This window comes from Argopecten irradians, chromosome 16 (genome assembly GCF_041381155.1).
Source record: "Argopecten irradians isolate NY chromosome 16, Ai_NY, whole genome shotgun sequence".
Taxonomy (NCBI): Eukaryota; Metazoa; Mollusca; class Bivalvia; order Pectinida; family Pectinidae; genus Argopecten; species Argopecten irradians.
The window spans coordinates 2,011,477-2,134,491 of NC_091149.1; the positions used below are offsets into that span (position 1 = coordinate 2,011,477).

At 39.0% G+C, this 123,015-nt stretch overlaps 5 protein-coding genes and 1 long non-coding RNA gene across 6 annotated transcripts; 5 read left to right on the top strand and 1 right to left on the bottom strand.

The window, feature by feature from the left end:
* Window positions 1–20,513: 20,513 nt before the first annotated feature.
* On the top strand, window positions 20,514–23,606 carry LOC138310826 (uncharacterized). The gene is made up of 2 exons (XM_069252153.1): window positions 20,514–20,697; window positions 21,223–23,606. The coding sequence occupies exon 2, from the start codon at window positions 21,336–21,338 to the stop codon at window positions 23,604–23,606; it is 2,271 nt and encodes a 756-aa protein (XP_069108254.1). The 5' UTR covers window positions 20,514–20,697; window positions 21,223–21,335.
* Window positions 23,607–34,235: 10,629 nt separating this feature from the next.
* Window positions 34,236–76,139, top strand: LOC138310498 (metabotropic glycine receptor-like). The gene is made up of 10 exons (XM_069251741.1): window positions 34,236–35,940; window positions 52,754–52,862; window positions 53,199–53,537; window positions 61,862–61,930; window positions 66,905–67,014; window positions 67,294–67,532; window positions 68,524–68,662; window positions 69,525–69,630; window positions 73,206–73,385; window positions 73,618–76,139. The coding sequence occupies exons 1-10, from the start codon at window positions 35,087–35,089 to the stop codon at window positions 73,945–73,947; spliced, it is 2,475 nt and encodes an 824-aa protein (XP_069107842.1). The 5' UTR covers window positions 34,236–35,086; the 3' UTR covers window positions 73,948–76,139.
* A 9,168-nt stretch (window positions 76,140–85,307) lies between these two features.
* Window positions 85,308–87,668, bottom strand: LOC138310994 (uncharacterized). Its single transcript, XR_011206506.1, has 3 exons — window positions 87,530–87,668; window positions 87,175–87,261; window positions 85,308–86,440 (listed from the first exon to the last, which is right to left on the bottom strand). It is a non-coding gene; the product is annotated as an uncharacterized lncRNA (long non-coding RNA).
* Window positions 87,669–98,345: 10,677 nt separating this feature from the next.
* LOC138310829 (polysialic acid O-acetyltransferase-like) lies at window positions 98,346–99,008 on the top strand. Its single transcript, XM_069252156.1, has 2 exons — window positions 98,346–98,528; window positions 98,649–99,008. The coding sequence occupies exons 1-2, from the start codon at window positions 98,346–98,348 to the stop codon at window positions 99,006–99,008; spliced, it is 543 nt and encodes a 180-aa protein (XP_069108257.1).
* An 85-nt stretch (window positions 99,009–99,093) lies between these two features.
* On the top strand, window positions 99,094–100,182 carry LOC138310830 (golgin subfamily A member 6-like protein 22). Its single transcript, XM_069252157.1, has one exon. It carries the CDS (start codon window positions 99,094–99,096, stop codon window positions 100,180–100,182), a length of 1,089 nt encoding a protein of 362 aa, XP_069108258.1.
* A 43-nt stretch (window positions 100,183–100,225) lies between these two features.
* LOC138310831 (golgin subfamily A member 6-like protein 22) lies at window positions 100,226–101,011 on the top strand. Its single transcript, XM_069252158.1, has one exon. It carries the CDS (start codon window positions 100,226–100,228, stop codon window positions 101,009–101,011), a length of 786 nt encoding a protein of 261 aa, XP_069108259.1.
* Window positions 101,012–123,015: the final 22,004 nt, after the last annotated feature.

The following is a 123,015-nucleotide window of genomic DNA, read 5'->3' on the forward strand; positions in this document are numbered from 1 at the left end:
AAATTAATTGCTTCATGTTATTAAATTGGGGTTAGTTGTCAGCCCACAAGTGACATCTGAATTTGTCAAACTGATAATCTTTTGTCAATACGTGAAACACAAGCCTGAGTGATTTCTAGTGATATAACAGTACAGTAAACCATAACCCCAAAAATATAGATTTATTGTTTCATTATAATCAGATTTCAATCCGATTCATGCAGAATGACGATACCTCTCTGAAGTATATGCTACACAACATTAAGCTGGCTCTGTAGCGACAGAAACCTGACAAGACTGAATTCACTAAAAGCAAAATGGTGGAATGTTATCAGAGATGGACGTGACCGTCGCCAGGGACAACCACAACGAATATTGTAATGTAATTGAAGCATTATTTAAGCCAGACGGACTGACTAAGTTTCGACTCGACTTCGGAGCAGTGATTACAAACGTGAATATGGTTCTGACAATCTCTACTAATTAGTAACATGTTAACGACCAGATCGCAAGAAACAGACAAAATGGCTACAGTGTTGACGTAACTTATCATAGATTTGTTATTTATCCTGGCAGTTTTATCGGAGGTGAAACCATATGCTGTCACTGGTGATGTTGGTCCGTTACTGAAAAGTGGTCAACTGCTTGTACTTGGACACGATAGCTCAGCTGTAACTTAGTGGTAAAATGTTGGACACGTTAACCATTAACTTGGATACTGAGGGACCCCTCAGTTATCCAAAAATGTCTGTAACTAAGCCTGGTAAACTCCCTATGGACTTGTTTGGACAGGACAAGATGGGACAATAATTCGCACACCCTGCAGGCCCACGAGAACTGATTATGGCAAAAATACCACCACATCAAAGCAAACAAGTGGATAAAATAGCAATAAATATTTCATTCTTGTGACCATATTTTTTTTTTAAATGTTGATACATTAACGATACTGCTCACATTTGACAGTTTTTGAGTTACCATGATTGTAGCCGATGCCCTGGAGACCCATCGCTGTTGTAATAACATCATGTAATTGACAAGGTTTATACACATACTAAATGGAATATATCATCTTAACACTCCTCTGTTGTATTGTATGAAATAATGTTGAAATTTATACTGATTTGAATTTAATATGATCAAAAATGTATAACCAAAGTTGATAAAATCAATGAGCTAGGCTGTTATGAGACTTGAATATTGTGGGTCGAGAATTCAATATCTGTGTATATGTACAACAAACAAATATATAATATGTTGGTAAGTAAGGCATCTTCATATTACCCATATATTACAGTCAGTACTGGCCAAAACTTAAAAACGTACAAAATTTTTTTATAAAAAGGCCTTTGCAGCTTATACACAGGTGCGACTTAAAATTCTGAAATTACTTCTGTGACTTGTCTGTACGGTAAACAAAGATGTTTTTGCCACAATTATCATTATACAATTCAGCCTTAATCATAATATGCATGTTTTGTCAATTTGTGATAAATAATTTCTTATGTGCAATCCATGCTTGTTCCTGGGCAATCTTAAATTTCAAACAAATCTAGAAGTTTCCACTTCCCAACCGTCATATGTACACACTGGATACTTAATTGATATTTGTTAACTAATAACCAAGTAATGTAGCATTTAACCCTACAATATTAGCGAAAATAGTCCATTTTAAGGTAGAATCCTCAATTTTCGAATTGATGGCGGCCATCTTGGATTTTACCGGAAGTAGATTTTTTTTTCGCGATGCCTCCATATCTTAAAATTATCTTTACATTCCAGAGGTCTCATATACCAAATTTGATGCTTTTATCACAAAGTGCAGTATTTCTTTGAATTTGGCTCTTATCCGCTGCACTAATGTGAGATTTCTATGATTTAAAGTGCCACACCCACAAACTACCAGACATTACAATCTGATGAACAGATTCTCACTTCACACCAAAGATCGAGGATCTGACAACATCCCTGAGAGGTTACATTCTGGTAAACCTTTCCAATTGACCAATCAATTTACCACTTTTATCTTTTTGATTGCACTAACTTTAAGTATGCAAGAACTGCAGCTCGGAAAGGTCAGATGGACAGAAAGACGAAGGATGGATGGATGCTGTGCAACGTCTATTATGTCCCACACCCCCCCCCCCCCCCCCCCCCCCACCCACACTCCTCCTTCCCAGTTTCCCCTGGTGGGGGACTTAAAATACACTATACAGATAGCTTCCATACTTTAACTTATGAACTTTTTCTCACAAAACTTAGAAGCATGCGCACGTTTCAAAGGCCCTTATTTTGTATATGATTGTACGTATTATAGGCCCCGAGACAGTGTATGGAATTATTGTATGTATTATAGGCCCAGAGACTGTATATCAAAGATTGTACGTATTATAGGACCTGATACTGTATATGGAAGATTATACGTATTATAGGCCCTGAGACTATATATGGAAGATTGTATGTATTACAGGACCTGAGATTGTATATGGAAAATTGTACAATCTTATAGGCCCCGAGACTGTACATGGAAGAGACATGTTAATGATGCCCTGGGTCTGTATATTAGATGCCTTGTACTATTTGTAACTGATGTTAAATTGAATCAACCGAATGTCAATACAAATTCCTCAATGCCCCGATATAACAAACAGAAAGTGTGTCTTGATAACTAAATCTACACCAACACCAACATCATTCTGGCCTGTTTGTTGTTTAAGATCTAATTCAATATTCTTACCAAATTACGGCTATGCGCTGTTGTACACAGAATTGTAGACTGATCAACAGCTTTAAATCAGCTGTATTCTCTTTGACCTTTTGCCATGTGTAGGTGGCAAGGTCAAGGTCAGCAACACATTAGCCAAAATAACATATTGTTCTTTGTCACAGAAGCCGAAATATAATCTTATTCTTTGTCACAGTAGCCAAAATAAAATCTTGTATAGAGTGAATTAATTTTTGAAGACTTGTCTTACAAAGTATAAGGCGGATGGTGGTATACAAGATTGGCAGACTTAAAAGGGGGATTATAATGGCAGAGATCTGTTCTGAACGTTGATTTGGCAGTATGCGAGGGAAGCGGTATTACTGCATACTTCCAACCTCTCACAAAGGAAAAGTGTGGCCAATAAATGTCTTACTAACACAGTTGACTCCACAATAACCCCCTTTCATGGCCAATAAGGATTATTACATAACCATGAAAGGGGCTGGACATGTGTGCAGTCAACCATGGTAACAAATGCTGTAAGAGAGGGGAGATAATCATTTCTCACTTTGTTCTAATGATTAGATTAATAAATAGACCAACTAACCAATGCTGACAAAAAATTTAAAAATACAATTTGCAAAAAGAAAATCACATTTATTTAAATGCACATCAAAAATTTTCATTAATTATTATTCTGATTGATTATCATATGATAGCAACTTCGTATTGTAAGGAAATGTTTTCACTCCTCATGAACCTTTTTATCAACAAATGATGCCTTAGTATTAATATGTATGCATTTTATCAATTAAAAGAACAGATATGGAATTAATTTCAAATAAAATTTACTTACATTTAAAGTTTCCGACAATTTCTTTTTTTCATTTACTTATTTTTCTTGCAATCGCTGAACAGAGCTTGATAATCCAATTGTTTCATACTGTACATATCTCCTAAAAATATTTTGATGCAGCATTTTGCAGAATCTCAAGTTTTTATCTCTACACATGGCAAAACTCCTTGTGTTCCTTACAATGGACAATGACAAACTGATGTATTGATATTGAGCAAAGAACCTCTAATACTGAAAAGTGCTCACTAGCATAATAGGTACAGGTAAATTAAAACAGAGAACAATGGGAGAGTGGGGGATGCAAAGGTGTATTTTTTTCAATCAACCTGTCCTTTTGTTCGAGGTAAAGAAGCATGCAGTAAGTCAGTTATTGCATGATTTCTCCTCACTCGGGACTTATTACCCCCTCGCTTTGTTCGGGTGTAATAAATCCCTTATTACTCGAAAGCCATGCAATAACCTTTACTTATTGGATGGCGATAATTTGAGATCTGTTCTGGACATTGATTTAGCAGTATGCGAGGGTAGAAGTATGATCAGGTAGCACTGTGGTATGAATATCTGTTTATCAGAAATTAAATTGCTCACAAAAAATAATCTTCATGCAGTATGTCCATATGCTAGACTACAGTCCTATAGACAGTATTATGAACGTTATTAGAGAGAAATCATTTATAATTATGGATTGTTATCTATGTTGGTATACACAGGCGTGTCACTATTGTTTTGACGATATAATAAGTTAACGGACCAGCACTCACAGTTTATCTGATAAATTGGACCAAAGGCGAGCAACATCGCGGAATAAACGACCCAAAAGACACTGATATCCCTTATCCTCCCATAAGAATGCCTATTTGGAAAATGAGCGCGCTAAGGAAACCATTTACATTTGACCTCGTCTTGAATGACCACTTTATAGCTTTAATATTCATGCATCAATCGTAACACAATTTATCAGTATACAACATCAGAATCCATGATACAGCGACGACTATGAAATCGAAAATGACTCTCGCCGATCAATATTCAGGAGCGTTTTAATCTATTGCACACAATGCTTACTTCAGACAGGGATCCTTAGGGATTCATGCACTTGTAAATACATAAAGTCTATACGGAAGTGCGTTAGCTTGCTGTAAAATTCCGCCCTTTAAGGCAATTGAGTAACGATTAATGCAGTGTCTCATATAAAGATTGATCAGGTCTTTTGGATACACATAAAGTCAGTAAATTGTCTCTGGTGAAATAGCCAGCTAGGAAATCTTCATCATTAAAAACAACGTTTTATCTAGCTTTGTTTGCTTGTTAATTTGTTTGAACATTTGTGTTTTGCATTTAACATGTGTGGATAATAAATTTGTTTGAGTCTGTGGCTGATTTTCTGGTTGCAGAAGGTTAAAAACTGCCAGTGAAAATTTTCAGTAAAAAATAATCTCCTAAATTGGTGTCATTATAGGGTTAGAGTTGTAGAATGTCAGACACCATTACCATTATAAAATGGTGGCATAATCCGTTATCATTCTGTGGCATAACCCGTTATCATTCTGTGGCATATAACCCATTATCATTCTGTGGCATAACCCGTTATCATTCTGTGGCATAACCTGTTATCATTCTGTGACATAACCCGTTATCATTCTGTGGCATAACCTGTTATCATTCTGTGACATAACCCGTTATCATTCTGTGGCATAACCCGTTATCATTCTGTGACATAACCCGTTATCATTCTGTGGCATAACCCGTTATCATTCTGTGGCATATAACCCATTATCATTCTGTGGCATAACCCGTTATCATTCTGTGACATAACCCGTTATCATTCTGTGGCATATAACCCATTATCATTCTGTGGCACAACCTGTTATCATTCTGTGACATAACCCGTTATCATTCTGTGACATAACCCGTTATCATTCTGTGACATAACCCGTTATCATTCTGTGGCATAACCCTTATCATTCTGTGACATAACCCGTTATCATTCTGTGGCATATAACCCATTATCATTCTGTGGCATAACCTGTTATCATTCTGTGACATAACCCGTTATCATTCTGTGACATAACCCGTTATCATTCTGTAGTACAACCTATTATCATTCTTTAGCATAACCCGTTATTATTCCCTGGCATAAGCCATAATCATTCCATGCATAATCCGTTATCATTCCATGGCATAATCTGTTACCATTCCAATCATTATAGCTTTTTCATCAAATGGAATTATATGATTTATTTCTAATTTGTTTAATTGAAACTATAATATTTAGTCAAGTATATTATGTAATGTATTCCAACATTAAGGCATATGAGCTAAAATCAATATTCTTACACATTTTTTTTAAATCTGTGTTTCTTTTATTCAAATAAAACATTTTGATTTGGAGTCCAAGGACACTTGACAGGAGATTCGACAGGAAAGTTTCAGCAAGCCAGTAAGGGTTATCTCCCCTCCACTGGAAAACCTAATTACAAATCTAGTACATGGCCAGACTGGGAGAAGATCACCTTGGTCACTATGGTGGTTACTGATCATTATTTCATTGCAAAAAATTGATTGATATACAGTAGTACAGTGAATAAGATATTAAGTAGGCAGTGCTACATCCTCCATTTTTTTATTAGTCTTTACAAGAAGACATTTTAGTTTACATCTTACAATCTAAATTACCAGGCTTCATCTCAAGTATTCACCTCACCTGAAATGTACAGTCATATTAGGGTTAGAAGCTAGCAGTAAACTATTGTTATGTATCGGTGTAGATACAATAATATCTTTTACCTACCAAATATATAAAACTACACCAGTAGATTATTTCAGCTTAAGATAATATTTATTATTATGTACTTGAACTTATAAAGCTTTGGGAATTTGGTTGAAAAACTTTTAGAAACAAAAACAGAAACCTATAATGGCAGGTGGCTTCTAAATGCTAAAATTTATTATAATAATATTGGGTTTTTGGCCCAAAACGTCCTTTGGCCTTTATGATAAGAAACAAATTAGTCACAAAGGAAGAGGACTATAGGTGGTCAAATATCAATCAAGCTTGACCACTTGATCAGGCACCATGACCAAGAGGTGGAGAGTTAGTGGTAGAATGATCCAGTCACCATGACCCAGAGGTGGAGGGTAGAATGACCAAGTCACCGTGACCCAGAGGTGGAAAGTTAGTGGTAGAATGACCCAGTCAACATGGCCCAGAGGTGGAGAGTTAGTGGTAGAATGACCCAGTCACCATGACCCAGAGGTGTAGGGTAGAATGACCCGGTCACCGTGACCCAGAGGTGGAGAGTTAGTGGTAGAATGACCCGGTCACCATGACCCAGAGGTGGAGAGTTAGTGGTAGAATGACCCAGTCACCATGACCCAGAGGTGGAGGGTTAGTGGTAGAATGTACTGGTCACCATGACCCAGAGGTGTAAGGTAGAATGACCCGGTCACCATGACCCAAAGGTGGAGAGTTAGTGGTAGAATGTACTGGTCATCGTGACCCAAAGGTGGAGGGTAGAATGTACTGGTCACTATGACCCAGAGGTGGAGAGTTAGTGGTAGAATGACCTGGTCACCATGACCCAGAGGTTGAGGGTTAGTGGTATAATGACCCAGTCACCATGAGCCAGAGGTGGAAAATTAGTGGTAGAATGACCCAGTCACCATGACCAAGAGGTGGAGAGTAGAGAATGACCCAGTCACCATGACCCAGAGGTGGAAAATTAGTGGTAGAATGACCCAGTCACCATGACCCAGAGGTGGAGAGTTAGTGGTATATGACCCAGTCACTATGACTCAGAGGTGGAAAATTAATTGGTAGAATGACCCAGTCACCATGACCCAGAGGTGGAGAGTTATAGTAGAATGACCTGGTCACTATGACCCAGAGGTGGAGAGTTAGTGGTAGAATGACCTGGTCACCTTGACCCAGAGGTGGAGGGTTAGTGGTATAATGACCCAGTCACCATGACCCAGAGGTGGAGAGTTAGTGGTAGAATGACCCAGTCACCATGACCCAGAGGTGGAGAGTTAGTGGTAGAATGACCCAGTCACTATGACCCAGAGGTGGAGAGTTAGTGGTAGAATGACCCAGTCACCATGACCCAGAGGTGGAGTGGTAGTAGAATGACCCAAGTCACTATGACCCAGAGGTGGAGAATTACTGGTATATGACCCAGTCACTATGAACCAGAGGTGGAGAGTTAGTGGTAGAATGACCAAGTCACTATGACCCAGAGGTGGAGGGTAGAATGACCCAGTCACTATGACCCAGAGGTGGAGAGTTAGTGGTAGAATGACCCAGTCACTATGACCCAGAGGTGGAGGTTAGTGGTAGAATGACCCAGTCACTATGACCCAGAGGTGGAGAGTTATGTGTAGAATGACCCAGTCACTATGACCCAGAGGTGGAGAGTTAGTGGTAGATATGACCCCTATGACCCAGAGGTGGAGAGTAGTGTAGAATGACCCAGTCACTATGACCCAGAGGTGGGGTTAGTGGTAGAATGACCCAGTCACCATGACCCAGAGGTGGAGATAGTGGTAGAATGACCCAGTCACTATGACCCAGAGGTGGAGAGTTAGTGGTAGAATGACCCAGTCACTATGACCCAGAGGTGGAGAGTTAGTGGTAGAATGACCCAGTCACTATGACCCAGAGGTGGAGGGTTAGTAGAATGACCCAGTCACTATGACCCAGAGGTGGGGGAGTGTAGAATAGTTACAAGGTAGATAGTGGTAGAATGACCCAGTCACTATGACCCAGAGGTGGAGAGTTAGTGGTAGAATGACCCAGTCACTATGACCCAGAGGGAGAGTTAGTGGTAGAATGACCCAGTCACTATGACCCAGAGGTGGAGAGTTAGTGGTAGAATGACCCAGTCACTATGACCCAGAGGTGGAGAGTTAGTGGTAGAATGACCCAGTCACTATGACCCAGAGGTGGAGAGTTAGTAGTAGAATGACCCAGTCACTATGACCCAGAGGTGGAGAGTTAGTGGTATATGACCCAGTCACTATGACCCAGAGGTGGAGAGTTAGTGGTAGAATGACCCAGTCACTATGACCCAGAGGTGGAGAGTTAGTGGTAGAATGACCCAGTCACTATGACCCAGAGGTGGAGAGTTAGTGGTAGAATGACCCAGTCACTATGACCCAGAGGTGGAGAGTTAGTGGTAGAATGACCCAGTCACTATGACCCAGAGGTGGAGAGTTAGTGGTAGAATGACCCAGTCACTATGACCCAGAGGTGGAGAGAGGGTAGAATGACCCAGTCACTATGACCCAGAGGTGGAGAGTTAGTGGTATATGACCCAGTCACTATGACCCAGAGGTGGAGAGTTAGTGGTAGAATGACCCAGTCACTATGACCCAGAGGTGGAGAGTTAGTGGTAGAATGACCCAGTCACCATGACCCAGAGGTGGAGAGTTAGTGGTAGAATGACCCAGTCACTATGACCCAGAGGTGGAGAGTTAGTGGTAGAATGACCCAGTCACCATGACCCAGAGGTGGAGAGTTAGTAGTAGAATGACCCAGTCACTATGACCCAGAGGTGGAGAATTAGTGGTAGAATGACCCAGTCACCATGACCCAGAGGTGGAGAGTTAGTGGTAGAATGACCCAGTCACCATGACCCAGAGGTGGAGAGTTAGTGGTAGAATGACCCAGTCACCATGACCCAGAGGTGGAGAGTTAGTGGAATGACCCAGTCAATGACCCAGTGGAGAGAGTTGAGTGGTAGAATGACCCAGTCACCATGACCCAGAGGTGGAGAGTTAGTGGTAGAATGACCCAGTCACCATGACCCAGAGGTGGAGAGTTAGTGGTAGAATGACCCAGTCACCATGACCCAGAGGTGGAGAGTTAGAGTAGAATGACCCAGTCACCATGACCCAGAGGTGGAGAGTTAGTGGTAGAATGACCCAGTCACCATGACCCAGAGGTGGAGAGTTAGTGGTAGAATGACCCAGTCACCATGACCCAGAGGTGGAGGTTAGTGGTAGAATGACCCGGTCACCATGACCCAGAGGTGGAGAGTTAGTGGTAGAATGACCCAGTCACCATGGACCCAGAGGTGGAGGAGTTAGTGGTAGAATGACCCAGTCACCATGACCCAGAGGTGAGAGTTAGTGGTAGAATGACCAGTCACCATGACCCAGAGGTGGAGAGTTAGTGGTAGAATGACCCAGTCACCATGACCCAGAGGTGGAGAGTTAGTGGTAGATGGTACCATGACCCGGTCACCATGACCCAGAGGTTAGAGTGGTAGAATGACCCAGTCACCATGACCCAGAGGTGGAGAGTTAGTGGTAGAATGACCCAGTCACCATGACCCAGAGGTGGAGAGTTAGTGGTAGAATGACCCAGTCACCATGACCCAGAGGTGGAGGTTAGTGGTAGAATGACCCAGTCACCATGACCCAGAGGTGGAGGGTAGATTAGTGGTAGAATGACCCAGTCACCATGACCCAGAGGTGGAGGGTTAGTGGTAGAATGACCCAGTCACTATGACCCAGAGGTGGAGAGTTAGTGTAGTAGAATGACCCAGTCACCATGACCCAGAGGTGGAGAGTTAGTGGTAGAATGACCCAGTCACTATGACCCAGAGGTGGAGAGTTAGTGGTAGAATGACCCAGTCACTATGACCCAGAGGTGGAGAATTAGTGGTATATGACCCAGTCACTATGAACCAGAGGTGGAGAGTTAGTGGTAGAATGACCCAGTCACATGACCCAGAGGTGGAGAGTTAGTGGTAGAATGACCCAGTCACTATGACCCAGAGGTGGAGAGTTAGTAGTAGAATGACCCAGTCACTATGACCCAGAGGTGGAGAGTTAGTGGTAGAATGACCCAGTCACTATGACCCAGAGGTGGAGAGTTAGTGGTAGAATGACCCAGTCACTATGACCCAGAGGTGGAGGGTAGAATGACCCAGTCACTATGACCCAGAGGTGGAGAGTTAGTAGTAGAATGACCCAGTCACTATGACCCAGAGGTGGAGAATTAGTGGTAGAATGACCCAGTCACTATGACCCAGAGGTGGAGAGTTAGTGGTAGAATGACCCAGTCACTATGACCCAGAGGTGGAGAGTTAGTGGTAGAATGACCCAGTCACTATGACCCAGAGGTGGAGAGTTAGTGGTAGAATGACCCAGTCACTATGACCCAGAGGTGGAGAGTTAGTGGTAGAATGACCCAGTCACTATGACCCAGAGGTGGAGAGTTAGTGGTAGAATGACCCAGTCACCATGACCCAGAGGTGGAGAGTTAGTGGTAGAATGACCCAGTCACTATGACCCAGAGGTGGAGAGAGTTAGTGGTAGAATGACCCAGTCACTATGACCCAGAGGTGGAGAGTTAGTGGTAGAATGACCCAGTCACTATGACCCAGAGGTGGAGAGTTAGTGTAGAATGACCCAGTCACCATGACCCAGAGGTGGAGAGTTAGTAGTAGAATGACCCAGTCACTATGACCCAGAGGTGGAGAGTTAGTGGTAGAATGACCCAGTCACTATGACCCAGAGGTGGAGAGTTAGTAGTAGAATGACCCAGTCACTATGACCCAGAGGTGGAGAGTTAGTGGTAGAATGACCCAGTCACCATGACCCAGAGGTGGAGAGTTAGTGGTAGAATGACCCAGTCACTATGACCCAGAGGTGGAGAGTTAGTGGTAGTAGAATGACCCAGTCACTATGACCCAGAGGTGGAGAGTTAGTGGTAGAATGACCCAGTCACTATGACCCAGAGGTGGAGAGTTAGTGGTAGAATGACCCAGTCACTATGACCCAGAGGTGGAGTTAGTTAGTGACCCAGTAGAATGACCCAGTCACTATGACCCAGAGGTGGAGAGTTAGTAGTAGAATGACCCAGTCACCATGACCCAGAGGTGGAGGGTTAGTGGTAGAATGACCCAGTCACTATGACCCAGAGGTGGAGAGTTAGTGGTAGAATGACCCAGTCACTATGACCCAGAGGTGGAGAGTTAGTGGTAGAATGACCCAGTCACCATGACCCAGAGGTGGAGAGTTAGTGGTAGAATGACCCAGTCACCATGACCCAGAGGTGGAGAGTTAGTGGTATATGACCCAGTCACTATGACCCAGAGGTGGAGAGTTAGTGGTAGAATGACCCAGTCACTATGACCCAGAGGTGGAGAGTTAGTGGTAGAATGACCCAGTCACCATGACCCAGAGGTGGAGAGTTAGTGGGGACCAGTCACCATGACCCAGAGGTGGAGGTTAGTGGTAGAATGACCCAGTCACTATGACCCCAGAGGTGGAGAGTTAGTGGTAGAATGACCCAGTCACTATGACCCAGAGGTGGAGAGTTAGTGGGTAGAATGACCCAGTCACTATGACCCAGAGGTGGAGAGTTAGTGGTAGAATGACCCAGTCACCATGACCCAGAGGTGGAGGAGTTAGTGGTAGAATGACCCAGTCACTATGACCAGAGGTGGAGGGTTAGTGGTAGAATGACCCAGTCACTATGACCCAGAGGTGGAGAGTTAGTGTGGTAGAATGATCCAGTCCACTATGACCCAGATGGTGTAGAGTAAGTGGTTAGAATGGCCCAGCACCATGACCCGAGTGGAGGGTTAGTGGTAAATGACCCAGTCACCATGACCCAGAGGGTGTGAGGGTTAGTGGTCAAAATGCTTATATCAACCCAGTCACCATGACCCAGAGGTGGAAAGTTGGTAGTTAAATGACCCAGTCTTTATAATGACTATGACCCAGTCCACTATGACCCAGATGGTGGAAGAGTTGAGTCCAGTGGTGACATCATATCTACTCATATCTTACAGACTAGTTATGGTAGTCTAAATAGTGACAGAATTTGGTCAGAATGACTTTATCATATCCAGCCACTGGTTTGGATCACCAGAATTAGTATTTTTTTTCTATTAGTAGAATGCTGAGAAGTAGAACATCCATAACTGTCACACTAGACCCAGAGGTTGACAAGTTAGTAGAAGTGACATCTTGTACCTTAGTTCAAGACTATGCTCACAGTAGGGGTTGACATTATATCATATCTAGTCAGACAGTATCACATCACCAATTGACCAGACAGCTCAGTAAGTAGTAAGTGGATATCTTATCTAGTTCGGGAGTGGTACGTAGAAGTAATATCATATCTATGATGTAACCGATTGTGCTACATCATATCTAGTGTTTTCAGACAAGCCTCAAAGTATGACCCTGATTGGTCAGACATGTCCATAATGGAGTTATATTGATCAGATGACCCTGACAATTCTACTCATATCTTGTCAAATATGTCGTCAAGCTCATGACAGTGTTACAAGTCAGGAGTTTCAATAGTGCAATACATATATCTGTAAAATGTAAAAATGTCTGTTAGTTTTAGTCAGACAAGCTCACAGTAGAAGTGACACCATATCTACTCTTATCTAGTCAGACCATGTTTTCACAGTAGAAGTAACATCATATCTACTCTTATCTAGTCAGACATGCTCATCAGTAGAAGTGACAGTCATAATCTAGTCAGGACAAACTCACAGTAGAAGTGACATCATGTCCTACTCATATCTAGTCAGACAAGCTCACAGTAGAAGTGACAGCATGACTACGCAAATCTAGTCAGACATGCTCTACCAATGAGAAGTGACAATCAATATCTAGTCAGAGACAAGCTCACAGTAGAAGTGACACCATATCTACTCATATTTAGAAGTCAGACATGCTCACAGTAGAAGTGACATCATATCTACTCATATCTAGTCTGACATGGCTCCACAGTAGAAGTGATATCATATCTAGTCCAGACAAGCTGCACAGTAGAAGTGGACCATCATATCTAGTTCAGACATGCTCACAGTAGAAGTGACATCATATCTAGTCAAGTACAAGCTCACAGTAGAAGTGATATCAATATCTATCAGACATGCTCACAGTAAGAATGATATCAATATCTAGTCAGACCATGCTTACAGTAGAAGTAATATCATATCTAGTCAGACAAGCTCACAGTAGAAGTAGACATCATGTCTACTCATATCTAGTCAGACAAGCTCACAGTAGAAGTGACATCATGTCTACTCAAATCTAGTCAAGACCATGCTTTCCCCAATATGAAGTGACATCATATCTAGTCAGACAAGCTCACAGTAGAAAATGGACACCATATCTACTCATATCTAGTCAGACATGCACACAAGTAGAAGTGATATCATATCTAGTCAGACAAGCTCACAGTAGATAGTGACATCATGTCTACTCATATCTAGTCAGACAAGTCTCCACGAGTAGAATTGACATCATGTCTAACTCAAAGATCTAGGAGTCAGACAATGGCTCCCAATAGAAATGAACACCATATCTAACTCATATCTGTCCGACAAGCTCACGAGTAGAAGTGACATCAATGTCTACTCAAATCTAGTCAGACATGCTCCCAAATAGAAATGACACCATAATCTACTCATATCAAGTCAGACAAGCTTCACAGTACGAAAGTGATATCATATCTAGTCAGACAAGCTCATAGTAAAGGTGACATGCATATGTACTCACTGCATAACTAGTTAGAACAACTCACAGTAAGAGAGTGACATCCATATCTAGTCAGACAAGCTCACAGTAGAAGTGATCATCATATCTACCAAATCTCTTCAGAAGACAAGCTCACAGTAGAAGTGACATCATATCCAGCTAGTCAGACAAGCTCACAGTAGAAAGTGATATCATATCTACTCATATCCTAGTCAGGCAAGCTCACAGTAGAAGTGAAATCATTATCTTACCTCATATCTAGTTAGGCAAGCTCCATACTAGAAGTGACATCATAACTAGTTCAGACAAGCTCACAAGTAGAAGTGTACATCTAGTGCAGACAAGCTCACAGTAGAAGTGACATCATATCTAGTCATATCTAGTCTAACAAGCCTCACAGTAGAAGTAACACCATAAATATCTCAAATCTAGTCAGACATGCTCACAGTAGAAGTAACACCATTATGCTATCTCATATCTAGTCATAACAAGCGACACAGTAGAGTAACACCAATCTACTCATATCTAGTCAGGCAAGCTCATAGTAGAAGTGACAATCATATCGTAGTCAGGCAAGCTCACAGTCGAAGTGACATCATTTGTGCTACTCATGATCTAGTCCAGACCTGCCTCATAGTAAAAGTGACATCAGATCTACTCATATCTAGTCAGACATCTGCTCATATGTAGGAAAGTGACATCATATCTACTCATATCTAGTCAGACATGCTCATAGTAGAAGTTCATCATGTCTACGTCATATCAGAGTCAGAACAAACTCACAGTAGAAGTGACATCATGTCTAAGCTCATAATCTAGTCCAGACATGCTCCCAAATAGAAGTGACATCATATCTAGTCAGAACAAGCTCACAGTAGAAGTGACACATATCTACTCATATTTCAGTCAGACATGCTCACAGTCAGAAGTGACATCATATCTAACTCATATCTAGTCGACATGCTCACAGAAGAAAGTGATATTCATATCTAGTCAGACCAAGCTCACAGTAGAACGTGACATCATATCTAGTCAGACATGCTCACATTAGAAGTGACATCATAATCTAGTCAGACAAGCTCAACAGTAGAAGTGATATCATACTAGTCAGACATGCTCACAATTGAAGTGATATCAATATCTAGTCAGACATGCTTACAGTATAAGTGAATATCATCATTCTATAGTTCAGACAAGATCATCAGGGTAGAAGTGACATCATGTCTACTCATATCTAGGCAGACAAGCTCACAGTAAAGTGACATCATGTCTACTCATAATTCTAGTCAGACATGGCCCTCCCCAATAGAAGTGACATCATATCTAGTCAGACAAGCTCACAGTAGAAATGACACCATATCTTACTCATATCTAGTCAGACATGCTCACAGTAGAAGTGATATCATATCTAAGTCAGACAGTTCACAGTAGAAGTAACATCATATCTACTCTTCGTCTAGTCAGACATGCTCCACAGTAGAAGTGACATCATATCTAGTCAGAACAAACTCACAGTAGAAGTGACATCATGTCTACTCATGTCAATCTAGTCAGACAAGCTCACAGTAGAAGTGACACTCATGTCTACTCAAATCTAGTCAGACATGCTCCCAAGTAGAAGTGACATCATTTCTAGTCAGACAAGCTCACAGTAAGAAGTGACACCATATCTATCTCATATGTTAGTCAGACATGCTCACAGTAGAAGTGACATCATATCTAGCTCATATCTAGTCTGACATGCTCACAGGAGAAGTGTTATCATATCTAGTCACAGTAGGAAGACATCATATCTAGTCAACAAGTCAACATAAGTGATATCATATCTAGTCAGACAAGCTCACAGTAGAAGTGATATCATCATATTCTAGTCAGACACGCTCACAGTAGAAGTGATATCATCATCTAGTCAGACATGCACACTGTAGAAGTGATATCATATCTTAGTCCAGACAAGCTCACAGTAGAAGTGACATCATTCATCTCTATCTAGTCAGAGCTAGTCAGACAAGCTCACAGTAGAAGTGACATCAATGTCCTACTCATATCTAGTCAGACAAGCTCACAGTAGAAGTGACATCATGTCTACTCAAAGTCTAGTTCAGGACATGCTCCCAATAGAAGTGACATCATATCTAGTCAGACATGCTCACAGTAGAAATGACACCATATCTACTCATATCTAGTCAGACATGCTCACAGTAGAAGTGATATCATATCTAGTCAGACAAGCTCACAGTAGAAGTGACATCAACTGTCTACTCATATCTAGTCAGACAAGCTCCACAGTAGAAGTGACATCATGTCTACTCAAATCTAGTCAGACATGCTGCCACTAGGAAGTGACATTATATCTATCAGACAAGCTCACAGTAGAAATGACACCATAATCTACTCATATCTAGTCAGACATGCTCACAGTAGAAGTGATATCATATCTAGTCAGACAGCTCACAGTAGAATTGTGACATCATGTCTTACTCATAATCTAGTCAGACAAGCTCACAGTAGAAGTGACATCATATCTACTCAAATCTAGTCAGACATGCTCCAATAGAAATGACACCATATCTACTCATACTTGTCCGACAAGCTCACAGTAGAAGTGACATCATGTCTACTCAAATCCTAGTCAGACATGCTCACAGTAGAAGTGACACCATGATCTACTCAAATTGTATCTAGTCAGATCAAGCTCACACAGTAGAAGTGACATCATATCTAGTCAGACAAGCTCATAGTAGAAGGTGACATCATATGTACTCATATCTAGTTAGACAAGCTCACAGTAGAAGTACATCACATCTATCTACAATGCTCACAGTAGAAGTGACATCATATCTACTCATAATCTCTTCAGACAAGCTCACAGTAGAAGTGACATCAATCCAGTCAGACAAGCTCACAGTAGAAGTGACATCATATCTACTCATATCTAGTCAGGCAATGCTCACAGTAGAAGTGACATCATAGACTAGTTCATAGCTAGTCCAAGCTCAAGTGCTCAGCTAGTAGAAGTGACATCAATCTACCATATCTAGTCAGACAAGCTCACAGTAGAAGTGACATCAATCTAGTCAGACAAGCTCACAGTAGAAGTGATATCATGTCTTCTCATATCTAGTCAGACATGCTCACAGTAGAAGTGACACATATCTACTCATATCTAGTCAGACATGCTCACAGTAGAAGTGACACCATATCTAGCTCATATCTAGTCAACATGCTCATAGTAGAAGTACATCATATCTAGTCAGACAAGCTCACAGTAGAAGTGATCATCAATCTAGTCAGACATGCTCACAGTAGAAGTGAAATCATATCTAGTCAGACAAGCTCACAGTAGAAGTGACATCATATCTACTCATATCTAGTCAGACATGCTCACAGTAGAAGTGACATATCACTCATATCTAGTCTCAGAACAAGCTCACAGTAGAAGTGAATCATATCTAGTACTCAGTAGAAGTGACATCATATCAGTCAGACAAGCTCACAGTAGAAAGTGACATATCATAGTCTAGTCAGACAAGCTCACAGTAGAAGTGAATCATTCTACATGCTCACAGTAGAAGTGATACTCATATCTAGTCAGACAAGCTCACAGTAGAAGTGACATCATATCTAGTCAGACATGCTCACAGTAAATCACTCATATCTAGTCAGACAAGCTCCCAGTAGAAGTGACATCATATCTAGTCAGACAAGCTCACAGTAGAAATGACACCATATCTACTCATATCTAGTCAGACATGCTCACAGTAGAAGTGATATCTATATCTAGTTAGGCCACATGTTCACAGTAGAAGTAACATCATATCTACTCTTATCTAGTCAGACATGCTCACAGTAGAAGTGACATCATATCTAGTCAGACAAGCTCACAGTAGAAGTGACATCATGTCTACTCATATCTAGTCAGACAAGCTCACAGTAGAAGTGACATCATGTCTACTCAAATCTAGTCAGACATGCTCCCAATAGAAGTGACATCATATCTAGTCAGACAAGCTCACAGTAGAAGTGACACCATATCTACTCATATTTAGTCAGACATGCTCACAGTAGAAGTGACATCATATCTACTCATATCTAGTCTGACATGCTCACAGTAGAAGTGATATCATATCTAGTCAGACAAGCTCACAGTAGAAGTGACATCATATCTAGTCAGACAAGCTCACAGTAGAAGTGATCATCTATCATATCTAGTCAGACATGCTCACAGTAGAAGTGATATCATATCTAGTCAGACATGCTTACAGTAGAAGTGACATCATATCTAGTCAGACAAGCTCACAGTAGAAGTGACATCATGTCTACTCATATCTAGTCAGACAAGCTCACAGTAGAAGTGACATCATGTCTACTCAAATCTAGTCAGACATGCTCCCAATAGAAGTGACATCATATCTAGTCAGACAAGCTCACAGTAGAAATGACACCATGATCTACTCATATCTAGTCAGACATGCTCACAGTAGAAGTGATATCATATATCTAGTCAGACAAGCTCACAGTAGAAGTGACATCATGTATACTCATATCTAGTCAGACAAGCTCACAGTAGAAGTGACATCATGTCTACTCAAATCTAGTCAGACATGCTCACAATAGAAGTGACATCATATCTAGTCAGACAAGCTCTCAGTAGAAGTGACACCATATCTACTCATATCTAGTCAGACAAGCTCACAGTAGAAGTGACATCATATCTACTCATATCTAGTCAACAAGCTCACAGTAGAAGTGACATCATATCTAGTCAGACAATCTGCTCACAGTAGAAGTGACACCATATCTACTCATATCTAGTCAGACAAGCTCACAGTAGAAGTGACACCATATCTAGTCATATCTAGTCAAACAAGCTCACAGTAGAAGTGACACCATATCTAGTCAGACAAGCTCACAGTAGAAGTGATCTATCATATCTAGTCAGACAAGCTCACAGTAGAAGTGACATCATATCTAGTCAGACAAGCTCAGTAGAATGACATCATATCTACTAGTTAGACAAGCTCACAGTAGAAGTGACATCATATCTAGTCAGACAAGCTCACAGTAGAAGGTGACATCATATCTACTCAAATCTCTTCAGACAAGCTCACAGTAGAAGTGACATCATATCCAGTCAGGACAAGCTCACAGTAGAAGTGATATCATATCTACTCATATCTAGTCAGGCAAGCTCACAGTAGAAGTGACATCATATCTACTCATATCTAGTTAGGACAAGCTCATACTAGAAGTGACTAGTCAGCTAACTCATATCAGACAAGGCTCACAGTTAGAAGTGACAAGCTCATACTAGTCAGTGACATCATCACTAGTCAGAAGTGAGCTCACAGTAGAACTGAAATCTAGTCAGACATGCTCACAGTAGAAGTAACATCATATCTACTCAAATCTAGTCAACAGCTCACAGTAGAAGTAACACCATATCTACTCATATCTAGTCTAACAAGCTCACAGTAGAAGTAACACCATATCTACTCATAGTCAGACAAGCTCATAGTAGAAGTGACATCATATCTAGTCAGACAAGCTCACAGTAGAAGTGAAACTTATCATATCTAGTCAGACAAGCTCACAGTAGAAGTGAAATCATATCTACTGATATCTAGTCAGACAAGCTCACAGTAGAAGTGACATCATATCTACTCAAATCTAGTTAGACAAGCTCACAGTAGAAGTGACACATATCTACTCATATCTAGTCAGACATGCTCACAGTAGAAGTAACACCATATCTACTCATATCTAGTCTAACAAGCTCACAGTAGAAGTAACACCATATCTACTCATATCTAGTCAGGCAAGCTCATAGTAGAAGTGACATCATATCTAGGCAGACAAGCTCACAGTAGAAGTGACATCATATCTACTCATATCTAGTCAGGCAGGCTCATAGTAGAAGTGACATCATATCTACTCATATCTAGTCAGGCAAGCTCACAGTAGAAGTGACATCATATCTACTCATATCTAATCAGACAAGCTCACAGTAGAAGTGACATCATATCTAGTGATATCTAGTCAGACAAGCTCATAGTAGAAGTGACATCATATCTAGTCAGACAAGCTCACAGTAGAAGTGACATCATATCTAGTCAGACAAGCTCACAGTAGAAGTGAAATCATATCTAGTGATATCTAGTCAGACAAGCTCACAGTAGAAGTGACATCATATCTAGTCAGACAAGCTCACAGTAGAAGTGACATCATATCCACTCATATCTAGTCAGACAAGCCCACAATAGAAGTGACATTATATCTACTCATATCTAGTTAGGCAAGCTCATACTAGAAGTGACATCATAACTAATCAGACAAGCTCACAGTAGAAGTGACATCATATCTACTCAAATCTAGTCAGACAAGCTCACAGTAGAAGTGACATCATATCTACTCATATCTAGTCAGACAAGCTCACAGTAGAAGTGCATTGTGCTGTCTTCGCCAGAGTTATCTCCCTTTACCTATTGTATTTTAGTTTGTACGTTCCGGACATTTTGGTCAGTTATACGAATCTGTTTGTTAGTGTATTTTTAACATTTCCGGTGCAGAAACACATGTTAGAAGCACATGGCGCGCAAACTTTATTAACTCAGAACTGCAAGCCTGCTCGACCCATGAAGTAAGTCGATTGTCATAAACAATTCAAAGTCTATAATTAACATTCAAATAGGGCATATTTTCTGTTTTAAAAGCACAATCAGTCGGAAATAAGTTGCATTTGTTTACATTTGTCAGTTAAGTATTTTTGTAGAGACAACTCGCCCAGTTTAGTCTATTAGATCGGCTCGGTTTGTTCTATGTTAATACCTTTTATAATTCATATAGCTCTACAGTATCGAGTTTATGATTGTTGTTTATTGTATTTTGCAATACTTTAGTGAATATTTACTTCGTTTTACGTAAACTCGTAGTAAGACAGGTGTATAATGTTACTCGGATATGAATCGGTAGTGTTCTCAGGAGTAGTTTTCGAATTATTTTTATTATTTGTTCAATCTAGTCATTCCTAAAATATGTTGGTGAAATCCTTTAATCTGTGTAATCTAGTCATTCTAAAATATGTGTTTCTTAACATTGAGATAATTTTATGAGATTATGTAAATCATTACAAATAGTTCAGAAATCCTTATTTGTATTTTTTCAGTTATTTACCATCATCATCAGCACATCAAGTCAGCATTAAACATCTCTGTTATGAATTGAGACTTGTGTTGTGGTTAACTGGACTGCGGCACCCGCAGTCACAGTAAATAATTCATGGACATGGCTACAGCAGGCAGAATCCACACCCTCACTGAGGAAGGGTATGAACTTTACAAGGATACCTTATTCAAGCACAACAAAAACATGTCACGGGCATGGCAGACGGTTGACTCTGTAATATCAAGAATAGAAAACTTAGACGAAAGTGAAAAAAGTGACCCAGCTTATCTTATTCGTTTGGAGAATACCCTCAAGGAGAGAATAAAGAAATATGAAACCTTGTCGACAACTACAATGGAGTTCTTACTACGGACTAAAACTGAAGATAGTATGAAACTCTTAAAGGAATACAGATTGGCAGAGGAGGGTTATCAGTGGATGAGTGATAAGGCTCTACGCATTATAAAAACACTTCGTACCGACAGTGAGGAACATGAACACAATCTGTCATTTGATGAAGTTAGATCAAACAGCAGTAATGCTTCCTTCAATGTTAAACGTCGACACTCTAGAGCATCTAGTAACCACTCAGGTAGTCAGCTTTCAACCACCAGCAGCAGTTTAACAAACACGCTAACTAAGAAAAGGGCTGAGGCTGGGGCAGCAAGAGTTAGAGCTGAATATGCAAAGAAAGAAGCATCTCTTCAGTTACAACAAGCTAAGATTAAGGCAGAGATTGATATTATTTCTCGAGAAAAGGAAGTAGCTGCTCTTGAAGCGGAAGTGGAAGTTCTACAGGAAAGTGGAATCGAAGTCCAAGAAGGTATTTCACTGCCACCACAGGAAAAGGTAGAACGGTATCTAGACAGTTTTGACAATGAACTCGATGACAACAGGTCCGACATAGAGAACCAACCAAAGCTGTTAGAATCTACAACTAATCGGATAACAGAACGGAATCCAAAATCATCATTGAAACATACTCCGCTTAACCCTGCAGCAACTATCTTTGTGCCGTCAGATCAAATAAGGAACCGTCCTGACAGAGAGGAGTTTGTAAACCACTCATCTCCAGTAAACAATGTGGCGTCAGACTTCACTAGATTTCTCATGAAAAAGGATCTCCTTCTATCCAGACTTTCAAGCTTCAATGATAGACCCGAGTCTTACAGAACTTGGAAGGCTAGTTTTCTTACTATTATGTCAGACCTTGATGTAAGTGCTCAGGAACAATTAGATCTTCTTGTCAAATGGACAGGACCAGAGTCACAGAGACAGGTGCTAAGTATCAAAACTGCTAATGCTCAACATCCAGAGAGGGGAGTACATCGAATCTGGGAAAGACTCGATGAACGCTATGGGGCTCCCGAGCTTATCCTCACTTCCATACAACAGAGACTCACATCCTTTCCCAGGTTGTCCCCCAAGGACTCTCAGAAACTGTATGAGCTTAGCGACATTGTGTCAGAGATAGAATCTCTGAAGGAAGAGAGAATATATGAAGGCTTACTTGGGCATTTTGACTCGTCTACAGGTGTATCGCCAATCGTAGCTAAACTTCCACCTAATCTGCAAGAGAAGTGGACAAATACAGCAGCTAGGCATATGAGATACAACTCCGTTACTTATCCACCATTCCCGTTCTTTGCGGAATTCCTTCGTGAACAAAGTCGTATAAAAAACAACCCGAGTTTCTCATATGATTCCTCAATGAGCTCTACCTCATCAACACAGAAGAAAGACAGATCGTCACAGCGTAACACAGTTAACAACAGGAAAACAGATCTGAGTGATTCGTTGGTCACAAACAATAAAAACGAGACAAAATCAAACAGTGATTTGGCACGTTGCCCTCTCCATAACGCCGGACATTCCTTAAATCAGTGCCGAGGCTTCCGGTCAAAGCCTATAGCCGATAGGAGAGAGTTTTTGAGAGACAAGAAAATATGTTTCAGGTGTTGTAACTCTACTTCCCATAAGAAACCTGATTGCACTGCAGACATTCAATGCAGCGAGTGTGGAAGTGTTAACCATTCGTCAGCAATGCATGTTACGCGTCAACCATCAGGCCGCTCGACAGATAACGGCGGGGAGAATTCTACGCAATCTTCCTCACGGCCTGTCAATACTACATGCACACAGATCTGTGGAGAAAATGTTGGAGGGAAGTCATGCGCAAAGACTATGTTAGTAAGGATCTATCTTAATGGGAAACCAGAACAAGCGGTACAGACATACGCCATTGTCGACGATCAAAGTAATAGGTCACTCGCCAACTCTACACTTTTCGATCAGCTAAGGATTAGAAGTGTGTCCTCCCTTACACTTTATCGTCGTGCTCTGGTAAGGTCAACACCTCTGGAAGGCGAGCTACGGATCTTGTAGTTGAGTCTCATGATGGGACCGCGAGAATTAACTTGTCCTATCTGATAGAATGTGACCAGATTCCAAACTGCAAGGAGGAGATTCCCACACCAGATATTGCTATGAACTATCCTCACCTCAAGGATATAGCCAGTCACATTCCTCCATTACAAAACAGTGTCGATGTAAATCTTCTCATCGGTCGTGACGTTATTCAAGCACACCATGTACTTGACCAGCGGATTGGTATGCCGTATGCTCAAAGACTTCCTCTTGGATGGACAATTATCGGTGAAACATGTCTTCATAAAGTTTCACGCTCCACAATTGGTGTCAGCATACAAAACCCACATTTTATCAAGTGGACGATCATCTATATTTCCTCCATGTCCTAACCTCTTCAAAGTCCAAGAATCTTACACTGACCAAACGGGAACAAGAACCTCTTTACACGAACATGAGTTGTTTGGTGCCAATGTTTTCCAAAGAACTCCTGATGACGAAAAGATTGCAAGATCCATTGAGGATAACAAATTCTTGGAAATCATGGATAAAGGACTGTCAAAGAACGCTGACGGGAATTGGGAGGCACCTCTGCCTTTCAAGGTTACTCGACCCCGTCTGCCAAACAACAAGAATCTGGCTTACAAGCGAGCCAAATCTTTGGAGGCGAATCTGAGGAAGGATCCAACCAAACGGGCCCATTTTATTACATTTATGGGACGAGATCCTCAGGCGTGGACATGCGGAGGTGGCACCTCCTGTGCAGGAAAATGAAGAAGTCTGGTATCTACCAATATTTGGAGTATATCATCCCCAAAAGAAGGACCAAATAAGAGCAGTTTTTGACTCCTCTGCGGAACTAAATGGCATCTCTCTTAACAAGGTCTTGCTAACGGGACCCGATTTAACAAATAGTCTGCTTGGGGTGCTCATGCGTTTTCGTCAAGGGCCGGTTGGTATCATGGCGGACATTCAAAAGATGTTTTTACTGTTTCTATGTCAACCCTGAGCATAGAAATTATCTACGCTTCTTCTGGTATCGGGACAACGATCTGTCAAAGGACCTAATAGAATTCAGGATGTGCGTACACGTGTTCGGAAACACAACATCCCCGGCCGTGGCTACCTATGGTCTTCGGAAAACTGCGTTTGATTCAGAGGAAGTTTATGGTTCAGACGTCAGACAGTTTGTTGAGAGAAACTTCTATGTGGACGATGCTCTGACGTCATTGGCTACCACTGCCGAAGCTATCTCCCTATTAAAGCGGACACAGGAGGCTCTGGAAACTGGTGGTAACCTCAAGTTGCACAAGGTGGCATCAAATTCTCAAGATGTGCTTGCAGCCTTTCCTAACTGCGATCTTGCTCGTGGATTAAAGGATCTAGACCTTTCTTCAAGCTCTCTACCATCACAACGCAGCCTTGGTCTCAACTGGAAACCTTGATGGTGACACATTCGCCTTTAATGTTGCGCAAGATGACAAACCATATACGCGTAGAGGAGTCTTGTCGCGAGTAAACAGCCTCTATGATCCTCTAGGTTTCATTGCACCAACTACCATTCAAGGTCGGCTACTACTCAGAAAGGTAGTATCTACTACCGATGATTGGGATAAACCTCTCCCTGATGACTTGCAAGAAGAATGGAAACATTGGGTGGAATCCCTGCAGGATTTAAGTACTCTGACTGTACCTCGAACGTATAGTCCGATTCCTATCTACAATGCAGCTTACAGAGACATCCATGTCTTTTCGGATGCCTCAGAGAAGGCTATAGGAGCTGTTGCCTATATCATCAGAACACATGATGAGCAAGGGAACATACATTTAGGATTTGTGCTAGGGAAATCAAAACTTGCGCCCAGTCACGGACACACAATCCCAAGATTGGAGTTATGCGGAGCTGTCGTGGCCGTGGAGATAGCGGAATCCATTGCAGAACACTTAGATCTTCAACTGTCCGATTTAAGTTCTACTCAGACAGTCGTGTAGTGTTAGGCTACATACACAACGAATCTAGGAGGTTCCATACATATGTCGCGAACCGCGTTTCAAGAATTCGTCAAGCCATGCTACACCTAGTCAATGGTCTTACGTTTCTTTTCAACAGAAAGCAATCCCGGCTGATCTGGCTACCAGATCTGTGTCGCCATCGGAAATGGCTAATTCTATGTGGTTTATCCGGTCCACCATTCTTGATGAGGAGAATTGGAACAAAGTGGAGAAACTTCCTATGAAATTGAGAATCCGCACTTGGACAAGGAGGTGAGAGCAGATGTTAGGTCCTGCAAAACTAACATAGACAAGCCTAAGTTATCCCTGGCCAGAACGCTTCGAGAAATTTTCTCGATGGAATGACCTTAGTAGCTGCTATAAGTTGTCTTAAAAGGATAGCTTATTTTTACATTCATAATGCCGATTCCTGCATTGAAGACCGCTTGTTTACCCCGTAGTGTCAATGACACCGAAAAAACGCTTGCACTTTCATCTTACACCAAGTCCAACGAGATTCATACTACAATGACATCTGTTGTATTAAAGAAGGAAAACCCCTACCTAAGGATAGTGCAGTTTCATCACTAAACCCAGTATTGGATGAGGAGGACGTGTTAAGAGTTGGAGGTCGTTTTACAGAACTCTAACCTTGATATCAAGGAAAAGAAACCAGGTCCTCATACCTGGCAAGTCGCACATTGCCAGACTTCTGGTCCTTCACTTTCACAACCTAGTCAAGCACCAAGGTCGTCACATAACAGCTGGGGCAATACGCTCGGCTGGATATTGGATCACAGGAGGAAAATCCTTGATTTCATCGCTTCTTCATAGATGTGTTTATATGTAGAAAATTACGTGGGGAAAACCTTACACCAAAAGATGGCAGATCTTCCATGTGATCGTGTCGAGCCGGACACAACCATTTACAAACGTCGGTGTGGATTGCTTTGGCCCATGGACCCTCCTAACACCAAATTCTCACGCCTTTGGGCGCTCGCAAATTCATCGAAATGGATCGTAAAACTCATCTTCAGCCATTCTTAATCGTAATTTTTTCCCGGGGGAGACCCCCGGACCCCTCTAACACCAAATTCTCACGCCTTTGGGCGCTCGCAAATTCATCAAAATGCATCGTAAAAATCATCTAAGCCATTCTAAATCGTAATTTTTTCCCGGGGGAGACCCCCGGACCCCCCAAACACCAAAATCTCGCGCTGTCGGGCGATCGCAAAATCATCAAAATACATAAAACTAATCCCGGGGGTCACCGTCAGACCCTAATAAAACACCAAAATCTCGCGCCTTCGACGCTCACACGCTAATTCGGCCAATTTGCGTATTCGTTAATTTCCTTTTAGCGACCCCACTGTCTATAAATGTGTACAAGGATTAAATTTAGTGATATATGAAAAATGAACATAAAGCATATATTATATGGTTGGGAGTTGAAATAATCTCCTCCTGTAGGTGTGGCGGGGGGGGGGGGGGGGGGGGGGTTACAAAATATTGAGGACCTTTGCCCCCCCATGACGTTTCATCTTCCTACGCCACTGTACACAACACGTGTCTGTGACATACACACCATACACAATAGTACATGTGTGACAAATTTACCATTTGGTTTGGTTTATAAGGTCATATGACACGAAGGGTCAGGATGACATATTGTCATCACGCATCATCCGTCGTCAAGAGGCCTAGGGACCTGATATTAGGCCTGTTACATGCTTGATTAAAGGGCTACAAAGTTTGCTCAAATGAATGACATTGTCCTTCATTCAAAGTCATAGGGGTCACATAGGCTAAAAGTTTTAAATGACTTCTTGTGAATAAGAGGTCTAGAGACCTTATATTTGACCTATGGCATGCTGGGATAAAGGGCTGCCAAGTTTGTTCATATGAATTACCCCGACTTTCATCTTTAAACGACTTCTTGTTAAGAACTGAAAGGCCCAGCGTACTCATATTGGGCCTACAGCATGCTGGGATGAAGTGCTACCAAGTTTTTTCAAATGAATGACCTTGATCTTCATTCAAGATCACATGGGTCAAATAGGTTGAAATCTTTAAACGACTTCTTGTGGCTAACTAAGAGGTGTAGAGACCTGATATTGGGCCTGTGACATGTTGGGATGAATGACCTTGACCTGCATTCAAGGTCACAGGGATCAAATAGGCTAATATCTTTAAACGACTTCTTGTAAATAACTTAGAGGCTTAGAGACTGGATATTGGACTTGTAACATGGTAGGGATGAAGGGACCTTCTTTCATGGTCTAATTCTTCAAATATATCAGAACCTAAACTTCTTCTAATAAAAGAACTCTTTTGTATTGCCTTAATTGTTTGCCACTACTATATTCATTGAGGTGTTGTATTGTGACAATAGTCAGATGACCGTTAAGGCCCACGGACCTCTTGTCCTATTAACGTCCTATTAACAGGCAGGGTCATATGTATTGTGTCTCCTTACAATAGTGGAACTCTTACCTTTTTATAGTGAAAACTCACTGCAGCATACCACCAGAGACACCGGGCAGCATACAGTACCTGGAGAAATTATATGCAGACAACGGGAACCAGTCGTCCCACTCCCTTTATGCTGAGCGCGTTAAGCAGGAACAGAAACTGCCACATTTATATACTATGATGTATCTCGGCTAGCTAGGGGACAGAACCAAAAGCCTTCCTCACGAGTGAGACAATGACGAGGGAGAAGTTATGAATAAGAAACTAAGTGAGGAAAAAAAATGAAAAAAATAATGCCCTAAATAGTCGTCTCTTACGATCATGAAATAAGGGGAGCAGACACAATTCTAATTCCCTACCTTCAGGGCAAGAAAATAATGCTTAAATGTACAGCGCCCCAGTGCGTGGTGCTATTATTTGTTCAAAGAAAAACCGTTTTTTTTTTATAATACAAACAATCCAACTTCGCTAGCCAAGGGTATTAGTCCGATTCTCATTCTGCTACCCTTGGCATATCTCACTTCAGAACAGGTGTTTTTGCTTTCAAATTCTGATTGGATGCGGCTAGGTTCAGGCGACCAATGAACACGCAGCTTTGATATGTCATCAAAACTGAACTGAAGCGATAGTATAGTGACCTACATTTGTATAATCATTAATGTGGCATCAGACATGTCATGCTTGTCAACATCAACTCCTAGCGAAGTTATATTACTATCTATTTAATCAATTAGATGTTTTATACCAGCTAAATGAACGTCTTGGAGACGTTGCTCTCCAAACAAATTGGAAAGTACGAGCGTGATTTATGTTTCACAAATTAAACAATTAAATGATATACTGCGATCTCGTTACAAAATTGGACATTGCAGAACTTCTGCATGAAACACAAAACAAACTGGTGTCGGAACTTACTATTAAACAAATGACTCGCACACATGTTCACCTTTGGTACTTTGAATCTGTCGCAAACAACACACGTGTTTCATAGGGCGCTGCCATTTTTTCAACCATACAACAATGATACGAGCTTTTAATTGGTTGCTTATTACGTAAATGGAAGGGACACAACTGCGGTGATCCAGCAGGTGGCGCAGTGCGAGACCACCCGTTCTGAAGTGAGATATGCCAAGGGTAATAGAAAGAGAATTGGACTAATACCCTTGGCTAGCGAAGTTGACAAACAATCAAAAAAATCGGAAAACAAATTTAACTTGTCGTATGTATCGAAATGTTCAAAATCATCTGTTGGACTGTATAAATGACTACACAAATACACGACAATGTATTTCTCTTTTATATGAAGCTATTGCAAAATGATAATAAACATTTTGATATTTGATTATCTGATGTATATTGTTATGCTTTGTAAAATGTAGTTTATTGTTGTCTTTTGTGCAGTGTTTTATTTATATGACTTTGTGTGAAGGGTATATGTGTCTTTGTGTGTGTGTGTATTTTTTCTGTTTGTATATGGAAGTATGAATAATATAATGTTGTGTATTATATGATAAATTAAAAAAAAATAAAAGAAATATAAAAAAATATAATTGAAGAAAATATATGAAGGTAAAGAAGGCAATGTTTATCATGACTGGTAGTAAATAGCCGCAGTTGATTTCAGAAGTTCATACTTTCTTGACCAGATAAAATGCATTAATAAAACAGTGATTCTCACATAAAAACATATATGATATGAAAACAAATTTTGATCAAATTGACTGCACTATATACTTAAATTGTCAACAAAATTGGTTAAAACTTTAAAAAAAATTATATTGAAACACAAAAACCTTATATGACAAAGGTACACAAACAATAAGCACGTTTTACATAGAAGTAAAACATATGTAATAGGTACTGTCACATAAATGTTTGGCTTAGCCCTTACGATTCACAGTAACAGAAGGGAAGCAGGAGCGAGATAATACACAAAGACACAAAATGTGTTTTTTATGTTAAAACAAAAGTTGAGACGAAATCCTCCCCAACTCCTACCTTACTCTCGTTTTAAGTGTATATGTTTATTATCCATCAATATGAACGGTTGTATACATGATAACGTGAAATCCTTGAGAAATCAGAATAGAAGATTTGTATACGTGTGTGATTGTAGTTGTTATGTATAAATATCATGTATGTTTTGAAAATATTTGAAATTATAACAACACAAAATTTACGTGGAAGGTCATAAATAATTAAATATGTCCGAAATAACTTTTTCCAAATAGTATTGACAATGACATGTGGTATCTAATAATGTGTGATTGTCGCCAACTTTTTGTTGGTTATAAGGTCATGTGATACTTACTTTATACTGTATTACTTTTAATTGAATTTCCATATAAGTGTTTTTATAAACATGACGTGACAAGGAATTCCATCTCAATCAATGGCTGAATACATGTACAGTCAAGTTGTCCAACAACGTAAAAAGCTATAAACTCATTCAAGTAGTGATCTGGACATTTCTTTATTGCAGATTGATAGGGAGATAACCAAAGCGAATATGGCGAAGAGACAGACATGAACTGGACATCAACAAAAATTAAAATAAATAGATATGTTTAGTTAGTTAAATGTTTTCGATACTTCTGAGTTTCGTTCATTTTTAAAGCTGCTTTCAGTACATTAAAAATAAAACATTTTTAGATATAAAACAAAATTATGATTTCATTTCTCTTTTTAGATAATAAAGTGTTGTTAATTCTATAGATGTGTTTTGTATTTTTATTTCAATATTCTAAATTGTAACTCGATAAAAAACATTTCAGTATCTTCATATTTCTCTCAGTTGTAAAAGTATCTGAATTTTGTCTTCATCAATTTTCTAAACTGTAACTCGATAAAAAATTTTCTGCATCTTCATATTTCTCTCAGTTGTAATAGTATCTGAATTTTGGGCTCATCACAAAAGTCGTGTCGACTTCATTTTTTTTCGTTCCCAAAGACTGATATGATAGAATTGTATTATATAGCTGTTTAGATTGATTGGCTATGTAATAAATCCTCAAACTACATGGACGTTATATATTTCGTAAAACCAGTGATCTTAAAATAAGTATAAGGTTTTATAATCCGTTTTTAAAAACTAGTGATGTTTTGTATGCCTAAGCATATGTTTCCCTTCATATGTGTACCTGAATATAACTAAGTTGTTTAAAGGCGTCTATGCATCCGTCTTAACTTTATATATTATACGTCTATGCATCCGTCTTAACTTTATATATTATACGTCTATGCATCCGTCTTAACTTTATATATTATACGTCTATGCATCCGTCTTAACTTTATATATTATACGTCTATGCATCCGTCTTAACTTTATATATTATACGTCTATGCATCCGTCTTAACTTTATATATTATACGTCTATGCATCCGTCTTAACTTTATATATTATACGTCTATGCATCCGTCTTAACTTTATAAATTATACTATTGATTCGAATATTGTTCTGTTGCTTGAACATTTTGGTAAAATATGTAAAACATTGTACATGTCAGTTTGTACAGTAATAATACCTACCTAGGCCTGATTTATAGACACTTTTTATCAACTTAGTGATATTTAAGAACACGTAAGAAGTGATATATATGCTTAGGCATACAAAACATCACTAGTATAAACATGATCTAAAGTCTTAAAAGAAAGCATGTCGAAAAGGAAGCGTGTATATACTTTTGTTATTGACACAAAATCACCGCACTATGAAGAAATGTTTGGCGGTGGCATGTCGAAATAATAAAAACCGTCACTATTAAGCTGTTTTCTTAGTTTAACTAAAACAATACCGTAAAAGCAGAGACTCCCAAAATGAGTCAAGAATAGAAATATCAGCATTAAACTGTTTTGATTGGCATATCTGTTCAAAGTTTGGCAGACACTCATTTTATATTTTTGCGCTAGCTCGCAATATGAAAGTCTTGTACAGACCATAATGTCATATCAGTGTAGTTTAATGCATTGTAACACAATTCTAACAATATTGGCAAGCATGATAAACGTTATTTATTTCGTCAATGTATAGATGTACCGCACGGATTAAAATCTCCATATTCTGAATCAAACAATACATATATTATGTATGATGCACGAAAAAAATATCCCACGTCAGTGGTAATTAGCTCTGTGGCCAAGGGTGGCATCTATCGGAGGTATTTATCTAAATACACTGTATAACATTTCAGTTCGTATCTCCTATCAATTTCTTTGTTAATATTAAAACACGTTTAGTATCATTTCATCCCTGTTCTCCTTCTGTGTATTGTAAGTCATATAGGTTTTACTGATATTATTTTATTGTTTGTTTATTTTTCAAACAAAACAGATCTTTGTGTTTCACTCCTACAATGTGTAATATCATTTGCAATAGTTTCATAAAAAATACAACAGCAGTTATATGAACTGTTGAGGTTCTGAAATGCGGTCTGTCGGCGATAAGGTTGACAAGAAGTATGCATTTATCATCATACTGTTTTAGTGACCTATGATCTAATTATCGGTTTGAGATGTAATATACCACATGGCAGTTTGATTAAATAGCGTAAATACACAGTGACATTAATACATATGGTTGGAGATCATTAATTACGTATGTATACCTTTGTATTAACTCACCATTACCTCTTCAACCAGTGATTTACCATGTGATATAAAACGAAGTGATCAATTTTGATGAACATTAGTTTATGAATTTGAAGGTTGACTAAGGTTAAATTAGTTTTTGTGAATAATGGATTTTAAAAGAAAACAAAAGAAAACACTTGTGTTGTGTATGATACATATAAAATATACTTATCAAAGTGAACGTTTGAGAGAATGAGACATCTTGTGTTGGTGGGCCGTTTGATCTGGAATAGATAGTTTTTCATCTGTTTAGTATGGCTATGCATTGACCGAAACAAATTGTCTTTGTCGTACTGGCAGTATGATCAACTAGCTAGTCTTTAAATTGTGTTTTGATACTATGTATCTTATCATTAAATTACATTGAAATTGCATCTAGGATCTTATATGCATACAAGCTTCATATTGTGAGTTAACACTAAAATGAATCATTGTCTGCAGAATTCTGGAATCTTGACATTTATATCATTGACTAATTTTGTGTCTTTGCTCTGAAAAAATTAAAAGAGAAAATAGCTTTAAAAGCGATGGTTGAATTATTTAACCAACTGTTGTACTTTTATAGTCGAGATTGGTTTCAATTAATTAAGCCATACTGTAAACTATGGTACATAATTATTCCCCATAATTAGTGTGTTTGCTTTGTCTAGTAACTTATTCCCCATAATTAGTGTGGGTTTTTTTGTCTAGTAACTCATTCCCCATAATTAGTGTGTTTGCGTTGTCTAGTAACTTATTCCCCATAATTAGTGTGTTTGTTTTGTCTAGTAACTTATTCCCCATAATTAGTGTGTTTGCTTTGTCTAGTAACTTATTCCCCATAATTAGTGTGTTTGCTTTGTCTAGTAACTTATTCCCCATAATTAGTGTGTTTGTTTTGTCTAGAAACTTATTCCCCATAATTAGTGTGTTTGTTTTGTCTAGTAACTTATTCCCCATAATTAGTGTGTTTACTTTGTCTAGTACTTACTTATGACGCTATTTACAATGCACAATTATGAAACAGAATTAAATTAACTGAAGTATTATGAATTAAGAAACGAATTAGTATAAATGCATGTTAATTTGTTAGTATGTAATATATGATTAGAGTATTAGTAGACTAATGTTAATTTAGTGTAAGAATCGTATATGCCATTATTAGTACACAGAAACATGCGTTTGTGTTTTAATAACTCTATTTACCAATGACAGTTGATATTGTAGCTTCATTAACTAAATAACAAAATGTCATAGCTTATTTACGATTTATCTATTTATTTGTGTCTATGTACTTTTTACGTTTACGCATTAGTGTGTGTTATTGTTCAGTAAATCAACAAATTAGTATTGTAGCTATTGAAATCAAGTTCATACACTTAGGACGCATTTACGAAGATGATGCTGTGAAAAATGGTGGAATGTTGTTAGTATGATACTGCGTGAACACACGTGTGTATGTGTAGTGTCGATTGCTTTGTCTGCTGCTGAGGACGCGTACACTCGCCTGTTATAGATCAATGGCTTAATATACAAACTGCGATACATATGTGTGTAGCTTCCACACTGCTATACAGCAGGTATTCTCTTTTCGTCCAATGTTGGCGGGAAGCGCGCGCTAGTAGCAGACGACCGCTTGCCTTCTTTGCAATGCCTGTTTCAGGCAGAGAGCAGTGATGGAACCGTTGCTGGCTTCGCAGATATTCTCATAGTGGCCTCGATATGGGTTGGATGTTAAATAGACGGACGCCTGTATTACGGCACGAGAAAATGTCTATTTGAAGGTGAAAAAACATGGATTCGGCAAACAAGAGAATTAACGTCGAATCATTGGAGATTTATAAATGTGAACCGTGAGTGGGTTCGTGAGTGTGGACTGTATCCAGTGATTTCTGTGTATGTCTGTCACCGTGCTGTGGTCTCTGGTGCTCTGAGGATGAGCACATGGAAAAGTCCTACGCTGCCGAGGAGTGATATATATTCCTGGAATATCTCCGACACTGCTGCTTCCAGTGGTTTCTCGGAGAGACGGGACTTCGGTGAATAACATGGATGTGGTTTTAGCAGAGATTCCTAACCCATGTGAAGGACAGATAGCACTGTCTGCCATGCTAATCTCCATCGCAATTCATTTGTTCGTATACGCGTTTCTGAAGCCTTTTCCATTTGTTCCGTTTCATGATTTAATACGAGCTATTATCAAGCTATGTAACATACAGAAAATCACAATTTACAAAATATCTCATCCCATTATCAATAAGCCAAAATGGAAGTCCATCTCACGGAATAATTGGTTATTAACCGGTCTTTGAGTTTTAATCACGTTATAAAAATCTGCAATAATGCCTGTCGACATGTGATAGCAATGTGATAGGGCTGTTATATATGTATTGGTCAGGAGGATTGTCATAACACTACTGCAATAATGGATTTCTACACTGTGTGTATCCGTCTGGTGTCCTTCACTATCACAGTGGTTGTATTCCTGTCGTTAAACATTCTCGATATTGCCAATGGTAACGATATACAACTGTCACAACTCCGCTTGTTTGCTATCAAGAAATCAGAACCTCCTCTTTACCAGAAACGCGACACATCATCAGCCGCGACCCCGACACCTCTCATTCAACGCAAGAAAGAGGAGAATACTAGAAGTGCTAGTTTAGCATTGTCCTATATAGTTAGCACATTAACAAATAGAACTAGGGCACAACTGGAATGTAGCGATTCTGGAAATGAGCCTTTAACATTAGACGAATATAATCTACAATACTCCAAGTCTTATTTTCATGACTTTTTTACATTGCAAGCCGGGAAGGCTGTTGACGTTGCAAATGGATTGACAAGCCTTCATTTTAATGAAAAAAGTGTCGATATTCGAGATTTAAACGATTCCCATGTCTCAGTTTATACTGCTATTCTTAAATATTATGTCCAAAACGACTCACACATAACCGGAAGTGGTATTGCGTTTGAAAATGGATTTTTTCCTTATGTTTCAAAATCTATCTCCGGAAGTGCATTTCCATCAAACTTGGGTGCCATTAACCCCACATATAAACAGGTTGATTATTATACAATGCTAAAAGCAAGGAATTATTCTAAATTATGGAAAACTGAAGGTGTTTCAAAAGTAACTGCTGAAAACCACACAGCGTATATAGGCAAACACGAGGGGTTTTGGACGGCTCCTTATTATGACTGTCGAAACCAAGAAAAATGGATAATCACTTATTCCGTTCCATTTTTCCGGCTTGTACAAGACCAGCCGGCGTTTGGGTAAGTTACATGTGCTGTAATCATTATCTAACGTTTGATTGTTTATGGACTAGGAAATATCTCCATTGGAGATGGTTCAAGGTTATTTATATCCATTCATTAGGAGCAGAAATATCCCTAGTAGTAAAACACGGGAAACGTCACAAATGTTAAAAATAAAACATATACAAGTAGGTTTACATAAAAACATCAAATTCATCTTCAAACTCGCTCGGTGAAGTAAATGCAACTTTATGATCCGTTTACAGACCCCAATCACTACTGTATAAAACACCCGTCCCTGTGTATACAGACCCCAATCACTACTGTATAAAACACCCGTCCCCGTGTATACAGACACCAATCACTACTGTATAAAACACCCCGTGTATACAGACACCAATCACTACTGTATAAAACACCCCGTGTATACAGACACCAATCACTACTGTATAAAACACCCCGTGTATACAGACACCAATCACTACTGTATAAAACACCCCGTGTATACAGACACCAATCACTACTGTATAAAACACCCCGTGTATACAGACACCAATCACTACTGTATAAAACACCCGTCCCCGTGTATACAGACACCAATCACTACTGTATAAAACACCCGTCCCCGTGTATACAGACACCAATCACTACTGTATAAAACACCCGTCCCCGTGTATACAGACACCAATCACTACTGTATAAAACACCCGTCCCCGTGTATACAGACACCAATCACTACTGTATAAAACACCCCGTGTATACAGACACCAATCACTACTGTATAAAACACCCGTCCCCGTGTATACAGACACCAATCACTACTGTATAAAACACCCGTCCCCGTGTATACAGACACCAATCACTACTGTATAAAACACCCGTCCCCGTGTATACAGACACCAATCACTACTGTATAAAACACCGTCCCCGTGTATACAGACACCAATCACTACTGTATAAAACACCCCGTGTATACAGACACCAATCACTACTGTATAAAACCCCCGTGTATACAGACACCAATCACTACTGTAAAACCCCGTGTATACAGACACCAATCACTACTGTATAAAACACCCGTCCCGTGTATACAGACACCAATCACTACTGTATAAAAACACCCCGTGTATACAGACACCAATCACTACTGTATAAAACACCGCCCCGTGTATACAGACACCAATCACTACTGTATAAAACACCCTGTATACAGACACCAATCACTACTGTATAAAACACCGTCCCCGTGTATACAGACACCAATCACTACTGTATAAAACACCCCGTGTATACAGACACCAATCACTACTGTATAAAACACCCCGTGTATACAGACACCAATCACTACTGTATAAAACACCCGTCCCCGTGTATACAGACACCAATCACTACTGTATAAAACACCCCGTGTATACAGACACCAATCACTACTGTATAAAACACCCCGTGTATACAGACACCAATCACTACTGTATAAAACACCCCGTGTATACAGACACCAATCACTACTGTATAAAACACCCCGTGTATACAGACACCAATCACTACTGTATAAAACACCCCGTGTATACAGACACCAATCACTACTGTATAAAACACCCCGTGTATACAGACACCAATCACTACTGTATAAAACACCCCGTGTATACAGACACCAATCACTACTGTATAAAACACCCCGTGTATACAGACACCAATCACTACTGTATAAAACACCCCGTGTATACAGACACCAATCACTACTGTATAAAACACCCGTCCCCGTGTATACAGACACCAATCACTACTGTATAAAACACCCCGTGTATACAGACACCAATCACTACTGTATAAAACACCCCGTGTATACAGACACCAATCACTACTGTATAAAACACCCCGTGTATACAGACACCAATCACTACTGTATAAAACAAACGTCCCTGTGTATACAGACACCAATCACTACTGTATAAAACACCCCGTGTATACAGACACCAATCACTACTGTATAAAACACCCCGTGTATACAGACACCAATCACTACTGTATAAAACACCCCGTGTATACAGACACCAATCACTACTGTATAAAACACCCGTCCCCGTGTATACAGACACCAATCACTACTGTATAAAACACCCCGTGTATACAGACACCAATCACTAGTGTATAAAACACCCCGTGTATACAGACACCAATCACTACTGTATAAAACACCTCCCGTGTATACAGACACCAATCACTACTGTATAAAACACCCCGTGTATACAGACACCAATCACTACTGTATAAAACACCCGTCCCCGTGTATACAGACACCAATCACTACTGTATAAAACACCCGTGTATACAGACACCAATCACTACTGTATAAAACACCCCGTGTATACAGACACCAATCACTACTGTATAAAACACCCGTCCCCGTGTATACAGACACCAATCACTACTGTATAAAACACCCGTCCCCGTGTATACAGACACCAATCACTACTGTATAAAACACCCCGTGTATACAGACACCAATCACTACTGTATAAAACACCCCGTGTATACAGACACCAATCACTACTGTATAAAACACCCGTCCCCGTGTATACAGACACAATCACTACTGTATAAAAACACCCCGTGTATACAGACACCAATCACTACTGTATAAAACCACACCCCGTGTATACAGACACCAATCACTACTGTATAAAACACCCCGTGTATACAGACACCAATCACTACTGTATAAAACACCCCGTGTATACAGACACCAATCACTACTGTATAAAACACCCCGTGTATACAGACACCAATCACTAGTGTATAAAACACCCGTCCCCGTGTATACAGACACCAATCACTACTGTATAAAACACCCCGTGTATACAGACACCAATCACTACTGTATAAAACACCCCGTGTATACAGACACCAATCACTACTGTATAAAACACCCGTCCCCGTGTATACAGACACCAATCACTACTGTATAAAACACCCCGTGTATACAGACACCAATCACTACTGTATAAAACACCCGTCCCCGTGTATACAGACACCAATCACTACTGTATAAAACACCCCGTGTATACAGACACCAATCACTACTGTATAAAACACCCCGTGTATACAGACACCAATCACTACTGTATAAAACACCCCGTGTATACAGACACCAATCACTACTGTATAAAACACCCGTCCCCGTGTATACAGACACCAATCACTACTGTATAAAACACCCGTCCCCGTGTATACAGACACCAATCACTACTGTATAAAACACCCGTCCCCGTGTATACAGACACCAATCACTACTGTATAAAACACCCCGTGTATACAGACACCAATCACTACTGTATAAAACACCCCGTGTATACAGACACCAATCACTACTGTATAAAACACCCCGTGTATACAGACACCAATCACTACTGTATAAAACACCGTATCCACTATGTATACACCGTACAGACCAATCACTACTGTATAAAAACCCCCGTGTATACAGACACCAATCACTACTGTATAAAACACCCGTGTATCAGACCCATCACTATGTATACCCGTATACAGACACCAATCACTACTGTATAAAACACCCGTCCCGTGTATACAGACACCAATCACTACTGTATAAAACACCCCGTGTATACAGACACCAATCACTACTGTATAAACACACCCCGTGTATACAGACACCAATCACTACTGTATAAAAACACCCCGTGTATACAGACACCAATCACTACTGATAAAACACCCCGTGTATACAGACACCAATCACTACTGTATAAAACACCCCCCGTGTATACAGACACCAATCACTACTGTATAAAACACCCCGTGTATACAGACACCAATCACTACTGTATAAAACACCCCGTGTATACAGACACCAATCACTACTGTATAAAACACCCCGTGTATACAGACACCAATCACTACTGTATAAAACACCCGTCCCCGTGTATACAGACACCAATCACTACTGTATAAAACACCCGTCCCCGTGTATACAGACACCAATCACTACTGTATAAAACACCCCGTGTATACAGACACCAATCACTACTGTATAAAACACCCCGTGTATACAGACACCAATCACTACTGTATAAAACACCCCGTGTATACAGACACCAATCACTACTGTATAAAACACCCGTCCCCGTGTATACAGACACCAATCACTACTGTATAAAACACCCGTCCCCGTGTATACAGACACCAATCACTACTGTATAAAACACCCTGTGTAAAACACCCGTCCCCGTGTATACAGACACCAATCACTACTGTATAAAACACCCCGTGTATACAGACACCAATCACTACTGTATAAAACACCCGTCCCCGTGTATACAGACACCAATCACTACTGTATAAAACACCCGTCCCCGTGTATACAGACACCAATCACTACTGTATAAAACACCCCGTGTATACAGACACCAATCACTACTGTATAAAACACCCCGTGTATACAGACACCAATCACTACTGTATAAAACACCCCGTGTATACAGACACCAATCACTACTGTATAAAACACCCGTCCCCGTGTATACAGACACCAATCACTACAATACACCCGTCCCCGTGTATACAGACACCAATCACTACTGTATAAAACACCCCGTGTATACAGACACCAATCACTACTGTATAAAACACCCCGTGTATACAGACACCAATCACTACTGTATAAAACACCCCGTGTATACAGACACCAATCACTACTGTATAAAACACCCGTCCCCGTGTATACAGACACCAATCACTACTGTATAAAACACCCCGTGTATACAGACACCAATCACTACTGTATAAAACACCCGTCCCTGTGTATACAGACACCAATCACTACTGTATAAAACACCCGTCCCCGTGTATACAGACACCAATCACTACTGTATAAAACACCCCGTGTATACAGACACCAATCACTACTGTATAAAACACACACCCGTGTATACAGACACCAATCACTACTGTATAAAACACCCGTCCCGTGTATACAGACACCAATCACTACTGTATAAAACACCCCGTGTATACAGACACCAATCACTACTGTATAAAACACCCGTCCCCGTGTATACAGACACCAATCACTACTGTATAAAACACCCCGTGTATACAGACACCAATCACTACTGTATAAAACACCCCGTGTATACAGACACCAATCACTACTGTATAAAACACCCGTCCCCGTGTATACAGACACCAATCACTACTGTATAAAACACCCCGTGTATACAGACACCAATCACTACTGTATAAAACACCCGTCCCCGTGTATACAGACACCAATCACTACTGTATAAAACACCCGTCCCCGTGTATACAGACACCAATCACTACTGTATAAAACACCCCGTGTATACAGACACCAATCACTACTGTATAAAACACCCGTCCCCGTGTATACAGACACCAATCACTACTGTATAAAACACCCGTCCCCGTGTATACAGACACCAATCACTACTGTATAAAACACCCCGTGTATACAGACACCAATCACTACTGTATAAAACACCCCGTGTATACAGACACCAATCACTACTGTATAAAACACCGTCCCCGTGTATACAGACACCAATCACTACTGTATAAAAACACCCCGTGTATACAGACACCAATCACTACTGTATAAAACACCCCGTGTATACAGACACCAATCACTACTGTATAAAACACCCGTCCCCGTGTATACAGACACCAATCACTACTGTATAAAACACCCCGTGTATACAGACACCAATCACTACTGTATAAAACACCCGTCCCTGTGTATACAGACACCAATCACTACTGTATAAAACACCCCGTGTATACAGACACCAATCACTACTGTATAAAACACCCCGTGTATACAGACACCAATCACTACTGTATAAAACACCCGTCCCCGTGTATACAGACACCAATCACTACTGTATAAAACACCCCCCGTGTATACAGACACCAATCACTACTGTATAAAACACCCCGTGTATACAGACACCAATCACTACTGTATAAAACACCCGTTGTATACAGACACCAATCACTACTGTATAAAACACCCCGTGTATACAGACACCAATCACTACTGTATAAAACACCCCGTGTATACAGACACCAATCACTACTGTATAAAACACCCCGTGTATACAGACACCAATCACTAGTGTATAAAACACCCCGTGTATACAGACACCAATCACTACTGTATAAAACACCCCGTGTATACAGACACCAATCACTACTGTATAAAACACCCCGTGTATACAGACACCAATCACTACTGTATAAAACACCCCGTGTATACAGACACCAATCACTACTGTATAAACACCCGTAAAATCACTACTGTATAAAACACCCCGTGTATACAGACACCAATCACTACTGTATAAAACACCCCGTGTATACAGACACCAATCACTACTGTATAAAACACCCCGTGTATACAGACACCAATCACTACTGTATAAAACACCCCGTGTATACAGACACCAATCACTACTGTATAAAACACCCGTCCCCGTGTATACAGACACCAATCACTACTGTATAAAACACCCGTCCCCGTGTATACAGACACCAATCACTACTGTATAAAACACCCCGTGTATACAGACACCAATCACTACTGTATAAAACACCCGTCCCCGTGTATACAGACACCAATCACTACTGTATAAAACACCCCGTGTATACAGACACCAATCACTACTGTATAAAACACCCCGTGTATACAGACACCAATCACTACTGTATAAAACACCCCGTGTATACAGACACCAATCACTACTGTATAAAACACCCCGTGTATACAGACACCAATCACTACTGTATAAAACAACCCGTGTATACAGACACCAATCACTACTGTATAAAACACCCCGTGTATACAGACACCAATCACTACTGTATAAAACACACCCCGTGTATACAGACACCAATCACTACTGTATAAAACACCCCCGTGTATACAGACACCAATCACTACTGTATAAAACACCCGTCCCGTGTATACAGACACCAATCACTACTGTATAAAAACACCCCGTGTATACAGACACCAATCACTACTGTACTGTGTATACAGACACCAATCACTACTGTAAAAAACACCCCGTGTATACAGACACCAATCACTACTGTATAAAACACCCCGTGTATACAGACACCAATCACTACTGTATAAAACACCCGTGTATACAACACATCCGTCCCCGTGTATACAGACACCAATCACTACTGTATAAAACACCCGTCCCCGTGTATACAGACACCAATCACTACTGTATAAAACACCCGTCCCCGTGTATACAGACACCAATCACTACTGTATAAAACACCCCGTGTATACAGACACCAATCACTACTGTATAAAAACACCCCGTGTATACAGACACCAATCACTACTGTATAAAACACCCCCCGTGTATACAGACACCAATCACTACTGTATAAAAACACCCCGTGTATACAGACACCAATCACTACTGTATAAAACACCCGTCCGTGTATACAGACACCAATCACTACTGTATAAAACACCCCGTGTATACAGACACCAATCACTACTGTATAAAACACCCCGTGTATACAGACACCAATCACTACTGTATAAAAACCCCGTGTATACAGACACCAATCACTACTGTATAAAACACCCCGTGTATACAGACACCAATCACTACTGTATAAAACACCCCCGTGTATACAGACACCAATCACTACTGTATAAAAAACACCCCGTGTATACAGACACCAATCACTACTGTATAAAACACCTCCCCGTGTATACAGACACCAATCACTACTGTATAAAACACCCGTCCCGTGTATACAGACACCAATCACTACGTGTATAAAACCCCCCGTGTATACAGACACCAATCACTACTGTATAAAACACCCCGTGTATACAGACACCAATCACTACTGTATAAAACACCCGTCCCCGTGTATACAGACCCAATCACTACTGTATAAAACACCCGTCCCCGTGTATACAGACCCCAATCACTACTGTATAAAACACCCGTGTATACAGACACCAATCACTACTGTATACCCGTGTATACAGACACCAATCACTATGTATAAAACACCCGTCCCCGTGTATACAGACACCAATCACTACTGTATAAAACACCCGTCCCCGTGTATACAGACACCAATCACTACTGTATAAAACACCCCGTGTATACAGACACCAATCACTACTGTATAAAACACCCCGTGTATACAGACACCAATCACTACTGTATAAAACACCCCGTGTATACAGACACCAATCACTACTGTATAAAACACCCCGTGTATACAGACACCAATCACTACTGTATAAAACACCCGTCCCCGTGTATACAGACACCAATCACTACTGTATAAAACACCCGTCCCCGTGTATACAGACACCAATCACTACTGTATAAAACACCCGTCCCTGTGTATACAGACACCAATCACTACTGTATAAAACACCCCGTGTATACAGACACCAATCACTACTGTATAAAACACCCCGTGTATACAGACACCAATCACTACTGTATAAAACACCCCGTGTATACAGACACCAATCACTACTGTATAAAACACCCCGTGTATACAGACACCAATCACTACTGTATAAAACACCCGTCCCCGTGTATACAGACACCAATCACTACTGTATAAAACACCCGTCCCCGTGTATACAGACACCAATCACTACTGTATAAAACACCCCGTGTATACAGACACCAATCACTACTGTATAAAACACCCGTCCCTGTGTATACAGACACCAATCACTACTGTATAAAACACCCCGTGTATACAAACACCAATCACTACTGTTTAAAACACCCCGTGTATACACTCCCCAATCACTACGGTATAAAACACCCGTCCCCGAGTATACAGACACCAATCACTTGTACCGTATAGAAGCCGTGAGGTTTACAGCCAATGTCAGATTGTTGTAGATCAATCCTATTACACTAGGTGTACCTGGAAACTCAGTAAGTATTTGATATCTCATCATCACGAGTTTTCCTACGTCACAGGCGTCATGCTCGTACTAAACATCAAAGAATTTACAACTGGTATTTATAGAATGCACATGTAATACTTGCCGGGGTGATCCGGTGCTGTAAAAGCTATTCTCTCGGGTTGAATCGCCAGTTTCATCAGGTAATTTATAGTTTTACTGCGTTCCTTCCAAACAGATTAGACAAAAAATTATTTTAAATCTTAAAATTGGATCGGACATTGAATTGTATTTCGATTAGAACTCGTTATCTTGTACGGTCCAGTGTTTACCCCCAAAAACATTTAAGGCTTACAAAAATTGGAATGTTACTTTTGTCAAAACAAAATAGTACATGATAAGATAGCACATCACCTGAAGGTACAGTTTGATTTTAAAGCTAAATAAGTTACTGAAGTTACCAATATTTACAGATTACATTATCATAAGCCAAAGGACAAATCAAAATGAATTTCTGATTTACATATTGTGAGTACTAATGTACATCTCTAACAGTGAAATACAGCATCATGTCACAGATCTTATCGTGTTCAAATTAACTTCTTAGATATTTCCAAATATATATATATGTATTTCAAAAAGCTATCGAGTTCTTGTGTAATCGAGAAAACAACTGAAAAGCATCACGGGAAGAAAAAAATTCTGGATCCGTAGTCCAAAAGGCGAACAAACTTTTCAGACCTGTTTCTGACAGGCAGGAGTAAGATATTGTTGGTCTGACTTCAGGACTAATAAACTGTCGGTTTGATGTGCTGGTTTTAGCGTATGTAGCAAATGCATTCCAAAAATCATTAACCTAACAAAAGAATGCGTACGCACGTTGCGTAACGCGGGAAAACGTTGTCAATAATCAATATTACATTATACGGGTAACCTCACTTCACACACAACAACTAGTTGATGTTCAGGTATACTCTGAACCTATAGATGTTACAATAACGGGATATTTCGTGGTCAGTAGATAATATGGTAAACCGGCGAGTTCAATTCACAAAATTTAGCTTTCAAGTAACTATAGGCGCATCCGTGCTATAAAACTTGTGAAAATAAATCTCGACTTTGAAAAATCACTGAAAAGGAAAACGCGAAATGAAGTTGCCAATAAAATACATATATTAACAATTTAGTAATATCTATAACTGTGATAAATAGTTACGAGGAGTTTTATAATAAAGTATTTTCCTGCACATGAACATGTATGGGTACTCAATGTTTACAAGAGAAAGCACTACACACTCTCTTTGAGAACATGAAGTCAGCTGTTCTTTCTAATAACATAAAGATGTTTTCCAGGATAAGACAGGTTAAACTTACCTATGTGAACTCAATCTGTAAGGGCTCAGACGCCTAGTGACATGTTTGATAATGTGTTGTTTATTGAACTCTATAAAAAATAATTTCAGTACACAGATTATCCTATCATACGTCAATATCCATCACTTCTGATGAAACGTTACATTCAGGGAAACCCGTCCATAAAATTTCTGAACACGATTATAAAACTCCTCTTAACTAACCATTTTAACCCCTCATGCTTTGTTCGTTTTTGGTTCCTGTCCAATGTGAATATTACGCCGATAGTACATTACGTTCTCAATCTTTTGAAATAGACATTGTTTATTTGCGTGTCTAAAAATATTCTCTGTATATTTAATTGTTGTACTTGACGGATGGTAAACAAAGCAACCCTGTTCGGTAGGAAGTCGTACAATAGTATTATGTAATGCCAATAACAACACTCAGTTTTAGAGTGTAAACAGTTAAGAGTTTCCTGTCATTAGAGGGGGGATGGAGTTCTCCATTCTTTATTAAAACCAAGGAAACTTAGGGCATTGATATCTTCATAAAGATCCTTGGATCTGTCGTTTGGTACTTTTAAAACGACGTTTTGTTTTTTGCAAAACCGTATTGGGGCTTTGAATGATCCACCACCTCTGGGTCTGTATGATACCGCGGTAACTGAATGCCTGATACCGGGGTAACTGAATGCCTCAAGTCTTCCATCTCTGGGTCTGTATGATACCGCGGTAACTGAATGCCTCAAGTCTTCCATCTCTGGGTCTGTATGATACCGCGGTAACTGAATGCCTCAAGTCTTCCATCTCTGGGTCTGTATGATACCGGGGTAGCTCAGGTTCGAATCCAGTTTGAGGTTGATATTAATTAATGACCACATATCGATGGTTTTTTCACCGGGTACTCCATCTTTCCTCTGTCTCGTGCGCACTGAAAGAAAATTGCAAATTGATTTATAATTCAAATATTTTTTTTTATTGAAATTTAAATGGCCAGATAAATAAATTGTACATCATAATATGATTAAAATTGAATGATAGCGTACTGCGCAAGATCATATGCCATGTTTACTTCCAGTTCCAACATGGCGTAAGGTCAATGTTTTTCTTTTATTTTTGGTAAACTGAAAAATACCATTTATTTTTTGGAAGGTACTGAAAACAAATATTTGGTCCTTAGTTGTCGTCATCTCATGATACAACAATCAATATATATATCTATTAGATTATCTATCGGCTATGGAACTGTTAGGTGATAAGACCGGTCAAACCATACTAACAGGTTATAGGTGTCCGATGTGATGGTAGGATGTGAACACGAGCACTAAGAGAAGTAGACACTTACTATTGGTTTCGTGCTCCTCTTATAGAGTAATCGTGGCACGCAGCTTGTGTCTGATATCGATCTATCTGCTAGCCTCAACAATCTAGTGCACACATTCATATGACGTTCTATGTTACTGACGCTTCCATAGTGCACACATTCATATGACGTTCTATGTTACTGACGCTTCCATAGTGCACACATTCATATGACGTTCTATGTCACTGACGCTGCCATAGTGCACACATTCATATGACGTTCTATGTTACTGACGCTTCCATAGTGCACACATTCATATGACGTTCTATGTCACTGACGCTGCCATAGTGCACACATTCATATGACGTTCTATGTTACTGACGCTTCCATAGTGCACACATTCATATGACGTTCTATGTTACTGACGCTTCCATAGTGCACACATTCATATGACGTTCTATGTCACTGACGCTGCCATAGTGCACACATTCATATGACGTTCTATGTTACTGACGCTTCCATAGTGCACACATTCATATGACGTTCTATGTCACTGACGCTGCCATAGTGCACACTTTCATATGACGTTCTATGCTAATCATATGACGTTCTATGCTAAGGACGCTGCCATAGTGCACACATTCATATGACGTTAGTGCACACATTCACATGACGTTCTATGCTAATGACACTGCAATAGTGCACACATTCATATGACGTTCTATGTTAATGACGCTGCCATACGCAGAGGCAGTCATTTAAGCATTGAAGTCTTTCAGTTGGCATTCATAGCAAATATGAATGTCAATTGGACAGAGATAAATTCCATGAAGCGCTAGCCGCTTCATGTTGGATTTGCTTCTGTCCAGTTGGCATTCATATTGGCAACGAATGCCAACTGAAAGACGTTCAATGCTTGTATTTACATCTGATTACAATTTTATGTTGACTTAATAAGGGATTTTGCATTCGTTATCGTCAAGGATGGAACAACTATTTGAACAGCCGTTTCCGTGATCACTGGCATGACAATTTTGACGTCACAATAATAATGACGTCATAATAAGCGATTGAAATTCATTGTCTATATGACTGCCAACTACACTTGGTAAGGTTACATAGTGGGACTGCGGTGAAAATGTAAATATATCTAGGTAGTCGAGTTATAATGAAACGTCGACTGAGTTGGTCAAAATCAATTTAATGACCAGAACTCGCCTGTTTGTAAAAGATGACTTTCTTGTTTTCATATTAAAGACGTTTTCTCATGTGGTATTAGTTTGTTGAATTCTCGTTTTAACCTAGATGAAAGTAATATATATATTTCCAAATAATTATCAATATTTGTAGCAAGTTTCTTTATGCAAATTTTATTTAAAAACAGACTTCTCTTGTTTGTAGAAATTGTATACAGGGAAATTAAGAAATGGCCCTTAGACGATGGGACCCCCATTTTTCCCTTATGAAGAACAACAATCTCTCCCATTTGATATGCACTAATAGAATCTTACATGGGTCTGTCTAGAGGACAGGGATCTCCCAACCCGAGTAAAAGATTTTGACTTGTCAACCTGAGGCTTGCCGATCGAGGGTTGACGGCAAAAATCTTTCACGAGGGTTGAGATATCTTACAAGGGTCTGTCAGGTGGACAGGGATATCTCAACCCGAGTGAAAGATTTTGAAAATTGTGAATTGTATGACTCCGGGGTCTCAAGTTTTACCCTGGGGAGGGGGTTAAGTTTACTAGGGAAAACACATTTTTGAGCATTATTTGGTCATGTTTAACAGGAAATTAGAAACGTTGTCAGAATTATCCCTATTAAATGGCCATTAAATCCTATTAACAAATTTTCCATGACTGACCCCTGGTGGCCTTAGGGGCGGGGCCAAAAGGGGTCAAATTAGCTAAAACTTCAAAAAATATTCTTCTGAAATTCTGGAACTGGTAGAATCAAATACTCTTCATAGATGGAAATTTCTTCAGAACATTTACAAAAAAATGTGAATTATATGACCCTGAGGTCTCAATTTTCTCCCTGGGGAGGGGGTCAAGTTTACTATAGTTTATGTAGGAAAAACACATTTATGAACATTATTTGCTTAGTTTTCATAGGAAATTAGTCAAACTGGGTTAGAATTATTAATCTGATATAGCATTTTAACATCATATCCATATTGATCCTGGCCGACGCCCAGGGGCCAGAGGGATGGGCCCAAATAGGGTTAAAATGGCTAAAATTTCAAAAATCGTTCTTCTGAATTCGCAGAAAACCAAATAATCTTCATAGATTAAAAAGTCAAAATTTATAAAATCACTGACTGACTTCAAGGGCCTGATGGGCCAATATATAGTGTTTATATGCCCTTGTTTCATTCTGTATCCGAACTCAGGTACTCAGGTGACCGTTCAGGACCATGGACCTCTTGTTATACGAGAACTCCGTCTTTTCTCAGTCGCTAATCCCACACAACCTTAAATACTATATTTACTAATAAGGCGTGAAATCCATCCCAATCAGACCCGTTGATCTGCCTAACTCACTTTGTACTGGTGAGCAGGTTAGTATACTATAACAGCTCCCTGGGGTACCATTGTCATTACCGGGAAGATAAACAAACGACGAGACCTGTCGACACATAAATACTAATGAAAAGACACCCGGTGTAAAGTCCTGGGGGACCTCGGACCTGTTACACGCTTGAATATGCTGAGTGATGTTAACTGGCTAATCAATGTACTAACAGTGCGGTGTGTTACGTTACACGTGTCCGCCCCATCGATCTAGGTAGAGGCGCCATTACAACAGCTGTTATCACATGCTAGTATCATTTAACAATCATTTACACATGTAAATATACATACGTTTATAATGGAGTTAATGTATTCAACACGAAACCTTTTTAACTCGATGTTAAAACTTAATCATTTAGTCACTTAGTTCGAATTATCCAAGTTCATAGCTAACGATGTAAAGTGTCACTTTGTTCGAATTATCCAAGTTCATAGCTAACGATGCTTAAATGTCTCACTACGACTGTCGCAATGTGTTCGAAATAACGATAGTCAACTGCCATCTGTTCGAGTTACTCAAATTCGAACTAACAATGTTCAACTGGCGCTCTATGTTGGAGCTATAGCTATCCATGTTTAGAGCTAGCGATGTTCAACTGGCGCTCTATGTTGGAGCTATAGCTATCCATGTTTAGAGCTAGCGATGTTCAACTGGCGCTCTATGTTGGAGCTATAGCTATCCATGTTTAGAGCTAGCGATGTTCAACTGGCGCTCTATGTTCGAGCTATAGCTATCCATGTTTAGAGCTAACAATGTTCAACTGGCGCTCTATGTTGGAGCTATAGCTATCCATGTTTAGAGCTACTGCCATTGTGGTCATGCTAACCATGCTCAGCTTGTTTGTTTGTTAGATTAAATTTACCTCCTATTAACAGTCAGGGTCATATAAGGACGGCCTCCCATGTATGCGGTGTGAAGCGTGTGTGAAGTGCGAGGTGCGTGTTTTGGGAGACTGCGGTATGTTCGTGTAGTGTCTTCTTGTATAGTGGGACTGTTGCCCTTTTATAGTGCTATATATCTGAACCATGTGGCCAAAGACACCAAGTAACACATCTCACTCGGTCACATTATACTGACAACGGGCGAACCAGTCGTCCCATTCCCGTTATGCTGAGCGCTTAGCTAGAGCAGAAACTACCACTTTTATAGACTTTGGCGTGTCTCAACTAGGGGACAGAACCAAAAGCCTTCCTCACAGGGACGAACGCTCGACGGAAGGCCAAAATTGAAGTGGTGTCAAGGGAGACGTTAGGAAGAAGAGAAAAGATAAGATCTTTTTTTGCTTGTACGACGAATGCATATCATTCACCTTTATACATTTTTTAGCAATGCCCAATAACGAATAAAGAGACACGACATGGTGTAAACCCGAAACTGGAAATACAAGTGTGACTTGTCCTACAAAATGGTTTTCACTAGGGTACTCCGGATTCTCTACTAGTCAGACTTGTCCTACAAAATAGTTTTCACCAGGGTACTCCGGATTCTCTACTAGTCAGACTTGTCCTACAAAATGGGTTTCACTAGGGTACTCTGGAATCCTCTACTAGTCAGACTTGTCCTACCAAATAGTTTTCACTAGGGTACTCTGGAATCCTCTACTAGTCAGACTTGTCCTACAAAATGGTTTCACTAGGGTACTCTGGAATCCTCTACTGGTCAGACTTGTCCTACAAAATGGCTTCAATAGGGTACTCTGGAATCCTCTACTAGTCAGACTTGTCCTACAAAATGGTTTTCACTAGGGTACTCCGGATTCTCTACTAGTCAGACTTGTCCTACAAAATGGGTTTCACTAGGGTACTCTGGAATCCTCTACTAGTCAGACTTGTCCTACAAAATGGTTTTCACTAGGGTACTCCGGATTAATACATACTTTTTATAAAACAGACATACTTTATTTTCCTCATGCTGTTAACGCATCTAGTAGCAAACACAATCTTAAATGGTAACGAAATTGATGTCTAAATGTTCGCTCTTATCTGTAACAATTTACCATGGGAAATATTCTCCACTAGCTCACCTGACTTTTGTATTTGCACCACATAGCCACAACATAAACTCCTGTCTTGATATTGGAAATATGGCGAGGCCATAATCGTTGCTTATCTCGGCTGTTCCTCTAGGCGTTTGATGTTTTCTGACGCCATTACGCGATCATGTTTTACAACCTCCGTACGGAGTTCTTTATGGCCGCTGATTTCTACCGAGCAACTCTCTACAATATGTCCTAAAATATTACAGCGGTCCTGACCAGCTAGACCACTAGCCTTACCTACTCTATAGGTCGTGGTGGCCGAGTGGTTCAGAATTTTACCACATTTCCTCATATTGCGACACCGAAGTGTTGTAAGTGAAGATGTCCCGACATCCTAACACTAACCCTCGACCTCTAGGTCATGAGTACGAAACCCAAGTCGGAGGACAATTATCATGTATTGTCCATTGCTGGTTTTTTCCCGTTGATATTATGATCCCGATCATTAAACTTTCTCGCAGTCGTCATATGCTCCATGATGGATGTGATGTTTGCTTCAACATAAGATCATTGTAAGATGGTTAATAATAATTATTAATTGTATGTTTGTTGAGGACAATCATTATAAATTAATATTAATTATCTATTATTATACATTTCAGTGGCGTGGTCACGGTTGACATTGACCTTGATAGTCGTGACGTCAATCAATGTGTTACGGATGAAGGACTTTTCTCCTACTCCGACAAGTGTCCACCAGAAACTACACAGGTACGATTCCTTACACCAAGTAACGCTTTAAATGATAAAAGGCAGTAGGCTCACAAATGTGACATTCGTGCTTGAGAGATCAGAATAACAGAAAGTCCAAACTCGAGCCTAAGTTACTATTTATATATCACTTGATTGTACAAGGTTGTTATAACAATAAGCTAACATCAATAAAGGTCCATAATTAATATTTTTATATAACGGTTGTAAGAAAGACTCTAATTCCCCTACAACGCATAGAAGCGAACATATACATGTACATGAAGACTGTATAACAAATTCCTAGATCCGTGTAATTAACATACAGTAATGTACACTTCATTTCTTTGCTTGTAGTGTGAACACCAGCCGGGACATGGATTAGCGTTAGGCAGCTACGTCTGTGTGTGTAGGGATGGATTTTATTTCCCAAATACTAGTACTTCCGGCCAATTCTACTCGGGTTCTTTGCTAGAAAGTGTTTATTTAGAGAATATCAACAATGGGACTAATTTTACCGGGGAAGGATTTCAGTGTGTGCCGTGCCTCCGCGGATGTACACAGTGTGTGGATAGTACACCTTGTATGGCGGAATACAATATATTATTACGCGGGATTCCGCTCGGAATTCAAAGCTTTTGTATAACAGTAACACTCGTTATAGCGGTGGCTGTAATTCGTCTACGTAAAACCAAAGTGAGTACCGAATGGCCCAACTCCAAAGCCGAAATTCTCTCTTTCTCATTGCAGATAGAGTTTATATATAGTTAGCCCCAACACAGTCTAAAGTTTTAGATGTTGTAATCATAGTGTAAACCTTCCCGTAAACCTATGATTAAGGAATTAAAGTTAAGGAACGTTGATAAAACTAGCCGGGTCTTGTTATGTAGATAACTTCAAAGCAATAAACAGAGTCAAGTTGGCGGAAATTCTGATAAAAACAGTAATGGTAACTGATTCTCATATTCTTGTGTTCAAAGGGACCTGTAACTCATATTCTTGTGGTTACAGGGACCTGATCGTACAAACATACATTTTTATATAGTCGGTGGTTTTATTCCGGTACGTCATCTATAGTTACAGACAAAGGACATCCTTGATTGACCCAAGCTTTTCATTGAACACAAAGAATACATTAAAAACTTGCAGTGTACTGATATGTAAAGCTTGACTCACACACATTGTCAGCTATGTTAAGTACATATACAGTATACACACTAAGATGTAAAGCTTGACTCACACACTTTGTCAGCTATGTAAAGTACCTATACAGTATACACACTAAGGTGTAAAGCTTGACTCACACACTTTATCAGCTATGTAACGTACCTGTACAGTATACACACTAAGATGTAAAGCTTGACTCACACACTTTGTCAGCTATGTAAAAGTACGTGTACAACATACACACTAAGATGTAAATATTGACTCACACACTTTTTCAGCTATGTAAAGTACCTGTACAGTATACACACTAAGATTTAAAGCTTGACTCACAAACTTTGTCAGCTATGTAAAGTACCTGTACAGTATACACACTAAGATGTAAAGCTTGACTCACACACTTTGTCAGCTATGTAAAGTACGTGTACAACATATACACACTAAGATGTAAAGCTTGACTCACACACTTTTTCAGCTATGTAAAGTACCAGTACAGTATACACTCTAAGGTGTAAAGCTTGACTCACACACTTTGTCAGCTATGTAAAGTACCAGTACAGTATACACTCTAAGGTGTAAAGCTTGACTCACACACTTTGTCAGCTATGTAAAGTACCTGTACAACATACACACTAAGATGTAAAGCTTGACTCACACACTTTGTCAGCTATGTAAAGTACCAGTACAGTATACACACTAAGATTTAAAGCTTGACTCACACACTTTGTCAACTATGTAAAGTACCTGTACAGTATACACACTAAGATGTAAAGCTTGACTCACACACTTTGTCAGCTATGTAAAGTACCTGTACAGTATACACACTAAGATGTAAAGCTTGACTCACACACTTTGTCAGCTATGTAAAGTACCTGTACAGTATACACACTAAGATGTAAAGCTTGACTCACACACTTTGTCAGCTATGTAACGTACCTGTACAGTATACACACTAAGATGTAAAGCTTGACTCACACACTTTGTCAGCTATGTAAAGTACCTGTACAGTATACACACTAAGATGTAAAGCTTGACTCACACACTTTGTCAGCTATGTAAAGTACCTGTACAGTATACACACTAAGATGTAAAGCTTGACTCACACACTTTGTCAGCTATGTAAAGTACCAGTACAGTATACACTCTAAGGTGTAAAGCTTGACTCACACACTTTGTCAGCTATGTAAAGTACCTGTACAGTATACACACTAAGATGTAAAGCTTGACTCACACACTTTGTCAGCTATGTAAAGTACATGTACAGTATACACACTAAGATGTAAAGCTTGGCTCACACACTTTGTCAGCTATGTAAAGTACATGTACAGTATACACACTAAGATGTAAAGCTTGACTCACACACTTTGTCAGCTATGTAAAGTACATGTACAGTATACACACTAAGATGTAAAGCTTGACTCACACACTTTGTCAGCTATGTAAAGTACCTGTACAGTATACACACTAAGATGTAAAGCTTGACTCACACACTTTGTCAGCTATGTAAAGTACATGTACAGTATACACACTAAGATGTAAAGCTTGACTCACACACTTTGTCAGCTATGTAAAGTACATGTACAGTATACACACTAAGATGTAAAGCTTGACTCACACACTTTGTCAGCTATGTAAAGTACATGTACAGTATACACACTAAGATGTAAAGCTTGACTCACACACTTTGTCAGCTATGTAAAGTACATGTACAGTATACACACTAAGATGTAAAGCTTGACTCACACACTTTGTCAGCTATGTAAAGTACATGTACAGTATACACACTAAGATGTAAAGCTTGACTCACACACTTTGTCAGCTATGTAAAGTACCTGTACAGTATACACACTAAGATGTAAAGCTTGACTCACACACTTTTGTCAGCTATGTAAAGTACCTGTACAGTATACACACTAAGATGTAAAGCTTGACTCACACACTTTGTCAGCTATGTAAAGTACCTGTACAGTATACACACTAAGATGTAAAGCTTGACTCACACACTTTGTCAGCTATGTAAAGTACCTGTACAGTATACACACTAAGATGTAAAGCTTGACTCACACACTTTGTCAGCTATGTAAAGTACCTGTACAGTATACACACTAAGATGTAAAGCTTGACTCACACACTTTGTCAGCTATGTAAAGTACATGTACAGTATACACACTAAGATGTAAAGCTTGACTCACACACTTTGTCAGCTATGTAAAGTACCTGTACAGTATACACACTAAGATGTAAAGCTTGACTCACACACTTTGTCAGCTATGTAACGTACCTGTACAGTATACACACTAAGATGTAAAGCTTGACTCACACACTTTGTCAGCTATGTAAAGTACCTGTACAGTATACACACTAAGATGTAAAGCTTGACTCACACACTTTGTCAGCTATGTAACGTACCTGTACAGTATACACACTAAGATGTAAAGCTTGACTCACACACTTTGTCAGCTATGTAAAGTACCTGTACAGTATACACACTAAGATGTAAAGCTTGACTCACACACTTTGTCAGCTATGTAAAGTACATGTACAGTATACACACTAAGATGTAAAGCTTGGCTCACACACTTTGTCAGCTATGTAAAGTACATGTACAGTATACACACTAAGATGTAAAGCTTGACTCACACACTTTGTCAGCTATGTAAAGTACATGTACAGTGTACACACTAAGATTTAAAGCTTGACTCACACACTTTGTCAGCTATGTAAAGTACCTGTACAGTATACACACTAAGATGTAAAGCTTGACTCACACACTTTGTCAGCTATGTAAAGTACATGTACAGTATACACACTAAGATGTAAAGCTTGACTCACACACTTTGTCAGCTATGTAAAGTACCTGTACAGTATACAATAAGATATAAAGCTTGACTCACACACTTTGTCAGCTATGTAAAGTACCTGTACAGTATACACACTAAGATGTAAAGCTTGACTCACAAACTTTATCAGCTATGTAAAGTACATGTACAGTATACACACTAAGATGTAAAGCTTGACTCACACACTTTATCAGCTATCTAAAGTACCTGTACAATATACACACTAAGATGTAAAGCTTGACTCACACACTTTGTCAGCTATGTAACGTACCTGTACAGTATACACACTAAGATGTAAAGCTTGACTCACACACTTTGTCAGCTATGTAAAGTACCTGTACAGTATACACACTAAGATGTAAAGCTTGACTCACACACTTTGTCAGCTATGTAAAGTACCTGTACAGTATACACACTAAGATGTAAAGCTTGACTCACAAACTTTGTCAGCTATGTAAAGTACCTGTACAGTATACACACTAAGATTTAAAGCTTGACTCACACACTTTGTCAGCTATGTAAAGTACCTGTACAGTATACACACTAAGATGTAAAGCTTGACTCACACACTTTGTCAGCTATGTAAAGTACATGTACAGTATACACACTAAGATTTAAAGCTTGACTCACACACTTTGTCAGCTATGTAAAGTACATGTACAGTATACACACTAAGATGTAAAGCTTGACTCACACACTTTGTCAGCTATGTTAAGTACCTGTACTGTGGAGCAACTTTATGTGTATCTAGGGGTATAAAAATTGAACATCTCTGCAATCAACTTTAATAGTAGATAGGTATCGACAATATCGACCCTGCTTAAGCAGTTACTGCTCTTTACACGTGTGCTGTGCATGTCATTGAAATATTAATTAAAATTACCTATATTGTAGTTGTGTGATGTTGAAACAGCTGTTTGTTCAGTATTGTTTTACAACGACAACAAACAACGATATTAAGTATTCTATATTCAGGCTATTCATTTTGGACGTCTTGCTCAGCAAGTTTATTAATGTGAAATACGTTTCTCCATGTTAATCCATAAGTAATTACTCTATTAGTTTGTATTCTCACTAGTCTGACATTTCATAATGACCAATCATAAATCGCTTCCTCCGAATATATTAACAAGAACGAACGATTTTGCAAGAGCTGTTAGAATGATTTTTTGTGAGTAGTCGTTTCTCCTTACATTGACATATGAACTTGAAGTACAGAGAGCATTATGGTTGTCAGAATATGACCTCTAGTGGGATGTGGTCAGATCCTCTATAAGAATGTGACCCCTAGTGGGATGTTGTCAGATCCTCTATAAGAATATGACCCCTAGTGGGATGTTGTCAGATCCTCTATAAGAATATGACCCCTAGTGGGATGTTGTCAGATCCTCTATAAGAATATGACCCCTAGTGGGATGTTGTCAGATCCTAGATAAGAATGTCACTCCTAGTGGGATGTTGTCAGATCCTAGATAAGAATGTGACTCCTAGTGGGATGTTGTCAGATCCTCTATAAGAATATGACCCCTAGTGGGATGTTGTCAGATCCTAGATAAGAATATGACCCCTAGTGGGATGTTGTCAGATCCTAGATAAGAATATCACTCCTAGTGGGATGTTGTCAGATCCTAGATAAGAATATGACCCCTAGTGGGATGTTGTCAGATCCTAGATAAGAATATGACCCCTAGTGGGATGTTGTCAGATCCTAGATAAGAATATGACCCCTAGTGGGATGTTGTCAGATCCTAGATAAGAATATGACCCCTAGTGGGATGTTGTCAGATCCTAGATAAGAATGTCACTCCTAGTGGGATATTGTCAGATCCTAGATAAGAATATGACCCCTAGTGAGATGTTGTCAGATCCTAGATAAGAATGTCACTCCTAGTGGGATATTGTCAGATCCTAGATAAGAATATGACCCCTAGTGAGATGTTGTCAGATCCTAGATAAGAATATGACCCCTAGTGGGATGTTGTCAGATCCTAGATAAGAATATGACCCCTAGTGGGATGTTGTCAGATCCTAGATAAGAATATGACCCCTAGTGGGATGTTGTCAGATCCTAGATAAGAATATACCCCTAGTGGGATGTTGTCAGATCCTAGATAAGAATATGACCCCTAGTGGGATGTTGTCAGATCCTAGATAAGAATATGACCCCTAGTGGGATGTTGTCAGATCCTAGATAAGAATATGACCCCTGGGATGTGTCAGATCAGATAGAATATACCTATGGATGTTGTCAGATCCTAGATAAGAACCCTAGTGGGATGTTGTCAGATCCTAGATAAGAATATGACCCCTAGTGGGATGTTGTCAGATCCTAGATAAGAATATGACCCCTAGTGGGATGTTGTCAGATCCTAGATAAGAATATGACCCCTAGTGGGATGTTGTCAGATCCTAGATAAGAATGTCACTCCTAGTGGGATATTGTCAGATCCTAGATAAGAATATGACCCCTAGTGAGATGTTGTCAGATCCTAGATAAGAATATGACCCCTAGTGAGATGTTGTCAGATCCTAGATAAGAATATGACCCCTAGTGGGATGTTGTCAGATCCTAGATAAGAATATGACCCCTAGTGAGATGTTGTCAGATCCTAGATAAGAATATGACCCTAGGGATGTTTCAGATCCTAGATAAGAATATGACCTAGTGGGATGTTGTCAGATCCTAGATAAGAATATGACCCCTAGTGGGATGTTGTCAGATCCTAGATAAGTATGATATGTTCAACCCCCTAGTGGGATGTTTCAGATCCTAGATAAGAATATGACCCCTAGTGGGATGTTGTCAGATCCTAGATAAGAATATGACCCCTAGTGGGATGTTGTCAGATCCTAGATAAGAATATGACCCCTAGTGGGATGTTGTCAGATCCTAGATAAGAATATGACCCCTAGTGAGATGTTGTCAGATCCTAGATAAGAATATGACCCCTAGTGAGATGTTGTCAGATCCTAGATAAGAATATGACCCCTAGTGAGATGTTGCCAGATCCTAGATAAGAATATGACCCCTAGTGGGATGTTGTCAGATCCTCTATTTACATTCGATTCAGATTGATTTAAAGCTGACAATGCAAGTTAAAAGTATACATTTTAGATTTGAAAAAAATTATGAATTTTTTTTCCAAACTTCGTTTCTGAGACCGCCCCTTGCGTTTCTAAGGACGGCCCCTTAATAAATGTATACTTTTTAACGTACATTCTCAGTTTTCAGTCGATATTTCCATTTTAGGGTGTCTGTCACGAAGAAAAGGAGCAAACTGTATTAGTTTACCGGTGTCACATAATATTTATACCCTATGAAAAATGTATCCGGATATATTATATGATGTGACGCCCGCTCTGATACATCCTGTATTGTGATCTACACATCCGCGTGGACACATCCTCACAAAAAAGTCAAAGGTCAAATGCACAAATGAATCGGGAACTTTCGGTACATTCCGTAAATTAGAAACTACTTGTATATGATATGGTGTCGGAGACAAATAGGTGGACGCTGTATGTAATTTGTTGTACGGGATATACTTTCCGAACTGTTGACGATAAAGTGACGAAGCATAAATGATTTACAAAAAGTTGAACTTATGGTATTGAGAGTGAATTCTTAAATAATTTATTTTGTACAGATTATTTTTCGCATGTTTATTACAGACCCACGAACTATGCGAAATCAGTCGCACTCAAAATTAGTTGATGTACATTATGATATTTTCATTTTTTCCGTTATTCTAAAATTCCATCTTCTACATACGTGCTTGGTTCAGAACTAGCTCATACTATCCTGTGTTGTGGATTACACTGTCTATCGCCTGTAGAATTAATAGTTTGCTTAGTCATTAGTGTTTTCATATTAGCTCTGCTCTGAACAGCTGTTGAACTGCAGATCGCTTAACAGTAGGGCTCGCGATCGTGCTCATATAGATACCATCACCACAGGACGCCTGTCTGGAAGGCAAAAATAGGGCCGAATTAAAATCACGTGTGATAAGATAGGTAATCGTACATTAGTTTCGGAGTGATTCTCAGGTTGGAGTGTTTCCCTTTTGACGAGGTACGAAGCTCCCTTTATCATTAAGAATTTCTAATTGATGATGAGAATGATAGCTTTATGGGTAATGTCCCAGATGTTGTTGAACTCGGTTTGTTATCGATATCACATGTTGATGACGTAAGAAATATTTTGTCCAGTGGTCAACACTGACGTCACCACTGACGTCACCACAACACAATCATACAGCAGCCTCCGGTAATCCGGACGCCAAGAAATGAACCGATTTGGTTATTGATTGAGTAGACTTAATTAGGTAGATATCCTGTCCTTAATTAATCTCTCGGCGTCTTTAAGTAAAAGGGAATAGATTTGTATCAAGCATTGGTCAGACCCTTATTTACAAATAGGTAGAAGGATAGAGTCAAGAGGATAGATTAATCACTGTATATCTTTCAAATCAATCGTGATCGTGACCATATTGCCAGTAATCGTGTTGTTGATTATCACGTGACTGAAGGTTGCTATGGTGATTGTTGGTAGGTGTCACGACCCACATCACTGCTCCAGTGAGATCACACTATAAAATGACTCGCTATCACAAAGAGACACAACATCAACCTACTGTAGTCTCACAAAACACACACTTCTTACACGCAACGCATTGTCACCTAACAGGCTGTCCTTAACTCATTCATCCCTCAAGACACATTTGGGATCTTCTAAGTCAACGACTAGATCAGTCCAATATGGAATTTCAGGCGTGAATACATATAGAATAAATAACCTCAGCTGTTGATAAGTCTAATCAAAGAATCAACCCCACAGGGACCTGGCATGAATTTCCAACCAACTGCATGCATATGTCTGGTCCCTGTGACCAATATGTCTGGTCCCTGTGACCAACCCTACTGATCTTCTTTATCCTAACTAAAACTTTGTGAAAATGTAAATTATACGGCCTGTGTGAACGTGAATACTTGACTGGTGTTTGTTATTGTTGACAGGTAATGGTGAGTGGTATGTGGACACTCTTAGAAATCATCCTCATAGGAGCCGTACTTCTATACGCAACGGTAAGTCTTAACATCGAGTTACCTCTAACTTAAAACATGTCACTCCTGCCAAGTAGGTGGCGCTTTTCGAAGTAAATGCGAAGCTTAACGGAGAGAAAGGGAAACTACAACAGATAAAAGAATTTAATTATAACATTAATTCAGATTTTTGTGAGCGGAGCGCCTCCTGGCAGAGAGTGGAACCATTCGATGCTACAATAAAGTATTCATGAACTCAAGTTCATGAATTCAAGAGAAATGAAAAACACTTATTAATTAAATAATCTTCTTCTTGCTTTAATACATGTAACCAGGGTGGAATTGTACGATTCAATTGAAAAATAAGAACTGATGCTATTATTTAACACTCGCTAATCGAGAGCAATGGAACCATAAGCTAACCATTCCCACTTCCCTTGAAATGATATTGTATGTAATCACTTCGATATATGATACAAAGGGTACGCTAAATGTAAAACGGCACATACAATATAGGTCTCTTTTTGTCACACCGAATCACGAATAGCCAACAGTGTAAGTATCTCCGACGAAATGAAGACACTTAAAATTAAAGTATATAATTATTCTGTATGTTCATCGGGAACATTCGGAAAGAATATGGCTTGAAAAACCGAATGGTACGCCCTAGTCGATGACAGAGAAAGGTCGCCAGAGTGTGCTTGTTAACAGGCGTCATACTGCCGGCCCATCGACAAAATCAATATATTGCCAGCCACACCACGTATGTCTTTCCAAGCTCTGATTGAAACTAGTACATGTACGGAGAACCGCACGCGTGCACAAACATGTGTAGCAAGAGCGACAAATAAATGTTCTCAGCTGATCTTGTTCATGTATCATTATAACACATATCTGACGTATGATGGTGGACATGTCTGACCATCACACACATCAGTAGTCATGTCTGACGTGTGATGGTGGACATGTCTGATGTATGATGGTGGACATGTCTGATGTGTATGATGGTGGACATGTCTGATGTGTGTGATGGTGGACATGTCTGATGTGTGTGATGGTGAACATGTCTGATGTGTGTGATGGTGGACATGTCTGATGTGTGTGATGGTGGACATGTCTGATGTGTGATGGACATGTCTAATGTGTGATGGTGGACATGTCTGATGTGTGATGGTGGACATGTCTGATGTGTGATGGTAGACATGTGATGTGTGATGGTGGACATGTCTGATATGTGATGTGATTGATGTGTGGTGGACATGTCTGATGTGTGATGGTGGACATGTCTGATGATGTGTGTGATGGTGACATGTCTGATGTGTGATGGTGGACATGTCTGATGTGTGGATGGTGGACATGTCTGATGTGTGATGGTGGACATGTCTATGTGTGATGGTGGATGTGTGATGGTGGACATGTCTGATGTGTGATGGTGGACATGTCTGATGTGTGATGGACGCATGTCTGATGTGTGATGGTGACATGTCTGATGTGTGATGGTGGACATGTCTGATGTGTGATGGTTGAACATGTCTGATGTGTGATGGTGGACATGTCTGATGTGTGATGGTGGACATGTCTGATGTGTGATGGTGGACATGTCTGATGTGTGATGTGAACATGTCTGATGTGTGATGGTGGACATGTCTGATGTGTGATGGTGACATGTCTGATGTGTGATGGTGGACATGTCTGATGTGTGATGTGAACATGTCTGATGTGTGATGGTGGACATGTCTGATGTGTGATGGTGGACATGTCTGATGTGTGATGGTGACATGTCTGATGTGTGATGGTGGGGACAATGTCTGATATGTGTGATGGTGGACATGTCTGATGTGTGATGGTGGACATGTCTGATGTGTATGTGACATTCTGATGATGTGAATGTCTGATGTGTGATGGTGGACATGTCTGATGTGTGATGGTGACATGTCTGATGATGTGATGTGATGGTGGACATGTCTGATGTGTGATTGTGGACATGTCTGATGTGTGATGTGGACATGTCTGATGGTGGAATGTCTGATGTGTGTGATGGTGAACATGTCTGATGTGTGATGATGAATGTCTGATGTGTGATGTGACATGTCTGATGTGTGATGTGTGATGTGTGATGTGGACATGTCTGATGTGTGTGTGATGTGTGTGGTGGACATGTCTGATGTGTGATGGTGGACATGTCTGAATGATGTGATGGTGGACATGTCTGATGTGTGATGATGACATGTCTGATGTGTGATGTGGACATGTCTGATGTGTGATGGTGGACATGTCTGATGTGTGATGTGGACATGTCTGATGTGTGATGGTGGACATGTCTGATGTGTGATGGTGGAAATGTCTGATGTGTGATGGTGGACATGTCTGATGTGTGATGATGAAATGTCTGATGTGTGATGATGAAATGTCTGATGTGTGATGATGAAATGTCTGATGTGTGATGATGAAATGTCTGATGTGTGATGGTGGACATGTCTGATGTGTGTGATGGTGGACATGTCTGATGTGTGATGTGGACATGTCTGATGTGTGATGTGACATGTCTGATGTGTGATGGTGGACATGTCTGATGTGTGATGGTGGACATGTCTGATGTGTGATGTGGACATGTCTGATGTGTGATGTGGAAATGTCTGATGTGTGATGATGAAATGTCTGATGTGTGATGGTGGACATGTCTGAATGTGTGATGATGGACATGTCTGATGTGTGATGTGAAATGTCTGATGTGTGATGTGACATGTCTGATGTGTGATTTGTGACATGTCTGATGTGTGATGGTGGACATGTCTGATGTGTGATGGTGGACATGTCTGATGTGTGATGGTGGACATGTCTGATGTGTGATGGTGGACATGTCTGATGTGTGATGGTGGACATGTCTGATGTGTGTGATGGTGGACATGTCTGATGTGTGATGGTGGACATGTCTGATGTGTGATGGTGGACATGTCTGATGTGTGTGATGGTGGACATGTCTGATGTGTGATGGTGGACATGTCTGATGTGTGATGATGACATGTCTGATGTGTGATGGTGGACATGTCTGATGTGTGATGATGAAATGTCTGATGTGTGATGATGACATGTCTGATGTGTGTGATGGTGGACATGTCTGATGTGTGATGGTGGACATGTCTGATGTGTGATGGTGTGACATGTCTGATGTGTGATGGTGGACATGTCTGATGTGTGATGGTGGACATGTCTGATGTGTGTGATGGTGGACATGTCTGATGTGTGATGGTGGACATGTCTGATGTGTGATGGATGACATGTCTGATGTGTGATGATGGACATGTCTGATGTGTGATGGTGAATGTCATGTCTGATGGACATGTCTGTTTGTGATGGTGGAAATGTCTGATGTGTGATGATGAAATGTCTGATGTGTGATGGTGGACATGTCTGATGTGTGATGGTGACATGTCTGATGATGGGTGATGATGAAATGTCTGATGTGTGAATGATGATCTATGTCTGATGTGTGATGATGGACATGTCTGATGTGTGATGGTGGACATGTCTGATGTGTGATGGTGGACATGTCTGATGTGTGATGGTGGACATGTCTGATGTGTGATGATGAAATGTCTGATGTTTGATGTGTGACATGTCTGTCGATGGTGATGGTGGACATGTCTGATGTGTGATGATGAAATGTCTGATGTGTGATGATGAGAAATGTCTAATGTGTGATGATGAAATGTCTAATGTGTGATGGTGGACATGTCTGATGTGTGATGATGAAATGTCTAATGTGTGATGGTGGACATGTCTGATTGTGATGTGGTGGACATGTCTGATGTGTGATGGTGGACATGTCTGATGTGTGATGATGAAATGTCTGATGTGTGATGTGAACATGTCTGATGTGTGATGGTGGACATGTCTGATGTGTGATGATGAAATGTCTGATGTGTGATGGTGATGAAATGTCTAATGTGTGATGGTGGACATGTCTGATGTGTGATGGTGGAATGTCTGATGTGTGATGATGAAATGTCTGATGTGTGATGGTGGACATGTCTGATGTGTGATGATGGTTGATGAAATGTCTAATGTGTGATGATGAAATGTCTAATGTGTGATGGTGGACATGTCTGATGTGTGATGATGAAATGTCTAATGTGTGATGGTGGACATGTCTGATGTGTGATGGTGGACATGTCTGATGTGTGATGGTGGACATGTCTGAATGTGATGATGGGAATGTCTGATGTGTGATGTGGACATGTCTGATGTGTGATGGTGGACATGTCTGATGTGTGATGGTGGACATGTCTGATGTGTGATGATGGAAATGTCTGATGTGTGATGATGAAATGTCTGATGTGTGATGATGAAATGTCTGATGTGTGATGATGGACATGTCTGATGTGTGATGGTGGACATGTCTGATGTGTGATGATGAAATGTCTGATGTGTGATGATGAAATGTCTAATGTGTGATGATGAAATGTCTAATGTGTGATGGTGGACATGTCTGATGTGTGTGATGGTAGACATGTCTTATGTGTGATGATGGACATGTCTTATGTGTGATGGTGGACATGTATGATGTGTGATGGTGGACATGTCTGATGTGTGATGGTGGACATGTCTGATGTGTGATGGTGGACATGTCTGATGTGTGATGATGAAATGTCTGATGTGTGATGGTGGACATGTCTGATGTGTGATGATGAAATGTCTGATGTGTGATGGTGGACATGTCTGATGTGTGATGGTGGACATGTCTGATGATGAATGGTGTGATGATGAAATGTCTAATGTGTGATGGTGGACATGTCTGATGTGTGATGATGAATGAATGTAATGTCTGATGTGTGATGGTGGACATGTCTTATGTGTGATGGTGGCCATGTCTGATGATGGAATTTGTATGTGTTTGACAAATGTTTACTATCATCCTTTATGCTTTGGTGTTTCGTTGTAAGTTACAAATAATGAAGTATTTATATGCATTGTTTCAGCAATACAATTTGACACTCTTACAAATTAATTTGACAGGTAATTATGCAGTACTTTAAGCCGACGGCGACGATTTGTCTCGTCATCCCCTGGTTTAGAGAGCTTGGATTTGCTATAGTGTATGGAGCACTGGTTTTAAAGGTGTATAGGTAAGTTTGATATAAACTTATTTAAATTCTTCATTACAATGAAGTTCCACGTTACTTCCTATTGTTTATACACGTGTGTAGTACTTCTGACGTAGTATATCATCTTTGGATGACCCCTACAAGAACATTTCTAAAAAAATGTATAATATTTCGTAATAGAAACAAAGAAATCGAGACTTGTGCCAAATGTTCATAATTAAATTCAAAAGTTAATAAGTGTTTTAAACATATATTATTTTTGTTGTATATATTTCAATGTCTATATATTTGTTATTTCAGGTTATTGGCTGAGTTTCAGTCCAGAAAGGCACACAGAGTGCACGTGCGCGACAAGGACCTATTAAAATACCTACTATGCGTTGTGGTGGTAGTCTTAGGATATATGTCGGCCTGGACAACGGTCACTCTTGACCATTTACGTGAGGGAAAAACTCTATTAGAAATGGGCAGCACCCCTGGTGAAGGGTTGAAATACCCGGTCTGTAAAGCGGGGTGGTGGGACTACGTGATAGAAATAGGTGTGTATTCTATTTATTTTTATTATCCCAAAAATTAAAGTCCCTTTCACACATTCAAGGATGAGGCGCCGGATTACCGCTCATTGGAAATTTCGATCATCCGGGAACATCCGGCTGCCCAGAGCACGAATAACACCGGTCTGTCTACGCTTAATCATGGTAACTATCCGGTTGTCTCCCGACAACCTACTGGAATGTGCTGGATGATTCACGGACAGTCCGGAGCGTTAAGGTTTGTGCCAGTATCTACACGATTATTTCACGATAGAACCCGTTATTGATACGGATATTCACGTAACATCACGATATCTGAACATGTCATGTCCCTGCAGCTTCCGCGGACACTCCGTGTGCAATCCGTAGATACCAGTGTTCTTTAGGAGGAAAAAATCGTACATGGACGGCCCTGGATTTAACAAGGATACTTTGGTACCTACACGGGCATCTCGGATGTAACAAGGGGGTACACGGATCGTACACGAATCAGTACGGGCAATTTCTATCCGTGTAGGTCCGGCGAAAAATTAAACATGTTTAATTTTTTTTCCCGGACCAGCAGTGCCATACCGGACAATTCCGGATATCACCGGATGCATACACGGCCCTAGTGTGGTTATGGCGGATTGTCATGGACTGTCTCGGATTGATGATCTGTGTAAATCCGGCGCTTCATCCTTGAATTTGTGAAAGGGGCTTTACGGAATTAGCCGAGCCGAATGGTGTCAAATTGGACAATATCGGTTAACTCCGATAATCTCTAATAACCTTCATATAAATCTTCTCCGGTTTCCGGAAATTTTGCTCAACATGCTGCGCTTGGATATGTTTTAAGCGATGTTCATTAACATGTGTTTTTTTCCCTTTGTTTGCTAGTTTGTTTTTTCCAGAATTATTATTATTATATTTCGTGATTCATAAATAGGGTATGAAGATATTTCCAGCAGAATTGATGTTATTTCCGAATTCATTAATACCCTGTTTGTTGTTTCAGCGGAGTTAATGTTCCTGTGTTTCGGGATTTACCTGTGTTACAAAGTGAGAGCCGCGCCGTCCGACTACTCCGAAGGAACTTACATTTCCGCAGCTATCTGTTACGAAGCTGTCGTATCGTGTATATTTTATGTGTTAAGGTAGGTATCCGTTGCCCATGCACGTAAGACGTTTGTACCTGCTACAACTACTGCATGATCGTTAAAGTCGACAAAATTAGGGTTATCGTGTTTTTCTCTTCTTCCTAACGTCACACTTACCACGTGCTTCAGTGAGATAGCACTATAAAAAGGACAAGAGTCCCACTATCACAAGGAGACACAACACGCCGCAGTATTCACACATCGCAACATAGTCCACACAAGTTTTCATACCAAAGTGCATACCATATGCAGATTATTGACGTTGATAAGCATGTATTATTCAGGGATTCGGATCAGTTTTCTGTTGTAATGGACAGTATAGGTTATCTAGCGGTGTAAGCAATAACTGCCAATTCCCCAAACCACCTCCAATAGATTTCTAAGTAAAACTGGAAGTAAAATCTCATCAAATTGTTACTTGAAGTAGACAGTGTTGTTCCTTTTGTAGTGGAAACTAAATGACTTGCTTCAAAGCACTTAACGAATTATTATTACTATCTAAGTGATAATCAAACCCAAGATGATTAATAATCATCTAATTATGATTAGATGATTATGATACTATCTAATCATCCAAATGCCAATTTATCCCGACAAAACAAAGACTGGTTACCATCACATGACCCAATTTATCCCGACAAAACAAAGACTGGTAACCATCACATGACCCAATTTATCCCGACAAAACAAAGACTGGTTACCATCACATGACCCAATTTATCCCACCTTATCTCAATATATCTAACTTATGTGGGGTTATCTCGCCGGAAAGAACTAAATATATTTATAATTGTTTGTAAAGATATGTTTGATAAGCAATGAATTCATTTAACGAAGACTATTTTTATTTCATTTTCAGACATGTTTACTGGTTAAATCTTCATCCGGACTATCTCTTCCTAATGTATTTTGTTCGCTGTCAAATGACAGTCACAGTAACATTGTTACTTATATACGGTCCCAAGGTAAGTAACATCAGAGGCATATTGTTACTTATATATACGGTCCCAAGGTAAGTAACATCAGAGGCATATTGTTACTTATATATACAGTCCCAAGGTAAGTAACATCACAGACATTGTGTTACTTATATATACAGCCCCAAGGTAAGTAACATCAGAGGCATATTGTTACTTATATATACGGTCCCAAGGTAAGTAACATCACAGACATATTTTTACTTATATATACAGTCCAAAGGTAAGTAACATCAGAGGCATATTGTTAATTATATATACAGTCCTAAGGTAAGTCACATCAAAGACATATTGTTACTTACATATACGGTCTAAAGGTAAGTAACATCAGTGACATATTGTTACTTATATATACGGTCCCAAGGTAAGTAACATCAGAGACATATTGTTACTTATATATACAGTTCCAAGGTAAGTAATACAGTCCCAAGGTAAGTAACATCAGAGGCATATTTTTACTTATATATACAGTCCCAAGGTAAGTAACATCAGAGGCATATTGTTACTTATATATACGGTCCCAAGTTAAGTAACATCAGAGGCATATTGTTACTTATATATACAGTCCCAAGGTAAGTAACATCACAGACATATTGTTACTTATATATACAGTCCCAAGGTAAGTAACATCAAAGACATATTGTTACTTATAAATTATACATGGTTCCAAGATAATTAACATCAAAGACATATTGTTACTTATATATACAGTCCCAAGGTAAGTAACATACAGTCCCAAGGTAAGTAACATCAGAGGCATATTTTTACTTATATATACAGTCCCAAGGTAAGTAACATCAGAGGCATATTTTTACTTGTATATACAGTCCAAAGGTAAGTAACATCAAAGACATTTTGTTACTTATATATACGGTCCCAAGGTAGGTAACATCACAGACATATTGTTACTTATATATACGGTCCCAAAGTAAGTAACATCAAAGACATATTGTTACTTATATATACAGTCCCAAGGTAAGTAACATCACAGACATATTGTTACTTATATATACAGCCCCAAGGTAAGTAACATCAGAGACACAGTGTTACTTATATATACAGTCCCAAGGTAAGTAACATCAAAGACATATTGTTACTTATATATACAGTCCCAAGGTAAGTAACATCACAGACATATTGTTACTATATATATACAGTCCCAAGGTAAGTAACATCAAAGACATATTGTTACTTATATATACAGTCCCAAGGTAAGTAACATCAAAGACATTTTGTTACTTATATATACAGCCCCAAGGTAAGTAACATCAGAGACACAGTGTTACTTATATATACAGTCCCAAAGTAAGAAACATCAGAGACATATTGTTACTTATATATACAGTCCCAAGGTAAGTAACATCAAAGACATATTGTTACTTATATATACGGTCCCAAGGTAAGTAACATCACAGACATATTGTTACTTATATATACAGTTCCAAGGTAAGTAATACATCAACAGTCCCAAAGTAACAGAGTAACATCAGAGGCATATTTTTACACTATATCAGTAGGTACATCAGAGGCATATTGTTACTTATATATACAGCCCCAAGGTAAGTAACATCAAAGACATATTGTTACTTATATATACAGTCCCCAAGGTAAGTAACATCAGAGGACATATTGTTACTTATATATACAGTCCCAAGGTAAGTAACATCAGAGGCATATTGTTACTTATATATACAGTCCCAAGGTAAGTAACATCAGAGACATATTGTTACTTATATATACAGTCCCAAGGTAAGTAACATCAAAGACATATTGTTACTTATATATACAGTCCCAAGGTAAGTAACATCACAGACATATTGTTACTTATATATACAGTCCCAAGGTAAGTAACATCAAAGACATATTGTTACTTATAATATAAAGTCCCAAGTAAGTAACATCAAAGACATATTGTTACTTATATATACAGTCCCAAGGTAAGTAACATCAAAGACATATTGTTACTTATATATACAGCCCCAAGGTAAGTAACATCAGAGACATATTGTTACTTATATATACAGCCCCAAGGTAAGTAACATCAAAGACATATTGTTACTTATATATACAGTCCCAAGGTAAGTAACATCAAAGACATATTGTTACTTATATATACAGTCCCAAGGTAAGTAACATCAGAGACATATTGTTACTTATATATACAGTCCCAAGGTAAGTAACATCAAAGACATATTGTTACTTATATATACAGTCCCAAGGTAAGTAACATCAAAGACATATTGTTACTTATAAATTAAACATGGTTCCAAGATAATTAACATCAAACACATATTGTTACTTATATATACAGTCCCAAGGTAAGTAACATCAGAGACATATTGTTACTTATATATACAGTCCCAAGGTAAGTAACATCAAAGACATATTGTTACTTATATATACAGTCCCAAGGTAAGTAACATCACAGACATATTGTTACTTATATATACAGTCCCAAGGTAAGTAACATTCCACTTATTATATACAGTCCCAAGGTAAGTAACATCAGAGGCATATTTTACTTATATATACAGTCCCAAGGTAAGTAACATCAGAGGCATATTGTTACTTATATATACAGTCCCAAGGTAAGTAACATCAAAGACATATTGTTACTTATATTATAAATGGTCCCAAAGTAAGTAACATCAAAGACATATTGTTACTTATATATACAGTCCCAAGGTAAGTAACATCAAAGACATATTGTTACTTATATATACAGTCCCAAGGTAAGTAACATCAAAGACATATTGTTACTTATATATACGGTCCCAAAGTAAGTAACATCAAAGACATTTTGTTACTTATATATACGGTCCCAAAGTAAGTAACATCAAAGACATATTGTTACTTATATATACGGTCCCAAAGTAAGTAACATCAAAGACATATTGTTACTTATAAGTTATACGGTCCCAAAGTAAGTAACATCAAAGACATATTGTTACTTATATATACGGTCCCAAAGTAAGTAACATCAAAGACATATTGTTACTTATATATACAGTCCCAAGGTAAGTAACATCAAAGACATATTGTTACTTATATATACAGTCCCAGGGTAAGTAACATCAAAGACATTTTGTTACTTATATATACGGTCCCAAAGTAAGTAACATCAAAGACATTTTGTTACTTATATATACGGTCCCAAAGTAAGTAACATCAAAGACATATTGTTACTTATATATACGGTCCCAAAGTAAGTAACATCAAAGACATTTTGTTACTTATATATACGGTCCCAAAGTAAGTAACATCAAAGACATATTGTTACTTATATATACGGTCCCAAAGTAAGTAACATCAAAGACATATTGTTACTTATAAGTTATATATGGTTCCAAAATTATTAACATCAAACACATATTGTTACTTACCTTGGGACTGTATATATAAGTATATATACAGTCCCAAGGTAAGTAACATCTGATAAAAAACACCGAGTGTAAATGATAATTATCGACCTCCACATGACCATGCAATAGCCAATGACATATGGGTATAGTGTGAAACGAGATCATATCTAATATACTTTTTCGTTTACTTACTTATTCCAGCTACTGTATGCACACCGGCCGCCGGAGAACCACCACTTACGTAACAGGGCGTATTCTTCATCGGACGGGCCGGATAACATGGGCCCGGAGTCCATGAAGTTAAATATTGGGGTTTCCTCTAACGGCGATGTAGATGTAGGGGAGATAAGTCTAGCGGACATGGACCCAGAGGACATCCGGGTACGTACCGACCATAGGTAGTAGATCTTCAGATGATGTCCACTTTGTGTCCCAGTCCATACATTTAATCTTTGTGTCCAGTCCCTGATTATATTTGTGCGATAGTAAAATTTTCATGGTAAGGGAGACGATCCACGGTAGTCCTGCACGCGCTTGATTTACATTTAAATACTTCACATTAGATAACAAAGTTCGCATGTATTATATAATTCTTGTGACTTTAATTTTGCAGGCTGAACTGAAGCGTCTGTACACACAACTGCAAATATATAAAACACGGACTATGAGAAAAGAGAATCGCCATATCTCAAAACGTAGAGGTGGGCGAAAGCAAACACATAGGCGTTTCTCTCTACAACCGTTTCACCACAAACATCGCCATCACCACGATCATGACCATGAGCACGAGATGTCGAAAACACCCGAGGAATCAACGAACAGTGCCGAAGGAGTTCCGATGGGATTCGATTCGGGCACCGGAAACAAATGCGATGATGTTCATGAGAATGAGCAGAAGAGCAGCGGTCAATGTACAGTAACGTTTAAAATGGGACACAAATAGACGATTATAATATTCTATTTCTCATCAATATTAGCCATTATCCATCAGTATTTTCTCATTCATGAAATAGAACAAATCGAGTATGTTATCTCTGACGTTTCAATTAATCATCATTTCATTGGATGATATTTTCTTCTGTACCATGTCACGTGATGAAAGTCAGTGTTATAGTGATGTTATAAAAATCCATCAAAATTTAATGAATATCGAATTTAGATGTATTATTTTTTTTTAAATCAACATTATCGAATAAGAATATTTTAGTTGTGTTTCAATATATTATATAGCGAGTCTATCCGACAACGGTACAAACACTCCTTGTAACCTCTCTCGATTTTACAGTGAAAACAATCAGCATGTGAACCAAATAGATTTTGTGTAGTGTGTTTTAACGTGACCCGTCACAAAGGGCATCGTCTCTGTAATTTGTAAATTAATTTCAACCCATTCATTGTCGGCAAACAAATACGGTTCATACTATGAAAAACTAATTGGCATATTTATTTATTAATATCATTAACCTATGTTACGTCTTTATTATGTTATTTCAACCTTTTCAGAGCTAAGATGAAATGTTAACCGAAAACAAAGCCCAAGTGTTTTTTAAAGATTCTACCAGGTTGATATAACAAAATATTAACCAAATTAAAGGTCATTATGAGGAAAGAGGCACAATATAGACGCGATGTTTTTCCAATAAGTCACATGCCTGTATTATGTATGTAAATAATACCAAATTGTCTACTGTATGGCAAGACACAGGTTAATATCTAGTGTAGGATAAGACACGTCTTTGGGTAAGATACGTCTTATCCTAGCCGTCTTTTGAAACTTAAGTCACTTGTTTTCTATGCTGTAGCACGCACAAGTGCTCTCCTATATTTGTAACAAATTAAGACACGTGTTTTCCTATATTTTTACTCTGAAATAAGACATTTTGTAAAAGGGAACAACATGTCTGTGTACTAAATTAAGACACGTGTTTCCTGTCTTTCTATCAAATGAAGACATGAGTTTCCCTGTCTCTCTGTTAAATTAAGACACGTGTTTTCCCGTCTTTATATTATAGTAAGAAACTGTCATTGGGTTTTTTTTTTAATTAAGGTGCGTTTTTTCCGTCTTTCTATTCTAAAAGAATACATTTTTAGAATGGGAACACGTGTCTTTTTACTAAATTAAGACGCGTGAGTTATTGTCTGTCTACTCTAAATCCAGACATCTTGCTGTAAGGTAACACACGTGTTTCCTATAAATGACTGCTCGTGTTTATTGTATCTTTGATACAGTATACAAAACATTATAAGGAAGCTGTTAAATTTTGATGGTTCCGCCTTGTTTATTAGTTATTGGTCAATATACTAATTTGTTAATGTATAGCTTTATTTAATGACGGCTAGATGTAACCCTATTGAACCCTGTTATTTAAGTTTCTATAGTGTGATATTTATAGTGTTATATACCAGGAATGGACAAGTCGGTCGATAGAGTTTGTAATGTGTTAATCGGAATTTATATTAATGCATGTTTTAAGTGCTTCAATCTGTGAGACTATCGTCACGAGTGGTATGAGAGAAGTGGTATGCTCATATAGATATTTAAAATGTGTTTAATTTATATATATGTTATATGTATGAATGTCAATTTGATGTATGATACTGGTATGCCTTCGTATTTAACTCTTAAGATCGTCAATAACTCGTTGTTATTTGTCCATTGATACAGACATAAAGTTTACATGCCTTTAGATAAGCATATGTTTGGAGATGGAAGTAAACGTGGCCTGGTTGGCTGCTGTGATTCGTTGTCATGGTTGGTTGCCTTTGGTTGCCCTGTTTAGTTGTCATTGAATGTCATGGTTGGTTGCCATGGGTTGAATTGGTTGGTTGCCTTTGGTTGTCATGGTCGGTTGCATTTGGTTGCAATGGTTGGTTGCCATTGGTTGTCATGGTCGGTTGTCAAGGATTGCCATAGTTGAATTCCATGAATTGCCATTGTTGGTTGCCATGATTGGTTGCTATGGATTTTCATGGTTACTTGCCGTGTTTTGCCATGGTTGGTTATCATAGTCGGCTGTCATGGATTACCATGGTTGGTTGCGATGGATTGCCATGGTTAGTTGCTATGGATTGCCATGGTTAGTTGCTATGGATTGCCATGGTTATTTGCTATGGATTGCCATGGTTAGTCGCTATGGATTGTATTGCCATTATGGGTTGCTATTGATTGCCATAGTGGGTTGCTATGGATTGCCATTGTGGGTTGCCATGGTTGGTTGCTATGGATTGCCATGATGGGTTGCCATGGTTGGTTGCTATGGATTGCCATGGTTAGTTGCTATGGATTGCCATGGTTAGTTGCTATGGATTGCCATGGTTAGTTGCTATGGATTGCCATGGTTAGTTGCTATGGATTGCCATGGTTAGTTGCTATGGATTGCCATGGTTAGTTGCTATGGATTGCCATGGTTAGTTGCTATGGATTGCCATGGTTAGTTGCTATGGATTACCATGGTTAGTTGCTATGGATTGCCATGGTTAGTTGCTATGGATTGCCATGGTTAGTTGCTATGGATTGCCATGGTTAGTTGCTATGGATTGCCATGGTTAGTTGCTATGGATTGCCATGGTTAGTTGCTATGGATTACCATGGTTAGTTGCTATGGATTGCCATGGTTAGTTGCTATGGATTGCCATGGTTAGTTGCTATGGATTACCATGGTTAGTTGCTATGGATTGCCATGGTTAGTTGCTATGGATTGCCATGGTTAGTTGCTATGGATTGCCATGGTTAGTTGCTATGGATTGCCATGGTTAGTTGCTATGGATTACCATGGTTAGTTGCTATGGATTGCCATGGTTAGTTGCTATGGATTGCCATGGTTAGTTGCTATGGATTACCATGGTTAGTTGCTATGGATTGCCATGGTTAGTTGCTATGGATTGCCATGGTTAGTTGCTATGGATTGCCATGGTTAGTTGCTATGGATTGCCATGGTTAGTTGCTATGGATTGCCATGGTTAGTTGCTATGGATTGCCATGGTTAGTTGCTTGTTCCATATGGATTGCCATGGTTAGTTGCTATGGATTGCCATGGTTAGTTTGCTATGGATTGCCATGGTTAGTTGCTATGGATTGCCATGGTTAGTTGCTATGGATTGCCATGGTTAGTTGCTATGGATTGCCATGGTTAGTTGCTATGGATTGCCATGGTTAGTTGCTATGGATTACCATGGTTAGTTGCTATGGATTGCCATGGTTAGTTGCTATGGATTCCATGGTTAGTTGCTATGGATTGCCATGGTTAGTTGCTATGGATTACCATGGTTAGTTGCTATAGATTGCCATGGTTAGTTGCTATGATTGTCATGGTTAGTTGCTATGATTGCCATGGTTAGTTGCTATGGATTTATGTCCATGGTTAGTGCTATGGATTGCCATGGTTAGTTGCTATGGATTGCCATGGTTAGTTGTATGGATGCTGTTAGTTGCTATGGATTGCCATGGTTAGTTGCTATGGATTGCCATGGTTTAGTTGCTATGGATTGCCATGGTTAGTTGCTATATGATTGCCATGGTTAGTTGCTATGGATTGCCATGGTTAGTTTATGGATTGCCATGGTTAGTTGCTATGATTGCCATGGTTAGTTGCTATGGATTGCCATGGTTAGTTGCTATGGATTGCCATGGTTAGTTTGCTATGGATTGCCATGGTTAGTTGCTATGGATTGCCATGGTTAGTTGCTATGGATTGCCATGGTTAGTTGCTATGGATTGCCATGGTTAGTTGCTATGGATTGCCATGGTTAGTTGCTATGGATTGCATGGTTAGTTGCTATGGATTGCCATGGTTAGTTGCTATGGATTGCATGGTTAGTTGCTATGATTGCCATGGTTAGTTGCTATGGATTGCCATGGTTAGTTATGTATGTTAGTTGCATGGTTAGTTGCTATGGATTGCCATGGTTAGTTGCTATGGATTGCCATGGTTAGTTGCTATGGATTGCCATGGTTAGTTGCTATGGATTGCCATGGTTAGTTGCTATGGATTGCCATGGTTAGTTGCTATGGATTGCCATGGTTAGTTGCTATGGATTGCCATGGTTAGTTGCTATGGATTGCCATGGTTAGTTGCTATAGATTGCCATGGTTAGTTGCTATGGATTGCCATGGTTAGTTGCTATGGATTGCCATGGTTAGTTGCTATGGATTGCCATGGTTAGTTGCTATGGATTGCATGGTTAGTTGCTATGGATTGCCATGGTTAGTTGCTATGGATTGCCATGGTTAGTTGCTATGGATTGCCATGGTTAGTTGCTATGGATTGCCATGGTTAGTTGCTATGGATTGCCATGGTTATGGATTCCATGGTTAGTTGCTATGGATTGCCATGGTTAGTTGCTATGGATTGCCATGGTTAGTTGCAGATTATGGTATTCTGATTGCCATGGTTAGTTGCTATGGATTCCATGGTTAGTTGCTATGGATTGCCATGGTTAGTTGCTATGGATTGCCATGGTTAGTTGCTATGGGATGGTTAGTGCTATGGATTCATGGTTAGTTGCTATGGATTGCCATGGTTAGTTGCTATGGATTGCCATGGTTAGTTGCTATGGATTGCCATGGTTAGTTGCTATGGATTACCATGGTTAGTTGCTATGGATTGCCATGGTTAGTTGCTATGGATTACCATGGTTAGTTGCTATGGATTGCCATGGTTAGTTGCTATGGATTGCCATGGTTAGTTGCTATGGATTGCCATGGTTAGTTGCTATGGATTGCCATGGTTAGTTGCTATGGATTACCATGGTTAGTTGCTATGGATTGCCATGGTTAGTGCTATGGATTGCCATGGTTAGTTGCTATGGATTACCATGGTTAGTTGCTATGGATTGCCATGGTTAGTTGCTATGGATTGCCATGGTTAGTTGCTATGGATTGCCATGGTTAGTTGCTATGGATTGCCATGGTTAGTTGCTATGGATTGCCATGGTTAGTTGCTATGGATTGCCATGGTTAGTTGCTATGGATTACCATGGTTAGTTGCTATGGATTGCCATGGTTAGTTGCTATGGATTGCCATGGTTAGTTGCTATGGATTGCCATGGTTAGTTGCTATGGATTACCATGGTTAGTTGCTATGGATTGCCATGGTTAGTCGCTATGGATTACCATGGTTAGTCGCTATGGATTGCCATGGTTAGTCGCTATGGATTGCCATGGTTAGTTGCCATTGTTGGTTGGTTACCACTCCTCCTATCCTAACACAATATTGAGACCAGCTACAGCGGAATTTACGTCGTCTGCACACCATCAATAATGTCGCCATAGTGTCAACATCTTACTGGTTTATCACCTACATGACTTCACCTAATACTAGGCTTCGTCTCAACATCTTACGTCACTTTGTACATGTAATGTACATCGATGAACGATGAAATCTTGTGACGTAAAACCAGACTACTAAACATATGTAAATGCATATTTTAAATCTCAAGTGTCATATTGATTGATTTATTTCATGACGTCTATTTGGTTTCCCGTGTGCTGCACAACAAGCAATACTGCTTCACTCGATTGAACTACATTTTTTGACATGAATGTGCATCTCCTGACCAACTAAAAGTGCTATAAAATATGACAAAACAATTTAAAGTTATATATGCCGTATTTTTCATAGTCACGAATCAAGAAGAGCTTTTAACATGTTATTCAACTCCAAAAGTTACCAACATTTTGACAATTACAATACTTTCAATGTATATGATTTAATTTTACAAGTACATGTACAAAAAGGACTGAAAATGATTTTTTGGCAGTACTGCCAAAAATCATTATATCAACATCTTCAGTGTAATGAAATGAGTACATACGGTCAGACCATGAAGCCATCTTGTTGTCCACAATTTCATTGCACATTTTTACAGTATTATTAGTAATTGTGAAGTGATTTCTGAATGTATATTTCCATCTAAACATGTATAAGGCATAAAAACAAGAATTTAACATTACATAACCAATGTATTCTAACTAACGTTTATAAGGCATTACTTATGTGTGTCTGTCCATTTGAATGATTTTCACAGCTTTATTCATTAAAACTTATGGTTTTAAATAGATAATTGGACAAAAATTAACATGTCCAAATTTTCGGCTAGTTACGACACATATAACTTAAAAACCACATTATTTCATTATTAGTCGGGTAATTTCATATATTGATAAATAATTTTCTTTTTGTTTCTGGCTTTCTGATTGGCCTATTCATTTTTTTTTTCATTCCACGATGAAAAAAAATCCGAGAATGGCGCAGAAACCCGACGTTATCGTGACGTCACAATAGAAACATTGACGTTGCGTACTGATTTGGAAAAAAATAATCCCTTGTAAAAAATCAATGGAATCGTACGTGTTAACGTATTTCATTTTATAAAGCAGTCTGGAAAATTAATTATAAGCATTGAAGTCACTATTTTCTAATTTCATCGGGTTATGAAATAGTTTGCAAACAAAATTTCTTTCATACCCCGATGAAATTTAAAAAAAGTGACTTCAATGCTTAAATAAAATTGATATAAGAATTTTGCTATACCCGTGATGAAACACGCACATGTGGATATATATTTTTGCAATTGTACAAGACAGCAGGATGAGAAACTGATTTACTATTGTTAACCGACTTTATTTTTGCGGAGACATCATTTCACCTGTCTAATGACTTCTTCGTGGTGTTATTTTCTCGGCGTTCACCTGCTACTCTTTGTACCTGTAGTGTATTCTTTTTGGCGACGATTGATTTTTGCGAATTTTGCTCTCATGCAGAAATAAGTTGATTTATATAAACAGGAACGAATTACACGGAGATTTATGAGGACAAAGTGTGTGACTGGGGAATACTACGGTATGTGTGATCGGTGAATGGATGTGTGTGTTTGCTCGTCTAGGTAATGAACGTGTGCAAGATCAATATATTTGTGTTATCATTATGGTCATTAAAATTTCAAGATATACGTAGAAGTCTTTTTGTTTTGTTCTTTATTTACGAATATGGGATGTTCAGTAGGTGAAAATAACAAAAAGGAGAAACCAGCAGTTATATCTATATATACAGAGATATGCAGATACAAAACCTACAATAGATATATATATCCGCACAATATTTTGTAACAATCTACAGTTATAGTCACTACTGCCCCCCAACCCCCATTCACATCTAATTCGGCTCTGTACAAGTCATAAACTAGTTCTGATTAGCACTTGTAAAGCGTGGGCATACATTCTAGACTAACATAATCAATCCCACAGAAAACTCCGGTACTGGGTCATTCTGGATTAAACATGTTTAGTCAGCGTAATAATCTGGAGGTTCTTACTTTAAAGCCATTGACCTGAATCGACTTATGACCGTAGGAGTTTTCTCCCTTAGTTGCAAAGTAACAGCTTGCCTAGTATCATACATAACGCACACTACTCTAAAGAAAGTTCTCTTTTCGTCCGGAGGATTAAGCATAAAATCGTTCACTTTATGATACAAGTAGGGTATTCGGTACACCATTACTATAACCTAATACAAGATATTTGAGAACGGTATTTTTTGCGTCTTTACCTTTATTTTCAAGGTTACTGAATGCAAAAAGGAATGTTAATAATTTTTGATAAGTAGATATAAAACTATCAGCCATATTGTATTTTTTCAATTTGGCCACCACAGAAAAGTTTAAAGTGTAATTATTTTGAAATATAATAAATTTAGAATTCTATATTTGTGCCATTATGGAAGTTATTGAATGGAAAAAGACTTTCGGAAACCTTGTTTTTCAATATGGGTTTATAAATAAATAATTTCTAATATATTGAATTATTCATGAATAAACTATTTACTTGTGTTATTTGTATAGTCCTCAACCTTGAACAAGGGGCAAAGGTATAGATTTGTGTCGTGTTTTGGACGTCAGTCTGACCGTCCTTCTGTCAGTACATTCGTCCTTCCATCACTCCATCTTTCATCCTTTCGTAAATGGTCTTGTCTGTACTTTATCTCCAATGCTATAAAGAATTAGTACTTATAATGTGATAGATTGTTTCACCTTGGTAAGGTTGTTTGTGACGTACCGAAACCAATTTACTGTCACCTTTTTTTACCTCAATTTAACAAAAATAAAACTGTTTGGGTTATATCTTCTTTTTGATATGACACTAGAATTTCATACCTGGTGCATGGGTTCGAGGAGTCGGTGGACCGTGCAATACCAAAACCATGAAACTGTGACATATATTTCATCCGCTGCAATCCATCGAACAAATGATGATTCCAATGATGTCTTCTAGGTCTTGATATAGATATTGATATAGTATTATAGCAGTTAATGTCATTTAAAAAAGGGTACCTCTGTTTGCAATGTATGAAATATATGTTGTCTATATGTGTCTATGTGTATGTTTTGGGAGACTGAGATTTATAAGCATACAGCCAAAAGACAGAGATAACACATCTAACACAAAAACAAACTGACAATAGCCAAGCTAGTCGTTCCGCTTCATTTTTGCTTAGCGCTAAGCAAGAACAGAAACTACCACTTTTACAGACTATGACGTGCCTCGAACAGAGGACAGAACCAGGGCCTTCCTTATATACTTAACTCAGGGTCAATAGTATGGCAATGTCAAGAGAGATGTTAGGAAGAAGAAACAACGTAAGATCCAAAATCTATTCGCATTTGACGACAATGCAATGATGACAACAAGTACCATATCAACACCCTACTTGCAGGATAGTGGCATATAGAGCCACTACGCCATAAAGTTGAATCATATCACAATGATTTACCTTTGATCTCAGCTAAAAAAAGAAAACAAACCATGTCTGCTCTCTGTAGTTTAAGGTACTGGAACATCATACGTTGTACATTGGTCCTTTAGGCGAGGGGATTGCGACCTTTTGGCATATACGACAGAGTCCTTTAGTTCGTCGAATTAATGTTACTATCTTACGAATTCATTTTCAAGAAAACAGAATGTGTTAACTAGCATCGATCTCAAATATGATATTATTACATGATAATAGCATAAAGAAGGAACCGATTTATACACTAGATCTAGATTATGGTGGTCTGCATACCATTGTTATTCAAATCTCATCAATTGGGAAGTGTTTAAGAGGAAAGTTAATCAAAAATATAACTATGCTTTATATCTCACTGCAAGTGCGTTTAAAATTGTATCAGTAAATTTAATATATTATTTATAAATGCATACACTGTATGTAGAGCGTTAGAAAGAAGTGTACCTGCTATCCCAATAATTGCATGATCTTCAAAGATGACTTGGAAACTTACCTTTTTTTCAAAACATCTCCCTTGACACCACCTCGCCATTTGCTTTGAGGTAAGCATTCGCCTCGTTAAGGAAGACTCTGGGTTCTGTCTCCTGGTTGAGACACGCTATTGTCTATAAAGATGATAGTTTCTTGAGCTACTTAGCGTACAATATTACCAGGTGGGCTACTTAGCGTACAATATTACCAGGTGGGTGGTTATAAAGCGACATGGTTCAGTGGGATAGTACTATAGAAATTGAGAGAGTTCCAGTATTACATGGAGATACAATACGAATATACAGCAACTTCTCAAAACATACATCCAGACACGCAACAAACTGCTTGCATGGGGGATCATGTCTGTTAAAGAAAAGTCAAGCACAATCAACCAATCAATCAACTAATGGTTTAAAAATTGTTTGACAATAATTAGATTAATTCAAAACGTAGGCAGATAAATATCCCTATAAATTACCATAAGAGCCAATTTGAAAATAAAAATAAAAATAAAAATTTTGACATCTTTTTGATGAATATATCACACCAAAAACAAACACAAACAAACTATGCTTGTGTTTTAGTTTTCAATAAATATTTGAAAATTCATGTTTCCGTTTCATGACAAGTAACAAATGTTTTCAATGACAGTCAAAATGAAAGAATCACAGTGGCTTGATTTTGGTATGTGCTATACCATCTTACCTAGGATTACCGAAGCACCAACTTTAAATGCCTTATAGTACGTGAGATAATGTCCAGACAAGACAATGCACTAAACGATAATATTGCGGACAAATGGACAAAAAGAAGACCACAGCACAAACATTTAACTTCCTCCCTCGGGAGTTCCCGGTCCATGACTAAGCGATTCTTGTCAACAAATATAATTTAATCATAACTAAGTCACACATTGAAAGTATCTTCAAAATTATTAAAAATAAAAAATATGGCCAACAGCTTTTATCATTTAACATTTAATGTAACCCAAAAACATATAGGTATAGACACAAATATAAAGACTCTTTATGAATTATCTTTCGGGATATTAGATTTTAATTATATCTACGGCAACCATTTTGAAAAATAAGATGACTGCCGACAGCTTTTACGAATAAGTAATGTTCATCTTTGCATTCAGAGCAACCCTTGAAATAGAGGTATAAAACCAAATTTAGGATTATATATCAATTAGTTGTCAAGAAATTAGAGTTTCAACATTTTCATGTGGTCATTTGAAAACCAAGAAGGCTGACAACAACTGTTACCAATTACTAACGTTCACATATGCGTTCAGTAACCCTGCAAATAAAGGTATTGAATAAACATGAATTATGATTATATAAAATCAGTTTTCAAGATTTTATAATGTTCTATAATTAGTTTTCACTGCAAATAAAAGTACAGAACAGAACTTAGAATTCTATATCAATTAGTCTTCAAGATATTAGATTTTAAACATGTTTATGTCAGCCATTTTGAAAAACAAGATGGTCGACGGTGTTTATGAATTACTAATGTTTATATTTGCATTCAGTAATCTAGAAAATATAGGTTTAGAACAAAAATCAGGATTCTACATCATTTAGTTTTCAAGGGATGACGTAGAATATCATCCACCTAAAGGCAAATACAGGAAATAGCACTGGCTAGTGTCCGCAATAGTTTATCGGTTATATTAACCTGAATAAGTGTAATACCTAGACTTGATAACTATGATGACTTAGATATTTACCAGTTAAAATTTTTTTTTTTTAAATGTAATACTACATCTACATGCGGGTTAAAAATGAAATATAGCACATGTATTGTCATGACAATTAACAATGATAACAATTAACAATGAAAACGATAAAACTTCTTGAAAATGTCTAAATAATCACACAATAGTAAACAAGTGTCACCGTTGTTTCGAAGATTCCAATATATGAAAATCTGACCGAAAAGCAGTAACAAACGAATTGCGCTGAAATTCCCACCGGGAATCGAACCCGGGTCCTCTGCCACATAGTGACAAGTGTTATAGCCACTTCACCATAGAAATAGCACTACATGATTTATCACAGTGATTTTTTTTCTCTCATCGAATACAAATATTTCCCCTCTGCTTTTTCAAGGGCTTTAGGACCTTCTAGCAATGTTGCTGGGCAGCATCAAAAATATTTATATTCCTCCTCTTGTGCTTTGTTGTCTAGCACTTGGTATATCCAACCGGAGATCAGGGATCCCTAAATCTACTCTACTTCTTGGGCTATCTGGTGGTGTAGCCTTTAGCCTTCATCCTCTTTGTCCATTCTTTAACTGATACTGTTGCAGAAAACCAGTTGCCGAAGAACTGTCTGTGGTTCTCCCTGTCCCTCTCTTTACCATACTCTCCACATTAGATTTCTTCTTCATCACATATTTTCTCACACCCCTGCCTTTCTCGACCTCTTCGTTTTGACGTTTGTGGTACGACTTGCTGCTTCGTGATGGGCGAGGGCTGGATGGTGACGGATGAAGTGGTGATGGTAGACACGACGCGTGAATTTCTATGGTGCAATCGGGACAAACTGCAGTGATAAGAGTGGTACCTTGAGGAACCATCTGGACAGGACTTCATAGAGGAGGTGATGACAGTATCGGTATAGGTACAAACTGTTTCGTCGAGAGTTGTGCCTTGAGGAACCACCTGGACAGGACTTCACAGAGCAGGGGATGGCAGTATCTGACCTGGACTAGGCATCTGCAATAGGAAATGAACGGTCATCGAAGGTGCAGACACAAAGGGTGTCTGGTATGGCCCTTGAGGAACCGTAGCAGAGGGAGTCGGAACAGAGGTAAAAGAAACAGGCGCACAGAGACAACGGTCGTGACAACCGAAGTCGATATAAATGGCGTGCCGCTGCTCGTTGGCAATATGGAGTCGGGCCAATATGCAGGTACCGCGTTCTTACCGAAAAAGCATCGTTAGTTTGACTCCACTCCAGGGGCCATCCTCTTCTTCGACGCATTGAATCGGCCGACTGCCCTAGTCCAGTGACGAGAGGAGAAGGTGGTGGGACATTTGTCAAAGGGGTTAAGGCCGCACCACAGCGAAACGATAGTGGTCAGAGGTTTCATCTGATCCCTCAGGGACACGTGGTACCCTGCCAGGGCCACCACCGCTCCATAGCCCTCTATTCCATCAGGTACGTCTGACTCCTGTAACAGAGAAAAGACACACGATAGGTAACATACTTAGACTAGGGGTATTGGTATAAAATTTTAATGTTCATAACTGAGTATGCCTCTTCTTGTAACGTAGATACTTATCTCATTGTGTAAAGGTTGTGTTGCAGTTTTTGTATCTTGATTGTCTGCTTCTTTAAGCACTGGAAGCCGACTCATGCCGACTTACCAGCCGTGACTTGTGGACTTTGGGCACATGTGTCCTAATGATAATTCAGGCGGGCTTTCTGTTACGACAGTTTCAATTCTATTTTATTGAAGGACGAATGTTCTGCAGCAATCACACAGTCAAATCAATACAGTTGTCCCCAACAACACACCACTACCCTTTTAAGTTTCCACATGATCTAAGTCGGAAGGGTTGCCGATAATAACGGGGACGAATTACTCATTTCCTTCCTTCCGTCTTGAAAAATAATCCCGCCCTTTATTAGTACACCTAGTTCTTGTTGACCCTTTTGGAGTGGTGCGCCGCTGTTAGCGACACAAGCGATGAAGTTGGCTGTGCGATTCTCATAGAACCGTTCTTCAATCAAGCACCTACGTCTCATGAAGATTGCAATCAGGTAAGATGTTCAAAATATATGCCAACATCCCTAATTTAAGAAGAAGTACCAATGACATCTTTGCCTTACTTACCTAAATGCAGTTGGTAGTTTTCATAACTCCGTTTTACCATTACTGGAGGTAATTCCAAGGATACATACCATGTTGCACTTTCTGTCGTCACTCTGATCTCGGGAAGATAAATCATGGACTCTCCAAAAACGGCCACCTCTCGATGTTACTATTTGCTAGAGAAAGAAGTATATCATTAGTTTGATAGTAGTATGTATGACGTGTTTATTTCGAAATGTCAATGAATACGACAATGCGAAATAAGACCATGCGACATCGCGACAATGCGATATGTGACTGTTGTCGCATTGTCGCATGGCGTTTAGCGCACAAAGTGATAAAAATCATTACAATGCAATAATACGCTATGCAATCAGTTTCTTTACAATTAAACTTACAAGGTATACTGGATAAACGTTTTCACTCGAGTTTAAGTATACTTACCTAAATGCAGTTAATAGTTATTCACGACTACAGTTTTCCATCCATGAAGGTTGATCGTGATACTACATCCAAATATGCTTAAGATATTGCTCTTTCTGTCGTCACCCGGGTCTCGGTAAACTGAAACATAATCTCAAACAACAACCACTTCTAATGGTTACCATTTGTGTGAGAAAAAGATATATAAAAAGGGCGATAGCAGTATATATGAAGTGCTTACATCGAAACATCAATGAATACGACAATACGCCATGCGACAGTGCGGCAATATATACATATATATGACGTATAGTCGCACAAATTGATAAAACCTCATTCTAGTGCGACAATACGCTATGTGTACAGTTTTTTACAATTACACATACCAGGTATACTGAATATACGATATTTATGGAAGTTAAAGTATACTTACCTAAATGCAGTTGTTACTTTTTCACGACTACAGTTTTCCATTCATGGAAGTTAGCCATTAGACCACTTCCAATGATGCTTACCATGGTGCCCTTCCTATCGTCACCCGGGTCTCTGCAAACTGAAACATATCGTCACAAACAACGGCAACCTCTCGTGGTTATTATTTTAGAGTGAAAGAAGTATATAATTAGGGCGATATCATTATATATGATTTGCTTATTTCGAAATCAATAAATACGACAATATACATGTCATGCTACAGTGCGACAATATGCCATCCGACAGTACGACAATGCGCTATGCGACAAAGACAGTGTCGTACGGCGCATTGTCGAGTTGTGGCATGGCGTATAGTCCCACAAATTGATAAAAAAAATCTTTTTTTAGCGCGACAATACGCTTTGCGAACAGTTTCTTTACACTTAAACTTTGCAAGTATTCAGGATATATGTAGTTATGTTTATTACGAAAGATTAAGTATACTTACCTAAATGCAGTTGTTAGTTTTTCACGACTACAGTTTACCATTCATGGATGTGAACAATGAGTCGCCATCCAAGCTTGTTGCCTTTACTGTTATCATATGAGTCTCGAGAACTGAACCATGAAGTCTCCAACAACGGCAAACATCACGTGGTTATCATTTGCGAGAGAAGAAAATATATAATAAGTGTAATGGCAATATATATGATAAGCTTATTTCAAAACGTCAAGCAATATGGCCGACCTTCCCTTGCATTTGATAAGTGGAAAGTTAGATATTTCTTATTTCTATAGTGATTGATTTAGGCTACAGTGTAACAATGTAACATGCGACAAACACATTGTCGCATGACACATTATCGCGCTGTCGTATGGCACATGTGCTAACAAGTTGATGAAAAATACATAAACGTGGAAGGTATACCGTGTATTGTCACAGAGTATACTTACCTAAATGTAGTTGGTAGTTTTTCACGACAACAATTTACCATTAATAGAGGTCGACCATGAGTCGTCATCCAAGGATGTTTAGCGTGTTGCCTTTACTGTCGTCATATGGGTCTCGGAAAACTGAAACATATAGTTAATTAATATATAATTAAATTTATAATTCATATTAAATGGATTGACAGATACCCGGATAGCTGTTTTCAATTTGTTGTTCAAGTGTAAAATTATCATTAAACAAAGCAAAAGCGTGGAATTATCCCCCGCGCACCGCAGTTGGAATAAAACCCAATTACATCAAGGTCAAAGTAACAATTATTCAAGTATAACTTTAAATGTATGCGAGTATGGTAAAACTGTAAAAAAGAAAAAGAAAGAAACTGTAATTTGGTAGGCCTATTTTTGACTGAGTTTCCATTGTAACAGCAAAAAAACAATAAAAAAATGGAAGGTCCGCAATAGCAAAAGGCATAACTAGGGCACTTGTCTGATATATTCAGAAAGTTTCATGGAGCTGCGTTAAACGGTTTTGAAGTTTTCGTCCGGAAACAAAAGGAAACATTAATTTGGTATTTTTGACTAAGTTTTCATGGTAACAGAAAAAACACCTAACATGGAAGGTCCGCAATACCAAAAGGCACAACTAGGGCACTTGTCTGATGTATACAGAAAGGTTCAAGGAGCTGCGTTGAACGATTTTTGAGTTATAGCCCGGAAAAGGATATCGGACAGAGCCCAAAATGATATCCCCTCCAAACGCGTTTTGCGGGGAATAATTAACATTCAAGAAATTACAGGAAGGCAAAATAAGCCAATTACCTCCCTTTGGTTGTAACAAATCAAAACTACGTGTATTCAAACTGTTTCATTGTGATTTCTAAGATAACTGAACAAAAAAATAGCGAAATAAACTATAATGAATGTCATTTTTCAATAGATGAGAATTTCAACCACTTTTATACTGCATGTTTTTAAAGTTTAAGTTTATCGAAAACCTAAATGATGTCTACACAATAATATGACGTGTTATGTATATCTTGTGGATGAACTGGTTGATGTGCTAAAATATATAGTATTAGTGATTTCCTGTCTGGTCATAAGAGTTATGGCCCATTATGTAATTTTCCGGATATCAATTTCCATGTTCGTTTTATAAAATTAGTCTATCGCGAATTCCGGATCTTCGTCAAAAATGATGTAATTCAGTGTAATAAAAAAGGCTTGAATTTTTGCTCAGTAACAAATCAACTAACGCCAAAGTAATCCCAGTAACTGTCTACAGACGAACAAAATGACCTGTACGGCTACAGTGTATCTCTAATTCTCACTTAATAAACAAACATATTCAAAAATCATCTAATTAAAATTCATACTGTCTGTGGCCGATATAATATGCCTGAGCGAGGCCTTCAATCTCATTGGCGGGCTATAAAAAGTCCACAGTTGTTTGAATAGTAATGGCGAAATCCATATCCGTAAGATGTAAGTTTTATTCTAAGATACAATAAAGATGTAACAAGACACTACAAAGTTGATGTCCATGTTACATCTTTTGTATGTTAATACATTTTTAATTAATTGTTCATTTTTATCTTGATAACTTTAAGTCTATGACGAAACTATTGTTGCGCTTCCCATTATGTTTACTGCAGACCTTCCTCATCATTATCAAATCAAACAAAGCTGCTAATGCCGGTGAAATGATGTAACTGGACACTAGACATATATCAGTCGATTGATGTCCGTGTTACATCTTTTTTGAAGAATGCCTTATAATAAAATTGTGAAACTGATATTACTTCAGTCAAAAGATATCGCTATACTGTTATTTGAAACATTTTATTGAACAATTCACTTCTACTTGGGAAGGAAAGTTTAATTCCAGACAATTTTACCGATGTAATGCGGACACTAATATATCACATGTCCATATGTTACGTCATTAAAGAAATCGAACATATTTGCAAATAATGCTCAATTTGTTTCTAAAAAAACTGCGTCACTATCGTGTATTATTCATATGTACTGAAATCATTAGTTTAATGGGTAAAGCATTGTAATTAATCAAAGTACGACAGACCAATTGATGTAAAAGACACAAACAAATATTCAATAAGTTAATCTCTTCGTTGCATCTTTCGTATGAACGATTTGAACCAAATTACCAAAACAAAAATCGTATGTGTGTTTATTATCATTAATTAATACTAAACAGCTATCTAAACGTAAAGAGGATGATGACTGGTATACCAACACCATCGGTAAACATAGTAATAACGTACAACAATACTTACATGATGTATACATGACCAAAATACATGTATACGGTGAAGCATTATTACTTCATTAAAATTGAAAAGCATATTATTTCATTTTAATAATGCTGATATATAGACAACCATATTTTCGAAAGACCATATAAGTTATAACGAAACATTAATTTTATTATTCTCAGGCCAAGCCGTCCATATTCCTTCCGAGTAAGGCTTAAAGCTATAAAGGAAACTGTGGTAGAAACAAAACAAAAATGGAAAGAGATCTATATCCAGAAAAGGGAAGAATTAAAATCAAACCCTATCAAGTATTTTGATTTGAAAAAAGAAGATGCCAAGCGGGCTTGCACATACCGACGAAATCTGTCAGATGCCAAGCGGGCTCGCATATACCGAAGAAATCTGTCAGATGCAAAAAAAGGAGCAGGCTGAGAAGAGTAAAAAGAGAATGCTAAAAATGAGAGAAAAACGGGATAAAAACAAATGTAACCACCAGACATAAGACGGGAAAAAATACGGGAAAAATGGAGAGAGCAAAAGAAAAGGCAACGAAAAAATATGCCCCCCTCCCAGGCCAAAATGCGAGAAAGAGGGAAAAGGAGGGGAAAATATAAGCATAAACGAGATTCTAAACAGGACGAGTCCATACCCGAAAATAAAGCAAAAACACACGTAAAAACAAGAAAACGCATCATCAAGAATTTGAAGAATGTCATTCAAAATTTGAAAACCAAAAGGAATTCAAAATCCATGAAAGCCTATAGATGGTTAATAAAATCAGCTATGGGGAAGTACAAGAATGATATAGGCACAGGGAAAGAGTTTAACTTCTCCTATTACTTTGGTAGAAAATTATGAGAAAAGGTGACATAAATGTTCAAGAAAAGAAGGAAACCAAAGAATTTTATGAAAGCCATTACACATCAATGGTTTTACCAAACAAACGCACTGCAAATGCCAAGCTGTTCGTTCAGAAGGTTTTGTTAGGGACCACTACAGCTAAACTACACCAGGAATACCTGAATAAGAAAGAAAGAAAGATAAGTCTGTCAGCTTTTCGGAAATATCGCCCAAGACATTGTTTGACAGTCAACCATGCCAGATTTAACTCCTGTTTATGCGAATACTGCACGAATGTGGAATTGAAAATCAAATCTCTTGAGAGGGCAATAGAGAAAGACGTGGCCATACCAAAGGACAAATATAAACTGGTTAATATAACATTATGTGAAAAAGATCAAAATGAATATCACAGTAAAAAGTGTATAGAGAGATATTGCGATTCATGTGGTACAGCTTCGCTTCGTTCGATGCGTACCCTTTGAAAGATGAACACGAAATCACATGGAAAAGATGGGAGAATGGAGAAGCAAAGGATCCTTCTGGAAAGGTGTCCAGAAGAAAGATACTGCAAGAAAAGAAATATCGACGAATGTATTGATGAGCTATGCCTAGAGACGGACACCCTTGCTCAGCATTTATTTATGGCAAAGTTGCAAAGAAACACCTTTTCACATCTCACGAAAGATTTACCTGAAGGATGTATAGTATCTATAGCGGATTTTTCTGAAAACTACAGGTGCAATCATCTGGATGAATTACAGACTGCTTACTTCAATTATACACAAGCAATACTACATCCGATTGTTGCATATTGTGCATGTCCTGTCTGCAAGACAGCTGTAACTAGACAGGATCTTGTATTCATTTCCCCCGACTTAAAACATGATGCACATGCCGTAACGGAATTCAATACGAAAATGACATCCGAGCTGAAAGCAAAAGGAGTTGGCTTTAGCCATCACAACCTGACTATCTCTCAATCTAAAAACAGTAATTGTACACATGTCTTGCGTACTTTTCTCTACGAGGAGTCCATATGTAGGCCAAAGGAATAGAGGAATTTGATCACTGTTAAAGGAACTCATACGCTTCATCAGGTTCAAGGAATAGAGCCTGGGAAAATCCGGGCTAGAAAGCTTAGCAACAAATGTAGAGGAATCGTTGGTGCCACTGAGACTATCCGAACCACGAGTACATAGATGATTGGAAAACACACATAACAAGTAAGACATGTATTGGACCAATGGAAAAGGGGACAGCTAGTAACGTCAAAACAACCGACAACGTCAAAACAACCGACAACGACAAAGCAACCGACAACGTCAAAGCAACCGACAACGTCAAAACAACCGACAACGACAAAGCAACCGACAACGTCAAAGCAACCGACAACGTCAAAACAACCGACAACGACAAAAACCGACAACGTCAAAACAACCGACAACGTCAAAAAACCGACAACGTCAAAACAACCGACAACGTCAAACAACCGACAACGTCAAAACAACCGACAACATCAAAACAACCGACAACGTCAAAACAACCGACAACGTCAAAACAACCGACAACGTCAAAACAACCGACAACGTCAAAACAACCGACAACGTCAAAACAACCGACAACGTCAAAACAACCGACAACGTCAAAACAACCGACAACGTCAAAACAACCGACAACGTCAAAACAACCGACAACGTCAAAACAACCGACAACGTCAAAACAACCGACAACGTCAAAACAACCGACAACGTCAAAACAACCGACAACGTCAAAACAACCGACAACGTCAAAAACCGACAACGTCAAAACAACCGACAACGTCAAAACAACCGACAACGTCAAACAACCGACAACGTCAAAACAACCGACAAAGTCAAAAACCGACAACGTCAAAACAACCGACAACGTCAAAACAACCGACAACGTCAAAACAACCGACAAAGTCAAAACAACCGACAACGTCAAAACAACCGACAAAGTCAAAAACCGACAACGTCAAAAAAACCGACAACGTCAAAACAACCGACAACGTCAAAACAACCGACAACGTCAAAACAACCGACAAAGTCAAAAACCGACAACGTCAAAACAACCGACAACGTCAAAACAACCGACAACGTCAAAAACCGACAACGTCAAAACAACCGACAACGTCAAAACAACCGACAACGTCAAAACAACCGACAACGTCAAAACAACCGACAACGTCAAAACAACCGACAACGTCAAAACAACCGACAACGTCAAAACAACCGACAACGTCAAAACAACCGACAACGTCAAAAAACCGACAAAGTCAAAAAACCGACAACGTCAAAACAACCGACAACGTCAAAACGACAACGTCAAAACCGACAACGTCAAAAAACCGACAACGTCAAAACAACCGACAACGTCAAAACAACCGACAACGTCAAAAACCGACAACGTCAAAAAACCGACAACGTCAAAAAACCGACAACGTCAAAACAACCGACAACGTCAAAACAACCGACAACGTCAAAACAACCGACAAAGTCAAAAACCGACAACGTCAAAAACAACCGACAACGTCAAAACAACCGACAACGTCAAAAAACCGACAACGTCAAAAAAACCGACAACGTCAAAAAACCGAACAACGTCAAAACAACCGACAACGTCAAAACAACCGACAACGTCAAAACAACCGACAACGTCAAAACAACCGACAACGTCAAAACAACCGACAACGTCAAAACAACCGACAACGTCAAAACAACCGACAACGTCAAAACAACCGACAACGTCAAAAAACCGACCACAACGTCAAAACAACCGACAACGTCAAAAACCGACAACGTCAAAACAACCGACAACGTCAAAACAACCGACAACGTCAAAACAACCGACAACGTCAAAACAACCGACAACGTCAAAACAACCGACAACGTCAAAACTAAACAACCGACAACGTCAAAACAACCGACAACGTCAAAACACCGACAACGTCAAAAACCGACAACGTCAAAAACCGACAACGTCAAAACAACCGACAACGTCAAAACAACCGACAACGTCAAAACAACCGACAACGTCAAAACAACCGACAACGTCAAAACAACCGACAACGTCAAAACAACCGACAACGTCAAAACAACCGACAACGTCAAAACAACCGACAACGTCAAAAAACCGACAACGTCAAAAAACCGACAACGTCAAAACAACCGACAACGTCAAAACAACCGACAACGTCAAAACAACCGACAACGTCAAAACAACCGACAACGTCAAAACAACCGACAACGTCAAAACAACCGACAACGTCAAAAAAACCGACAACAACGTCAAAACAACCGACAACGTCAAAACAACCGACAACGTCAAAACAACCGACAACGTCAAAACAACCGACAACGTCAAAACAACCGACAACGTCAAAACAACCGACAAAGTCAAAAACCGACAACGTCAAAACAACCGACAACGTCAAAAAACCGACAACGTCAAAAACCGACAACGTCAAACAACCGACAACGTCAAAACAACCGACAACGTCAAAACAACCGACAACGTCAAAACAACCGACAACGTCAAAAAACAACGTCAAAACAACCGACAACGTCAAACAACCGACAACGTCAAAACAACCGACAACGTCAAAAAAACCGACAACGTCAAAAAACCGACAACGTCAAAAACCGAAACGTCAAACAACCGACAACGTCAAAACAACCGACAACGTCAAAACAACCGACAACGTCAAAACAACCGACAACGTCAAAAACCGACAACGTCAAAACAACCGACAACGTCAAAACAACCGACAACGTCAAAACAACCGACAACGTCAAAACAACCGACAACGTCAAAGCAACCGACAACGTCAAAACAACCGACAACGTCAAAACAACCGACAACGTCAAAACAACCGACAAAGTCAAAAACCGACAACGTCAAAACAACCGACAACGTCAAAACAACCGACAACGTCAAAACAACCGACAACGTCAAAACAACCGACAAAGTCAAAAACCGACAAACGTCAAAACAACCGACAACGTCAAAACAACCGACAACGTCAAAAAACCGACAACGTCAAAACAACCGACAACGTCAAAACAACCGACAAAGTCAAAAACCGACAACGTCAAAACAACCGACAACGTCAAAACAACCGACAACGTCAAAACAACCGACAACGTCAAAACAACCGACAACGTCAAAACAACCGACAACGTCAAAACAACCGACAAAGTCAAAAACCGACAACGTCAAAAAACCGACAACGTCAAAAACCGACAACGCAAACAACCGACAAAGTCAAAACCGACAACGTCAAAACAACCGACAACGTCAAAACAACCGACAACGTCAAAACAACCGACAACGTCAAAACAACCGACAACGTCAAAACAACCGACAACGTCAAAACAACCGACAACGTCAAAACAACCGACAACGTCAAAAACCGACAACGTCAAAACAACCGACAACGTCAAAACAACCGACAACGTCAAAACAACCGACAACGTCAAAAAACCGACAACGTCAAAACAACCGACAACGTCAAAACAACCGACAACGTCAAAACAACCGACAACGTCAAAACAACCGACAACGTCAAAACAACCGACAAAGTCCGACAACGTCACGCAAACAACCGACAACGTCAAAACAACAACTAAACAACGACAAAGTCAAAAACCGACAACGTCAAAACAACCGACAACGTCAAAACAACCGACAACGTCAAAACAACCGACAAAGTCAAAACAACCGACAACGTCAAAACAACCGACAACGTCAAAACAACCGACAACGTCAAAACAACCGACAACGTCAAAACAACCGACAACGTCAAAACAACCGACAACGTCAAAACAACCGACAACGTCAAAACAACCGACAACGTCAAAACAACCGACAACGTCAAAGCAACCGACAACGTCAAAACAACCGACAACGTCAAAACAACCGACAACGTCAAAGCAACCGACAACGTCAAAACAACCGACAACATCAAAACAACCGACAACGTCAATACAACCGACAAAGTCAAAAACCGACAACGTCAAAACAACCGACAACGTCAAGGCAACCAGCAACGTTAAAACAACAAACAACCCCAAAACAACCAACAACCCCAAAACAACCAATAACGTTAAAGCGAACAACAACGCCAAAACAACCGACAAAGTCAAGACAACAAGCAACGTCAAAACAACCAACAAAAATGTACTTTTTCCACGCCAGGAACCACATTTTGAAGCTGAGGACTACCGCAAAAAATACTTCTCACAAACAATGAAAAATGTTCGTTCATGCAAGGATTTCTATTCCCTTGAGTTTATGTGCAAAACGGAACATGCATTCTTTCAGAATAGGTTTCCAATTAGCTGCTTTCCAAGGGACAGGACAATCCTTGCAATCAAACAGGAGATAGACCAGGCTGCATTAGACTTCATGCCTTCTGATATATTCGGTGATATTGCCGTTTTCCCTGTAAAAAATTATGGAGATTGGAACTACTTACCTCGCATAGGCAGTTTATTTGCGTTTGGATGTGAAGAACGCCACGAAGACACCAGGGTAAGAATAAACACGGAGTCGGTGATCAATATGAAAGAATACTTGAACTATGATCGAATGAAGGTTGGTTATCATGCGGATTACAAGGGATCGCTTCCAAATATTTATGCCCAGTTCTCTGACCAGTACGTGCTAGGAACACATCTCGACGAAGATATCATAGGGACTGTGTACAGAAATGAAGTCATGAGTATCAGGAGAAACGGTAGTTACATGGGGATATGGCAACTTCACGCCATGGCTTCGGTGCTGAATTGTTGTATACAATCAATATACCCCCAATATGGAGGCTATCACGGTCGGAAACATCTGCACCGGAAGATCCGCCCTCTTCAAGACACCATAGTTGCTAAGATGAAATCAGATGCGGTAATCATGTGGACAAATTCGGCGGGAAAATCACAGAATGAGGCCTTCTGGACACCGAACCATTTTGTTGCATGTCTTCCTGTAGACGAATCTGATCGAGATGTAGAGGTATGTTTGTGATATATTACACACTAGCTTTTGAATTTGTTTTTTACTTTGTGTGATATCATCCATTGAAAAACGTCAAAAAAATGCAAAATTGCTCATTGTCGATAGGGTTGTATTGTACACAATATGGCCACACATTTCCAAACCAGTTAGAATACATATATCATATATATCATTTACAACTAAACATGTTTTTAAATGTGATAACAGGATGACGACATGCTGAAGTATCGAGTTTTGAGGCGTTGGTGGATGAGATTGAAGAGAATAGCAACAGTAATGAAAAGAAAGTGAACAACAACATGGAGATAGGCAGCAAGGTATAGATGGAGGATTGCAAGGTGGAGGTGAAGGACAGCAAGGTGGATATGGGGGACAGCAAGGTGGAGATGGGGGACAGCAAGGTTGAGATAGGGGACAGCAAGGTGGAGATGGGGGACAGCAAGGTAGAGATGGGGGACAGCAAGGTAGAGATGGAGGACAGCAAGGCAGAGATAGAGGACAGCAAGGTAAGATGGAGGACAGCAAAGCAGAGATGGAGGACAGCAATGTAGAGATGGAGGACAGCAAGGTGAAGATGGAGGACAGCAAGGTAAGATAGAGGACAGCAAGGTAAAGATGGAGGACAGCAAGAGATAGGAGATGGAGGACAGCAAGGCAGAGATGGAGGACAGCAAGGTGAAGATAGCAAGGTAGAGATGGAGGACAGCAAGGTAGAGATGGAGGACAGCAAGGTGAAGATAGAGGACAGCAAGGTAGAGATGGAGGACAGCAAGGTAGAGATGGAGGACAGCAAGGTAGAGATGGAGGACAGCAAGGTGAAGATAGAGGACAGCAAGGTAGAGATGGAGGACAGCAAGGTAGAGATGGAGGACAGCAAGGTAGAGATGGAGGACAGCAAGGTAGAGATGGAGGACAGCAAGGTAGAGATGGAGGACAGCAAGGTAGAGATGGAGGACAGCAAGGTAGAGATGGGGACAGCAAGGTAGAGATGGGGGACAGCAAGGTAGAGATGGAGGACAGCAAGGTAGAGATGGAGGACAGCAAGGTAGAGATGGGGACAGCAAGGTAGAGATGGAGGACAGCAAGGTAGAGATAGAGGACAGCAAGGTAGAGATGGGGGACAGCAAGGTAGAGATGGAGGACAGCAAGGTAGAGATGGTGGACAGCAAGGTAGAGATGGTGGACAGCAAGGTAGAGATGGAGGACAGCAAGGTGAAGATAGAGGACAGCAAGGTAGAGATGGAGGACAGCAAGGTGAAGATAGAGGACAGCAAGGTAGAGATGGGGGACAGCAAGGTAGAGATGGAGGACAGCAAGGTAGAGATGGAGGACAGCAAGGTAGAGATGGAGGACAGCAAGGTGAAGATGGAGGACAGCAAGGTAGAGATGGGGGACAGCAAGGTAGAGATGGAGGACAGCAAGGTAGAGATGGAGGACAGCAAGGTAGAGATGGAGGACAGCAAGGTAGAGATAGAGGACAGCAAGGTAGAGATGGAGGACAGCAAGGTGGAGATGGAGGACAGCAAGGTGAAGATGGAGGACAGCAAGGTAGAGATGGAGGACAGCAAGGTGAAGATAGAGGACAGCAAGGTGGAGATGGAGGACAGCAAGGTGGAGATAGAGGACAGCAAGGTAGAGATGGAGGACAGCAAGGTAGAGATGGAGGACAGCAAGGTGAAGATAGAGGACAGCAAGGTAGAGATGGAGGACAGCAAGGTAGAGATGGAGGACAGCAAGGTAGAGATGGAGGACAGCAAGGTAGAGATGGAGGACAGCAAGGTAGAGATGGGGGACAGCAAGGTAGAGATGGAGGACAGCAAGGTAGAGATGGAGGACAGCAAGGTAGAGATGGAGGACAGCAAGGTAGAGATGGGGGACAGCAAGGTAGAGATGGTGGACAGCAAGGTAGAGATGGAGGACAGCAAGGTAGAGATGGGGGACAGCAAGGTAGAGATGGGGGACAGCAAGGTGGAGATAGAGGACAGCAAGGTAGAGATGGAGGACAGCAAGGTAGAGATAGAGGACAGCAAGGTAGAGAAAGAAGACAGCAAGGTGAAGATGGAGGACAGCAAGGTAGAGATGGGGGACAGCAAGGTGAAGATGGAGGACAGCAAGGTAGAGATGGAGGACAGCAAGGTAGAGATGGGGACAGCAAGGTAGAGATGGAGGACAGCAAGGTAGAGATGGGGACAGCAAGGTAGAGATGGGGGACAGCAAGGTAGAGATGGGGGACAGCAAGGTAGAGATAGGGGACAGCAAGGTAGAGATGGGGGACAGCAAGGTAGAGATGGGGGACAGCAAGGTAGAGATGGAGGACAGCAAGGTAGAGATGGGACAGCAAGGTGAGATGGAGGACAGCAAGGTAGAGATGGAGGACAGCAAGGTAGAGATGGGGGACAGCAAGGTAGAGATGGAGGACAGCAAGGTGACGATGGAGGACAGCAAGGTGACGATGGAGGACAGCAAGGCAGAAATGGCGGACAGTAAGGTGGAAATGGAGGACAGCAAGGTGGAGGCCAGCAAGGTGGAGGACAGCAAGGTGGAAGACAGCAAGATGGAGGACAGCAAGATGAAAGACAGAAAGATTGAGATAGTGGACAGCAAGGTGGCGATGCAAGACAGCAAGGTCGAGATGCAAGATAGCAAGATGGATATGGAAGACAATAAGATGGAGATGGTGGAAAGCAAGATGGAAATAGAAGACAGCAAGGCGGTAATGGAGGTCAGCAAGATGGATATGGATGACAGCAAGATGGATATGGATGACAGCAAGATGGATATGGGTGACAGCAAGGTGGAGATGGAGGAGAGCAAGATTGATATGGTGGACAGCAAGATGGAAATAGTGGGCAGCGAGATGGAGATGGAAGACAGCAAGGTGAAGATGGAAGACAGCAAGGTGGAAATGGACGGAAGTAAGGAAGAGGGAATAGTAGACAATGAAGAGGAGATTGTGAACAAGAATTCTGCTAAATGGTATGTATTCTAATACTTCTGTTCAGATGATTATGTTAACGGTAGTGTCTTACTAAAGTGAACTTGATTTTTTCCATCGGAAATTAGTCAGATACATGTGAAACGGGTTTGAGATGAGTCCAAGATTCTCCTTAGTTTTATTCATTATAGGGGCTTCGACGGTTGTAAGATATCTTATAGTTTTCTTGCCTTTTGACATTAAAATATAGGTTCCCCACAGACTCATACATTGCTGTTAAGCATGGCAATGCAGTTTTTCCAGCTGTCGTAAGTTTCACAAGTTTATGTTACTGTGTTTATGAGTTGTTTATTGTTTATTTTTCTTTGTCATTTACATTTTCACTGGTTAATATGTTTATATGAATACAGGATTTCCTGTACGGTTTAATGTTTCCATAGTTATACATTATGTACTAAAAGCATATTATTAAGCGTGCTTTTGTACGTATGCCATTTAATTGTTGTTCATATTCATGATTTTGCTTATTGATTTTTTTCGACTTTTTATATTTTCGCCTTTTAAAACAATATTAAGTACATATGGAAATGTTATTACAGGTATAAAACAAGTGTTCGAATATTCCATTGTCATACATTGACTTAACACATTGTTTGTTTGGATCCCAAATCATGCAAAAATAAAAAGTTCAGATGTTCCTTTGAAGATGTATTTGTGTTATGTTACTTTTGTCCCAACTTGTTGTCTACAAAGTAATTTTTCTTTTGACTGAAAATACAGTTTATTAAAAGATGTAACGGAAGACACAAAAAATCCGAAAACATTGATAAACCGTTTCCTTTGCATATATTTTCGAAAAAGAAGTGCTGAAAATAATCTGTGAATATGTTTTCTTCGGTGGCATACTGAACAAAGAGATCATGCAGATACAAATTTGAGAAATCATGATTTAAAAGAGAATTTGGTGTCCAGTTACGTCTGTATCAATTTTTTTTTATAAATCCTTGTTAATTTACTGAATTTTAAAAGTAAATTACTCTAAAAGTTTTGAACGTGTCCTGTTACATCATGTCTTAGCAAAACTAAAAATGCATTTTTAATGAAAATGGAAAACAAAACTATTTTTCCTTCTCATGATGGCATGAAGCAACGCACTATGGTTTCTTTCAATGCAGAAATATAAATTTTGCGAAACGTTTGATTTACTTTTTTGCGGGTTGTAAGATGTAACCCATTATTGAAGGACTCAAAAAACCGGCTCATACAAATGTACATCGTCCCGAGAAGAGAGGCTTTTTATAGCCGGCCAATGAGATTGCAGCCGAAGCCTCCCTGATGGATATTATATCGGCCACACAGACAGTATGAATTCTAATTAGATGATTTTCAAGATGTTTGTCATTATGGGGCTTATATCATCTTAATAACGGTACTTTGTATAGGTCTTAGGGCACTCTGGTGGGTCCATGATTATATAATCTGTAACTAATTCTCATATCCCTGTGTTATTAACTGGATATATAAATGGCGGAATTATAGAAACTGTATCAGAACCCTTTATTAAATTACGGACAAGTTTCCAGAAATAATTTTGGTTATTTTTGGCAAAATTGTCTAGTAGTCCATTTCACTAGCAAAAATTAATTCCCTGGTTCTGAGTTTAAAATTATAAACAGGATTTCTTTGCTTTTCAAAAGCTAAAAGCAAGGAAAAGCTACGTTTAACCTATTTCGCGCTATAATTTCATGACGTAATTCATATGTAAACATGGCTTATCATCAGGCCAAAAAAATCAATATGTCTGTTTAGGGTTACGTTGGCAAAAAAAATCGAAATCGCGACTTTTAATATTTTTTTCGTAGAAAAGTGGAAAAAATTAGCGTCGGGGGTAAAAAATTAAGGTCGGTCGGGTAACCCTTAACAGACATGGACATATTTTTTGTTTGGGCTTAGGTCTAATAATAATATTTTAGTAGAAATACAAACATGGGCAAAGCATAGTCTAAGTATTTTTTCAGTAAATAAATCAATCTGATTAAAATACAGATCCTTATTATCACTACGTTTGGTATTGAACGGAGTGGTTATAGTGGTTATAAGGATCTGTATTTTAATCAGATTGTAAATAAATTACACAGATTATTACATGACTTGAGCGTCTTTAAATAACAACTGCTGGTCAGTATTTTGTAATAGATCATTTAACTGTTGGTAATCAACATTTTTATAGCACCAGATCGAACGTTTAAGTTTATTTTTATCGTGAACTCCAGCACCTCAATAACATCGCAAATCTCTATTTCGCACGCATCGCTAACCAGCAAGTGATCTAGTAACGAAGCGTGTGTTTGATCTACACGTATAATAACTTGGTGGTCCTACATTGGTGTGAAAAATCGAAAAAGTAACATCGGATTTTCACTTTTTCGCGTTTTTTTCCAACGCGAAAAAGCGAAAATGGAACAAATCAGCCACCATACATTGGAAACACAGGGGGCCAACTCAATGAAAATGAATGTTGTCAAACATTTATTGTATTTGGTGGATGTTCTGCAAAAAATCACATGACTGTCATATATACCCATCAGTCCATCCACCAAATACAAAAAAAATTGTATGACAACATCCATTTTCATTGAGTTGGCCCCCTGTGATTGGAAAAGTATCCTGGAATGTGACGGGTTAATGAGAGTAAATTAGCGTTCAAATCTTCAACTATTATTACATGCCGATTGTCATTAAATGTGGTTTCAATGGATTTTTCAAATTGTTACCCAAAAAAAATTATACTATCATTGGGTCTGTATAAACTGTGCAATGGAGATACGAGGAATTATTAAAGAATATTCCTTCACCTGATGGAAATTCTAAGTCAAGACGACGTTTGGTAGAAATAAAATAAGATATATAGACGACACCTCCACCATAGAAATGTACACGATCTTTTCTAAAAGGAGTGTTGTAAAACCAGGAAATGATATATAGTCATCAAGATTTCAAGATTTTCAAGATTTTATTTGTTACTCTCAGACACATGAAAATGTGTTACATGAGGACATAATGATATACATAGACATATACATGACAAGATGGACACAAAATATACATGTACAAGATATAAAAATACATAGAGTTATAATCGTATAGTGTTTAATTATCCCCCGCCCAACGACGTTGGCGGGGGATATACAAATGGGTTCCGTCCGTCCGTCCGTCCGTCCGTCCGTACGAATGGTTTCCGGAGCATAACTCTAAAACCAGTAGAGATATTTCCACGAAACTTCATACACACATTGGTCTTATGGTCTAGTAGTGCCTTTTGCTATTTTCAAGCTTTCATTTTATGCATTTTTTCCGTAACCATGGAAACATTGCTGAAAATATCATATTTTTGTACCAGGTTCGTTTCCGGAGCATAGCTCTAAAACCAGAAGAGATATTTCCACGAAACTTCATAGACACATTGGTCTTATGGTCTTGTAGTGTCTTTTGCTATTTTAAGGTTTTTACTTTTTGTACTTTTTCTGTAACCATGGAAACATTGCTGAAAATGGCAGATTTGTGTGTAAGAATCGTTTCCGGAGCACAACTCTAATACCAGCAGAGAAATTTCCATGAAATTTCATACACACATTGGTCTTATGGTCTAGTAGTGCCTTTTGCTATTTTTAGGTTTTCATTTTTTGCACTTTTTCCGTAACCATGGAAACATTGCTGAAAATATCATATTTTTTTACCAGGTTCGTTTCCGCAGCATAACTGGAAAACCGGTTGAGATATATGCACGGAACTCCATAGGTACATTAGTCTTATGGTCTAGTAGTGCCTTTTGCTATTTTAAGTTTTCACTTTTTGTACTTTTTTCTGTAACCATGGAAACATTGCTGAAATGGCAGATTTTTGTGTAAGAATCGTTTCCGGAGCACAACTCTAAAACCAGCAGAGATTTTTCCATGAAACTTCATAGACACATTGTTCTTATGGTCTAGTAGTGCCTTTTGCTATTTTAGGTTTTCATTTTTTGCACTTTTTCCGTTACCATGTAAACATTGCTGAAAATATCATGGTAAATGGTAAGAGTTACTTTGCAAAACTCCACCCATCTTTGTGTATATAGTCTAATAATAAATTTTCAAGGCTGTATACCTGATTCAACAATTGCAGCCCCGCTCTACTTGAATTGAGAAGTTGACCAACAGACTAGACCGGGCGCCTCAGGGTAACACAAACATGCTCCCCTGTTGTAAATAAATTCCAGGAATCGATTGGCATCTGGAATTAAGCAAACATTCAGAAAATGATTGGCTACAAACAATATGTGCAAAAATGTTTGCAGAAATGAGAGTCGTCAGAACCAGATGATCGTTTATAATCCAGACGGTATGTACATCGAACACGAGTTCTGTTTGATGTTGAATGGTCCTAGATATGATGCCATTTACTGCGGCGATTCCGACTCGGAAAAATGACGACAAAACAGAGAACGAACGAATACTACAAGTTGAATGATTACTACCAATAGATCTACAGTTGCAAATGGCAAATCTAACGGTAGCCAGTGGAAACCTGTTTGATGATCATTGAAGAACTATCCTCAGTTGTATGAGGGAAATAGCTCAGAAGACTTTGTCCAAATTCTGAAGCACATTGGGCCGATATATGAAAAATGAGAAGCACACAAAACTGTTGAGCGACATGCTGTCAAAACGCATGCCCGACGAAAAACTGAAGACGAAAATGGACGAATATCTCCGTCCCGCAAATGTTGATATGTTACAGGCTCCTAAAATGAACCCAGAAATATGGAGAAAAATCAGCCACAACACAAAGAGTCGAGATTTGCGTTTTCAAAGAGCGCAGGACAAGATGTTGAAAGGGTTAGTTCCCTTAGCTAGAACTCTCCAGAAAATAACGTCGGACCGGAAAGAGATCACGGACGACAAAACGAAAGCGATACTGGATGAGATCATGAAAGCTACTCTCGACAGTTTCATGCTGATAAGTACAGCTTCTCAGGACATAAGTCAACGAAGACGTGAGCTTATTAAGCCTGATTTGAACAACCAATTTTCATCATTGTGTTCCACGAACAATCCTGTAACAACACAACTGTTCGGTGACGATCTCCACAGGTCAATGAAAGAGATCAGTGAAACAAATCGGGTCGCGTCTCAAGTTTCCTATGGAAACTATCAGTACGGGAAAATGAAAGGACAGACCAAATACTCAAACAGAGGAAAATTTGGTGGACATCGCGGCCGTTTCCAGCCATATGATGGCAGAAACCCCAGAAATTTCCAGGCTTTCCAATACCAGGGAAAAGGCCCACAGTATGGAAATCAACAACACAAGCCAAAAAACTACAAAAGGGGACAGCAACAAGAGAGAAAGTAACACAGTCTCTGTCCCCAGTTAATGAGGTAAGTGATGTAAAACATTTACCGGAAAAGAATTGTAAACAATCTCAAATTGGGGTACAAACTCAAAGAAATCAAACAGATTGGGAAAAGTTTCTAAGTACTATACAATATGAACTGCCAAAATGTGTTAGCTCATTCCAGGCAGGTTTGTATAGGTGATCATTTGTCATCATGGAGGAAATTGACCTCAGATTTTTTACTATTAAGTAATGTAAAAGGTGTCAAGATTGAATTTAAAGAGACTGACACAGATAACCCTAGTGCCTTTAAAAAATAACATTATATTGCCAGAATATGTGTTTAAAAATTCTGAAAAAGTAATGATTCAAACCGAGATTAAGAATCTCATCCAAAAGGGAGTCATAGAAGAAGTAGATCATGTTGAAGGGGAATATATCTCTAACATATTCATGAGACCTAAGAAGGATGGTACTTGTCGACTTATTCTGAATTTAAAACAGTTAAATGAGTCAATTGTGTACCGACATTTTAAAATGGACACATTAACCAATGCTCTAAATTTAATAACACCAAATTGTTATATGGCATCAATTGATTGGAAGGATGCTTATTACTCGGTGCCAATTCACAAAGAGTATCAAAAATATTTGAGATTCACATTCGAAGGTAAACTTTATCAATACACAGCTTTACCTAATGGGTTGTCATCAGCACCAAGAATATTCACTAAAATTACAAAGCCATTTTTTTCGGAATTGAGGAAAATGGGTCACATGAATACGTCATATATTGACGATTCTTTGTTATTAGGTAATTCTCTTGATGAATGTCGGCAAAATGTGAAAGACACTGTTCAACTTTCAGAACAAGTTGGTTTCATAGTGCATCCTACTAAATCAGTGTTTGAACCAACACATATCATTGAATATCTAGGGTTTATATTGAACTCGATAACCATGACTGTAACTTTACCAAGCAGAAAATCAGAAAACATTCAAAGTGTTTGTAATCAGTTGTTGGTTTGTAGAACACCGACTATTCAGGAAATTGCGCAATGTATTGGTTTACTAGTATCAAGTTTTCCTGCAGTTCAGTATGGCCCGTTACATTATAGATATCTTGAAGAAAACAAAATAACGGCACTGAAGCAGAACAAAGGGAACTTCAATGCAAGGACACAGTTATCTGCTCAAAGTAAAATAGATTTACAATGGTGGATTAACAATATTATGTCTGCCAAAAATGTCATATCACATGGCCCACCCTCTGTCACTCTAACTTCTGATGCATCCAAAACAGGATGGGGGGAGTGTTATATATGACTAACAGTCACATGCAGAAAACAGGTGGTAATTGGTCAAAAACTGAATCACTTGATCATATCAACTACCTTGAACTTAGAGCAGCATGGTTTGTTTTACTGACACTATGTAAAAATCTTAAAAGTGTCCACATTAGAATGAACTTAGATAACACCACAGCTATAGCTTACATTAATCACATGGGTGGGAAAAACTCCCAGTGTAACTTGTTAGCTAGGGAAATCTGGTATTGGTGTAGTGAGAGAGATATATGGCTGTCAGCTGCTCATATCCCAGGTAGTCAAAACATTGAGGCAGACACAGAGAGTAGGCTTGACCATGACAATACTGAGTGGAAAATAGATCCAAATATATTCACAATGATTGTAAATATTTGGGGAATGCCTGATTTAGACATATTTTGCATCTAGACTTAACTGCCAAATAGAAAGATATGTTTCTTGGAAGCCTGATCCATATGCTGAGGCAGTTGATGCGTTTTCTATGATATGGAACAAGTTTGTGTATATTTTCCCACCATTCTCATTAATTGGGAAAATACTTAAAAAAGTAAGAGAAGATGAGGCTGAGGTAATAATGATACTTCCTTTTTGGTCTACACAAACATGGTTTCCATTTTTGCTAAGATTACTCATTGATTGTGTGTTTTTATTACCTAGGAAGAAGAACATTTTGTCACACCCCAGCAGAGCAGTAGAAACTCTTCCGAAGATGCAGTTAATGGCTTGTCGCCTTTCCGGCAAACAATCACAAACCTTGGAATTTCAAAAGAAGCTGAGGAAATATTGTTGTCGTCATGGAGATCAGGGACACAAAAACAGTATGACACTTACTCCAGGAAGTGGTTTTCATATGCAGCTTCAAGGGAAATTAATCCATTTTCACCATCTGTGACAAACGTTATTGAATTCCTAACTGAACTGTTTAATTCTGGATTAGGATATAGTGCCATTAACACTGCCAGATCATCTTTATCAACATTTATTGTTATAAATGGACAGTCTTGTGGAACTTTGCCCTTAGTGAGACGATTTTTAAAAGGCGTGTTTTCAAAAACGACCAGCTTTACCAAGAAATACTTCAATATGGGACCCGCAAATAGTTCTTGACTATTTAAATACAGTTGAATGTGTTTCATTAAAAATGTTGACATTGAAAGTGGTAACTTTGCTGGCATTAGTGACAGGACAGCGTGCCCAATCACTTCATGTGATGGACACTAAGAACATCTACTTCCGACAAAATAGCGTGTATATCGTTTTTGGTGAAGTGTTAAAGCAATCAAGACCAAATTTCCATCAAAGTGGACTGTCGTTTGAGGCCTTCAAGGAAAATCCCTCTCTCTGTATTGTCACACAATTGCAGGAATACCTGAAATGTACAGCAGAAATTAGAGGAGAACATACTAAGCTGTTTCTTAGCTACCAAAAACCACATTTGCCCATTTGCAAAAGCACCATTTCCAGATGGATAAAAACTGTACTTGAAAAAGCTGGAATCGACATGAACATGTTTACACCACACAGCACAAGAGCTGCGTCTATGTCGGCTGCTTATCGGGCCAATGTTCCAATCGCAACAATAATGAAAACTGCAGGTTGGAGCAACGTATCGACTTTCTCCAAATTTTATCAGAAAGCATTACTGGAGTAGATTTGGAAGTTTCATCCAGTTCATGGACATATATATATATATATCTTCTTTTGTGATTTCGCGCGTGTTTACTTTGACTTACACTGTATGTGTATTTTTTGTTTATCGTGACTTTTTTAAAGTGAATATATGTGTGTATACCTTGATTGTTTGTAATATAACTTTTGTTTGAATACATAGTATGAGTTATCTATTTATTATGGTATTTGTATTTTTTGTTCGTGAACACTGTCTTTGAACATCTCACGGGATCTCGTAGTACTAATCAGGAGTGAAGACAGAATTTGAAAATTAAATGAGACTTACCTGTAAGTTGAAATTTGATTGGAATTCTGTCTTCACTCCTGATGGTACGTAGAGATCACGTGCCCACCCTTTTTAGGGGATTGATGTACAATGTAATTATTTTTTTTTGGTTATGGGGTTTCCCTCCCTGTTCTACATGGCTTAATATGCATTCAAGTTTTCTATTAGTCTAAATTTGATTACATTTCTTGTATTTATGCCAAGTGTTTCACTCACTGGTTAAAGTATGACTGCTAACGATGCGCACGCATCTCTCACGTGATCTCTACGTACCATCAGGAGTGAAGACAGAATTCCAATCAAATTTCAACTTACAGGTAAGTCTCATTTAATTTTCAAATTATACTCCATCTTTCTTTAGCTCAACTTCATTTTTCCTATTTTTTTTCATACACATAAGTCTCCACAATCAAATTTACTTCAGCTTTGATATCTCCATTGGTGGGGGATCTGAATGACTATGTCCTTGTTTCAAGTAATTTCATTATCTTTCTTAGAAAAATTGCGAATTTGTTTAAAACTTGTATACTGCAGATATTCAATAGACGCTCTAATTTTAAAAAAGTATGATATTTGTTGCAGTACTGAGCAAAATATTTTTCTCTAATAGCTTTAATTTCCCCTTTTTGACATTTGAAAAGATAGTGAAATTCATCTCCGATATCAACTTGACATAAATTACATTTTCTATTTTCTTTTGGGATACCGAGCCATCGCCCAGTTTCAATAGGGATCTCTATATTTGAGGTACGAAATTTTGCAATAGTAATTCTGTTTTGTTCCGATAAATTTGTTAAATAACTTTCGAAAATAATTTTTTTTTAAATTTTGAATAAAACAGACCTTTGGACGAGGATTCTAAGTCTGCGAACCATTTTTGTATAAAGGCGTCACGTAGACGTTGTACAACTTCATGCCTATACAAATTTGCATTCATAGGTATTTCATTATCAAATATATATATATGAATCCAGTATCATTAAAAATTTGTTTAACACGATCTAACCATTTAAACCGTATTTGTCCATTGCGACTTAAACTCGCCATTAGTCTATATAAAATATAACTGAATTTATTTTCATTTAACAAAAGATTGTTCCAAAAATTTAGTAATCAGTAATAGTGTTGTCTAAATGAGATTTGGTGATAAGTATGCTAAGCGGAGTTCTTCTGAAATGTTTTGAAGGTAAGTATTTACTGAGAACGTGCATATGAAATGTAATCAATGTATCAGTGTTTGTGTCTGGACCGGGGTTTTCATGGTTTTCATGTATATCCATACAAATTAGTAGCAAAATGTAGGAGTATAATGAATTTTGTATTACTGAAATAACCGTCTATAACCGGAGATAGGAAAGTGTAAAGTGAGATCTTGAGTGAGACCATTTTAATATTGATAAGCTCATGGGATCGTCAAAGATTACCTGTAAATGTAATTTCGTGCGAGAACTCGATTGATTATGATGTGTGTGTGCATGTAGAACTGAGATATGTTCATGAGTATGTCTAACACTGTTCAGCGCCCTGCCCTATACAAAGATGACATCTATTCGTCATGTGGTTTTACATGTTTTGAAGAGAAGGAGAGAGTGGAGAGTAATACATACATATATGTATACCGTTGGTTATAAATTTTTTGTCAGGTCCCTGTGATTTATGCCAGTGTTATGACTTCACATACGGAAAGGTTAATAAATCTTAAAATCTAAATATACGTAGATACTTAATTACACATTAAACAATATATATAGCATATAAATAAAATAATCAGAACGGATTTGCCTTTTGATTAATGAAGTCTTGCAATTCAGAAGCTCAAAAAGTGTATTGTCAGTTCGCCGGACTTCTGAACAATGGATTTGGAGGGAAAATTCTGACCAGCATGATCAGATCGAGTCTTTGAAGTCATGTGACTAAGAACGCAGGGGTCTGAGAATAAGTTACAGTTTATACAATTTTGGACCCACCAGCAAATCATACTCTACATGGTACTTTAACGTACACAGTACTATCATTATGTAGAGTATGATTTTTACCGATATTTGATGTAGATTTCTAAAACGTCTAAAATGGTTTTAGGGCACTCTGGTGGGTCCATACTTATATAAACTGTAACTAATTCTCAGATCCCTGTGAAGACTGTTCCAAGTATTCACGACTCTCTGGGTAAATGAGTGTTTTCTCATGCAAAGCCTTGAATGTTTTTTGTACACTTTCAAATCATGTCCGCGGGGACTTGATCCCTGGTTGATTGAAAACAAATCTGCGACTTCTTTATCGTATTTTCCAGAAAGTATTTTGTACATTTCAATCATATCCCCACGTGACCGCCTGTATGCTAACGTTGGAAGTTGGAGTTTACGCAAACGTTTTGTATATGGCAAAGTTGAGAGACCTGGTTCTTGCTTTGTTGCTCGACCTTGAATGTTTTCTATTGTTGTTACACGCCAAATTACACAAGCCGTGAAGAAATACGAAACGTTATTTGTAATTCTACGAGTTATTTTTTACTTAGGTTTGATGTTAAAGATGCTCCCCAGCTAGCAGAATTACGTTGGTCCGACGTCATTTTCAGTCGGCTAGGTCGTAGTCGGATTTCTTACGTTTCGTCGACGTTGGACAAACGTCGACGTTTTTCTCTTGAAGATAAAGTAAATGCACGACGTTTAGCCAACGTTGGTTCAACCACTTAAAATTGTTAACGTCAGTTTCAAATGATGAAACACTTATAACGTTGCCGAGACGATGGAGCAACGTTTAAAATATAACCGTTAAAACACATTTTACGGGCTATATGATATTAACTTTTATGAAAATCTCTAATGTTTTAGAGACCTTTTAAATCTGTAACTAACCCCTATAATTAAACATCTCCAACATATACATATATACTAGTATATACTTCACAGATACCCCTGCATGTGTACAAAACATACACAATACGACAACATGCCGCTAGGCCTAACTCCCAAAGTGTTATCGGATCCTCATGGGAGGGGGACAGTTTAGCGCCATAGTACAGCGAGCGCGGTTATCCGTTATCAATTGTTATAAATATATAATGGGTGAGGCCACAGCAACATTTAAATTTCCTGCCGACAGAACAAGACTGCGGGCGACACAGTGCTCATCTGTGACGATCGTGAGTACTTTTGCATGTTTTAACTTCTATATCCTTATAATAATTACACCTAATTGTACAGATATGTTTTAGGAATGTAAAATGATAAATATATTTGGTGGTGTTTATAGAAAAATGTTTTATATACCACCTAGTTTACCTCAACGTACATATGTAACACAACTATGTATTATACATACCGAAGTACACTCAATTTAAAATCACGACTTTTTTATATCGACACATAGGTTTATTTATATACAGAATTCCAAAATGGAGATGTCATTTATATTTTCATGTTATTATTATTGCTATACATTTATGTTTTCCAGTATATTTACCGTTATTTGGTTATGTGTCTACGATTTAATTATCATGTGACTCTCAAAATGGCGGTGGCATACAACTATTGTACATACAGAAATGACACTTTCCTAAGTTATAATTATTATTATTGTACATTTAAATAAATCTTTCCATTTACAGTGGCAGAAGCGGATGACAGAAGCATTTCTGTGGGACGAGACAGTGACTCTTGAGTACAGCAGTGAATGAAAGTTGTGGTGATATATTAAAAGCAGTAAAACTTTGTTTGCTGTGTTTGTTATTATTTTCAATGGCAAATTAGGTCTATATACATCTGATTAACGTTGGAAAGCCGTCGAAAGCAGTTACAACATGACGTTGGAACAATGTCTGGCAACATTATCAAAACGTCGGGATCTGACGTCTGGACAACGTAGATCCGTTGGACAAAAATACGTCGGTGCAATGTCATCATCTGACGTTGGGCCCACCTAGTGTCATGCATTGGGCCAACGTCTGTCCGACGTGTTGCTGCTAGCTGGATCCACCGCTGACAAATGGTATTTTTTCACTATAAAAAACAGGAGCAGACGATTTAGTATTTTTCTCCAGTTACAAAAGTTACTTACTTTACACCATAACCACCATTGAAAAGTTTGAGCTTCTAATTTTACTTCAAGTTAAAAATGTGAAAAATAATTAATTGCATCCCGAAAAAATTCCGTGACACGATATCCGATATGGAAAAAGCGAAATAAATTATTTTATATTATTTTTTTGTGTTAATTAGGCATATATATACACGGTTAAACACCAATTATTGTTCAAAATCACAGACTTTTAGCTCTATAGACATTCTACTTTGGCCTGGTTTAATCACAGACTTTTAGCTCTATAGACATTCTACTTTGGCCTGGTTTAATCCCAGACTTTTAGCTCTATAGACATTCTACTTTGGCCTGGTTTAATCACAGACTTTTAGCTCTATAGACATTCTACTTTGGCCTGGTTTACTCCCAGGCTTTTAGCTCTATAGACATTCTACTTTGGCCTGGTTTAATTCCAGACTTTTAGCTCTATAGACATTCTACTTTGGCCTGGTTTAATCCCAGACTTTTAGCTCTATAGACATTCTACTTTGGCCTGGTTTAATCACAGACTTTTAGCTCTATAGACATTCTACTTTGGCCTGGTTTAATTCCAGACTTTTAGCTCTATAGACATTCTACTTTGGCCTGGTTTAATCCCAGACTTTTAGCTCTATAGACATTCTACTTTGGCCTGGTTTAATCACAGACTTTTAGCTCTATAGACATTCTACTTTGGCCTGGTTTAATCCCAGACTTTTAGCTCTATAGACATTCTACTTTGGCCTGGTTTAATCCAGACTTTTAGCTCTATAGACATTCTACTTTGGCCTGGTTTAATCCAGACTTTTAGCTCTATAGACATTCTACTTTGGCCTGGTTTAATCCCAGACTTTTAGCTCTATAGACATTCTACTTTGGCCTGGTTTAATCACAGACTTTTAGCTCTATAGACATTCTACTTTGGCCTGGTTTAATCCCAGACTTTTAGCTCTATAGACATTCTACTTTGGCCTGGTTTACTCCCAGGCTTTTAGCTCTATAGACATTCTACTTTGGCCTGGTTTACTCCCAGGCTTTTAGCTCTATAGACATTCTACTTTGGCCTGGTTTAATCACAGACTTTTAGCTCTATAGACATTCTACTTTGGCCTGGTTTAATCCCAGACTTTTAGCTCTATAGACATTCTACTTTGGCCTGGTTTAATCCCAGACTTTTAGCTCTATAGACATTCTACTTTGGCCTGGTTTAATCCCAGACTTTTAGCTCTATAGACATTCTACTTTGGCCTGGTTTAATCCCAGACTTTTAGCTCTATAGACATTCTACTTTGGCCTGGTTTAATCCAGACTTTTAGCTCTATAGACATTCTACTTTGGCCTGGTTTAATCCCAGACTTTTAGCTCTATAGACATTCTACTTTGGCCTGGTTTAATCCCAGACTTTTAGCTCTATAGACATTCTACTTTGGCCTGGTTTAATCCCAGACTTTTAGCTCTATAGACATTCTACTTTGGCCTGGTTTAATCCCAGACTTTTAGCTCTATAGACATTCTACTTTGGCCTGGTTTAATCCCAGACTTTTAGCTCTATAGACATTCTACTTTGGCCTGGTTTACTCCCAGACTTTTAGCTCTATAGACATTCTACTTTGGCCTGGTTTAATCCCAGACTTTTAGCTCTATAGACATTCTACTTTGGCCTGGTTTAATCCCAGACTTTTAGCTCTATAGACATTCTACTTTGGCCTGGTTTAATCCAGACTTTTAGCTCTATAGACATTCTACTTTGGCCTGGTTTAATCCCAGACTTTTAGCTCTATAGACATTCTACTTTGGCCTGGTTTAATCCCAGACTTTTTAGCTCTATAGACATTCTACTTTGGCCTGGTTTAATCCCAGACTTTTAGCTCTATAGACATTCTACTTTGGCCTGGTTTAATCCCAGACTTTTAGCTCTATAGACATTCTACTTTGGCCTGGTTTAATCCAGACTTTTAGCTCTATAGACATTCTACTTTGGCCTGGTTTAATCCCAGACTTTTAGCTCTATAGACATTCTACTTTGGCCTGGTTTAATCCCAGACTTTTAGCTCTATAGACATTCTACTTTGGCCTGGTTTAATCACAGACTTTTAGCTCTATAGACATTCTACTTTGGCCTGGTTTAATTCCAGACTGTTAGCTCTATAGACATTTTACTTTTGCCTGGTGTAATCCCAGACTTTTAGCTCTATAGACATTCTACTTTGGCCTGGTGTAATCCCAGGACTTTTAGCTCTATAGACATTCTACTTTGGCCTGGTTTAATCCCAGGCTTTTAGCTCTATAGACATTCTACTTTGGCCTGTTATCCAGTTTAGCTCTATAGACATTCTACTTTGGCCTGGTTTAATCCAGACTTTTAGCTCTATAGACATTCTACTTTGGTGCCTGGTTTAATCCCAGACTTTTAGCTCTATAGACATTCTACTTTGGCCTGGTGTAATCCCAGACTTTTAGCTCTATAGACATTCTACTTTGGCCTGGTTTAATCCCAGACTTTTAGCTCTATAGACATTCTACTTTGGCCTGGTTTAATTCCAGACTTTTAGCTCTATAGACATTCTACTTTGGCCTGGTGTAATCCCAGACTTTTAGCTCTATAGACATTCTACTTTGGCCTGGTTTAATCCCAGACTTTTAGCTCTATAGACATTCTACTTTGGCCTGGTGTAATCCCAGACTTTTAGCTCTATAGACATTCTACTTTGGCCTGGTGTAATCACAGACTGGCCTGGTGTAATCCCAGACTTTTAGCTCTATAGACAATTCTACTTTGGCCTGGTTTAATCCCAGACTTTTAGCTCTATAGACATTCTACTTTGGCCTGGTTTAATCCCAGACTTTTAGCTCTATAGACATTCTACTTTGGCCTGGTTTAATTCCAGACTTTTAGCTCTATAGACATTCTACTTTGGCCTGGTTTAATTCCAGACTTTTAGCTCTATAGACATTCTACTTTGGCCTGGTTTAATTCCAGACTTTTAGCTCTATAGACATTCTACTTTGGCCTGGTTTAATCCCAGACTTTTAGCTCTATAGACATTCTACTTTGGCCTGGTTTAATCCCAGACTTTTAGCTCTATAGACATTCTACTTTGGCCTGGTTTAATCACAGACTTTTAGCTCTATAGACATTCTACTTTGGCCTGGTTTAATTCCAGACTTTTAGCTCTATAGACATTCTACTTTGGCCTGGTTTAATCCCAGACTTTTAGCTCTATAGACATTCTACTTTGGCCTGGTTTAATCCCAGACTTTTAGCTCTATAGACATTCTACTTTGGCCTGGTTTAATTCCAGACTTTTAGCTCTATAGACATTCTACTTTGGCCTGGTTTAATCCCAGGCTTTTAGCTCTATAGACATTCTACTTTGGCCTGGTGTAATCCCAGACTTTTAGCTCTATAGACATTCTACTTTGGCCTGGTTTAATCCCAGACTTTTAGCTCTATAGACATTCTACTTTGGCCTGGTTTAATCCAGACTTTTAGCTCTATAGACATTCTACTTTGGCCTGGTTTAATCCCAGACTTTTAGCTCTATAGACATTCTACTTTGGCCTGGTTTAATCCAGACTTTTAGCTCTATAGACATTCTACTTTGGCCTGGTTTAATCCCAGACTTTTAGCTCTATAGACATTCTACTTTGGCCTGGTTTAATCCCAGACTTTTAGCTCTATAGACATTCTACTTTGGCCTGGTTTAATCCAGACTTTTAGCTCTATAGACATTCTACTTTGGCCTGGTTTAATCCCAGACTTTTAGCTCTATAGACATTCTACTTTGGCCTGGTTTAATCCCAGGACTTTTAGCTCTATAGACATCTACTTTGGCCTGGTTTAATCCAGACTTTTAGCTCTATAGACATTCTACTTTGGCCTGGTTTAATCCCAGACTTTTAGCTCTATAGACATTCTACTTTGGCCTGGTTTAATCACAGACTTTTAGCTCTATAGACATTCTACTTTGGCCTGGTTTAATCCCAGACTTTTAGCTCTATAGACATTCTACTTTGGCCTGGTTTAATCCCAGACTTTTAGCTCTATAGACATTCTACTTTGGCCTGGTTTAATCCCAGACTTTAAGCTCTATAGACATTCTACTTTGGCCTGGTTTAATCACAGACTTTTAGCTCTATAGACATTCTACTTTGGCCTGGTTTAATCCCAGACTTTTAGCTCTATAGACATTCTACTTTGGCCTGGTTTAATCCCAGACTTTTAGCTCTATAGACATTCTACTTTGGCCTGGTTTAATTCCAGACTTTTAGCTCTATAGACATTCTACTTTGGCCTGGTTTAATCACAGACTTTTAGCTCTATAGACATTCTACTTTGGCCTGGTTTACTCCCAGGCTTTTAGCTCTATAGACATTCTACTTTGGCCTGGTTTAATCACAGACTTTTAGCTCTATAGACATTCTACTTTGGCCTGGTTTAATCCAGACTTTTAGCTCTATAGACATTCTACTTTGGCCTGGTTTAATCCCAGACTTTTAGCTCTATAGACATTCTACTTTGGCCTGGTTTAATCCAGACTTTTAGCTCTATAGACATTCTACTTTGGCCTGGTTTAATCCCAGACTTTTAGCTCTATAGACATTCTACTTTGGCCTGGTTTAATCACAGACTTTTAGCTCTATAGACATTCTACTTTGGCCTGGTTTAATTCCAGACTTTTAGCTCTATAGACATTCTACTTTGGCCTGGTTTAATCCCAGACTTTTAGCTCTATAGACATTCTACTTTGGCCTGGTTTAATCACAGACTTTTAGCTCTATAGACATTTTCTCTACTTTGGCCTGGTGTAATCCCAGACTTTTAGCTCTATAGACATTCTACTTTGGCCTGGTGTAATCACAGACTGGCCTGGTGTAATCCCAGACTTTTAGCTCTATAGACATTCTACTTTGGCCTGGTTTAATCCCAGACTTTTAGCTCTATAGACATTCTACTTTGGCCTGGTTTAATCACAGACTTTTAGCTCTATAGACATTCTACTTTGGCCTGGTTTACTCCCAGACTTTTAGCTCTATAGACATTCTACTTTGGCCTGGTTTAATCACAGACTTTTAGCTCTATAGACATTCTACTTTGGCCTGGTTTAATCCCAGACTTTTAGCTCTATAGACATTCTACTTTGGCCTGGTTTAATCCCAGACTTTTAGCTCTATAGACATTCTACTTTGGCCTGGTTTAATCACAGACTTTTAGCTCTATAGACATTCTACTTTGGCCTGGTTTAATTCCAGACTTTTAGCTCTATAGACATTCTACTTTGGCCTGGTTTAATTCCAGACTTTTAGCTCTATAGACATTCTACTTTGGCCTGGTGTAATCCCAGACTTTTAGCTCTATAGACATTCTACTTTGGCCTGGTGTAATCCCAGACTTTTAGCTCTATAGACATTCTTGGCCTGGTTTAATCCCAGACTTTTAGCTCTATAGACATTCTACTTTGGCCTGGTTTAATCACAGACTTTTAGCTCTATAGACATTCTACTTTGGCCTGGTTTAATTCCAGACTTTTAGCTCTATAGACATTCTACTTTGGCCTGGTTTAATTCCAGACTTTTAGCTCTATAGACATTCTACTTTGGCCTGGTTTAATCCCAGACTTTTAGCTCTATAGACATTCTACATTTCTAGCTCTTGGCACTGGTTTAATCCCAGACTTTTAGCTCTATAGACATTCTACTTTGGCCTGGTTTAATCCCAGACTTTTAGCTCTATAGACATTCTACTTTGGCCTGGTGTAATCCCAGACTTTTAGCTCTATAGACATTCTACTTTGGCCTGGTGTAATCCCAGACTTTTAGCTCTATAGACATTCTACTTTGGCCTGGTGTAATCCCAGACTTTTAGCTCTATAGACATTCTACTTTGGCCTGGTGTAATCCCAGGACTTTTAGCTCTATAGACATTCTACTTTGGCCTGGTTTAATCCCAGACTTTTAGCTCTATAGACATTCTACTTTGGCCTGGTTTAATCCAGACTTTTAGCTCTATAGACATTCTACTTTGGCCTGGTTTAATCCAGACTTTTAGCTCTATAGACATTCTACTTTGGCCTGGTTTAATCCAGACTTTTAGCTCTATAGACATTCTACCAAATTTCAAATTAAGTATTTAGAAATTAAGTTGCTGCGTTTGAAATATTTAATACGCCCCTGATAAAACCTTAATGATATTTTTGTTGACAGAATGTATGTTTTTGCTATATAGCCATGGTAACTTTGCATAAATTATGCAAATTTGAAAAGTTTGTCAATTTTGGCATATTTTTTGACAGTTTTTCTTATAAAATCAATAGAGGACAACCTAGAACAAACTTTATAATTTAAGGAAATAAGCAGACACGAAGAATACATCATTTTTTAGAAATATAAAGTTTCTTCTAGAATCCGCTCTATGTTAACTAGATGAAAAACTGCATAAAAAGGCCAATTTTTATGTAATTTTCACATTTTGCATAATTTATGTATAATTAAAATGGTTGCCATGGCAACTAGAACTACTATATTACCTTATAACATTATCAAATATGTCAAGTATGTAGTTAATATTTAAAGGCTCATTACCTTTCCGGAGCAAAATATAAAGGTTTCTTAAAAAACATTAATAACACCAGAAAATGCATACCGATGATCTAATAAGGTTACGACACTAAACATATGCAAGATTGCATGCGTAATATATGAAAACCGTAGAGAGTCAATTTGCTGTTTTGCCGTCTGGCGCAGTAATAGTCAACTACCGCGCGGTATTTAGGACGACGGCGGGAAACATAATACGACCCGCGTTATGAAAATTTTATTTATTTTAATCAAATCGTTCAGAAGGTGATGATAAATGTAGTATTAACGGTAAGTTAATAATTTTTAGGACTCTACAAAATTATCGATCTTGTTTTACATTCCCATTTTAAAAATTAAAAGCCGTTTCGGAAAGGTAGTGGGCCTTTAAAATGCAAGATTCACATCTTAAAATAACCGACTTTAAAAAATAGCGTATTTGGGGGCCACAAAAGACCTAGTCCTTTATATATTATTTTGAATATTAGTGGCACACTAAACGAATGTCAAATTCTCTGTGTAATCTATGTTATTAGTGGACATTCATTTGTCGTCTACCGCAGTGATAGTCAATGCGTGGAGGACGACGGCGGGATACAAGACGACACGCGTTATGGAAATTAATTATTAATTGTTTCGAATGTGATGATAAGTGTTACATAAATGTAATAACATTTCGACTCTACAAAATTATCAATCTCGTTTCACATTCCCATTAAAAGAAGTGATAAAACCAGACTGTACAGTATATTAAACGAAGTAGGCCATGTGTAACGACTTGTTTCGCTACGACCGTAGTCATTAGCGTAGAGTAAGAATGATACAATTAATTTGTTTTGCTCTGGGTTCGACTGCCGCGTTAGCTTGCAGATTCCTATGTCTCGCTACAATATTCAAAGGTACTAGTGAGTATGGACAATGGACGACATCAAATTCATTTAACAGTTTATTAATATCTAACATGTGTAAAGGTGACAACAAGAAAATACCCGCGTGGCTCAGTGGGAAGTACTGTGAAATGGACAATTTTGCTGCTAATATTCTCACGTTTTCGCTACCAGAATTAACTCCTACCCATCAATGAAAGACCGAGCATGTGGCGCTACACACCGGGCCGTTTATCGATAGTTTAACCTCCAATTCCACAAACACCGTTCTCTTAGCGAAGATTCTCAAAATATCTCCTTAACGGTTAACCCCGAAACTCAACACAGGAGGCTCCCACTCTTTTCCAGCCTACCAACGGCTCTCAACACAAGAGTGAAGACTTTTAAATACTATCGAAACCCGTCTAAAAGCGAGACATGCCAAGTCCGACATTGCACAATTTCACAAGTATTTCAACCTCAAAAATATAGCAAAAATATCGACTGACAGCGAAAAATACACACACAGTAATGTTAATGCATTTCCATACTATACGATAACAGCAAATTAGGGAAAGGATGGGCGACAAATATATAAAAATTACATAGGATTCAAAAACACAACCCTCGCCTCTCAAGGCCCGGTAGAAAACTGAAAGCCTCGGCGCAGTCCCGAGATCTCGTGCCCAGCAAATTCCCGCCAAAGTCCCGGTTAATATAATTTCCGGAAAATATAGCAACGAAGCGCACCACAGCTTCGTTACACATGCACAGAAATTTCGCCACTTTTATGATTACAAGTGATTGGTAACCATGGCGTAGCCTACATTAGACGAGCGGCACAATAACAGTAAAAAATGGAGATAATCATTATAACAATATTCAAACAATCTCATTCTGCATCGGCAAACAGATAATTTTAAAATAATTTATTCCAGTTTAATGTGGCAGATTCAACATAATGTTGAATAATTAATTTTTATTTGTTTTCATACTAAATCCAACTCTCTGATTGGCAGATTGTTTTTCTTCATATATAGGCCCCTAGACTGGTTCCCGCCTCAGTTACCTCCCTTGCGTACGCTTCACTGAGGACCGGTAGCGAGTAGCCATCTTGAGTGGGAATTCCAACTCCAGAGTAGTGCGCATCATTTCTGCGCATGATATGTCATCATGGAGACGGCTACTTCCGATAAGAGAAAATAACGTCATTAACGTCGTTCCTATGAATTTCAAAACTTAAGATCTTATTTACTTTTGTTTATATATCGTTCAAAAAAATTATTTATTCTTTATTCAAGGATTTATAAGTGAGAAGGATTCGTGACTGTCTCTTTACATTACTAAACACCACGCGAGACGCAAATGAACCGGGAATAAAAACCGTTTTCTCAACAAATACTTGTCTTATCGAGTCAAACGAAACACCATTGTAAAGTTTATTAAATTCCACGACGTATATTACTTGCTTTAAAGACGGAATATTTAGAGGATGTGTCTTAAATTTTCGTTATAAAAGATCGACAGCTCATGAAATGACGGCCCCGCTTCAGAAAGTAAGACGGTAACCATCGCACCCGCAAGCTACATCAAAGGCTGCGCCGGCGGATATCAAATGAAAATCAGTCGTCGCCCAACGTCACGGTCAGTGCACAAACACAAAAGCGCCTGCCTTGGACTTCCCCAAAACGCAGTGTGACTTATCCTTCTCATATACGTCCTTGTTTACGTTAAGATCCGTCGCTTCGTGCGTAAAGGGGTTTCCCACGCCTAAAAAAAGTGATTCCAGCGAACCGGATATGTAGATTGACCAATCAAAAAAATCATCATGGTTACCCGCTACCGGTCCCTAGTGAGCGGAGCGCAGCCTGGCGGAGAGTAGAGAACTAAGGGAAGGG

Bases quoted from the DNA above. Each gene is read 5' to 3' on its own strand.
- LOC138310830 (XM_069252157.1), top strand. From the start codon at position 99,094: ATGGAGGACAGCAAGGTAGAGATAGAGGACAGCAAGGTAGAGATGGGG.
- LOC138310831 (XM_069252158.1), top strand. From the start codon at position 100,226: ATGGGGGACAGCAAGGTAGAGATGGGGGACAGCAAGGTAGAGATAGGG.
- LOC138310826 (XM_069252153.1), top strand. From the start codon at position 21,336: ATGGACATGGCTACAGCAGGCAGAATCCACACCCTCACTGAGGAAGGG.
- LOC138310498 (XM_069251741.1), top strand. From the start codon at position 35,087: ATGGATTTCTACACTGTGTGTATCCGTCTGGTGTCCTTCACTATCACA. The intron at 69,631-73,205 runs GTAAGTAACATC...TACTTATTCCAG, and splicing joins TACTTATATACGGTCCCAAG to CTACTGTATGCACACCGGCC. The intron at 73,386-73,617 runs GTACGTACCGAC...TTAATTTTGCAG, and splicing joins TGGACCCAGAGGACATCCGG to GCTGAACTGAAGCGTCTGTA.
- LOC138310829 (XM_069252156.1), top strand. From the start codon at position 98,346: ATGGAGGATTGCAAGGTGGAGGTGAAGGACAGCAAGGTGGATATGGGG. The intron at 98,529-98,648 runs GTAAGATGGAGG...GATGGAGGACAG, and splicing joins CAGAGATAGAGGACAGCAAG to CAAGAGATAGGAGATGGAGG.